At 41.8% G+C, this 144179-nt stretch overlaps 2 pseudogenes; one reads left to right on the forward strand and one right to left on the reverse strand.

Annotated features, from left to right (window-relative positions):
- Positions 1 to 6968: 6968 nt before the first annotated feature.
- On the reverse strand, positions 6969 to 90439 carry LOC102399874 (annotated as a pseudogene).
- On the forward strand, positions 15072 to 15163 carry LOC112586289 (annotated as a pseudogene).
- Positions 90440 to 144179: the final 53740 nt, after the last annotated feature.

Below are 144179 nucleotides of genomic sequence, written 5' to 3' on the forward strand. Positions count from 1 at the left end.
CATCTCACACACTAGTAAAGTAATGCTCAAAATTCTGCAAGCCAGGCTTCAGCAATATGTGAACCGTGAACTTCCTGATGTTCAAGCTGGTTTTAGGAAAGGCAGAGGAACCAGAGATCAAATTGCCAACATCCAGAGGATCATCAAAAAAGCAAGAGAGTTCCAGAAAAACATCTATTTCTGCTTTATTAACTATGCCAAAGCCTTTGACTGTGTGGATCACAATAAACTGTGGAAAATTCTGAAAGAGATGGGAATACCAGACCACCTGACCTGCCTCTTGAGAAGTGTATATGGAAGTCAGGAAGCACCAGTTAGAACTGGACATGGAACAACAGACTGGTTCCAAATAGGAAAAGGAGTATGTCAAGGCTGTATATTGTCACCCTGCTTATTTAACTTGTATGCCAAGCACATCATGAGAAATGCTGGGCTGGAGGAAGCCCAAGTTGGAATCAAGATTGCCAGGAGAAATATCAATAACCTCAGATATGCAGATGACACCACCCTTAGGGCAGAAAGTGAAGACGAACTAAAAAGCCTCTTGATGAAAGTGTAGGAGGAGTGAAAAAGTTGGCTTAAAGCTCAACATTCAGAAAACGAAGATCATGGCACCTTGTCCCATCACTTCATGGGAAATAGATGGGGAAACAGTGGAAGCAGTGTCAGACTATCTTTTGGGGGCTCCAAAATCACTGCAGATGGTGATTGCAGCCATGAAATTAAAAGATGGTTACTCCTTGGAAGGAAATTTATGATACCTAGATAGCATATTCAAAAGCAGAGACATTACTTTGCCAACAAAGGTTCGTCTAGTCAAGTCTATGGTTTTTCCAATGGTCATGTATGGATGTGAGAGTTGGACTGTGAAGAAAGCTGAGCGCCGAAGAATTGATGCTTTTGAACTGTGGTGCTGGAGAAGACTCTTGAGAGTCCCTTGGACTGCAAGGAGATCCAACCAGTCCATCCTAAAGGAGATCAGTCCTGGGTGTTCATTGGAAGGACTGATGCTGAAGCTGAAACTCCAATACTTTGGCCACTTCATGGGAAGTGTTGACTCATTGGAGAAGTCCCTGATGCTGGGAGGGATTGGGGGCAGGAGGAGAAGGGGATAACAGAGGATGAGATGGCTGGATCACATCACTGACTCTATGGACGTGAGTTTAAGTGAACTCTGGGAGTTGGTGATGGACAGGGAGGCCTGGTGCTGCGATTCATGGGGTCGCAAAGAGTCGGACATGGCTGAGCGACTTAACTGAACTTACTGTACTGATGGCTTTTTCTCCTCTGTTAAAGAACAGTTGACTATATCTGTGGAAAGCTATTTCTAGGCTCTCAGTTGAATCCATTTATCTATTTTCTATTCTTTTGTCAACATCACACAAGATTACTGTTGTAAGTCTTAAAGCTGTGTAGTATCAATCCTCCAACTTTTTTCTTCTCTTTTTGTATTGTATTGGCTATTCTAGGTCTTCTACCTCTCTATGTAAACTTTAGAATCAGTTTGTCTGCCGATATCTATTAAGTAATGTGCTAGGATTTTGATTGGGATTGCACTGAATCTGTAGATCAAGCTGGGAAGAATTGACATCTTGATAATGCTGTTTTCCTATTCATGAATACAGAATATCTCTCCATTTATTCAGTTCTTTGATTTTATCAGACTTTTGTAGTTTTCCTTATATATATCTTGTATATATTTTGTTAGATTTACAAACATTTAATCTTGGAGGGTGATAAGTAAATGATCAGGTATTTGAAGAAAATGGGCACCACTTTCAAAAGAATCTTCTGAGATGGTCTTGATCACCTGATGGAAGCATAATAGCAGCTGGCTCAGTCAACATGTTTATGTTTGTGCAGGATTTCAGAAACAGGAGTATTTTGTGAGAGCTGCCCAACCATGCTGGCTCCATCACTGAAATGTCTTTCTACCCTGATGAGTCCACCATTCACTTATCATCCAGTGACAAGAATCTTATATGGGGGAGATTCAGTGAAGATATGGAATGGAAGACTTGAGGCTACTTGACCTTGATATCTCAGATTGCCTAAGTGACATCAAATGGTGCCCAGGACAGCATCCTCCCTTCATATGAAGATCATTACTGACAAGAAACAATATGGCCATCTTCCAATGACCACATGTATTCCATTTCACCAGAATGATTAAGGCAAGCTTCCAGGGCTCTCTAAAAACCAGCTGCCACATTTCAAAGACTATTTTATTTTCCTCTTTTCTGTTCTTTAAATAAGATTTCTTCAAAAGGGCAGGTTTTGCTTTGTCTGTAGTTTACTGTTTTCTAGTCCAAGCTGAAGACAGGGACTGTGGCTAAAATTTGTTGGGGGATTTTTTCAATAATTGGCTTTCTGTGCTTCTTTGAGTTATTTTGTCCTAAAAACCAAATAGATGCCTTTCTTGCCTTGTAGGCATTTTTAGTTTTAAATTTTACCATTTATTGAGAATTCTCGGAGTTGTCCACACTCAGCCTGCAGCAATTTGTCAATTATAGTTGAGGTTTTTCTGCCCAGGCAGTGGTTCCCACAGAAGTGTCTACTTGTAAGTTTCTGCTGCAGTAAGTTGTGGCTCTCTGTATTCACTTGTTTCTTCAATTTGAAGGGCAACAGTTTGACCTTTGACCTCATTTCTCCGACAGAGAAGTCTGAGAATTGTTGATTTTCCAGTTTGTTCAGCTTTTCACTGTTAGGACAGAGTAGTGACTTCTTAATGTTTCTTACATGTTGGACAGGAAACTGGGAGCTCATTACCTTTCCTCATCATTTTTTACTTTCTGTATATCTAAGTTGCTATCTGATAAATTTCTTTTTAGTCTGAGATTTTTTTCTTTAGCATATAATGTATTGAATAGTATAAATTTACTTGAAGCAAATTCTGTCCTCCTTCTTTCATCTGAAAATGTCCCTACTTTACCTTCATTTTTGAAGAATCTTTTAGTTGGATATAGAATTCAATGGTGACAGTTTTGTTTCCTTTAAAGATGATATTGCATTGTCTTCTAAGATGTTTTTTGTCTTGTATAGTTTCTGAAGAGAAATCAGCTATCATTCATATCATTGTTCCTGGTAAGTATATCTTATTTTTCTGGTTGCTTTTAAAATGTTCTCTTTCTCTTTATGTTTCACCAGTTTGGGCATCATATATTTAGGAGGAGTTTTCTCTATATTTATCTTGCATGGGGCTTGTTGAATATCTTGGATCCATGGGTTCGTGTTTCCATCAGATTTGGAGAGTTTCAGTTATTATTTCTTAAAGTATTTTTTCTGCCTGCTTATTTGTCTCCCCCTCATACTCAAATTACATGGATATGGACTTCCCTGCTGGTCCAGTGGTTAAGACTCCATGCTTCCACTGCAGGGGACACAGGTTCAATCCCTGGTTAGGGAAGTTCCACATGCCATTTAGTGTGGCCAAAAAATAACAAAATAAAAAATAAAGAAGGCACAGTTTCCAGGGGGTGAGGAGAGGAAAGAATGGGGAGTGATTGTTTAAAAAGATTTCATGTACATTAGAAACTTGATTTTATTCCATGCTCATTGATAATCTATTCATTTTTCTTTTTCTCTCTGTCCTCCTATTTCAGTAATTGCTATTGTGCTTTCTTCCCATTCACTGATCCTTTCCTCCACAGTATTTAAATGCTATTCTTAAGCACCAGTGTCATAGATACTATATTTTTCAGTTTTATATTTTCAATTTTTTATTGTTTAAATTGTTCTCCTAAAATACTTCATCTCTTTACCTATTATATCCATATTTTAATAAAATTTATTTAACATATTATGATAGTTGATTAAAAGTCCTGCTATGATAATTCTAATAACTGAGTCATCTTTGGGTTTGTATCTGTTGACTGCTCTTACATCCTGACTTCAAATGTGAGTTCTCCCATGCCATTTCTTAAAATGTCAATTCTCCCACGATGAAGCTTTCAAATTGGTGTGGAAAAAAATCCAACATGATCTGAAATGTCAGTGAAGCCTCTCTTCTGGTTTAAAATTTACCTGAAAGGTAGAAGAAGACAGAATCCCACTGGGGTCAGCCTGGAGATGGTGGAAGTATTTGGATGGCTTTAGACATCTGAATATAGGTTTCAAATGTAGAGGATTTTCTGGGTTCAGTTCTAGACTTTATCCTCTTCTTACTCTATGTACTTTTACTGGATGATCCTATCCATTCTTACGGGTCCAATTGCTATCTACTGATAAATTTCAAAACTATACTGACAGCCCAAAACTTCCTAAGTTCCAGACCTGAATATCCACTGCATACATTTCCATCTGCAGGTCATAAAGACACTTTCAACTGAGCGTGCTGCTGCTAAGTCACTTCAGTTGTGTCCAACTCTGTGTGACCCCATAGACGGCAGCCAACCAGGCTCCTCTGTCCCTGGGATTCTCCAGGCAAGAACCCTGGAGTGGGTTGCCATTTCCTTCTCCAGTGCAATGCATGCATGCTAAGTCGCTTCAGTCATGTCTAACTCTGTCCGATCCTTTGGACAGCAGCCCATCAGGCTCCTCTGTCCACAGGATTCTCCAGGCAAGAATACTGGAGTGGGTTGCCATTTCCTTCTCCTCAACTGAGCATATTCATAACATAATACATGTACACAGTCTCTCTTTTTCTCTTTCTTTTCTTGCTAGACTCCTTGTGACCCCATAAACTGTAGCCCACCAGGCTTCTCTGTCCACAGAATTCTCCAGTCAGGAATATTGGAGTGGGCAACCATTTCCTTCTCCAGGGACTCTTCCCGACCCAGGGATTGAACCCACATCTCCTGCATTGTAGGCAGATTCTTTACCATTTGAGTCACCAGGGAAGTCCAGACTTTAGGATATCACAATAAAAAATTTTTAAATACTTTATATAAAATTGTATATAAAATTTTTATATGAATAATTGGTGTGCCAAGATTAAATTCCCAAGGTATCATTTCTTGTTAAAGTGATCACTTTAATAATTAAACCAACATCCTATTTTATATAATTTTACATTAGAATTTTTATTATTTGACCTTTGACTATCTATTATTTACATAATAAAAAATATAAAAAGTCTATTAAAGAAGTCATTGCCCAGGCAAACAGAAGATTTAGAGGAAGCATAAATGATTGTTTTTGAATGTGTAAAGGTGTAGCAAGCATAAATCAATACAATATCTCTTCATCACTTCAACTAAAATCTAAAAAAAACCCTATTAACTTCACTGAGTTGTGAGTTGGCATACTCTATGAATTTAAATTATGAATATCCATAACATCTTTATCACTGAAACCTGAAAAGACAAGTCCTTTGTTAGGGTGTATCCCAGGAAGCCAAAGGGAGTGTGTCACATTCCTTAGCCTGGGATATGACATGAAATGATGCACAATTGCTGATGTGAAGTCTGTAGGTAAGACCATCATGTGTTTCTCCTAGTGTAAAGTTACTGGAAAGAACATTCTTTTCTTCCTTTCTTTAAAGGACATAGGTGATCATTTGAGGCTAAATTGGGAGGAGTTGGCTACTTAGGCTATAGGACAGAACAGCTTGAAAAAAAAAAAATTCTTCAAAACTTTGCCCAGGATTGTCTTGATTCCCATGCTCTTGTCCTGCTTTGCATCTTTAGTGGGCATGACAGCAAAGACTTGGGGTTTGTCTCAAAACTGCAACTGCAGTGAGGAACTGCACGCCCTGCACCTGAAAGGCTGCTAGCCTCTCCCACTGGGCAATTCAGTGTGTGTCCTTGTGGGAGGCCAGCCCCGGGAGGCAGACAGCCTGCACCGAGTCTCCAGAACTAGTTCCACGGTTGGGCTTTGTTTTTTCCATGGGTCAATAAAGTAGTAGAAACAGTGAAAAGAGCCCCAAATCTGAAGTCAGAGACCAATATTCAAATTCCTGCTTCTGTGCCTTGATAACCTTAGGTAATTCTTATCTTTCCTTCTCCGAAAAAATGGAAGTAATAGTACCTTTCTTGCACGGTTGCTGTGGCAACTAGGTTAAGACACTGTAGTACCTGATAGCCAGTTAGTGCTCTATAAATGCTATTTTTCCCCCACCCCTTTTCCTTTCAACCTCTAGTTAAGTTATGGGAAAGAGTGATGCAGATCACCAGCTACAGCCACAAAGATGTCAGAGAGACAGGTCTGTGGAAGTGGATATTGTGCATGTTTGTATTTTTATTCCCCTTAATTCTGCATTAGTCCTACAGTTTGGTATGGAAAGAGAGAAGGGAGAATTCCCTATGGTCCAGTGGTTAGGGCTCTGCACTTTCACTGCTGAGGGCTGGGGTTCAGTTTCTGGTTTGGGAACTTAGATTTTACAAGCCACGTCATGTGACCAAAAAAAAAAAGAAAAGAAAAAGAAAATTATGTTCTCCAACTAAGGTTGGCCAGGCTTTACTGGTAGCTCAGCTGGTAAAGAATCCGCCTGCAATGCAGGAGACCCTGGTTGATTCCTGGGTTGGGAAATTCCCCTGGAGAAGGTATAGGCTACCCACTCCAGTATTCTAGGGCTTCCCTGGTGGCTCAGATGGTAAAGAATCTGCCTGCAATTTGGGAGACCTGGGTTTAATCCCTGGGTTGGGAAGATCCCCTGGAGGAGGGCATGGCAAGCCACTCCAGTATTCTTGCCCAGAGAACTGCCATGGACAGAGGAACCTGGTGGGCTACAGTTCGTGGGGTCATAAAGAGTCAGACACAACTGAGTGACTAAGCACAGCACACCACTAGGGTTGGACACATTCAGTTGGATCCAATCTGTTTCACAAACTTCCTCCAAGCAGAGAGCAGCATCTTGCCCCTCCTTTTTCTGCAGGATCCGGTAATGAGAGTGTACTCCCCAAGGGATAATTGCTGTCCGTAGGGGGTCCTCTGTATCGGCAGAAGCTAAAGCCTGGGAAACACTTGTGGGAAAAAACAATCAAACGGACAATGCCAAGGATGTTGCAGTGACTCAGGTTTTTCTCAGTTCAGTAGTAGCCATTCTCCATGTTCAGCCTGAAGGAAAAGAGAGGTTATATGAGGAAGGTGATTCGGAATCCGAAAGCAAAAAAATTCTGATATTTATATACACAGACCTTTTCCCCTCAGTGGTTCACACGGAAATTCAAGAACAGCACTGCTCTTCTGAAAGCTATTTCAGGATTCCACACATCTTGTTGACATTTGGAGACAAACAAGCAGTGATGTACTGGTAGGCTGGCTCTCTGGGTGGGGTGTGAGGGACCCTATTGATGGCATCTGCTGGTTTCCATGGTGTAAATACTGCCACCTTGGTCAGCGACAAGCTACCGACATGACATCACTGAGCATGGGGTTGGGAAGAGCCTTGAAAAACTGGCTCTCTTGACTTGGGGCAAGCCAGCTCCGGCATAACACTGAGCTCATATTTAGTGAAAATTGCTATAGCTATTGGCAAATTCAACCCTTGTTGAAAAAAGACGTCATCGAGTTCTAGAATTCACTGCCTCCTGCTTTCTGGCCTGCATTTTGGTCATTGTTCCTCCCGCCTTTTGAAGCGGCTTTAGTGAATCTCACTGCTGTGGACCCCAGACCCTTTGACTTAATGAAGATTGATGTCTTCATTAGATTCTGAAAAGGAATGCTCGGACATTTTATTACCTGGTGGCTGGTGCCTAGTACTCTCTGTTCCATGGCCCATCTCCCCCACCTTCTGTGACACATTCCTGAAAAGGCTCCAGGAAAAAAAATGTTACAGACTTGGCAGATCAGCCTTTTCTGATTGTGCAATGTTCTTCCTGAGAAAGCCCATTCTCCAAAGGCATTCATTCTGAAACCAGAGCAAGAAATGTGGGGACAGGCTGGCCACCAAGAGGGCAGCCTAGGAAGACAGGCGGTAGAGCACTTGGGCAGAGTAAATCGATGGGAGATGGCATTCATGTCTACTGCATCAGTTTTATAGGTTTACGTAAACTGTCAAAAATTGCATCAGAAAGAATAAAGGAATGAAAGTGTTTACCTTTCCAAATACTCTTTCATTTTAATTATTTCACACCCCTTATGAAAAATTTCTCATTATCTCATTTGTGCTTCATAGCAGGCTGTTGAGACATGATGAAAAAATATTGTTAATATAATAAATAACATAGTACATACAATACACTGGTGTAATATGTGACATAACAAGTCTTAATATGATAAATATGATTATGCCCCCTTTATAGACAAAGACACTGAGATTCAGAGAAGACAAATGACTTGTTTAGGATTACACAGATGTAATGACAGTGGAGGAACTTGAGCCCCCCATGTCTGATGCCAGGCTAGAACTCGCTGTATGCCAGACTGTGTGTATGTGGTGATTGGAGGTTTCTATCAGCTCTGATTATGTAATCACATGTGCCAGGTGGCATCAGAACCATCAGAACGTTCAAACAAGTCTGAAGTTATGCTACTTTCCAAGGAGTTTCAACAGGCTCCGGGAGGTCAGATTTTTTTCTGAGGCGTAGTTCAGTGACACCTCACTTATTGAAGGACTGGCAGCAAAGGAGATAATCTGCAAAAATAAAATGACTATGTAATTATTTGCATTCTATAAGCTTCCAAATTTTGAACAAAATATTTTAAAGCTACTTGGCACATCATCCTGTGTTTTTATTTATTTATGTATGTATTTTAAGCTTCTTGAAGCATTGTTTTTTAAATTTTCTGCTTTTCCCACCAAGACCTAAGTTGTACAAACAGGTGCAAAATTCTGACCTCATGTAGTCCAAGTCCTTTCTGCTTTCTTTGCCACATGTCTTCCAGTTGTGTCCCAGTCACTGCCTCGCTTTCTTCTGTGACATATCAGCCATAGGTGGCAAGAGTACTTGGAGATGTGGGGACAGTGGGGAGGCAAGCGTGCGGGGAGCAGCAGGCTCCCACCCCAGCTGAAAGCCCTGCAGAAACAGTCTCGGCTGGGGGTGCACAGAGGAGGAAGGTCATGGCTGTACCAGCTTCCTTGCACTCGGCTGGCAGCTGAAGCTACCTTCTAAGATGAGGAAGGCCTAGGGGCTTCCTCATGGAGAGTGAGCATTTAAGAATAACTAACGGGTTCAGGACTGGGAACACATGTACACCTGTGGCGGATTCATGTCAATATATGGCAAAACCAATACAACATTGTAAAGTAATTAGCCTCCAATTAAAATAAATAAATTTATATTTTTAAAAAAAGGAATAACTAACACCCAGGCAAGGTGTCAAGTAAGATTAAAAGTTCTCTAACCATCATTTTCTCTTGGCGAGTGAAGGAAAAAAAAAAAAATCAAGAAGAGTTGAATCACCTTTCATTCTTCCGTTTTTCTCATTAATTTGGTGTTGCTTGGTTTTAATACAGCAGAAATAAAAACAAAAGGCATCAAACCAACAGATCACCTGGGTCCAGGCTGCTGCTGCTGCTAAGTCGCTTCAGTCGTGTCCGACTCTGTGCGACCCCATAGATGGCAGCCCTCTAGACTCCTCTGTCCTTGGGATTCTCCAGGCAAGAATACTGGAGTGGGTTGCCATTTCCTTCTCCACATCCTGTGTTTTTAAACATAGGATGCAAAATGCAGTTTGCTAACCTTTCTCATTGACTTAGGGTATCGCTGTAAATCTCAATATTTTTAGACTTGAATTTACAACCCTCTAGGGCTCTATACTACAAAGTTCCAGACTGCTATGCTGTTTGGAATTCCTGCTTCTTTTTGGGTTCTACAAGTGCACTTACCTTTAAGAGTCTCTGCACTCTCTACTCTCTTGCAATTTCTCATCTATTAAGAAGTGAGCAACTGGTCCAGATAGACTTGTTAATGAAATAAGAGGAGATAGGCTTTAAATAAAGGTTTGCATAATCCTAGGGGTAAATCCTTCCATCATCTTTTGTTTTAGGGGTATGGCAGAAGCTTTCGTTGTGCTTCCCAGATCCTTTCCCAGGCCAGCTGTCTTGTCGCTCTGCTGCTGTGAGCTGGTGATCAATGGCTTGCAGCTTGATCCTCCCCTGAAGACTTGCTCTTTGTCCACAGGAGCTCCTCTATCCAGAAATGCCTGAGAGGTGTCCAGGGGTGGTTGCAGCCCAACTACAAATTCAAGGGTATAAAATCCCAGCTCCTTTGCCTCCGGGTGGGATAATTCTGTGAGGCCATCCTTGTCCCTTGTCCCAGAGCTTCCCATGGCATTGGGCTAAGGCTGGACCACAGCAGAATCCACATCTCACTTAACTTTGCCTCCAAAGTGTCCCTGAGAGCACTTGCACGAGACTCAGCCTCCAATTTCAGAGACTCTAACCTAAGACAGGTTCACCTGCTTTCCTGCTGTTCATGTTCTGAGCTGTATTTTGGAGACATCTCCCTATCCCTTTCCTCAACTCAACATTTAACAGAGAAGGGCAACCTAATCATGAAAGAAAGAATTCACAATAAGAAAAAAATATTAGTTTTGCAAAAAACATATTAGAAAATTTTAAATTTGTCAGAATTCAACTTAAAGCCTTATGAGTCACTTACTAGGATCCTAGAATACAAATATAAAGGACACAATTTCCCTTCACCTCGTCCTTTTGAGAAACTCATGGCCTGATGAAGAAACCAAGTTAAGTAGAACAATTACCACACATCATAATAAATGCTATTATTGAAGTCTGAACTCATTCAAGAAATAGTTCTTGAACATATTACTATATATCAAACTTTTGGAGTCTAAACAACACAGAACAAAGAACTGTAGAGTCCAAAGGCTGGAGAAGAGATGATAGTTTTTACTTTGGAAATGATACTGAAGCTGCTTTTGGTAGAGTGAGCAAGGGTTGACCAGGTGAAGGTTAGGGAAGGTGTTCAGATCAAAGAACAATGACCTGAAAGGATATGGTATTTCAGGGCACTGGGGAGAAGTTTATCATGGCAGGAGTTAAGGAGAAGGCAGAGAATAAGGAAGGGATGAATGTAAAGACCATTATCTGATAGGCTAAGAAGTTCGGGATGAGATGGTTGAATGGCATCACCAACACAGTGGACGTGAGTTTGAGCAAGCTCCGGGAGATAGTGAAGGACAGGGAAACCTGGCATGCTGCAGCCCATAGGGTCACAAAGAGCTGGACACGACTCATCGACGGAATAATTTGAAGTCAAGACAGACCTGTGAACCTAGGAGTGAGGCCAAGACCATTCCAGTAGGAGCATGACTGTCAACCGTTGGGCAGGGAGAGGTGTGAGAGATCACAGCTTGACAAGCAGAGGCCTGCATCAGGCCCTTGTGTGCAGCTACCAACAGCCCTAATGATCTGTGACATCATGGCTTAGCTATGACACGGGTGGTCCAATCTATGTCTCTGCCTGAAAGAATTCTTAAGTTCTCACTCTTGAAAATTTGATCTATAAAGGAACTTGAAATTCTCCTGCTCAGAGCTTCTTGTGTTCGAGGTGATTAGCTATCCATATATGACTTGATAGGATCAAAAAGTATTGAAGAGAATCTCGGTCCCCAGACCCCTTAGTCTGTCATCATTGCCTGAAAGGTTACAGTTGTAGATCCATCCTTAGGACTCACCAGTCTCTCACCAGGTTGGGGAAGAAGGTGGGGACTCGGGGGATGAGAGGGCAAAGAGGAGAGATTGTGGGTGCTCAGTGGGACCATGGGGATACAGGAGTAGTAGGGATGGGGAAAGAAGCAGGAAATCAGAGCTTGAGAGAGGTATAAATAGACATTTTCTTTCCCTCACAATGATGCAATGGGCAGGTTCTGGCTGCTCAAATTTATTATACATAAATATGACTTAATATCAAGTATTTTAATTATTTTATTATGGAGAAAACCTATTTTCAGACTGAGCAATTCCTGCCTTGGTTTATATTTTTGCTAGTACTAATAGAAACAATAATAATATATAAACACTGAATAGTTACTATATGGCTGGCATTGGGCTAAGAACTTTGCCTTCACTAATCTCATTTAATTCTTCTCCAAAATTATGATTGAGGTATTGTGAGTGCTGACTTATAATGGACCAGGGAAGTAGAGCTTAGAGTACTTCCCTGACTTGCTCAGAATCACACAGTTGGTGAGTGGCATACCCAGGTCAGTCTGCTTCCCTCCAAAGTCAATCCTTAAGCTCTGGCTTTCCCAACACAGCTATTTTCTCCTTCCTCCATCATTTCAAGGACTTCCCAGGTGATGCTTGTGGTAAAGAACCTGTCTGCCATTGTAGGAAATGTAAGAGACGCAGGTTAGATCCCTGGGTCAGGAAGATCCCCTGGAGGAGAGCATGGTAACCCATTGCAGTATTCTTGCCTGGAGAATCCCATGGACAGAGGAGTCTGGCAGGTTACAGTCCACTGGCTTGCAAAGAGTCAGACACTACTGAAGCGACTTAGTACACAGCACCACCATTTCAGAGACCTCCAGGACAATATTAAACGCTACAACATTTGAATCATTTCAAATGCTTTTTGTCCTTCAAATCCCGTTTCCATTTTCCTTCATTCATTTAACTGATACCATCAAGTACCTTCTGTGTATACTGCATCCCCATCCTCCATGGAGCTTTCCCACACTGATTTCTACTGTCTTAAACATCTGAGTCTTTAACGTAGGGAGTGAATCTTATAAGTAGATTTGTACGGTTCTCTAAATGTTTTTAGTGGATTTATCTTGTTTTCTCTACAAAGATTTTAATCTATGGCTGGGTCAGGATCAAGTCTTCAAGTTTCCCATCTTCTCAACAGCACCCAACTCAGTGTTTGGTGGATATGTCAGGATGCCCCTGACTCTTAGCCCATCCAGGGCCTGTATTTTTAGGAAGAAGAAATGCATGTGTGGACCTGATAAGATCTGAGTGACATGTGGAGAAGATGCCCTACGAGTGATGATCAGCTATGTTTACCATTTAACTCCACAGCGGCAGGCCAAGATAACTGTCGCGGTCTGTGGACAGAAGTTCATGAAGATCACTGCTTGACAGATCAGGGTAAAGGTCTCTTTCTTTCAAAATATGTGAAGGGGCAGGAAACGTGTACACCAGGTGTTTTGTGTTCGTGGCTGCCTGGGAAAGATAATTCTGTCTGCTCGATAAGAACACTGTGCTCTGCCCCCAGATTGTTTTTCCAGCAGCTATTTTCTGCCTATAAAAATGAGCATCGCTGGCTCTCAACTTCTTTCCGCAAATCCCCTGGGCTACAAACAATAACAAAAGGTATCTCATATTTATACAACACAGTCCTCAGAAAAGCTCAAGGACCTGAACAAAGCTTGTTTTCATATATAAGCGTTCTTATATAATCCCCAAGGGGAAAGGGGCACAGGGTGACAATTGAGTTTGGAACACTGTCATTCCTAGCTAATAAAACGGAAAAGTGAGGCCCTACAGCAGGATACGCTAACGGTCACGATCAGGACAGGAAGGCCGTTCTTCCCCACTTCCTGTCCAGGGTTCTTGCCACTGGGCTACACTGCCTTGTCAGAAATCTGAAAACCTGGAGGAGATGACTGGCGGGGAATGTGTGGGAGAGGAAGCCCAGCCATTCGGGGAGGGATGCCTCAGTCTCACTGCATTTGATGACTGTTGTTTTCACTGGTCAGGATTTTGCCGTTCCTCACATGAGTGCCCTTTTTGTCCTTGGTAGAACGGATCCTGGGGAGAGTGTTCATCACCTTCAGTAGGAGTTGGAGCTGGATCAGAGAAGATTTCCAAAGTTTGGATGGTTTGGGGAAGAAGAGTCATCTGAGCAAAGGGCATTCTGTAAATTTTTATTACACACTTAGATACAAAGATGAGTAAGGCATAAGCTTGGGACTCAATCCGGGCACCATGTTGCAAGGGAGACAAACTGGATGAAAGGATCTGTGAGAGCTGGATGAATACAGTAAAGGAAAGACAGTCACTTTGATTGTGAATTTGAGCCAGGACTCTGTGGGCCTGGGAGAGGGGCATTTGTGTTGAGGCTTGAAGGATAAACAGGAAGGGTTTTAAAGGATCCCTTCTACACTGCACTGAGACGGTAGCTCTCTAGTAGAATCACCTGGGGAAGGTTTAAGGCAATCTCTGTCCCTAAATAATTGCATTTAATTGATCCGAGTATCACCTGGGCATCGGTATTGCTGAAGGGCTCCCAGGTCATTTTACTGAGCAAACAAGAGAGACAACCACAGAAGGAGTGCGGGCTCTGGAATGAATTCTGTTTGAACACTCTGTTACCTTGGGCTAGGGCCATTGTGGGGGCTGAGTCAGTGTCCCATTACTGCCGTTTCCTCCCACTTTTCCCTGTGCCTGTGAAGAAACGCTGCCACGGGAGAGTCTCTCCCTTTTGACAAGCTTTCCTTGACTCAAAAAGCCTGGACTGGGAATCAGGAAATCTGGCTTCTATCCCAGGTCTGCCACTGAGGTGCTACACGAGTGTGCTGGGTCACATAAAGAGATAAAGACATTCGGCTTTAATATTTGCAAGACTCTATGCTGAGGACTCAATGCATATCCAGGCTTTGATGTCTCCCATCTGTTGAAGTTTTTAGATCAGGATTTGTAGGTCATAGAATCTATTTAGGACCAGAATTATTTTTCAAGAATGATATAGGGACTTCCCTGGCAGTCCAGTGGTTGAGACTTTGCCTTTCAATGCATGGGGTGTAGGTTCCATCTCTGGTCAAGGAACTAAAATCCCACATACATTGGGGCCAAAAAATTAAAAACATAAAATAGAACAAATCCAATGAAGACTTTTAAAATGGTCCACATTTAAAAAATTCTTTAAAAAGATGTAAAACAAAGAAAAGTGGGGTGCAATGCATAGAATTGGGGCCAGTATTGAAGTAAAATTTTGTTTCAGTTATAAATATATGCATTTACTGGGTCATAAAGACCCTGATGCTGGGAAAAATTGAAGGCACGAGGAGAAGGGAATGACAGAGGATGAGATGGTTGGATGGCATCACCGACTCTATGCGCATGAGTTTGAGTAAGCTCCAGGAGTTGGTGATGGACAGGGAAGCCTGGTGTGCTGCAGTGCATGGGATCACCAAGAGTCAGACATGACTGAGCAACTGAACTGAACTGAATGTAAAATACATGTCATGTTGTGGGTTGTAAGTTAAAAACTGTAAGAGTACTCACTGATAGTACGTATACTAAAATTGGAAAGAATCAAAGAAAATTAGCATGGCCCCTGTAGAAACTCACAAAACATTCCATATTTTTTTAATGTTACTTTTTTTAACAACTTAGAAGAGTTTGAGAAACATGGGATCAGAGGCTCTCTATGGACCCCTTCCTTCTGCTCTATAACCCTTAACTATTCCAGCTTACCATGAATTCACCTTTCTGTAACTTCCTTTTAGTTAGTACCATGTATTTCTGGTATTATTTCATGTATTAGCTCAGCTGGTAAAGAATCCGCCTGCAATGCATGAGACCCTGGTTTGGTTCCTGGGTTGGGAAGATCCACTGGAGAAGGAATAGGCTACCCACTCCAGTATTCTTGGGCTTCCGTTGTGGCTCAGCTGGTAAAAGATTCTGCCTGCAATGCAGAAGACCTGGATTCGATCCCTGGGTTGGGAAGATCCCTTGTAGAAAGGAAAGGCTACCCACTCCAGTATTCTGGCCTAGAGAATTCCATAGACTGTATAGCCCATGGGTCACAGAGTCAGACACGACTGAGCTACTTTTATGCCCCTTCATGTGTTTCTGGCCTATCATTTATTTTCTCTAAGAGGGAGGCAGGACAGGGTAGTGGTTAAAAGCACCTTATGAAGTTAGGTAAATCTATGTTTGAATTGAATTTCTTCACTCTTTAGTTGAATGACCTGGAAAATACACCCAACCTCTCCCAGCCTTGGGTTTCTTATGTGGGTGATCACATCTAGGACACACAGTGTTTCTAAGATTAAATAAGACGCTGTAAGTCAAGCTCACAGCATGAAAACCTTGTTCACAGAAAGTGCTTGGTGTAAGACAGAAATTATTATCTGACTTCCTGTCCCACAGATTTTAAGGAACAGTCTGCAATTTAGTGCCTGGGGCACACAAAGTCATAAATGCCGTAGGCATAGAAAATCAAGAATTCCAGCCTCAAGCAGCCTTGCAAGATTCAGAGCAGCCATTCTCTGTGGGCATACCCCAAGAGTATCCAGATCTCAGGAACAGAGACAGGGCACTCTGTCCTCTACCCACAAATCCCCTTCACTTTCCCTATGACATGACTGGCTGAACCTGGGAAGGCAAGGCAGAAAGAAGGATGCAGATCTTGACTACGATTTTCTTCAATGATCAAAACAACCCATGACGTTTCAGTGCAATCCAAACCAAGACAGATGGAAACTCAGGATCAACAGTTTCACAAGCATGTACCTGAGAAGATTTCAGATAGAAACACAGGACAAAGAAATGAGAAAGAGCCAGCGGCTGGAACACTGAGAAAATGAGTCTCCATTTCACATATTACACCAGGAAAAAAATGACCATCATCCAACAGTCAAAAAATAAGCAACTGACGAGGTCTTAATTGCCTCAGAAATACTCTGGGAATCAAAGCATTGTCTTGTAAATGATTCATTTCAGGAAATACCTACTAATCAATTACTAGGGCTTCTATGTAATAGTTTCCCCACATTTATAGGTGGTGATCATGTGAATTGGATCATTGACTTTAGAATGAGATAAGCAGCAGTACTGGTAACCTAACCTACTTAGTCCAAGTAGCTACAAAGAAATTAGCTGCCTTTAGTGGAAGCCAGCACTTTACAAAGAGTGAAAAAAATCCTATTCATCATGAGAGAGCCTCACATCAACCGAATCCCCTCCAAGGACTAAGTTGAGAGGATGTTGATGGAAAAGGGGATAATGATCCATAAATAGGCATATAAGAAAGGAGTGGGAAGGGGAGGGAAGCGTCATGAGATTGGAGAGGGAAAAAAATGGGCTTTAAAATGATAAAATGTTAAAAATATTATAAGGATTACCCAAATAGTATTACAAAGAACAGGACTGTTGAAAGTAGCACTCGATGCTGGCATTTTGTGTGTGTGTGTTGGGGGGGATTTAGTTTGAAATTGTATGATGAAAAAGAAAAGAAAATGTATGTGAATAATGTAGCCCCACCTAAAAATATGTTGCTAACACAATGGTTTTTCAGGAAAGAAAAGGCAAGGATGCCTGGAAATAGCTGCATCTAATCAGCCCCCATCCCAAGCAATCAACTGAAATCCAGGAAATTCCATATGTAACCAGAAGAATAGACATCCTGGAGCATTTTGCCACAGTTAAGATTAGCGGAAACAGACCCCCATCAGCACTGGTAACAAAGAAGAATTAAAGGTGAAGAAACTGCTGTGGGTCCCTGTGCCTCCCTTCTGGGAAGGTGGTGGCCGTGGGGGCAGAAGGATGGGAATTAGGACAGAGGCAGTGGCCCTGGCTGGGCTGACAGCCTATTGTTCTGAAACTGCCCCTTCAGTGGCAGCTCAAAGCAGTGTATTCCTCCAGAGAAAATAATTAAAAGAACAGCAGCTAGAGCTCAACTTATCCTCCTGACTTATCCTAACAATCTCTAAAAATGTTTGTTAACATAGCAGTGGTTTATGATTAACAGTTTTGGGGTCTCGTTTAAGAAATCCTTCTGTACCCAAAGGTTATAAAAGTGTTCTCCTGTATTTTCTTCTAAAAGATTTAAAGTTTTCCCTTTCACAGTGAATTCCTCTTTCTCTATGGAATTGAAAGATACAAAGAGAGCAAACCAAAAAGGAAAAAAATGAATCAATTTCACTTCACTAAAATTAATAACTTCTGCTTGCTGAAAATATCATAAAGAGAGTAAAAAGATAAGCCACAAACTTGGAAGAAAATCCTGAAATCAGATCTGACAAAGAACTAGGATGAAGAGTATATAAAGAATGGCTGCAACCTATTGAAATCCAAAAAAACTTGATAAAGTAATTAACAAAAAGAAATATAGATAACTATTCAAGATATTAAAAGATTCTGTTTTTTTGTTTTTGGTTGCACCTAGAGGCTTGTGGGAATCTTATTTCTCTGACCAGGGATGGGACCTGGGCCCTCAGCAGTAAAAATGCAGAATCCTAATCATTAAGCCACCAGGGAATTTCCAAAAGATTCTTAACTTCCTTAGTAATCAGGGAAATGCAAATTAAAATCATAATGAGATATCATTTTACATCCACTGTACATGCGTGCATGCTAAATCGTTCAGTTATGTCTGACTCTGTGTGACCTGTGGACTGTAGCCAGCCAGGCTCCTCTGTCCATGAGATTCTCCAGGCAAGAACACTGGAGTGGGTTGCCATTTCCTTCTCCAGGGGATCTTCCTGATCTAGGGATTGAACCCATCTCCCTTATGTCTCCTACATTAGCACATAGGTTCTTTACCACTATTGCCACCTGGGTTCATCCACTAGGTGAGCAAAAAAGAAATTAGTAATCAGAGAAATGCAAATTAAAATCATAATGAGATGTCATTTTACACCCACTAGATTAACCAAAAAATGATAAAATCTGGTAATACAAAGTGTTGGTGAAGGTGTGGAAAAACTGAATCTTAGTTAGTACTGTTGAGCTATAAAATAGTACAATTTCTTAGGAAAACAACTTGACACTATCTAAAATAAGTAAAGATTACATTTCTATGGCCTAAGTGTGGAAACTCTTGTGTATATGTATAATACTATCAATAGAAAGGAGCACAATCTATATTATTCATAGCAAAACACAAAGAAAGCCAAGCACGATTGTTTGGGGATACCTACCTTGTAGTCTACTATTTTTAAAAAGCAAGAGATGATAAACACAAAATTCAGGAAACTGGTTATGTTTGTGGAACAGGCAGGAAGGTGGGAAAAATTGGGGACAAGGACACAGCCAGAGTCAATTATATCATTAATGTTAGGAATCCTCTGTTGGCCAGTGCCTTTATATATAATACATATCCCATTGTAGGCACAGAATATTACATAACAAATTGCTTTCCATTTCTTAAGAAAAGAAATGGGTGAACAAAGAACAACAATCTCTAATGGCTCAGTGCCAAGGAAAGCAGACCTTGGTAAGGTGGGTCTCACTAATACAAGAGGAGAAGGGTCACTCAAGAAGTGATGGATTGCTCTATGTCAGGGAGGGTCCGCATAATCTGTGTGCCCCTGGAGGTCCTCCCAGAACATGGGCAGCTGGCCTAGTAACCAGGACCTGTGCCCAGGGTTCCACCCTATTACTCAGGTTGGCATGTGGCCTGGGTGGGCAAGTGGTGCTCAGTTATGGAAAAGGCGTGCCACTTAGCACATCAATGATGTATGTGGCAAGATCTATTTTAGATGATTTTCCAAACAGAAAACTGAGGGCTGTTCTGGGGCAAGTCCTCTTGGTCTAATATTGGAGATACCCTACTGTACTGTCCACCTTAACTGCATGAATTTGACACTGAAACAAGGCTGATTTCTCAACAGTTGGCACTTTGCATTGTTATTTCAAAGACTCAGTACTAAAGTCTTGAAATTGTTGGACTTTGTAACCCTAGCATTACTCATATGACTACAACCATTTTCCTGTTATTTCTATCTTTAATATATTTTCATCTTACCTATTCGCCCAAAAGGATTATAAAGTTACTGCAGGGAAGTATGGTATAAAGCCCTGTTTTGTTCATCCTGGCTGCCAAAAACTTGGCAAAATAAGGGCTTGGCTAAAAAATAGGTTGTTATTTTGAAAAATTATAAACTCATAGGTAGTTGCAAAAAATAGTAGAGAGGTTCTATGTACCCTTCACTCAGGTTCCCACAATGATTACATCTTACATAACTATGGAGTAAGGTCAAAACTAGGAGACTGACATTGGTGCAATGTGTGTTCCAAGTCCATCCATGTTGCTGAAAATGGCAAAAAAAAATTTTTTTTACAGCTGAGTAGTGTTTCATAAGCCTATATATGTATCACATCTTCTTTATTTGTTTTAAACTTTTAGCTATCAGTTTTATTAATAAGTATGTTCAAAATATTTTGACTGAGAGCATTTTAATCACAAAATTAACATGGTACTACTAATCAAGTTAAAATCTTACTCAACAGAACCCATAGCAGCAGTAACTGAACCCCTATAAAATTATATTTGGTACGCACTTTTGAATTGTCTCAATATCTACAGCATCAGTTCCTGCTTCCAAGCTCAGGGATACTGGGAATTCTTTTATAATATAATATTTGCCTACCAGTATCTTCATGGAGTTGAACCATAGAGCTACAAAAATATGTTTTAGAAGAATTTTTGTGCGACTTTACTTTCAGTGAGACTTATACAGAGTCACATCTATTCTGTTTGAATGATATGTAGCATGTCTGCAACAACGTCAGATTGACAATTCATACAGATTCCCCACAACCCTGTATCTGTGTGAGAAGCATGGAAAGACTAGAAGCTATGGCAGAGGTTGTCATGACAGATGAGATGGGCTGGCTTACTAGATAAATTCAACTCTCTGAAATGACAATCCGAGTTGCCCATGAGTATGTTTGCAACTGTAAGAGAGATTGTACCTTTGATGTTTGTAACCAACAACTTCAACATCTCTTGCAAGGTGTATCAAAGGCAGCTTGTCATCCATCAAATAAGTCTCACTTCCTGTGAATTAACAGGGAGGCAGAGCTGTTCTTTTTCCTTTGTGTGGGCACAAAAAGTCACCAAAATGAAACTTTTCTAACTTAAGCTTTCCATCATAGGAGATTCCTCCAGTCATAGTGAGAACTATTCTTGTACCCTTATAATGTGTGTTTGTATACACAAGGTCTTAATAATTTACAGATTTGATATTTTCAGTTGGTCCCCAAATTATCCATCCAAGTGCAGAATTTTGATATGCTGTGGCATGAAGATAATAAAAAACAACTCTTTGTAAATTGCATATCACTTCATGCATCTCTCCAAGGATTACTCTGTGCTCATATTCAGTCTCTGCTTCCCCAATGTACTGTTTTGTGTTACATCAGCAAGAATTTCTACGGATCTTGACAAATCTTTAGAGAATTCTTTGGCATAATATATCATCTGCTTTCTGGAGGTATAGGCTTTGAAATGAGCAGCCTTTTTTTCATTTTCTTTTTGGTGACCTTGAAGTTTGAATGTTCCAGAGAATGAGCTGTTCCATTATTCTTATTTTCATATCAAATTCCAACATTAATCCAGAGACGAATGGTGCATATGACAATCCAGAGTTTCCAGAGACCACTCTGAGTTCATTTTCCAAACATGTTACTTATGTTTCAGGAACATTCAGAGCAACTTGTATAGTGGTTTGTGTATTTCTCAATCTGTTGTCTCTGAGTTATAATGACAACCCACTGGCCCATCTGATCAGGACCCTCTCAATGAAATCCCACCACCACTAACTACCACACCATGGGCATCAGCATGATTTAGACATCCACAGCTACCATCTCTTCTCAATGTCTTTTAACTTCTGTTTTATTTTTTCAATCTCTTTTCCTCTCTGCTGAATACTGAGTAGCTCTTCAGTTCTCTCTTCCAGTTCATTAATACTCTTTTCCATTGTATCTAATGGTGTACATCTGCTTAGTTTTTCTAGTTTCATTTACTATGTGTGTTTCTTTTCACCCAGGAGTTTTATTTGATTCTTTTGTAAGATCCACTTGGTCAAATTCTGTAATTTCGGATATCTTGTTATACTTCAAATATTCTCATTTCTTTATTAAGAGAATCAGTCTACTTATTTTATATTTCTTAATTTAGAATTCCAATATCATCTAGTCTTGTAGCTATAATCTTGTCATTTGTTATTGATCTTGTTCTTGTTACTTATTCTCATTCCAATGACTTGTTTCCTCTTGCAGTTTTTTTTTACTTAAAAAATTTATTCCTCTTGTGTTTTTATAATTTTTATATTTCAGTTAGTTTGTAATTACTTGAGGAAACTATTTGAGGTCTTGATTTAAGAATATTTATCCAGGAACTTGTTATGAATCTTGAATCACTTTAAGTTAAATTCCAAAGCTGAATATTGTGGGATCACAATTCTAGTTTCTGGCTCTAAACCATCATGAAGACCACTTGTGAACAGCAGTTTTCAAGATAGACTCTATCCAGTGGCGTGAGCTTGAGATAAGAACATTTCTTTATTGTTTTCTTTTGTGGTTAGGTTTTCTTCCTTTGGTTTACATTTGCATTAAAAATGTCAACTTCTAATCTCAAAAATATATAAGCAACTCCTGCACCTCAACTCCAGAAAAATAAATGACCCAATCAAAAAATGGGCCAAAGAACTAAATAGACATTTCTCCAAAGAAGACATACAGATGGCTAACAAACACATGAAAAGATGCTCAACATCACTCATTATCAGAGAAATGCAAATCAAAACCACTATGAGGTACCATTTCACACCAGTCAGAATGGCTGCGATCCAAAAGTCTACAAGCAATAAATGCTGGAGAGGGTGTGGAGAAAAGGCAATCCTCTTACACTGTTGTTGGGAATGCAAACTAGTACAGCCACTATGGAGAACAGTGTGGAGATTCCTTAAAAACCTGGAAATAGAACTGCCTTATGATCCAGCAATCCCACTGCTGGGCATACACACTGAGGAAACCAGAAGGGAAAGAGACACGTGTACCCCAATGTTCATCGCAGCACTGTTTATAATAGCCAGGACATGGAAGCAACCTAGATGTCCATCAGCAGATGAATGGATAAGAAAGCTATGGTACATATACACAATGGAATATTACTCAGCCATTAAAAAGAATACATTTGAATCAGTTCTAATGAGGTGGATGAAACTGGAGCCTATTATATAGAGTTAAGTAAGCCAGAAAGAAAAACACCAATACAGTATACTAACGCACATATATGGAATTTAGAAAGATGGTAACAATAACCCTGTGTATGAGACAGCAAAAGAGACACTGATGTATAGAACAGTCTTATGGACTCTGCTGGAGAGGGAGAGGGTGGGAAGATTTGGGAGAATGGCATTGAAACATGTATAATATCATGTATGAAACGAGTCACCAGTCCAGGTTCGATGCACGATACTGGATGCTTGGGGCTGGTGCACTGGGACAACCCAGAGGGATGGTATGGGGAGGGAGGAGGGAGGAGGGTTCAGGATGGGGAACACATGTATACCTGTGGCGGATTCATTCCGATATTTGGCAAAACTAATACAATATTGTAAAGTTTAAAAATAAAATAAAATAAATTAAAAATAAAATAAAATAAAATACCTTGGGGGAAAAGAAAATGTCAACTTTTGTGTCCTAAACTACTTAAGATGGATCTTTTTCTGTCTTCATCTGGTTCAATTTCTAGGCATTGTATTCCCAACCCTGCTTGATGCCAATTAAAATAAAGACTCTAGGCCACCAGTGATAAGTTAATGATCACAGGGACCCAATCCTTCAGGATGGTTGGTTACCTCTGAAGATTTGTGCTTTCTTGCATTTTTAACCTCTGATGATTTCCATCATTTTCCTGACAGCTCAGATAACCATTTTTACATATTTTATCCATGCATTTTAGATGTTGTGAGCCAAGGAGATTCCTTGTGATATTTATTCTTTAATGTTTTGGGAAGTAGAAATTTGAGCACTCTTCTTAGTGAAGTTGCTCAGTCGTGTCTGACTCTTTGTGACCTGTGGACTGTAGTCTACCAGGCTCCTCCATCCCTGGGATTCTCCAGGCAAGCATACTGGAATGGGTTGCCATTTCCTTCTCTAGCGGCTCTTCCCGACCCAGGGATCAAACCCGGGTCTCCCACATTGCAGACAAACGCTTTGCCCTCTGAGCCACCAGGAATGCCCCAGGTACTCTAATTTACAAGGTTTCTGTTGTAAGGAAAGCTATATCGAGAAACTGATATAGTCCTCATCATTCCCCTATCCCCACCACCAGATAAAAATCCTCTAAACACATCAGATTCAAACACTTGAGCTATTAGGGCCAAGTTACCATTTTACCCCCTTACAGCATGACTGCTGCCCCAGTGCAACACTAGATAACTTCTTTCAGTAGAAGATACACTGAACGTAAAGTAAGGAGGGACAGTGTCTGGGTTATGGATAGGCACCCAGCATGAATTACTTATTTTGAGCTTCACAATAACCTAATGAAATTAGTAGCCTTGCTTTCATTTTATAAGTAAGAAGATTGAACCTCAACAACATTAAGCAATTCTTCTGAAGGATGCAGAATGAGTGAAAATGTTCTGAAAAATCACCCAGGCACATCTCCCCAGAACAGGCCTTCAGAGGACCTGAGGGTTAACCATTTACTTACTTTTTTTTACTCATTTGTGGAGTCATTCAAGAAATCCTTCTTTCTTTTTTAAAAAAAATTTATTGGGGAAAAGTTGATTTAAAGAAACTTCTCTTGAGAACTTGCCACGTATATGACACTATGCTAGACACTGACCTACAAAAACAAGACAAGGAGTTTACATTTCACATTCTCATATAAGAAGGCTCAGAAATGACTGGATCATGAGTTATATGACTGAGGTTATGAGACCACTGGGAAGGGTGTCACCCTGGAGACTGGCTCATGGGTAGTTTGGGATGGAAAATGGAAGATGGTTCCTGACCAAAATGGGTAGTGAAGTAGAGGTAGGAACTTCAAGTGAAGGAGCAGTCCTTCTTTTTCCAGGAGCTGACTTTTTCCTTTTTCTAAAAAGAGGAACATTAGAACTCAAAACGGTTGTCTTTAAGAAGGATTTAGTCTTTCTAGTTACCAGGTGCAAAGCTGTCTCAGTACAGGACCAGCTCACTTGCTGGATGGGATAGATCAGTCATGGTTTGGTTATCCAGCTTGTGGTCTTTTCTAAAATTGAAGCATCACACAGGAAAAGACTTGTCTAGTACAACTGCTTATAATTGCATGCTCCTCTTGATCACATAAGTCCTTATATCAGGAGTGCTAATCCAATTTTTTTAGATTCCATTTCCCTACTGGCCAACAAAGCTTCCTTGCTGGGTCTTGCAAAATTAAGCTATAAGCTTTTCTTCCACCAAGAGTTCAAATCTAAGCACAGATGTCAGAGTTAATCCCATTACCTTCAGGTACTCTTAACCCCCCTAGAAAAGTAAATTTGTCTTGCTGCTTTTTTTTTTTTATGATGAGGAATTCTCCTATACTCAACAAATTTCTTCACATTGTTGGTTACACTTAATTGGGTTTATCTTTGTCTAAAATGACATGATGGACAGGCCTTTTGGCAAGTGTTCTGTGTTTATTTCTAGGGCTTAAAATGTGGTCATAGACACTGCTAAAGACTAACTATCCACTGGGAATCTTTATCCCACTCTACCTGTTTATTCTGAAAACAAAACTGTCATCAATGACCCTGGAAAACAGAACCTGGAACTTTAAGGATGTTGTACCAGTTACATGATATTACATCTAAACCGAGTATGCCCAGTGGTGTTAATTGGGGTCATCTTCCAACATACTTCTGAGGTCTGTGATTGCTACCTCTGTAATCGAAGTCTCTTAAATGCTGCCTACTTATCAGTAGTTCAAACTGACCCTTGGTCTTTTAGATAAGTCACTTACCATCAGAGTTCAGCATTTAATTTGAAATTGGGGTCTTTTCCAACCGAACTTTTGTTGAGTGATCTCTAGTGAGTCCCTTATATCTGTAATTCTTGGCAGTACACTTTGGACAGGACAGAAAGGCTTGTTTCACATTCTGACTGGAATACTTTGTAAATGTGTAACCTTGGGCATGTTACTCAAACTCCATTAAAATTTCTTTATCCACAAAATTGGGACAATAATGTTCATCTCAAATATTTTTTGTGAGGAATAAGTGAAATAATGTATGTAAAATTTAGCATAGGACATGACTTAGAGTAAGCACTCAATAAACAGAAGTTGTTCTGATTTCCTTACTAATAAGGGCATGATCTCCACAGTTTTGACAAGAATGGGTTGCCAACTTATTGCCAAGAAGAGGGAAGCTACAGATTTACACTCAAGATGGTATGAAGAGCAAAAGTGTCCAAGTTGGTAAACAGATTTTACACACTCACCTCTGCCCAGGCTTTGGGAAATAACATTGCAGGAAATGTGAAATAAAGGGGAGGACTGCGGAAAGTGGGGTAGATTGAAATTATACAGCAGTTTTGCAGTCTCTCTGTTACCATAGCCTGGGCCCATCATTCCTCATTCTGTCTACTGCCTGCAGCTCCTCTTTGCTTCCCAGTCTAGGATTCCTGAGACCACTTTGCATGCTGGGCATTAGGTCTTAAAGCACCTAGGGGAGTTATGTTGGGCATGGTGGTGAAGGAGCTGTGCTGAAGTGACTGGAAGAGGAGTCCAGCTACATTAGTGTGCCAGGTGGGAGCCTAGGGAACCATGGCCATGCCCATCTCTGTCCTCAGTTTGTGTACCGCAGTCCAGTGGGTGAGAAAAGCAAGGCAATGCCACTGTAGAGCAGTGAGCGCCATGCTGGTTTCAGCATAGGGTTCTAGAAGCCACAGCTAACCCTCCTGGACATCAGGGATAGGGATGCCAATGCTGAGAAATAAAGGTGTAAATAGGGAGTCAGCCAAAAGACAGACATGTGTGCACATGCGTGGACCTGCCCCTGTGCGCTTAGTGGGATGTAGGGTACAGCAGGAATGTTCAAAGGAGACGAGAGATGGAGCATTTGGAAAGTGCTCCTGGTATGAAGATACAACTCGTGTGGCACTTGGAGGTGCAGGCATATTTGAGGAACTGTTTGCCTAACTGCTGTTGGTGCCTCTGCGGTGTCTTGTATGGGACTCAATCATCTACAGGAGATTCCTGAGCCATGTGGAGGGTCCTCTGCTCCAAGGACGCTGCTGTGAGAGACAAATCCCTTCTTCCCAGCTTCTCTTTGACCTTCCTTGTTTCCTTCTCCCAGTCTTTTCCATCTCCTCCCAAAGTGATTCTACTGAAATCCTGGGCTTTGTCCTGGAGTTCTGCAGCTTGTGGAGTTTTTAAGGAGCAGATTCTCAGGGGTAGGGTCAGGAATGGAGCCACCACCTTCCCGTCAAGCTGCACCCATGCATCGGGCAGGGACATGCTTGCTGTCCGAGCTTCCTGTTGTGTCCAGCCCACTTTGGCCCTCTTCCTAATCCCTGGGACCTCTTTGCCGGCTTCCCTCTAAGACAAGCTTGTTCTTTCAGCACCAAGTTCAGAAAAGAAAGCATAGGCCTTTCTTTCTGCATTCCAGTTCTGTCTCAACTCCTGACAGAAACTGTTTTACATTCCACTGAACCCTGACTAGGAAAAGTGTTCATGACCCACTATTCACAGAAATCTCTCTGCCACAGTAGGCAGCCTTCCTCCTTTCTCTCTGTGTGTGTGTGTGTGTGTGTATACACACACACACTCATTTAATCCTTCAAGAAATCATGTGAAGTAAATGTGATCATATCCACTTTTTGCAAATAAGAATATTGGGGATCAAAGATATGGTTTGTCCAAGATCACCAGCTAGTGAGTAGCAGAGAATCCATGTCAGGTCTGATTCAAAAGCCCCCGAGTTTTCTTTTGTATTTTAAAAAAAATTTTTCTGATTATGAAATGTTTATGTAGAAAACCCCAAATAATAATAATAAAAAAAAATGCAGCCTCCTATATTCTTACATCTTAACTCACTATTGACATTTTATGTGTTTATCCTGTTTTTATCTTATGCAGTTTTAAATAAATGTTTATAAAATTGGCTCATATGTATGAATGTATATATTTTTCCAACTTAATTGGGGTATAACTGACACATAATACTGTTAGTTTAAGGTGTACAATGTAATGATTTGATACACATATATTGTGAAACGAATGTCACAGTAAAATTTTTAGCACATCTATCTCACAAAACTATCATTTTTTGTGGTGACTATATCTAAGCTCTACTGTCTTAGCAACTTCAAGTATACAATATAGTGTTGTTAATTGTAGTCATGCTGTACATTACATCCCCAGAACTTTTTCATTGTATAAAAAAAATTTATATCCTTTTACCAAAATTTCCCCATTTAACCTAACCGTCACCCCTGGTAGTCACTATTCTAATCTATTTGACTTTTTAATTCTATATATAAGCAATCTCAAACAATATTTGTCACCCTCTGTCTGACTTATTTCACTGAACATAATAGGCATATATATATTATATACATGTACAGTACACATGGGCTTCCCTGGTGGCTCAGATGGTAAAGAATCTGCCTGTAATACAGGAGACCTGGGTTTGATCCCTGGGTTGGGAAGATCCCCTGGAGAAGGGAATGGCTACCTACTCCAGTATTCTTGCCTGGATAATTGCATGGACAGAGGAGACTGGTGGGCTACTGTCTACTGTCGGATACTATATAACTTTCTACAACAAATTAATTTCGAGTTAAATTATACCTATTCAGACTTTTATCAGAATTATATAAACTGAATCTCTTTTAACAATAACTTGTTAAAAATATTTGTCACTTGTTTGTGGATAAACGATTCCATCACTGTTTAGATTTATAGTTTTTGGATTCCTACCCAATTATTTTTCAGATGTGTAATGATCTGTTATATTTGTTAATTTCCTCATTTTTAGAGCAAGTGTTGGGTTGGCAAACTATAGTCCATGGACCAATCTAGTCATCTGTTTTGGTAAACAGAGTTTTATCAGGACACAGCCATACCTTTTTATTTACGTATTGCCTGTGCTGTTTTGTATTTATCTGTTGATTGCTTTGAATTTATGTATTGCCTATGGAAGATTTGGGCTTCCCTGGTGGCTCAGATGGTAAAGAATCTGCCTGCAATGCAGGAGACCTGGGTCCATCCATGGGCCTGGAAGATCCCCTGGAGGAGGGCATGGCAAACCACTCCGGTATTCTTGCCTAGAGAATTCCATGGACAGAGGAGCCTGGTGGAGTCCATGGGGTCTCAAAGAATCAGGCATGATTGAGTGACGAACACCATGCCTGCTTTGTGCCCTTCTGTCAAGTTACGTAATTGTGACAGAAACAGTATGATCTGTAACACCTAAAAAACTTCACCATCTGGATCTTTACAAAAAGTTTTGCCACCTTGCTCTAGAGAATAGACTCCCGTATTGTCAATCTCCTATTCCCTTTATCTTGGATTTTCAATACTTTTCCTGGAAGTCTTGAGTTGATATTTTCCATGCTGCTCAGTTAGAGAGAGATGTATCTGGACTAGGTGTGTGTCACCAAGTGGGACGCAGGGATTTCTCTTAGTTGTCCTTGTTGATCACTAGCCTTCTGGTTGAGTCCTTCTCAGGTTTACAAAACAGTGATTGCACATTTATTTCCTAATCCTCTGTATCCAGCTGGGGCTAGTGTAACTTGGCTCTGGGGTTCCAAGAGAGAATTTTCTGTCTTCTGAGAGGGTAACAGGCAGGAAGGCCAGGGGTCTCCAAATGGAGGACATAGCCTGCAAGTGTCAGACATTTTTATCTCTCTTAAGTGGCAGGAGGAAACAAACTAGCAATATTTTTTTCCTTCTCTATACAAATTTAAAGAGAGGTTTCTCTTAAAATACTGTATTGCCATAATGACACCTGGTTTCGCCTGAAGTTAGCTATTCTTGAGCCTAGAGATAACCAATGCCTTTTTCTTATGGAAATGTTTGTCTTAAGCTATGCTAATGTACTACCCCTTTACCCCAAACTCTGTCTCCAAGTCGGTTCCGCCTCTTGGCCCAAAACCTACTTGACAAACCAGTATGTTATACTCAGATAGTGTTCCCCTAATCTATGTAAATGAAACTATTTGTATGGTGGTCTGCCCTTCTTTAAGATTCAAGTTAATTATTTTATGGCCCAAGATTATCCCAAAATGCATCTTATGGGCAAGGGGCCTGGTGCTATTCTGAATTATAAGACATTCCTTTCTTTCATTAACAGACTGCTAGTGACTATATAACATCCAGCTGAAGACTAGCAGGGGGTTACTCTTTCTGCCCCCTTCTGATGCCTATGTCAGAAGCTTTCTCTATCCCCTTTATGCTTTAATAAAACTTTATTACACAAAAGCTCTGAGCGATCAAGCCTCGTCTCTGGCCCCGGATTGAATTCTTCTCCTCCGGGGGCCAAGAATCCCGGTGTATTCGTGTGATTCAACAACAACCTTTCACTTCCATCCCCAGTTTTCTCTGTTACAAATCATTAATAAAATCACTGGCACCTCTATTACTTTTGAAAGGCAATACAGTTGTCCCTTAAACAATGCAAGGGTTGGGGTGTCCAACCCTGTGCAGTCGAAAATCCACATGTCCCTTTACAGTCAGCCCTCAGTAACCATGAATCATGTAATACTGAGGCACATATTTACTGGAAAAAAAATCTGCATATATAAATGGACCCATGCAGTTCAAAGCCATGTTGTTCAAGGATCAACTACATAATATAATCTTTAAAAGCACAAATTCTGGAGTCAGATTGTTGGTTAAAATCGCAAGTCTATTACTTACTAACAATGTGGATTTGGGTAAATTATTTTTTCTTTGTTCCAATTTCTCATCATCTGTAAAAATCACAGGGATTATGCTATTACCTTTCTCACAAGTGTGAAAAAGACAGCTAGTGCTCACTAGGATATCCAGGAGCTCCTTGACATTTCCCAGGTGTCTTTGCTGTGATTGAGGCCATGTGACCAATTCTGGCCAATGGCCTGGGAGTGAAAGTGTCATGAGTCACTGCCAGGCTGGGGCAGGTAGGATCTAGTTTGCCTTTGCATCCTCTGTTCCTCTACCAGGGCGCCCTTACGTAGTATCACAAGATAGAAGGAGTCGGAATCTTTGAGCTACCAAGTGGAGAACAATCTCTATTTACTCAAATCCAACTTTGCATAAACAACAAATAAACTTAGGTTATGCTAACTATGAAGATTTGGGGATTATCTGTTTCATTTTACCACAGCACAGTTTATACGAATACAGGATTGTTTTAAACATCGAGTAATACATAAAAAGCACTTGGATTAATGCCTAGAATATTAAGTGCTATAAAAATGTTTTCCTTTCTCCCCTCTTCTTCTTCTTTTTAAAAGAACCAGAATTCTTTCTTAGCATGGACTATTTTGTTTTTCACTTACATCTTTACCACTCTATTCGCTATTCTACGTATGATGAACCAGCCTCATATGGAAGCATTTACCACACACACACACACACACACACACACGCACGCACACACCATCTTGTCTTAAGGAAGTTAATAGTCTACAAGTAGGGCCAGAAACTTGGGAATAGAGCAAGGTAAGAAAGAGTTCTGTATCTCAAAAGACAGCAACCCACATGTGAAGTTCTGCTTAGACAGACTGTGTGTCTTCAAGCAAGAGAAAGAACTCTGTGTGTCTTAGGACTCTTCTCAGGTTGCTAGGGCTGCTCTGTTTCATGAGGGAAGCATGACCAGGCTATCATTTTGTTTTCTCAGTACACTTCCATTTGCCTTACAGTTAGGAAAAATTTCTCCCAGACTCTGCAATAGGCTGTTTTTATCTTTCAGTGTTAATAATTTTCATCTTTTTCTAAGTCTCCAATGGTTCTTTCTTAAACCATCAGTCTTGTTTTCAACCTCCACTGGCATTCATTCAGTCATCTTTCTTACTCAAATTATACTCAGGTTATACATTCTCAATGAAGTTATTTTAATTCCAAACCTATTTGCTTTGATTGCTCTTTAATTAGTTGGAGGATGGAACACCAGAAGAACAGCTTTGATTAAAAGAGTAGCTGTATATGGGAAAAGAATCTTTAAAAAGAGTGAATATATGTATATGTATAACTGATTCACTTTGCTATACAACTAAAACTTACACAACATCGTAAATCAACTATACTCAAAAAAAAAAAAAAACCTCTAAAAACATAAAAAGGGAGTGGCTCAAGTTCAGTATTTTTTGTCCCCCATAGTGTTGCTTATTTCAAATAGCAAGCCACCCTTTGTTTCTTCTTCGACATATCAAGTATGCATAATCTAACTTTCTTATTCTTAGTATAGTAGAACTCTACTATTCACAATGTACATCCTGAGCCCCAGTATAGTCTTTCTATGCTGTTTTGGAGTCATAGATTTAAGAACATGTAAATGGGCCAGATTTGGTCGAATAAGTAGGCAGCAAATCATGAAAGGACTTTAGCATCAAACTTAGGTCTTTGCATTGTAGGGATGTGGTAACTTGATACCATATGCATTTAAGAAGAGTGATCCTGGTAGGAAATAAAGGAAGGAAATAAAGAAGATGAGGCTTGCAAAGGTGTGAATAGAAAAGTGGGTGTAGCCCAAGAGCGTTTGGTTTACCCCCTCACCCTTCAGAGAATGGAGAGGAAATATGAACTGTTGTCAGGAAGGTAAAAATGAGGGACTTGGTGTCTGGTTGAAGAAAACAGGTAGGATGATGCCAGTTTTCTGACTTGAATCACTATCACTGTGGGTCCTGGCGTCCTTTATTCATAAAAATTCAACTGACAAGAGGAAAAGACTTTTGGAGAAGAAGGCAACTTATTTTGCATGTGTTGTGTTTGAGATATCTTGGGAATATTCTGTTGAGATGTCTGAAAGGCATTTGGATATATGGACCCAGAACTCGGGCATTTGGGTATATAGGCCCAGAACTCGGGCATTTGGATATATAGGCCCAGAACTCGGGCATTTGGATATGTAGGTCCAGAACTCGGGCATTTGAGTATATAGGCCCAGAACTCGGGCATTTGGATATATAGGCCCAGAACTCGGGCATTTGGATATATAGGCCCAGAACTCGGGCATTTGGATATATAGGTCCAGAACTCGGGCGTTTGGGTTTGTGGGTAACTAGAGTAGAGACGAGGAGAGAAGCAGTGTCAGGCGACCGTTAACTTCGGGGAGATGTCTGCGAGATGGCAGTGCTGCAGGTAGGACCCTGAGGGACGTGAATAAGCAACAGGGATCCGAGAAAGAAGAGCAGTGTTACTGAAGGGTAGCTTTAATCTGCTGTTCTCAAAACACTCCGGGGTTTCCTAGAGATTCTAAAGGGGGGAGAATCTCAAGTGAAGAGGAAGTAGGATCCTGATGTTCAGTCGATGGGGACTTTGGAGCCAGCAAAAGCTGACATATTAACTTTCTCTCATTAGCCCCTGTATGCAGAATGCTTTATCCATTCATCCCTCAGGGGTTACCTTATTATTCAGTAACAGAAAAGCCTCAGACTTTCCTCTTCAAAGCATTATTGGCCTTTTACTTCTTTCATTCTCGCAGAGCCCAGGGCCGCATATGGAGGCAGCAGCTTGTGGAAGTAGCAGGGACTCTAGAAACTTTCAATTCTAGATTTAAATTTTGGGTAGTAACTTACTAGCTAGAATACATTGGTAAAACTGCTTTGCTTCACTGAGCCTCTCTTTTCTTATAACTTCACATACTCTTGAGGTAAAATAAGGTAATACAAAGACATTTGACACAGCTAGTTTTCCCTATCTTTGTTTTAATTGATGAGTAGTGCTTTTATGCTTTAATGTCAGCATCTCAGCCAAAGACTTTTTTTCAGTAAAGAGCACCTTTGTACCAATACCTTTCATTGAGGTCTGAGAACCTGACCCTCATTTTACTGCATATTGGTTTTAAGCTTTCAAGGTGTGTCTCTGATAGGTTCCGACTAACTAGATAGGGTCTTCTTTCACGTTGATGAAGTTCCAGAAAACCATTCTTCAACAAAAATACTCCTTCCCCCACCCCTATTTATGTGGCCTGTGGAAACTGCAGCCAAATTCTCTTATAGTTCAATCTTGTCTAACACAATTTTCTTTGTTTGAACCCCATGAATGGAGAGACTGCTGCTTCTGCTTCTCTGTCTGCCCATGAAGGCCTCAACTGCCTCATTTATCTCCTTGAGGTTTGTGATCACAAATTCCTATTTTATTTACCCACTACAGTCCTTGATTTTTTTTTTTTAACAAATCAATTTATTTTAATTGGAGGATAATTGCTTTACAATATTGTGATTTTTTTTTGCCATACATTGACATGAATCAGCCGTGGGTATACATGTGTCCACCCGCCCGCCATTCTGAAGCCCTCTCCAACCTCCCTCCCCACCATATCCCTCTGCGTTGTCCCAGAGCCCTGGCTTTGGATGTCCTGCTTCGTGCATCGAACTTGCACTGGTCATCTATTTTATATATGGTAAGATACATGTTTCAATGCTATTCTCTCAAATCATCCCACCCTCGCCTTCTCCCACAGAGTCCAAATGTCTGTTCTTTACATCTGTGTCTCTTTTGCAGCCCTACATGTAGTCTTTACTTCATAGACCGTAGTCCTTCACCTGGGGAATCATGTGGATTCCTCTAGTTGTGTAAATGGTCCAGCCATTTTATTGAAATGTTCAAATATCCTTCTGCTATCTGAAATTAGAGGTTCCTATGAAACCTTTCCTAAGCTGAAATGGCCTAAAGTGAAGATGCAATTACCTGAGGGCATGTCTTGCTAACAGAAGCACAAAATAAATGAAGATGAAGCACAGAAACTCACAGACACAGTTCAAGGGTGTGGAGGCTGATGCTGAGTGTAGTTCCCAGGACGGAGTTTGGTGGTACCCCTCCCTCTGCTCACGTGCATGCTTCCTCCATAACGGTTGCTGTAAGACCAACACTAAATGCTATTTTCATTTTTTGTCTTTTTCTGTGATAGCAAAAACCTCCTCAGATTTCTTTCGGTTAAATAAAACAGGTACTGATGTAAATCTTTCATAACAGCTAGGTGGAGTAAAGTGAATGCTTGAAAAGCAGGGGATACTTGGACCTGATAAAAGACTGGGCTCTGGCCACCAACATACTTGTGATCCTGGCTTGGTTATGGCCCCCACGGGGAAAGTAATCTTCCAAACTTCCTGGGATGAATTTTAGCGTGTTTTATTCTAGATTCTTAAACTAAGCATCTCCTTCCCTTTGTCATTGTTAGCCTGGGACCCGGGGCATTGAGTACATTTGGAAAAGCTGACTCACCATCCCTGACCTTGGATTGCAGAGGTATCTTCAAGGTGAAGCTTCTGTGTTAGAGGATTTCCAAAGCAGTTTTGAAAGACCATTCTCTCTTGACCAGCCTTTTTGGTTTTTTCAAGAAAATGAGCCACTACGACAGCTTTTCTCCCCATACCATTGTTTGTTAATTCTTTATCCCTTTCAAGAGTTAGATGCTCAATGTTTTATAGCCTGAAGTAGGCCCATATCAGGCTATGCAGTAGTTGTTTCCTCTCAACTACTTTCAGGAAAATAACCCAAGATATTACTCTCATAAGGCATTTTTTCTTATAAGTCCTGTTGTTCTAAATTACTTTAAAGTTAGAAACTATGGAAGATTATTTTACAGTTCTGTGAATAGCATTTTAGCTTACTGAGAGGTTTTAAACACAATCGTGGCTTCCTTTTTTATCTCTAGAATTACCCTTCTGTTTTCTGAAGTTACTTTAAGGATCATCTTTCAGAAGGAAAACAACTTGACATATACACCACTTCTGAGCCTGTTTATCCAGAGTGGAGGGTGAGAACAATAATAGGCATGAAAAACAATTTCATGGGTGTTAAGCTGTGGCTCCAGGCTTCACCTTCAAGGAATCAGTGTCTCCACTGCTGCCTCTGGGGGAAGACAAGACACGAGATGGAATATTGCTGAATTTGCTTGCTGAAGAAATATTTAGAAACACCTACTCTTCACTTTGCATCTTTTCACTGGCGCACCTGATTAAACATCTATAAAAGTAACTGCAAAGTATAAAAGCCACCACAATAATACCAGATACAAATGTGCCTTCTGGAAAAGGGAGCAGATTGAGGTGGGAGCTTGGCATGTGGTATGACTAGGAAAGGAACAATAAATGGGGCAGCCAGAGATATGTCTCAGGAGAAGGCTGCAGAGATCATTCTGGAAACTTCCTCAGTCTCTAGTCTAGGCCAGAAAGGTTCAGGCTGAGCCAAGAGCTCATAAATATCTCTGGTCGGTGAGTTAGTCATTTAATGAATAAGGAAACTATGCACGAGCTTCAAGGTTAAAGGTTAACAGGCAGGGTTTCAAAAACAATTTCATTAAGTAGACACTAATAGATTACAACTTACATGTTCCCACATTAAAACAAAAAATATACCTTTGACATTTTTCTTCTAACCATCAACACTACCAAGAGTCATTAGTTTTTTTTATATATCTAATATGCAAAGTGCCTTGTTAGTAGATTATGTAATCATTAAATATTAAATAAAGTTTGGAAGTTAAATCAGTGAAATAAGGCTTTAAAAAGATTGTTCTAGTTGCGGAAATATTGCAAGATTTCTAAAGGATTATATCTTTAAATTACTTCTCAAATATTCTTAATTCTCTCCATTTTAAAGAAATAAATATTTGAAATTATAAAAAAGAAACAATAAACTGGTTCAACTATGAATCTATCCTGGATTCAAAATTATAAAGTAGGTATGAGTGAGAGACTGAGGAAAGCTGAAACTTTAAGAAAGAAATAAAAGAACCATATTGTATGTGCTGCTGCTGCTGCTAAGTCACTTCAGTTGTGTCCGACTCTGTGCGACCCCATAGACGGCAGCCCACCAGGCTCCCCCGTCCCTGGGATTCTCCAGGCAAGAACACTGGAGTGGGTTGCCATTTCCTTCTCCAATGCATGAAAGTGAAAAGTGAAAGTGAAGTCGCTCAGTCGTGTCCGACCCTCAGCGACCCCATGGACTGCGGCCTTCCAGGCTCCTCCATCCATGGGATTTTCCAGGCAAGAGTACTGGAGTGGGGTGCCATTGCCTTCTCCATATCGTATGTAGGATATAGTAAATAATGGGAAGTTAGCTGTGTATACATTGATCTTCCTGAACAGACAGTGGTTCTGTAGATAGTGGTTCAGGGAAGGACCTTGAATTCATCTTTCTGTTTCTCATTGTGCATTAATTCAATAAATAGGTGTTGAATTCAACTCACACTGGCATTATGCTTATACACTGGGTTTGCCGAAAAAAATCAGTGAAATTGTTTATAGCATATTGAATCATAGTATTTGAATTATAGTATTTGAATCAATACACTTAAGCTCTAGACTCTGTGCTGTGGATCCTCACTTTACTCCTCCATGTTGGCACTGTACAAAGAGCTGAATAATGTTGGGAAAAGGTACTATAAACTTACTAGATAGGGAGCATTTCATTCCATCTGGAAAGTTCAGGGAAGACCTTCTAAAGGAGGCATAATGTGAGCTGAAAGACCAGTTGGATTTCATCAGGTGGGGAAAGAAAGAGATCATGAAGAGTGAGGTGGGTTTGCATAGATGAGCACAGGAGATGTGAAGGATGTTTCTGATAACAGAAAGGAAAGAGAAAGAATATGGAAGAAAATAAACTCAAGGCAGTTTGGGAAAATAGTGGACAGACTAGTTTGGCTGGGGAAGACAAATGTTGTGCTGACATAGGAAATAAACGTGAAAAGGTACAGATGATGGTGGAATGGACTTGATCCCTGAAGACAATGAGAAGCTATTGAAAACTTTAAGGCTAGTAAACCACAAAAGTAGAAAATCTTCCTGGCTTCCTCTAGACCAAAAATGGACCTCAAGACTTGGAATCCTATCTTGCCCAATGACTGAATTTAGTTAGAAGTTAAGCTCAAATATAGAGCTTGACTTTCAAGGGTCTCAGATCTCAGTTATACAATTATGCTCTTTTGTTTACTTTCCTTTTGTATGTAAAGACACTATTTCAGGTCCCAAGAAGATATTAATGATTAAAAGAAAAATAGTGTTATCCTCATGGAGCTAACAATCTAGAGGGAGAAAATATAATGCACAGGATGAAAAAGTAAAGAAAATGTGTGAATATTTTGAATATATTGCATATCTGAAACTTTTAAAAGACAGATTTTAAAAGTTCTCATTGCAAGAAAAAAATTATTTTTAACTATGTAAGGTGATGGATGTTAACTAGATTTATAGTGTTGATCGTTTTGCAGTGTGTACAAATATCAACTCATTATGTTTTGTATACCTGAAACTAATATTATATATCAATTATAGCTCAATTTTTGAAAAAGAATGAATCACATAAATGTTCACATTTGTGCACTAAGTTTCTGGACAGTGGCACAGATTTAAAAGAATCTTAGTAAGAATTCTTACTAAGAATCCCCATTCAACAGACCTTACGGGAAAGTCCATTCTATTGACTATAGTAAATGTTATATATATAACATATGCTGCTGTTGCTGCTAAGTTGCTTCAGTTGTGTCCAACTCTGTGCAATCCCATAGACGGAAGCCCACAGACAGAAGCCCACCAGGTTACCAAACCTGGGATTCTCCAGGCAAGAACACTGGAGTGGGTTGCCATTTCCTTCTCCAATGCATGAACGAGAAAAGTGAAAGTGAAGTCGATCAGTCATGTATGACTCTCAGCGACCCCATGGACTGCTGCCTACCAGGCGCCTCCGCCCATGGGATTTTCCAGGCAAGAGTACTGGAGTGGGCTGCCATTTCCTTCTCCAACATATGCTATATGTATATATATAATATATATGAATGTTAGCTAATGATAAAAGGAAAGGATAAAAATAAAAAGGAGAGGGAGACAGGAAAAATTAGAGTACTGAATTTTGGACAGGATTTCCAAGGAAAACTTGTCTAAGAAGGTGACTCGAGTAAATATTTGAAGGAGTTGAAGATGAAACCATGTGGATATTTGGAGGAAGTGCTTCTGTAGGGGAGGGAAGAGCAAGTGCAAAGGCCCTGGGGTGGGGGCATGCCTGGAATATATGAGGAAAGAAGTGGAAGGAGAAAGGATGTGATTAACAGGAGGTAAAGTGAGTGATAACACTTCAACACTGTGTGTTGGGGGAAGACTCTTGAGAGTCCCTTGGACTGCAAGGAGATCCAACCAGTCCATCCTAAAGGAGATCAGTCCTGAATATTCACTGGAAGGACTGATGTTGAAGCTGAAACTCCAATACTTTGGCCACCTTATGCGAAGAACTGACTCATTTGAAAAGACCCTGATACTGGGAAAGAATGAAGGTGGGAGAAGGGGATGACAGAGGATGAGATGGTTGGATGGCATCACTGACTCAATGGGCAGGAGTTTGAGTAAACTCCGGGAGTTGGTGATGGACAGGGAAGCCTGGTGTGCTGCAGTCCATGGGGTCACAAAGAGTTGGACACAACTAAGCGACTGGACTGAACTGAACTGAAAGTGAGTGAGGTGGCCTTCCCAGGTGGCACTAATGGTAAAGAATCTGCCTGCCCAATGCAGGAGACATAAGAGATGTAGATTCAATCCCTGGGTCGAGAAATCCCCTGGAGGAGGGCATGGCAAGCCACTCTAGTATCCTTGCCTAGAGAATCCCATGGACAGAGAAGCCTGGCAGGCTACAGTCCATTGGGTCACACAGAGTTGGACATGACTGAGTGACTTAGCACTCACACAAAGTGTGTGAGGTAAGTGAGAGATAGATCACATGGCCCACATAGGTCACAACAAGGATTTAGCTTTTACTCTGAGGCCACTGTATTCTATGAGCAGAGGATTGACACGATCTGTTAAAATTTCAGTGGAATCGGTGCGGCTCATGTGTTGAGAATAAGCCATGAGGATGAGCTTGAGATCAGAGACAACAGCAGAACCAGGAAGACCTGTTAGGAATAGGGTGGCAGCAGGAGAGAGGGTATTCAGTTTTGAATATATTTTAAGGTGGAGCATATAGAATTTTCTTTTGGACAAAATATGGAGGAAGAGAAAGAGAGGAGTCAGGAACAGCATGGTGGATATGCCTGAGTGACTAGATTATGGGAGGAACTGTTTTCTTTTTGATAGCAGTGGAAGGTGAGCCATCAAGGGCTTAGTCATAGATGGGATAGGCTAGTAAACATCCAAGTAAAACATCCAGGTAAAAATATCAGCTGTGAATGAAGATAGATATAAGATCTGGGGCACAGGAAAGGGGTTTAGCCTAGACACACACACTGGATCATAGCACATGGATGGTATTAAAGCCATAAATTAGATGAGATAATCCAAGGGGAAAGAGGGCTTCCCTTGTAGCTCAGTCGGTAAAGAATCTGCCTGCAGTGCAGGAGACCCGGGTTCGATCCCTGGGTTGGGAAGGTACCATGGAGAAGGAAATGGCAACCCATTACAGTATCCTTGCCTGGAAAATCTCATGGACAGAAGAGTGTGGTGGGCTGCAGTCCATGGGGTCGCAAAGAGTCAGACATGACTGAGCGACTAACACTTACTTATTTACTTAGGGGGAAAGAAGAGCTCCAAGTACTGATCCCTGGGCACTGAACATTCAGAAGCAGGGAGGGTGGGAGGGCAGGGAGAACCAGCAAAAGAATCCAAGAAGGAAGGCTTGTAAGGTGGGAAGAGAACAGTGAGTGTGATGTCTTAGAAACCAGGGCAAGAAAGGGTTTCAAGGAGAAGAATGTTATCAACTGAGTCAATTGCTGCTGATGGGGAGAGTCAGATGAGGTCTGAGAAAGGAGGCCCTGACTTAGCTACATGGAGCCTTTGTGACATTGAGAAGAGCAGCAAAGGTCCAAAGCAGAGTGTGGCTGAGTGCTTGGAGAGGCTGAACCTGACTATTCTGTTTTAGTAATGTCATTCTCTTGGCTTGGTGTTTTCTTAGGTGGGTACCTGGTGGGGAAAAGGTCCCTTTTTAAAAAGTGCTTCCATGGTCTTTTGCCTTTGCGTGGCTTTTATCATGTGTTCATTTGTGGATTCAAGTGGATTTTTTTTTTTTTTTTGCCAGAAGACATATTGATGGAAGCCTCCTTTGGGCAAAGGCATGGTGCTAACTGGTGTGCTGGGTTGAGAGGTTAGAGGAAATTCAGAGAAATAGGAGAAGTAATCCCAGTGAGTCCATCACACTTCCTTTGTCATTCATCCTGGAAACAAGGGTCACTGTGGTGTGGGTATAACCGAGGTTGCCTCACACCCATCCAAGAGTGGGCAGGTGACCTAGGCTTAGCCAATCAGAATGCTGCTTCTCCTCGGCTACAGTGATTGGTTCAAGGGCCAGCAACCACTGCCACACCAAAAGCTCCAGGGTCTAGCACCTGCATCCAATAGCATTCCAGGCTTGGGGAGGACTGGGCTGTGAGTGGCTGAAATGGGGAAGTTTTCAGCTTCCCTAAGACGCCCCAAACTGGCAGTGTACAGAAGGCAGGTGGCTGTGGTCTCTCCAGAGGACAAATAGCAGTCTCCAGCAGCAAGTGGGAAGCCGTGACTGCAGGGAGATCCCTGGCCAAAGGGCACGTCCCACCGGGAACCTCCCTTTCCGACTTGGCCCCCCTCAGCTGACTCTTGGTACTTGGTTGGACCGACCTCAGGAGCGGCCTGGCTGTTTTGCATTATCAGCATGTATTACAAAGCCACATGATAAATGACGGCCTGTTTCCTCACTTCTGTTTTCGAGGGCACCACAAAAGGACATCACACTCAACAGTCATGCTGGACCAGAACTCCCTCCGCCCCGACCGTCCTACCGCGCCCCCCTCCCCCCCGGCTCCCCACCACATGAGTAAGATTCTCCCCCAAGCGTGATTGATCACAGGAATGGCAGGACTCCAGCTGAAGCTGGGGAGAGAGGAAGGATGGGCATTGGGATTAAAGTGGATGGAAAAGTTAAAAGAGCGAGAATTTTTATTTTTGCAACGTGCCCCTCTGCTAACCATTATTTCAAAGCTTCCTGAATGGAAGCGAATCAGGAAACAGCAGTGGGACTAATAAAATCATACTGGAGAACAGCTGGGGATAGCATCGGTGATCATTAATAACACCACTATTGTGGTCATACACACACTTGGCTAATATCTCTTTTTTTCTCCCAATGTCCCCAAGTGTATTTATTCTTTTTTGGACAATCAGAGTGTAATTCCAAAAGTTAAGTGACTTGCCCAAGGTCATCCACACTGGATCAAAACAGGGCAAGAATTAAAATTATGTTCTTGTAATGTCATTTCTTCACCCCTCAACACTGGACATGCTTAACTTTGCTGGCTGTGCCCTTCTGCCCCCTCTGCCTGGGGCGGTTCAGCTCATTTTCAGTCTCAGTGAACAAGGCGAACAATGTTACTTTCAACACTAAGCCTGAAGATGAATGTCCTAGAACGAATCCCCATTGCTTTTTCTGGCGATTGACCTGGTTGACCTGGCCTGAAAATTGCCTTAAGCAAAAGCACTTCAGACCTTAAAGAATTTATTTTCTTTTATTCTCTTCTCTTTCCTTTGTGGCAGGGACTTTTGTCCACCTAGTTCTCAGTTTTTAAAGAAAATATCCATTGACTTTAACTTCTTTTTCTGTTCATGTGCTCATTCATTCATTCATCAACTACATTTATAAAGCGTAAATATTTATTGAGCACTTACTATGAACCATGCCAAGTTCTCAAAGGGCAGTGGCCCAATCCAGTTAGGGGGTTAGGAGATCTTTCCTTGGGCAAGGACAGATTAGCTGGGACTTGAAGGATGAGTGGGCTTTAGTCAGGCTAAGATGGGGCTGAAAGAAAATTCCAGGACAGCAGGTACATACACCTGAAGGCAGTAGGAAGTGGGGCCCCTCAGAGAAGTGCCCGGGTGTTCAGTTGGCAAGAAGGAGGACTTTGAGAGATAGACTCTAGAAGCATTAAGGCTGTTGAGGGGTGTGGACTTTCTCCCAAGAACCTTGTGAAACTAGGAAGGTTTTAAATATACAAGCTTCTAGCTCCATCTCTTTCTTCCCCCTTCATCCTAGAACTCTAATGGCTATGAGAGAAAATCAAGACTTTTTATTTAAAAAATACCTGAGTTTCCAGGCCCTGGCCACTCCCATACCTCTTTAACTGTGTGTATGAATCCCTACTCCCCAGGCCTTCTGATTATAGTAAGAGAGGAGGGGGCAGTCCTAGGGTATGGATCATCCCTTGGTGAGATCTAATTTCAAGAGTGGCCCTAAACAGAAAATGGTTAAGAGAACCCCAGTGACTAAGGCGACACAAAGAAGGGGATTAGCGGACAAACACAGCTGGGGAGGAACAATCCTAAAATTCTGTGATCCAGGGCCAAATTCCACAAGTGCTTCAGAAGGCACCTACCAGGCCACACTTGTAACTGTGTGGGGAATCAGCACAACGACGCTCCTGTCTCCTGCTGACTTGTTTTGGGTGTGCCCTTGAGATTCCAGCCCCGATTCTCCACTCAGGGAGTGGAACCTTGGAACGTGCTCCCTTTTTAAACCTCCGACCTTGCCTTTTCACCCCTGCACACCCCAGTTCCACAGAACTGTTTGTGATGAAACCATTTTCATCACTGCTCCTGCAGCTTCAAAGCCATTCCCTCTGCTGCCTACGGAGAGTAACTGTCTTGTCTGGGGCCTCCCTGGAATTGGAAGAGAGGGAAACGAATCTTACTGTTCACCAAGCCTAATGATCCTACCTTTGCTCTGGCTGCTTGTCAGCTTGGATGCTTCCTCAAGACACCTACCTCCCATGGAGTCTCTGCTTATCTATTATCTTCTTACTGAGGTCCTCTCTGTCTTATTTAACACCACCCACCTGCTTCATCCTTCTTACCCTACTTTCCTTTTCCCTTTTTCTACACATTTGTCTTAGAAATCACTAATTTATTTATGTACTATGCTTATTGTTTATTGTCTGTTTTATCCAACTAGAATGCAAGTTCACAAGGGCATGGGCATGTCCCAAGCTCACATAGCATTGCTTGAGTGTGGTGAGCGTTCACTGAGTGGATGAATATTCTGCCAGCAGGATGATGCTTTAGTTCCTCCATTATTACTTTCATGCTTTGTTGGCAGTGGACACTGATGTCATCAAAGTGCATGAGGTTATGCACAAGTAACATCTCCCTTCCAGGGTCCTCTGAGGTACCTCATATTCATCAGTTCTCCTTTGACATGTAAGAATGAGACAAAAGATAAGAAATCAGTCTCTGATAGGCACTGAACATCAGGGGAAAAGGTTTGATGCCCACAGGCAGATGTACAAACCAATGCTTTTAAAACGGGGGCAGGTGTTACTGAGCCCTGAGAAATGTCTGTTGATACGAATTCTCATGAAGTCAAGAGATGGCAGGCCGGCAAACAGTGACCACACTCCAATCAACAAGGTCAGCGAAGAATTTACATGCAGGAAGTCATCTATTTTTAATATTGCAATTGCTTTCCTGTTTTCCTTTATTCGGTATGTTACCGCAGGAGCCCCATTCCAAGAGTTTTGTTTGAATGCTTTCCTCTCCTATTTTTCTTTTTTAAATTTGGATGCAACCTGGTATTTCCAGAGAGCAAATGTTCTCCTATTATTTAAAGAAAACCAGGAGGAGGCCGGGTCATCTGTCAGGCTGAACAATGCTGGACTGATGTAGAGAGTGAGGGTCACAAAGGTTGGAGATGCTTAAGGGTCAGGCTGAAAGTGATCTCCCTTGGGGGGATGGTGTGAAAGAATGAGTGGCTGAGCCAACCCAGTGAAGCAGGCGGTTTCTTGCCAAATTGGCAGGACTTGAAGTGAGTCCCCAGTACTCCAACCCCAACTCCCGTCCTACCTCACCACACCCCCCTGGAGCAAGAACCCAAAACACTCCAAGCCCCTCTTGGATGTATTTTCCTGGCCAATTATCTGTTATTCAGCTGAGGTTTTGTAGACTTTGTATTTTCCACGCACCAAAATTGCAAAGTTTCCCCACTGCTTGATTATAACTCTGCAATCAACTCTGTTTGCTTTATTCTTTCATTAGCCCTTCACAGTGCCATGATCGGAACAGAGGCAAAGGCAATCAAGAGATTTTTCTGAACACAGATTCTTTTCTCTTTGCCACACTATGCAGCATGTGGAACTTCCCTGAGCAGGGGTCAAACCCTGGCCCCCTGCAGCAGAAGTGCAGAGTCTTATCCACTGGATCACCAAGGAAGTCCCAGAACACAGATTCTTTATTGTAAAGCAATTAATGTTGAGCTACATCTGTGCCAGACTAATGCAGTTCACTGGATCCTAAATGTCCCAAATGGTCCTCCCTTTGTGTCTGAAGCACTTGAATTTGAGTTGATGGACTGTTGGTCATTCTTGGAGTTTACTCCCGGGGCTTCCATCGACCCCTCTGGCCTGGTTATTTCAGCTCTGCTCAAACAGTCTCAGGGAAGGCACTTCCCTCTCTGAGTAGCAGCCCTGGACTTCCTGCCCTGACCTTGCAGATGTTTCCGTAATTTCTCCTGGAAATCTTGATGGTCCTGTGCCCCTTGCGAGTCCTAGGTTATGCCCACCCCCTCTTTCTATGTCCCTCGTTTGGTGTCTCTAAGTCATATTCAGATGTCCAGTTTGGGCTGCTTTTTGCTGATAGCACAGCTCTACCTATTTTTCCTGTGACTTCGGCAGACTCTTAAGGGAAATAGAAAGGTGTTAAGTGCACTCACCTTTCACAAAGACACTGCAACTAAGAAACAACTCTGAATTTTTTGTATTCAGAATGAATTCAAACATTCACCCACGAATCCAAATGGAATTTTGCAGTGAGCAATGCTAATGCACTATTAGAAAAGAGAACCTGTCAAAGTTAAGTAATTCATTACTGATCAGAGCAGAAGCCCAGCAAAGAACTCTCACCACCAGTACCATCTCCAGATCTGGAGTTATGTTTTAGGGAAACAAAGCTTCCACCTTGTAAGAGTCAAGCTAATAGTCCCTTGTTCTAGACACTCATTTCTGTTGTCTTAGACATCCATAGGCTTTGAAAAAACTATTGTATTACTTGAGCCAGAACTGGCTTATCTTGCACCTTATTCAACAAATAATATAGGGGAGAATACATATAATAAAATATAGGCCTAAAATTGAGTAACAGGGCCAGAGAAATGTAAATTGTAACAAATGCAGAGTGAAGATGAGGGAACTCAAAAAATCTTATCAAGTTCAATAATTGAGCAGTAAATTTGCTTCAGAGCTCCCTGATGGCCAAAGCAAAGAAAGAAATGTAGTCATTGGTGTGCATGCTAAGTCACTTCAGTTATGTTGACTCTGCCACCCTATGGACTGTAGCCTACCAGACTCCTCTGCCTGTGGAATTCCCCAGGCAAGAATATTGGAGTGGGTTGCCATGCTCTTCTCCAGGGGATCTTCCTGACCCAGGGATCAAACCTGTGTCTCCCCTGTGTTAGAAGGCAGGTTATTTACCACTAGCACCACCTGGGAAGAACTGTGGTCATTTACACAGATGCTTTTATCCACTAGGGGAAAAAAAAAATACCCTTTCCTCAGGAAGCAAAGCTTTTTGCTTTTAGTTTGAAGGATTTGTCTCATGGAAGGCTTCAGCACTTTCATAAAGTTATCTATTTCAGGATATACCTATGAAGTGAAATCTTGGGTAGGATGCAGAGTTTCTCTGAGCAGCAGTTTTTCATCACGTCCAATCCATTTTAGGGGGCCCATCGCCCATGCCTGGACAAAGCTAAAGATGAATCATTTCAATAAATGTGTTTTTTTTTTTAAATTTTATTTTATTTTTAAACTTTACATAACTGTATTAGTTTTGCCAAATATCAAAATGAATCCGCCACAGGTATACATGTGTTCCCCATCCTGAACCCTCCTCCCTCCTCCCTCCCCATTCCATCCCTCTGGGTCGTCCCAGTGCACCAGCCCCAAGCATCCAGTATCGTGCATCGAACCTGGACTGGCAACTCATTTCATACATGATATTTTACATGTTTCAATGCCATTCTCCCAAATCTTCCCACCCTCTCCCTCTCCCACAGAGTCCATAAGACTGTTCTATACATCAGTGTCTCTTTTGCTGTCTCTTACACAGGGTTATTGTTACCATCTTTCTAAATTCCATATATATGCATTAGTATACTGTATTGGTGTTTTTCTTTCTGGCTTACTTCACTCTGTATAATAGGCTCCAGTTTCATCCACCTCATTAGAACTGATTCAAATGTATTCTTTTTAATGGCTGAGTAATACTCCATTGTGTATATGTACCACAGCTTTCTTATCCATTCATGTGCTGATGGACATCTAGGTTGCTTCCATGTCCTGGCTATTATAAACAGTGCTGCGATGAACATTGGGGTACATGTGTCTCTTTCCCTTCTGGTTTCCTCAGTGTGTATGCCCAGCAGTGGGATTGCTGGATCATAAGGCAGGTCTATTTCCAGTTTTTTAAGGAATCTCCACACTGTTCTCCATAGTGGCTGTACTAGTTTGCATTCCCACCAACAGTGTAAGAGGGTTCCCTTTTCTCCACACCCTCTCCAGCATTTATTACTTGTAGACTTTTGGATCGCAGCCATTCTGACTGGTGTGAAATGGTACCTCATAGTGGTTTTGATTTGCATTTCTCTGATAATGAGTGATGTTGAGCATCTTTTCATGTGTTTGTTAGCCATCTTTATGTCTTCTTTGGAGAAATGTCTACTTAGTTCTTTGGCCCATTTTTTGATTGGGTCATTTATTTTTCTGGAGTTGAGCTCTAGGAGTTGCTTGTATATTCTCGAGATTAGTTGTTTGTCAGTTGCTTCATTTGCTATTATCTTCTCCCATTCTGAAGGCTGTCTTTTCACCTTGCTAATAGTTTCCTTTGATGTGCAGAAGCTTTTAAGGTTAATTAGGTCCCATTTGTTTATTTTTGCTTTTATTTCCAATATTCTGGGAGGTGGGTCAAAGATTTCATGTGTGAAGCACAAATATTCAATACATGATACTTGTGTTTAAGAGTGTCATAAAGTGTGAACAACAAGCTGTTAGGTAGATTCATTTTCCAAAGAAATTTCCCATCCCCTTTTGATATAATTGTGTAAAGAGGCTGGATCCATATGTATCTGAAACTACTCACGAATGACTGTATTTACACCCCCAGGATTTTTCCTGACTGACTTGGTAAGGAATGTGTCAATCCCTAAACTAACCTCTCTGCCCAAGGGTGCAATATTCTCTGCAGGCCAGACTGGGGCCGGAGTGGGGTCATTGTCTCTCAGGTGAGGTGTGGGTTCTGTTACCCAAATCAAGGCTGCTGGGAAGCACAAAGCCACAAATGTGTACTCCCTGGTTTTCCCTTCTTCATACATGTCCCCGCTTTGCTAGCCTGGATAATTTAGTTTCTTCTGAGATCCTTGCAATCCAGATTCAGTTGCTATCTCTAACTGAGCTCAGGAAGACACAGAAGACAAACAACATTCGCTTTTCTTAGTGTTGGAAGAGAAACAGTTAATCGTGAGGAAGCAATAGTTCTGCTCCCTTTTCTGGCTAAAGCAACTTAATTTGTAAATTATTTCCTATCACCTCACTGCTGTTACCCAGGGAGCTAGGTGGAAAGCCTCCAGTATTTGTGTAATTCTTTAAATCCTGCCCTCCTATTAGCCACCAAACCCTGCTTGGGTCACTTGACCCCAGAGGAGCAAGACTGAAAAACAAGACATCCACCCTAAGAGACTCACTGAGAAAAATTCATCTGCTCTTGATATGAGTTATGGCATAAGTCGGAGGAGCACTCTCACACATATCCTGGTGGGGCTTGAGCGCTGTGTCTTTGACGTATGCTCTTCTCCTAACCTGGACCGGATGTCCGCTCTTATTCCGTGTCACACTCCAAGTGTGGGAGGGCGGGCAGCTGGATGAAGCTCATCAGGGGAGATACGCCTCTCTGCTCAGACCACACAGTGCTGTCCTGACTCTCTATCAGTCCGGGGAATGTAGGAACAGGGGCTTGTGCATGCTTGCTTGGTTGCTCAGTCATGTCTGACTCTTTGCGACCCCATGGACTGTAGCCTGACAGATTTCTCTGGCAGGGCAAGGACTCCATGTAGTAACCACTTGTCCATGGAATTCTCCAGGCAAGAATACTGGAATGGGTTGTTATTCCCATCTCCAGGGGATCTTCCTGATCCAGGGATCGAACCTGGGTCTCCTGCATTGCAGGCGGATTCTTTACCATCTGAGCCAGGAACAGGGGCGCAGATGGTGTGAAATAATAGTACTTAAACATCATTTTTTGTCCCAAAGCTAGTCTGCAGTGCACACGGAATGTCGTCACTGCAACACATGCTTGTGCTGTGTTAGCCGCTGAACACATTATATGCATGTGCAGTGTACAAAACGGACTTACCTGCCTAAGTCTGGTAGGTTACGAATCACTTTTCCCTCATCTCCAAAAATCAGTTGAAAATATTCCCTCAAGATATCCCTTTTGAACCTCAAATTCAACATGTCTATGAGACTTCGCTATGACCAAAACCTCAGAATCATCTTTGACATCTCCATTTCCTGTTCTCCATCTAATTATGTATCAATCTGCTTATACACCTGTCTTCCTCTCAGAAAATATCTCCTGAGCTCCTCCTGTGCAACTGGCACTGGGCAAGGCCCTGAATATAAGACGGGGAGGAAGAGCAGACAAGTTCTCTCCCTCATGAAGGCTCCCATCCAATAGAGGAGACAGATGTTCCTCAAATCATCATAGACACAAATAATGAATTACAACCAGGACAAATGCTAAAAAGAGAAGTAAGCTCAGTTGATGCTTATTTCACAAGAAGCATCCTGAGTTCATTTTTCACTTTTGAATTTATTTTTTTCTTTCCCTTCACCATAGCCATCACCTTGAGCAGGATTTATAATCTCATGTCCACATCTCTGCAGTAAACCTTCTGTTCTCTTCTGCTACTCAGCACAATATGAGGACTCCTCATTGCCAACACACTTTGGACCTTTTTGCCTGGGTGTCTCATTCTTTAATGGTTTTTCCTATTTGACCCTGTCACCGTTGTTATCTCTCCAAATTCTACCACTCTTTAAGATCCAAGAAATGCAAATGAACTTATTTACAAACCAGAAATAGACTCACAGACATAGAACACAAACTTATGGTTACCAAAGGGGAAGGGGGGAAAGTGATAAATGCAAAGTTCAGGATTAAAATATACATATTGCTATATATGAAGTAGAAAACCAATGAGAACCTGCTGTATAACTCAGGGAACTATACTGTATATCTTGTAATCTATAATTGAACAGAAACTAAAAATGTATAGAATATTTATATATGTATATATATAAATATGGGCTTCCTGGCTAGCTCAGCTGGTAAAGAATCCACCTGCAATCCAGAAGACCCTGGTTTGATTCCTGAGTCAGGAAGTTCCTCTGGAGAAGAGATAGGCTACCTATTCCAGAATTCTTGGGCTTCCCTGGTGGCTCAGATGGTAAAGAATCTGCCTGCAATGAGGGAGACTTGGGTTTGACCCCTGGGTTGGGAAGATCCCCTGGAGGAGGGCGTGGCAACACACTCCAGTATTCTGGTCTGGAGAATTCCATGGATGGAGGAGCTTGGCAGGCTACAGTCCATGAGGTCACAAGAGTCGGACACGACTGAGCAACTAAGCACAGCAGAGTATACATGACTCATTTTGCTTCTACCTGAAACTGACACAACATTTTAATCAGCTATGTTCCAATAAAAATTTTTCAAAAAAGACCCAGCAGAAGTGCAGTTGGTGATGCTGTGATTAAAGAACAGCAAATCTTGAACTAAAAGAAGACTTTTTCAAAGAACCAGAGCACCACTCGCAGGACAACAGAGGAACTTGAAGAATGAAAGAGACATCAGGCAACCCTGTTACCTGCAAGAAAAAGAAATCAAGAGTTCAAGCAAATAGCATGTTGAGAATAGCTTCCAGCTGACCCGACAGTGAGAAAGCACAAGCAGCCCAGCTCTGAAACCAGTTGCTGAAAGCAAAGGACAATCTTAAAAAAAGTGTGACATGGCAAAGACTGTTAATCCAGTCTTTGATCCATATCTTTCCTTTATACCTCTACCACGCAGATGATTACAGTGCTCACATTTTCATACCCAGGGTCAATGTTTTTGATATTTTTTTCCTCATGGTGTTTTTTTGGTAGTAAATTTGACTTTTAAAAAATGCGGTATTTAAATATTTATTTTGATTGCTGAGTTTTGGGGAGTTCCCCTCAGTTTTCCCCTCAGTTGCTTCACCTTGGTCCTGGCTTGGTTCATGCCAGATTGTAGTTCACAAATATTCCCACATAGGATCACATCCATTCTTCATAGCAACCCAGCAAGAAGGTAATGCTAGCTCCATTTATGGGGAAACAAACTGAGCCACAGGGAGATTCAGTGTCTTGGCCAGCTTCATGCAGCTAATTGAAAAATTTCACCTGTTCAAGTCGAATTTGCACACCAGCTGCATTCTAACTACACAGATAAAACTGCAGTCTAGGACAATAGACGAGGGACAGCACAGGGAATCAGGTAATACTGGATTGAAACATACAAAATTCAAGAAGCATTATAACTGAAACTGAGATAACTGTATGTTTAAAGCAGAATGACTGTAAGGTTGAAAGGAATTACTTTCCAAGAAGTACATGACACGTGCCTCTTAGAAAGTCACACTGAATGAAATGTTTCCATGATATTCTCTTCTCCAAAGAAATATCTCTCTCTACAAATTCTTTAAGTCATCAGCTCTGTTTGGCATGCAAGCCAGTTCAAAGCTCTACTTGTGCTCTCCTGCTCCATAATAGCAGCCTGCTTTAAGTATTCATTTCTTCCTTCGTTAAAACCAGGAATTGGTTTCCCTTGGATACACATGGTCAAAGCCACTTTTAATTAAATTTCTGAGGAACTTGGCAGAATGAAGGAAAAACATTTGATTAACCAGACAATCTTCATGAGAACAATATCCATAAGTTCGACAGAAAATTGTTTTCATTAATTTGTAATTACAGCTTATTCTCACTCACATGCTTATCTACAGAGAACTTTTGGAAGCACATAGGCAAGAACCTGAAAAAACTCCAGCCAGCTGAACTTGCGCCACAGGGGGAAACACCCCTGATGAGCCTTTGCAGCACAGACTTCAGCATCGAGTGTGTTCAGGAAGACAGGACTCCCTTTCAAGTGCTTGCTGTGCAGTTTCAAAAGTGCAGCGTTTTCGAAAGGAAAACTGGTGGATCAATCTGCCATGGGAGACCTCAGAAGAAGGACTCATGAACTCTTTCATGCATGTGCTTTTAGTCTGGGTCTTAGTGATACTAAGAGAGCTCAGTAATATTGGTGGAGTCTCCTTGTAGTCCAGTGTTTATTGCAGAGACAGGAGACATGAGAAAGTGTTTTTTTTTTTTTAAGAGAAATGGTTGTGATAGGGATCCTCTCTTCAGACATCTCTCAGAAATTCAGTGTTATTAAACATTCTTGAAAAACATAATTAAATCTTACCAAAGGGAAAGGTTTGTCTATACTAAATGTCCACAGTGAACTGTTCATTATTTATTTAGTAAACAGATAATAATTGATTGATGATTCAGGCAGTGTCCCAGGATTAGGGATATAGCAGTGACAGGCCAGAAACCCTGGCCTTCTTGACGCTTTCATTCTAAGGGAAACTATAAGAAGACAAACAAATGAGTAGTAAAATGTCAAGTACTGATGAAAAATAGTGTTAGGAGCAGAGAATGGCAATTGACAGGGTGGTAGGAGCAGTCTGATGTAGATGGGCTATCCAGGGAAGACCTTTTCAAGGACATTTGAGCAAATGCCTGAGTGATGCGAGTGGGCAAGCCATGTGGGAATCTAGGGAAAGAGTCTTCTAGATGGAAGGACCTTCTAGAATGTGAACTCAATGAAAATAGAAACTTTGTTTTGTTCACCAAATCCCCAGATATAATGTTTGCCACATAAACATTTCATGCATCCTTATTGACTTTTTGCTGGTGCAAAAGCCTTAATGTGGGAACCATTGAAAACAGCACCATGGCCAATGTAGCTGGAGCTGAGGGATCAGAGAAAGGGTTGGATATGAGGTTATCGTGGCATTGTTACACATAGAGCCTCAAAAGTGCCTAGTTTCAATAGATAAATTATATAGTCACTTTCCTAACAGACTGTGATAAGGAGCTGGGATGTAATTGTGATTGGAAAACAGTAGAACATTTTCAGTAGGTGAGTAATGTTATAGTGTTATTTCCTTTGTTAAAAAAGATATTTTCACTATGTTCCTATTAGAATGGCCAAAGTCTAGGACACGGACAACATCAAATACTGGTGAATATGTGTAGCAATAGGAGCTCTCATTTGTAGCTGGTGAACATGTGAAATACTACAGCCACCTTAGAAAATAGCTTCGTGGTTTCTTACAAACTAAATATACTCTTACCCAAAAGTTTGTACTTTTGGATATTCACCAAAAGGAGTTGAAAACTTATGTTAACATGAAGACCTGCACAAAGACTTTTTCCAGCAACTTCATTCACAATGGTCAAAACTTGGAAGTAGCCAAAATGTCCTTCAAAATATAAATGAATAAATAAACTTTGATACACCCAGAAAATGGAATATTATTTAACCTAAAAAAGAAACTACTGAGCCATGAAAAGACATGGAGGAATGTGGTAAATGTGTCAGTCAGTTCAGTCACTCAGTCGTGTCTGACTCTTTGTGACCCCATGGACTGCAGCACACCAGGCTTCCCTGTCCATCACCAACTCCCAGAGCCTACTCAGACTCATGTCCATTGAGTCGGTGAGGCCATCCAGCCATCTCATCCTCTGTCATCCCCTTCTCCTCCTGCCCTCAATCTTTCCCAGAATTGGGATCTTTTCAAATGAGTCAGTTCTTTGCATAAGGTAGCCAAAGTATTGGAATTTCAGCTTCAGCATCAGTCCTTCCAATGAATATTCATGGTTGATTTCCTTTAGGATAGACTGGTTTGATCTCCTTACTGTCCAAGGGACTCTCCAGAACCACAGTTCAAAAGCATCAATTCTTCAACACTTCAGCACTCTAGTACTTCAGTACTGCTGCTGCTGCTGCTGCTAAGTTGCTTCAGTCATGTCCGACTCTGTGAGACCTCATAGACGGCAGCCCACCAGGCTCCCCCGTCCCTGGGATTCTCCAGGCAAGAACACTGGAGTGGGTTGCCATTTCCTTCTCCAATGCATGAAAGTGAAAAGTGAAAGTGAAGTCCTAGAGAAGCTAAAAAACACAGGCCTCTGTGTTCTTCTTTATGGTTCAACTCTCACATCCGTACATGACTACTGGAAAAACCATAGCTTTGACTATACAGACCTTTGTCAGTAAAGTGATGTCTCTGCTTTTTAACATGCTTCTAGGTTGGTCATAGCTTTTCTTCCAAGGAGCAAGCATCTTTTAATTTCATGGCTGCAGTCACCATCTGCAGTGATTTTGGAGACACCCAAAATAAAGTCTGTCACTGTTTCCATTATTTCCCCATCTATTTGCCATAAAGTGATGGGACCAGATGCCATGATCTTCATTTTCTGAATGTTGAGTTTTAAGCCAGCTTTTTCACTCTCCTCTTTCACTTTCATCCAGAGGCTCTTTAGTTCTTCCCTTTCTGCCATAAGGGTGGTGTCATCTGCATATCTGAGGTTATTGATATTTCTCCCAGCAATCTTGATTCCAGCTTGTGCTTCCTCCAGCCCGGCACTTCACATGGTGTACTCTGCATATAAGTTAAATAAGCAGGGTGACAATACACACTTCTTTCCAGATTTGGAACCAGTCTATTGTTCCATGTCCAGTTCTAACTGTTGCTTCTTGACCTGCATACATATTTCTCAGGAGGCAGGTCAGGTGGTCTGGTATTCCCATTTCTTCCAGAATTTTCCACAGTTTGCTGTGATCCACACAGTCAAAGGCTTTGGCATAGTCAATAAAGCGGAAGTAGATGTTCTTCGGGAACTCTCTTGCTTTTTTGATGAGCCAACAGATGTTGGTAATTTGATCTCTGGTTCCTCTGCCTTTTCGAAATCCAGCTTGAATATCTGGAAGTTCACAGTTCATGTACTGATAAAGCCTGGCTTGGAGGATTTTGAGCATTATTTTGCTAGTGTGTGAGACGAGTGCAATTGTGAGGTAGTTTGAACATTCTTTGGCATTGCCTTTCTTTGGGATTGGAATGAAAACTGACCTTTCCCAGTACTGTGGCCACTGCTGAGTTTTCCAAATTTGCTGGCATATTGAGTGCAGCACTTTCAACAACATCATCTTTCAGAATTTGAAATAGCTCAACTGGAATTCCATCACCTCCACTAGTTTTGTTCGTAGTGATGCTTCCTAAGGCCCACTTGACTTTGCATTCCAGGATGTCTGTCTCTAGGTGAATGATCATACCATCATGACTATCTGGGTCATGAAGATTTTTTTGTATAGTTCTTCTGTGTATTCTTGCCACCTCTTCTTAATATATTCTGCTTCTGTTAGGTCTGTTCAATTTCTGTCCTTTATTGTGCTCATCTTTGTATGAAATGTTCCCTTGGTATCTCTAATTTTCTTGAAGAGATCTCTAGTCTTTCCCATTCTATTGTTTTCCTCTATTTCTTTGCACTGATCACTGAGGGAGGCTTTCCTATCTCTTGTTGCTATTCTTTGGAACTCTGCATTCAAATGGGTATATCTCTCCTTTTCTCCTTTGCCTTTAGCTTCTCTTCTTTTCTCAGCTATTTGTAAGGCCTCCTCAGACATACATTTTGCATTTTTGCATTTCTTTTTCTTAGGGATGGTCTTGATCCCTGCCTCCTGTACAATGTCACAAACCTCCATCCATAGTTCTTCAGGCACTTTGTCTATAAGATCTATTCCCTTGAATATATTTCTCACTTCCACTGTATAATCATAAGGGATTTGATTTACGTCATACCTGAATGGTCTAGTGGTTTTCCCTACTTTCTTTAAGTCTGAATTTGACAATAAGGAGTTCATAATCTGAGCTACAGTCAGCTTCCAGTCTTGTTTTTGCTGACTGCACAGAACTTCTCCATCTTTGGCTGCAAACATAATCAATCTGATTTCAGTATTGACCATCTAGTGATGTCCATGTGAGGAGTCTTCTCTTGTGTTGTTGGAATAGGGTGTTTGCTATGACCAGTGTGATCTCTTGGCAAAACTCTGTTAGCCTTTGACCTGTTTCCTTATGTACTCCAAGACCAAATTTACCTGTTATTCCAGGTATATCTTGACTTCGTACTTTTGCATTCCAGTCCCCTATAATGAAAAGGACTTCTTTTTTGGGTGTTAGTTCTAGAAGGTCTTATAGATCTTCATAGAACCGTTCAACTTCAGCTTCTTCAGCATTACTGGTTGGGGCATAGTGGATTTGATATTGAATGATTTGCCTTTGATACGAACAGAAATAATTCTGTTGTTTTTGAGGTGCACCCAAGTACTGCATTTTGGACTCTTTTGTTGACTATGAGGGCTACTCCATTTCTGCTAAGGGATTCTTGCGCATAGTAGTAGATATAATGGTTGTCCAAGTTAAATTCACCCATCCAGTGCATTTTAGTTCACTGATTCCTAAAATGTCGATGTTCACTCTTGCCATCTCCTGTTCGACCACTTCCAATTTACCTTGATTCATGGACCTAACATTCCAGGTTCCTATGCAATATTGCTCTTTACAGCATTGGACTTTACTTCCATCACCAGTCACATCCACAACTGGGTGCTGTTTTTGCTTTGGCTCCATCTCTCTGTTAAATGTGTATCTCTAACTAAAAGATGCCAGTCTGAGAAGTTTCTGTACTATATGATCCTGACTCTATGACATTTCCAGAAAAGGCAAAACCATGAGACAGTAAAAGGATCAGTGGTTGCCAGAGGTTATAGTGGAGTAAGGGAGATAAACAGGCAGAGCACTGAAGATTTTTAGGACAATAAATATTCTCCGTATACTACTATAATGATGGATACATATCATTACACATTTCTCCAAATCCATAGAATGTACAATGCCAAGGTTGAACCAGAATGTAAATGATGAACCTTGAGTGATTAAGATCTGTCAGTTTATGTTCATCAGTGTGGTACATCAGCAAATGTCCCACTCTGGTCGGCGATGTTGATGGTGGGGGAGGCTATGCACGTGTGGAGGTGAGGGTACGTGGAAAAAACTCTGTATTTTCTGCTCAGTTTTTCTGTGAGCCCAAAGCTTCATTAAAAAAAATCTTTAAAATATTAGTGAGGCCAATATGACTATGTTATCATTATCTATATTATGACAATGATAAGACAGTATTAAGTAAGTTTTATCTCCAGGAAGCAAGGATGATTCAAAATCAGAAAAATCAATCAGTGTAACTTACCACATCAATAGACTATAGGAGAAAAACTATACAATTATTGCAGCAGAACCAGAAAAAGCGCCAGTAAAATTTAATAATTATGTATGCTTACAAATAAAAATTCTTAGAAAATCAGATCTGGAAGGAAATATCTTGATTTTATAAAGGTCATATGCTAAGTATCTACAGAAAACACTATGCTTGGTAGAGAAATTCTAGAGGAATTCCTTCTAAGACAAGGAACAACACAGGATGTTCAGTCTCACTATTATTGCTTAACTTAATATTGGAGGTCCTGGGCAGTACACTGTACAGAAAGAAATTGAATCAAAGGCCAAAGGATTTGGAGGGAAACAAAATAATTGTCATTTGCTATAGACAAGATCATCTATATATTAATAGAAAACTATTAGAATAATCAACCATCTATTAGAATGAATAAAATTTCAAGAAGGTTGTCAGATACAAGGAACACATGTATACCTGTGGCGGATTCATTTTGATATTTGGCAAAACTAATACAGTTATGTAAAGTCTAAAAATAAAATAAAATTAAAAAAAAAATCAGTAGCATTTCTCTACAGCAGTAGCAACTATTTATTAAAAAATATTTTAAAAACTAGGATACACTTTAAAACAAAAACAAAAATGGTAAAATACCTAGGGATTAGTTTATCAAAGACTATTTAGTGATCTCTCTGGTATACGAGTATGTAATATTCATCTTACAGAATATTCATCAAGCTGTAAAAATAAATGTGTACAGTGACAGTGTTAGTCGCTCAGTTGTGCCTGACTCTTTGCAGTCCCATGGACTGTATTCTGCCAGGTTCCTCTGTTCAAGGGATTCTCCAGGCAAGAATACTGGAATGCGTTGCTATTCCTTTCTCCAGGGGATCTTCCTGACCCAGGGATTGAATCTGGGTGTCCTGCATTGCAGGCAGATTCTTTATTGTTTGAGCCAACAGGGAAGCCCCAAAGTGAAGTGAGAGTGTTAAATACATAAGTTAAAAAAAAAAAAAAAGGACTAGCTTGGAACATTCTTAAGAGAAAAAAATAAGATAACAAGAGGAAACTAGACTTACTAGAAATTTGGAAATATTATTAAGCAATAGTTACTGAAACAATTTGATGCAGAAACATATACTTAGAGTCTCAGTGGAGAAAATATGAAACTCTATTAAGATATATAAATATGACAAGAGTAAATGAATAGTTGTTCCATACCCTTGAATGGGATAACTTAATATAATAAAGATGTCAATTCTCAGCAAAGAAAACTATAAATTCAATGAGATCCCAATGAAATCCCAGCTAGATTTTCCTTTTAGAAATCCAATAATTCAATGTAAATTTGATAAGGAAGTTTAAGGATTCATGAGTAACCAAGTCAACTTTGAAAAAGAAGAGCAAAGTGTGGGGAAATGAAGGATCGCTTTAACACAAAGTCATAGTTATAAAAACAGCACACATCTGATAAAAGTACAAATAGACCAATGAAACACAACTTGAGGCTCTGAGACAGAGCTGCATTCCTGTCTAACACCACATACATGTATGGACTCTAGCTAGTTTAAGACCTAAATATAAGAAGGGCAAAACAGAAAGTTAATAGAAGATACATCGGAGAACATTTTTGTGACTCTGAAATGGGAATAAAATTCTTAAACAAAATCCCCAAAATACAAGCTATGAGTACAAACCAAACCATGGATGGATTTGATTGCCCCAAGAATAAGTTTTTCTGTTCAATGAAAATAACCATGGACCAAGGTAAGAGATGGAAAACAGGTAGGGAATTTGTTAATTCTAATAGAAATTCAGTCAGGGACTTTACTGATGGTCCAGTGGGTAAGACTTAGTGCTCCCAATGCAAGGGACCCACATTGGATCCCTGGTTGGGAAGCTAGATCCTGTATATTGCAACTAAGAAGTCCACATATTGCAATGAAGATCTTGAGAGCTGCAACTAAGACCCAAGAATAGCCAAAATAAATAAATGAAGATTAAAAAAAAAAAAAAAGAAACTCAATCAAAGGGAAAAAACACTTGATATATAAAGAAGAAAAAGCATAAAATGATATCCAGTCTGTGATGAGGTGGTCAGAGTCACTGAGGTTTCCAAAAAAATGGAAATTAAAACAAAATTTCTCACTTTACTCAAATCAGATCCCGCATGATCTCACACTGAGTGTTGTGAAGAGGTGGGGATGTAAAGATCTTTATTCCCTGCTGGTGGCCCTGTAGACTGGCATGGTCAGGTTGGCTAGCCGCCTGCTCTATTTGGTCAAGTTAAGGCTAGTATATCTGATGACCGAGCATCCTGCTGGGAAAGCCTGTCATCCTGCTGAGAAAGGTCCTTAAGGGGATGTATATGAAGATGTTCATTGTTTCTCAACTTCATGTGGAGGCCATCTGGGTCCCTCACTAGGCGAATGGAGAAGCATTTGTAGTGGATATTCTCTAGGGAGTAAGCAGCGGTTAGCCAAGGCTTCATATATGATTAGCAACATAAAGAGAACTTTGAATCAGAATGCTGAGAGAAAACGCGAGAAACAGACTGAGGTGTACAGTGCAATACGATTTGTGTACATTGAATACACAAATATGTGTGTACATTGAATTTGTGTACACAAATTTGTGTACATTGAAAATACCTGCATAGGAGACAACAGTATTTTTTTTCCACAGGAAATACATAATTTTGTACATACCAGAGAGGTATGGAAACAAGCCTTGCATAGATAGATGGTGATGAGACATCATGAGTTGAGGATTTGGATTTGAGATCTAATGTGGAATTTACAAAAGAAGGGAGGGAGGGAGGGAGTCAGGAAGCAATGAAAGTGGAAGGTGACTCTGATCCAGGCCCTCCTGCTGAGCCAGTTGGTGTCTGGTGAGGCTGTCTCAAGGGTGGTCCTCAAAGAGGGTGATACAAGGCTTTATCATACAAGGCTGGCCTCAAGAAAGTTGCCTGTTGGAGAGATCATTGAAAGAGGGGTATTTGCGGGAGATCTATCCATGGGCTTCCCAGGTGATGCAGTTGGTAAAAATCTGCTTGCCAATGCATGAGATGCAAGAGATGTGGGTTCAGTCCTTGGGTCAGGAAGAGCCCCTGGAGAAGGGAATGGCAACCCATTCCAGTATTCTTACCTGGAAAATTCCATGGACAGAGGAGCCTGGAGGGCTACAGTTCATGGGGCTGCTGAGAGTCAGACACGACTGAGCACACACTTCTTCTATCCATGGAAAAGCCCAGCCAGAAGAGCAGTGCAGAGACCAAGTGGCCAGAAGTGGATGAGCAGGGTGGGAAGCCTGTTTACCTAGTCAGGTGCCTGAAGCATCGTGGCTTCTTCACAGTTGGGAATAAAGATGTGTGCAAAGTGAACCTATGAGATCCAGCCAGAGTGTCGAGAAATACAGGAAAGACACCTCTGGACCAAGTCTGCAGATGCCGTGCAATGGAGAGGGCACTCACCATCCACCACCCATGGTGCTGGCAGCCACACTGGTTTGAAGGGGCCCAAACTCGCCAGATATATTTGGGCTGAGGAGTATATTGCAGATATAATAATTCCAAGTGAACTAAAAATGTAAAGTAAGACCCACAGGTGCATAGTTAAGGGAACTAAGCGGTAGTAAAATAATTTGTAAGGTTGTACCTGTACTGAAACGTTTCCCTAAAGGGCCTGAAAACCTTGTAACACTTAAGGTAATGCATTGAAACAATTCTCTGATATGTAAATGTTTATAGCCAATCTCTGTATGTTTTGACTTTTCTATAAAGGAAACCACTCCTAAATACTACTTTTAAGCCTCTGTTTAGGTATCTTTATTTATCACTCTTGTTCTAGAAGCAGAGGCTTTAAATTTTTTCTTAACTCAGATCCCTATATTCTAGGCTAGGCAGTCCTTAATAAATAATTTAAATTATTCATGTTGCTGGTCTTTAAGGAGCAGTAAGTACTCAGCATGTCACCATGGAAACCAGCGTGCTCACTATCAGGCTCTTTCAATCTCCTCCATCTAAAATCCTCCTGCTGATTTGACCATTGAGGACTGGAGACCCAGACTGCAGCTGGGATGAATTCCAAATATAAGTCAATGTTCCCAAGAGTCTCAAAATGTCCTTCAGGGACGCCTGTACATATCAGAAAGGGAGTAACCATGGATCCCTTAAACAGACTTTTCTTTTTGCCGTGACATGGTGAGAAATATCTTGTCCATGCCTATACCTACCTAGTCTACCTTTTCAGGATAGATATGGATACTCAGTTTGAGAACCTCTGGGTCTCTGTCTTCAGTCGGATTCCTTTACAGCATACTCTGCATAGGGAGCAGGCAGAATTGGAGAGAGAGCATGGCAACTCTCAGAGTGGAGATGGAGATACTTCTTAAGTAACTCACTAATAACATTCACTTACCCTACTGTTACAGGAAAGAAACACTCCCAGCTAGCTTTAATGAAATACAGTGCTCAATTTTATGTAAGATGTTAAAAATTCTTCCCTGTGCAACTACGTGACTAAAAGGCCACCATCCTAAATATGACCCCTCCCACCAGACTCTTCACGCCTCACCCACCCCTGCACGATGGGTGTCAGAGATGGATGGGGTCGTCTGGCTCATGGATCACCACCCATGGCCCAACACAAGGGCCTGGCCCACGGGAGGGGTTCAGCAAAAACTTGTTGAATGAGAAAGTGATTAACACCTGGCTGACTATTGCTCTCTTAAATGGGTTGTTGATTCTGTAGTTTTCAGACTTCCGGATTCCTTACACCAGTGTCAGTCTCCAAAAAACACATTTCAGGACCCACACAATGGTGCCACGGATTGGAGGTGTCAGGACTCACAACGAAACAGCAAAATGAGGCACAAACAGCTCTATGGTGGCCACTTCACACAAGGAAGGCTTTTCTTCCATTTTAGAAAGGTAGAAATCTAATCTAAGGATACAAGCAAATTTTAAAGAATTTAACATATTTAACTTACTGAAATATTTTTACAGTGTCCTTCTTTTCCCCTTTTCCTCACAGACCAGTGAACCCTTAGCATGGGTCAAGTTCTTAGGTCAGCGCTTGGAAACCAGATATAAATAACCTGCTTGCTTACAATATTATCAACAATAAATCATTTTTTTTCCTTTTTTATTCCCTGCCTAGTGTCTTGCTGACTTCTGGTGTTCAATCTCAAAAATTTTTTTCCACTCCTTTTGCATATAATAAATGAAATCTACATTCCTCTCCCCCACAATTTACCTGTTTACCTAAAATACTTTTAGTTGTAGCTATTTCCTTCATTTTTCTTTTTTGCCTGTGATATCAACTTCTTGCTATTTTATGGCTCTAAGAGTTAAGGTTTCCCCTTATCTTTGTCATCTTTGAGACTTATTGCTAACATCTGGTATTCTCATAATTCCTTTAATTCAAGGAGCTTAACGTGCTTTCCATAGTACCTTTAATCCTCTAGTATAGCATTCTTCTGTTAACAGAGAGGGAGGCAGGCATTCTGTACCAAGGCTCAGATCTAGTGATTTGGAAGTTGACTTTTTTTTAACAACTTCTTCCAGGTTGCAAGCCTCTCCTTAGAGACTATGAAGTTGAGTGAAAGGTTAAGGTTGCTTGGGGAGACTCTTGAATATGAACTCCCGGCTCCATTGTCCAAAGGCATTGCTACCTATAAAACAACTTGGCTGAAGGGGCCTGGGAGAGTGTCCTTCCACTGGTCCTCATCACTGTAGATGTGACTGTCTACAAGAAAACATTTGCTGTAAACCGAAGATATATATTGTTCGTTATAGGGAAAAGATACCATGAAAGCTATTATCCCCTTCAATCAACTCACTTTTATGATGGCTGTATTCAGAGTTTTGTTTTTCCTGGAAAGGGTGAACCTTCCCTAACTGGCTCTCTCCAGGCAATGTCAAAGACAGCAAACTGTGCTAAGATCACCACCTAGCGTCTAACTTTGAAATTACTGCTGTCCTAGAAAAGATCACTAATTTTAAACTTTGTTCATCAGCTAGTATGAGGGTAGATTTTATTGTGTGTTCTGCTGTATTGATTGTTCCTTTTGACCTTTGCTTTGGAAGTGAATTTTCCCACAATACGGATGGTGGGCTGTCAATATTGCATATGTTTTTATTGTCCAGTGAGTGCATGACCTCATGATTTGGTTTATTGGTTTTAAGTGAGGATTTGACTTTAAAACATGAGTTAAATGCTCCTGAAGAGTGATCTTTCAAGACTCAGATTTCACCACTTCCAAGCAGCCTTCCATGACTTTTCTTCAACTTCATTCTCTGCTGGGTGGCTGCCCCATCTTTTTACTTTTTAAGGCTGTATGTACATATCATAGCTCTTGTCACTGTGGGCTGCGATTGGCTGCTCAGCTGTTTTTCATTCCATAGGGTGCACACTCCTCGAGGGCAAGCACTGGGTCTCATGGTCTGTATTATACCCTGAACCCAGCACATGGAGGGACTCCATTGTGAACATTCTGAATCTGTTGAATGAATGAGGTTTTCTAAGATTCAAGAGTGAGGCTTTTTTTCTTGTAACTCTCAGCTTTCTTCTGCACTCAGTAAATCTCAGTAAAGCATTCTATCCTAAAATAGCTGAACCAAACAAAACTAACAGCTCTAGGTAAGATCTTGACAAGATAATCAAAATCCTGATTTGAGGGCAAAATCTTGAATTCAAAGGTGAATTAAGCTCTGATGACAGGCTACTCTGCCTTTCAATATCAGATTCCCTGCTCTGTCTAGTTAACTTTACAAGGTGGAACATAACTGTTTTTCTCTTATACTACAGTCTTAATCAGCCCTGTCTTTATTTTTTAATATAAATTTATTTATTTTAATTGGATGCTAATTACTTTACAATATTGTATTGGTTTTGCCATACATCAACATGAATCCGCCACAAGTGTACACGTGTTCCCCATCCTGAACCCCCCTCCCTCCTCCTTCCCCGTACCATCCCTCTGGGTCATCCCAGTGCACCAGCCCCAAGCTTCCTGTATCATGCATCAAACCTGGACTGGTGATTCGTTTCATATATGATATTATACATGTTTCAGTGCCATTCTCCCAAAACATCCCACCCTCTCCCTCTCCCACAGAGTCCAAAAGACTGTTCTATATATCTGTGTCTCTTTTGCTGTCTCGCATACAGGGTTATCGTTACCATCTTTCTAAATTCCATATATATGCGTTAGTATACTGTATTGGTGTTTTTCTTTCTGGCTTACTTCACTCTGTATAATAGGCTCCAGTTTCATCCACCTCATTAGAACTGATTCAAATGTATTCTTTTTAATGGCTGAGTAATACTCCATTGTGTATATGTACCACAGCTTTCTTATCCATTCATCTGCTGATGGACATCTAGGTTGCTTCCATGTCCTGGCTATTATAAACAGTTCTGCGATGAACACTAGCTCTGACTGTCTTTAAAAAGTCATTTGCAGCAGGGACCAGAGTAGCAAACTGCAAGAGGAATAGAAATGAGGGAGCCTGGCAAAGTGAGAGCTCTCCCTTAAGGGAGTCCACATCTCCTTCCTGGAGACCTCCTGCCGATGTGCAATAAGTTCCTGTCATTCTCCCAAATTAAAAACTTTAATCTTCCTGTTTCTTAGGAGAGATGCTCCTTATCCAAGCCTAAGGTGATTAATCCCTCATGTGATATTGGGTAAAATTACCTGATTCTGATTAGTCGGAGTCCTGGAGTCACTGAGGGCTTCCCTTGTGGCTCAGCTGGTAAAGAATCTGCCTACAATGAGAGAGACTTGGGTTCGATCCCCGGGTGCTGCAGTCCATGGGGTTGCAAAGAGTCGGACACGACTGAGCAACTCAACTGAACTGAACTGGAGACACTAAAGTACCATTTGGGCTCTAAAACTGAGATAAATCACACACATGGACTCATCACTGGAACTCTCTGCTGGGTGGCTGCCCCATCTTTTTACTTTTTAAGGCTGTATGTACATATCTTAGCTCTTGTCACTGTGGGCTGCAATTGGCTGCTCAGCTGTTTTTCATTCCATAGGGTGCACACTCCTCGAGGGCAAGCACTGGTCTCATGGTCTGTATTAAATACCCTGAACCCAGCACATGGAAGGACTCCATTGTCAACATCCTGAATCTTAGAAAGGAGATTCCTAAGTTCCTCTTAGGAAGGAGATGGGGTTAAGAATAGGAGATTTGGAGTCATAGTCACCCGAGCTCAAAACCTGGCTCTGTGGCTTATTTGCTATGTGCTTTTTCAAAAGAATTATTGATATTGCTAAACCTATCTCCTCCTCTGCAAAATAGGGTATAGGCGCATCATACCAGCTCGCAGGGTGGTTGTAAAGATTCAGTGAGGGTTGCAGCATGTCGCCTGCTTAGCGGACTCCGTGGCATATGAGAAAGTGCTTAGTGAAAATACTACCACCAAAGACTTGCTGCGGGCAATTCTGTTCCCAAGTCCTGCAGTGTTTTTATCACACTCCTGGACACAAGACAGGAGGGGTATCCTTCAGGATCTACTGACGTGTGGTTACCAGGGAAACCACCCTCAAAGCCTGCACTCTGGGCTCTGGCACCGCTGACAGGCCCAGCACTAGGCAGGCCACAAGCTCTGACCTCCAGTTCTTGTTTAGCTGCTGCCTCCCTCCACCTCCACCCTCAGCTTCTTACCCTTCTAGACCCAGCTCCTGGGTCACTCCCTCTCTGTAACCTTACCTTGGCACCCAGAACAGATGAATCCCTCCCCTTGACCCTGGAGACACGTCACCCTCGCACTTACAGTTGCCTGTCTCCCCTGCCAGCCTCTGAGCACTGGGAACTCAGGGACCACGCCTCCCTCATCTTCATTTCTCAGTACCTACTTTACACTTGGCATTTAGTAGGCCATCAGCCAATGCTTCTAAAAGCACAATGTAGGCAGTGCTGTAAACATTTATTTAGAGAGAACCCTTCTACCTCTTGACTCCCGTTTCTCCATCCTGGTTACATCCCTCGGAAGAGCAATACGAAGGGAAAGAAGTGGGCAGCGATGCCCTTTCAACACAGTCTAAGCTCAGAAGCACGCAGCAGGGAGATATTCATTGTTAAATCACCAGTACAAGTGGCCTTTGAATAGAGACAGGAGGGAAGTAAGTCCTGTGGGGACACTCCAGCCAGCCAGTGTGAAGTTGTGGTTTGAGGTGACTTTGGCCAAGTACTTGCTCCTTTGATATCGACAGCTCTCCCTCGAAGAGTGGTCCACGGGGAGGCACCTCCCCCATCCTCCAGATTTTGTATGGATGGAGCTTTGAAACAGTCACTGATAATTTTTGCCTCTCAAGTCCCCTGCCAGTACTGTGTTAAAAGAGTAAAAAAGAATTCACAAAGTTCAAAGGAATGTCAAGGTGGGACAGATCTATAGCATCCACTGTGCATCTCAAAGGATACGTCCTTGGAGCCGTAGAGGTCAGTCCTCTGGACTGGGCAGCTGTTTCAAGTAGGAATGTATTTATGCGTATGTGCCCAGGAGTCTGCGGGGAGGTTGTAACTGAGCTCTTGTTCTGCTCTGAAGCTTACACACAGGGAAGATGGTCTCACGGTGTGAGAAACCTCCAAATTTTCTAAGGCCAGGTTTAAATAAGAGATCATTCTTGGTATTACAGTCTGTAGTTCCAGGGGCAAGCAATGCTAACAGAGTTAGGTCCTATACTGTCTAGAGATGGAAGCTGGAGGTCGAGGTGGTACACAAGACAGAGAGGCCATTTCCTCATCTCTGCCTTCTTCTGGGGGGCGGGGGGACGAGGATGAGCATGACTGGATCTTGTCTGCAAAGATCAGAGATAGAAACCCCCCAAATTAATTACAGAATTGTGAGTTCCGTAAGAAGGGGTGACCTTCCCTGTCCTGGTTAGCAGTGCCAAAGCTTCCTGACCTAGCACACCTGACCTGAGCACAGCACAGCCACACAGAGACGAAGAACCAAAGACCACTCACTCCTGGCTGGTCTCTGAGGGGCCCAGAAGATGTACTGAGCCTGTGGATTAGGGCTGCAGACTGTGTATCAGATCCAGGGCCCCAGGCTTGCAAGGAAGTGCCAGAGTGATGACCAAAGAAGTACATTCTATCAGGGGGATGCAGATTTGGGGCTAGTACTCATGGATCAGAAGTCAATGGAATCAAGTGTCTCTTTATTAGATACTGTTAGGGTTTCCATCTGCAACCACAATGGAGTATACAGTTTACAAGACAGATTAGTGGCCAGGAGTTTACAGGAAAGAGGGTAAATATATTTTATCATAACCAGTCCCAAAGGGAGACTTTCCTCAGTCCCCACCCTCAGATCAATGTCAGAGGAGTAACTATCAGAAAGAGGGCAGAGGGGGAAAGACCCCATCAGAACTAGCCGCAGCCACCTATGCTGGGAGGGGCCACTTTGAATTAAATATACAATATTGAAAATTTAAAATGAACAGAACTAAGTCTTGGTAACTAGAATGAGACTGTTATAATTACCAAAAGTGAATTAAAAGTTACAGGATTGGATTGAGATGCTTTAAAGGGAGCCACCACCCAGTGGGAAAACGGGGTCTTTGATAGAGGACAAGGGGAAAAAAACTGGAAAAAAAAAATCAATTCACACTTCTGTGCTATTGAGTCAGATTGCTTCCTAAACTGGTCATGTGTGTATGTGTGTGTGTGTGTGCATGTGTGTATAGCTATGCTCTGCTTTTTCTAAAAGTTATTCAAGTGACTTTAAAAGATGAATGTGTCTATACAAGGTCAGTTCATTTGTAGATAACCCAGTACCATGACTGGGCTTGGGTTAAGAACTTCTTTAGAGCATGAATGGAGAAGGGAATGGCAATTCACTCCAGTATTCTTGACTGGAGAGTCCCATGGACAGAAGAGTCTGGCAGGCTACAGTCCACGGGGTTGCAAAGAGTTGAACACCACTGACTAACACACACTCAGAGCATGAACTTTGTCCATTAAGTTTGAACATCACCCAGTTCATTGGCTTAACCAAAGGGGGTATAAGACAAATCCCATCAATGAGAATGACAGCGTGGCTGTGGTCACAACATGAGTTAATCATGCTCCTTGTACTTAGGATACTGTTATGCATTCATGCTTTTTTATTAGTATGAAAAGTCCTGCAGAAGTCTTTCTGGATGTGAGCTTTCCCACACGCTCCTGAATGTGTTTACTGGTGTTTCGTGGGTTTGTGGGGGAAGCATCTTCTCCTTGGTGGTGCTTCAGTGGCGCTGTGTGAGCTGAAGCTGCCCACTGAAGCTAAAGGAAGAAGCCTTTCTGGAGGAGGTCACAGAAATCTTGTGGGCTTTCTTTTAAAATAAATTTAGATCTACAGAAGAGAAAATAGTACAGAACGTTACATATTATAAATACATCTTTTGTTACCAGAACATTACCAACTGGGGACACTTCAATGTTTACTTACATAACAAATTGCCAGACGCAGGTATTGGTTTCTGCCTACCCTCCCGCCGACCCTGCCCAGTCCGTAATGTGTTAACATCTAACATATTCATAGTGTGTACATGCGTGCTAAGTGGCTTCAGTCGTGTCCGACTCTTTGCGACCCTATGAATTGTATCCTGCCAGGCTCCTCTGTCCATGGGATTCTCCAGGCAAGAATACTGGAGTGGGTTGCCATGCCCTCCTCCAGGGGCTCTTCCTGACCCAGGGATGGAATCCATGTCTCTTACGTCTCCTGCATTAGCAGGTGGGTTCTTTACTGCTAGCGCCCCTGGGAAGCCCATTCATAGTACATTTGTCAAAACTAAGAAATTAACAATCCTACTGACTAAATAAAGACTTTACCCAGTTTCTCCATGAGTGCCCCTTTCTGTTCTAGTATTCAATCCAGGCTACCCACATCGCATCCTGTTGTCTTATTTCTGTACTTTTAGAGGAGACAGCTTCCAAGGTGAGGCTTCTCTTCCTGAAGTCTGTTTCCCTGGCCGCTGGACTTGGCATCAGGAGAAAAGGGTGGAGGCCAAGAATATGCAGTGCAGGTCTTTAAACCTCTCTGCCTGGAGGTCATAAGTCAACCAGAAGGCTCCTGCCCAGTTGCCTGTACCCCTCCCCATCTTATCAAGTCACCAGAGACGGATTCTGGTGGTTCCCACAGTTTTTACTTGGAAGGGCCTGGCTAAAGTAGCAAAGTGTCCGGATTCTACCTCCACTGGATTGAGAAGATGCTGAAGCGCCAGAAACAAGAGGGCAGCGGCTGGACTTTATGTTCTGTTGCCGCCACCTCCCAGTCTTTCCCCTTCTTCCTTTCAACTTCTGCTTCTCCAGACAGGCATTTGCCTCTTTGCTGGCAAGTCTATTTCTCTTTTACCCTACTCTTCTCTGTATTCAAGGAGCTAATGCCTGCAAACCCCATGCCCCTTTGCCAACAGAGAAGGGCGAGCTCAGCCCAAGGGAGGCACTGGCCAGAGACCAGGGAGCAGAAGGAAGAGAGACCTCCCTCCCCCTCTCTGCTTGTGGGGGCAGCTCTAGGAGTGGCTGGGAAGCTCTTCATGGCTCCCCCTCTTGCCAGGGGCCCTGCTCTGGCTCTCATGCCCCCTCTGCCCTTTTCCCCTCCAGCAGTCAAAGTGGTAGCTACTCCCCACTGTTGCTCATCTCTGGGTTGCTTCAATGTCTCCTATGTGGCTTTCAAACTTTTCTGACACCTTTGTAACTAGTTCTCCATATTAAGTACCCTCTATAAAAACTACCTGGGGTGGATTCTGTTTTCCTTGCCAGACTGTAAGATTGGTACAGATACCCCAATCATCACTTCCTGCTCCTCCTTTCCTGCACTAGCAGAGGAACTGGGGGGACTAAGCCCCACTAATTCTGCTCAAGGGATTTATCATTCCAGGCAGGGAAGGGGCTTCTGGGCTCAGTGGCATAAATGTGGACAGAAAGCCCTACTTTATTCCTTCATCTTAAGCTCTTGCCAATAACCCTGAATGTGACCTGGTGATAAGCACTGGTTTGTATTCCATCAAACCAAGAAAATATTGCATTCAAGTATTCTTCACCTATAAAAATGGCAATTTCACTTGACTCTACTTAATAGAGAAAGAAGCGGATAAGGAATAGATAACAAGTAAATTGTCCATGATGACTTACAGCAAATAATAAGGCTAACACTCACTGTTTAACATGTGGAAGGCATCCTAAGGTACTTTAAATAGTAGTAACACTGGAAAATTCATCCACGATGCCTGATCTAAGTGTTTTGTGTATATTGAGTCATTTAATCTTCAAACAACCCTGCAAGGTCAGTACTACTTCATCCTGTTTTATAGATTAGGCACAGAGAGGTTAAATAGCTTACTTAAAGTCACACTGTAAGTGGCAGGGTCAGGATTTCAAGCCTGGGAGCTTGGCTCAGAAACATATTCCCTGCCCCATGACACTATACATGGTCTTGAAGCAGATATTGTTACATCCACTTTACAGATGGGAAGCTGAGAATCAGAGAGGTTGGACAACTTGCCCTAAGTCATACAGCTGCTGCTGCTGCTGCTGCTAAGTCGCTTCAGTTGTGTCCGACTCTGTGCGACCCCATAGATGGCAGCCCACTAGGCTCCCCCGTCCCTGGGATTCTCCAGGCAAGAACACTGGAGTGGGTTGCCATTTCCTTCTCCAATGCATGAAAGTGAAAAGTGAAAGTGAAGTCACTCAGTCGTGTCCAACTCTTTGGACCCCATGGGCTGCAGCCCACCAGGCTCCTCCATCCATGGGATTTTCCAGGCAAGAGATGTGCTAAAATGCCATTAGAACCCAGTACCATCCAACTGCAAAGCATAAATGCTCCCCCCTTCCATGTTCCATCTCTCTCCGGCTTGCCCTGAGAGGTCTATACCGCTCCCCTTCACTGGGCTCCCTTGTCTCTGCCACAAAAGATAATAATGTACATATTTCATTGCATCTGCACATCAAAAACTCTTGCAGCATTTATTGAGTTTTCTTCTCTGTGGTGCCCAGGAGACTTACTTGTGTGTATAACCAATTTCGAAGTAAATCACTGTGTTTGTGTTAAGACCTCTGCCACATACAGGGTCTAAGTAGCTCTTTTGTTCCCAGACCTGTTCTCACTCCCTCTACTTACGCCTTCAAAAATTGGGCATTTAATATGGCCTTGATTACACAGTTTATGTTTTATATTTGTGTAGTGCCAAGAAGCACAGGTATTATTTCTATGGATAGTAAGCTTCTATTCTGTTTCTTAGAAATGCAGGGCAGGATTTGTATGATATTTTTCTGTTCAAAGATCAGAAATGTTAATACGAAAGATCAAGATGTTAATACTTTCAACGTTGAACTGCAAGGGGTTGTAGTACTTAAATTGGCCACAGGAGGGCTCTATTTCTTTGTCCCGCAGGTCCACAGCAATAACAGCTTTTGGGGCCACAGATGTGAAATGCTATTCTGGACACAGTAATTAAACCACACGTAGTGCAATTTATCAAAAATAAGTGAAATTGTTTGTTTAGTGGAATGATAAATTCTATCATTTCTTTAATCTCCAAATACAAAGAGGAAAACCTTTTAATAAAATGAATTTGTTTTCCAGCAGGAATTCACAGGAATCTCCCCATTCCTATTTGGATAGTAGTCTTGAAAAATACTAATTCCATATTAAATTTACCTAACCCCCCCCCCCCTTTTTTTGTGATTGAGTGTTCCAATGAATCTTTTTGAAAAAATGGATGATAACTGAAATGCCACCTAATCTTGAATGTCATTCTAAGGCTGGGTATCAGTCAGGGTCTATGCAGGAAAACAAAAACCACATTTGAAATTTCAACAGAAAGAATTGAAGATGGAGAATTGATCACACAGGTGTGAGAGGGCTGAGGGAGCAAAAAGGGGACCACCGAGGTAATCAACATCATTACGGGTGAGAGTAGCAACTGCCCTCCGGACTGAGGAAACAGAGGAGGAGGTGGGATTATCAAAACCTAGATGCTCCAGGGAAGGGACTTGGTTATGCCTGTACTCCTAAGAGGGTGAAAGGAAGCTGCTTTAAGCAACTCTGACACTGGATGGACCTCGTCAATGCCAAGGTGAAGGGTCCCTGTGAGGCAAAGTTCCTAAGAGCAGCAGGTCTCCACCCTACCCCAATTCCAGCCTTTTGGTATCTCACTAGTGCCCCCTACTGGCAGAGCACAACCAGGAGCCAACTGTCAAAAGAGAGGGGTCAGTCCTCACATCACTGAGCGGAACATCAGTTCAGTTCAGTTCAGTTCAGTCACTCAGTCGTGTCCGACTCTTTGTGACCCCATGAATCGCAGCACGCCGGGCCTCCCTGTCCATCACCAACTCCCGGAGTTCACCCAGACTCACGTCCATCGAGTCAGTGATGCCATCCAGCCATCTCATCCTCTGTCATCCCTTTCTCCTCCTGCCCCCAATCCCTCCCAGCATCAGAGTCTTTTCCAATGAGTCAACTCTTCGCATGAGGTGGCCAAAGTACTGGAGTTTCAGCTTTAGCATCATTCCTTCCAAAGAAATCCCAGGGCTCATCTCCTTCAGAATGGACTGGTTGGATCTCCTTGCAGTCCAAGGGACACAGAAAGGTAGTTTTGGAGCACAGATCACTCCCTTGGCTATTCAGCTAAGGTACACACTTTTCCTACATGTTTAAAGTTCCATACAAAAATGATAGCTTCTTGGTTTGGCTGTAGATGATATCATGTTCATTACCTTTTAGTATGGACGTGGGTGTACTATGTAATGGGTTGTCCCAGGTGTCACTAGTGGTAAAGAACCTGCCTGCCAATGCAGGAGATGTAAGACACCCAGGTTTGATCCCTGGGTTGGGAAACCCCTGGAGAAGGGAATGGCAACCCACTCTAGTATTCTTGTCTGGAGAATCCCATGGACAGAGGAACCTGGTAGGCTACAGTCCATAGTGTTGCAAAGAGTTGGACACGACTAAAGCAACTTAGCATGAACTATGTAATAGGGACTTCCCAGGTGGCGCCAGCAGTAAAGGACTTGTCTGCCACTGTAGGAAACATAAGAGATGCAGATTGGATCCCTGGGTCAGGAAGATCCCCTGGAGAAGGAAATGGCAACTCACTCCAGTATTCTGACCTAGAGAATCCCATGGACAGAGGAGCCTGGTGGGCTACAGTCCATAGGGTCGCAAAGAGTCAGACACAATTGAAGCTACTTAGCATGCACGTACATAAAACAGCCACTTCCAAAATCAGATTCTAGCTGATGTACTATGTAATACCCTGGAGAATCCCTTAGTTCTAGAGAACAGTCTTGTGTAATAGGAAACGGATGTCCCTCAGTACATGGTGAGGATCCACCAGTACAGAAACCCCTTCTCCCCTAGCAAGTTCAGCAGGAGGGGGAGCCCCGGTTGGCAGTCACGGCTTTCGCATCAGTGCAGCAGTTCCATGTCACCTGACGGAAGCTTTTCTCCATATGAAATTGGACCTCAGAGACAGAAGAGCCCAGAGTTGCAGGGACGGAAAGCAAATAAGCTGTGAGTGGATATTCGGTGACATAGTGAGAAAAGCCACTCCCACTTTTACCCTTGATCCTGGACCTATGGCTTTGGGAGAAATGTATTGGCAACTGATTCAAAGCAGATGTTCTGCTGCAGCTAAGTCACTTCAGTCGTGTCCAACTCTGTGCGACCCCATAGACGGCAGCCCACCAGGCTCCCCTGTCCCTGGGATTCTCCAGGCAAGAACACTGGAGTGGGTTGCCATTTCCTTCTCCAATGCATGAAAGTGAAAAGTCAAAGTGAAGTCGCTCAGTCGTGTCTGACTCTTCGCGACCCCATGGACTGCAGCCCACCAGGCTCCTCCATCCATGGGATTTTCCAGGCAAGAGTACTGGAGTGGGGTGCCATTGCCTTCTCCGCAAAGCATATGTGGCATCCTATTAATTAGAACTCTGACCTTCAGGTGATTCTCCCAAATTGGGCTGTAACTGAGTCTTCCACAGCCCATTCTGCCTTCTACAAGGCCAGCTGCTCCTGGGTGATGGGATATGTGGTGAATGTTGAGTCGTGTCCAACTCTTTGTGACCCCATGGACTATACAGTCCCTGAAATTCTCTAGGCCAGAATACTGGAGTGAGTAGCCTTTCCCTTCTCCAGGGGATCTTCTCAACCCAGGGATCGAACCTAGGTCTCCCGCATTGCAGGCAGATTCTTTACCACCTGAGCCACAAGGGAAGCCCCTGATATGTGGTGAGCCCAGTGAATTTCATGGTGTGAACCCCATGCAACATCTTTTTCTCTAAGACCTGAGTCCCTTGGTCAGAAGCAATGCTATGTGGAATTCTATGCATGTAAATAAGGCATTATGCAAATGCGTTGATGAAAATCTTCGTTAAGCATGGGTTTTTTGATGGCCAGTACACATGTTGGCAGAGAACCAGCTGTTGGATAATAGCATCCAATAAATCAAGTCAGATTTCACCCTCTGTCCTGTCCTTTACCATCTTCCCTACTTTCTTTTTTTGTTTCTAAATGGGATTTTCTGTTTATTTGAGGACAGATATTTATGAAGCCAGAGCCTTGTTGATGCTGAGCTGAGTTTTCACCATTATTGATGTGAGTCAAGTTTTCACCACGCCCACATTTCAACACATGTCTCTGTCAGAAAGTAAAATGGGGAAGGACAATGGGAGGGGAGGTCACACATGCATTCAGAGGCAAATGTTTGCCTAAGATTGACTTGGCTTCAGTCTCAGTATTTATTTTGCTGAGCATCATGATTTCATGAAAAATGGTTATTCCACACCCATGCACATTCAATTATCACCTATATTTGTGCTTCTTTAAGGAGAAGTATGTAAATATATTGCTTTCCCTCAAAATGACCAAGGACTTAAGCAATTTTCTATTTGTTCAATATTGTTATGGCAACACTGTTGATGTTTGGTGCTAGTTTTCAATGTGATAATACCTTCAATGTTTTGTGCTAATACCAGACACAGCACTAACCCTGCCTGGTGTTTTTACAAGCATTTAAAGAGCTGAAACTCACTCCACCCCTGAACATCTTAGGACTGAAATTGTAAGGACCAATTCACAAGTGAGGGTTTATCTAGACGACACCGTCCCCAAGCATCAATTCGGTTCTAGATGGTAACTTGCTTTCCTACAGGAAAAAAAAAAAGCCCACCTTCTCTCCTTCCACTTTAGTTGGTTGACTTTTTCACATTTCAGTAGCTTGTTTTGTAGTCAAATTCTGTTCATTCTTATGACTATGGAAAGAAGAAGTTTGAATTTTCTTTAAATACATGTATTCATGATTTTTTTCCCACCAACATTTAATGAGGACCTGCTTTATACTGAGCACTGTGTAGGCACTAAAGATACCTCTGTTATCTTCCACACCAGCCTCAGTGAACCAGGAGACTGACAATAACAGGAACAAAAAACCTAATTCCCTGCATCCTCTGCTCATGGGAATTCCAGGCTCATCCTTGCCTCTCCTGATTTGGGGATGTCCACATGCTTGCAAACAGCGGGCTTCCTCTACTTCGCTCTAGGCTGACATACTTTGCATGACCTTGAATTCACCTTCTGTGACCTCACTTCTGGGGAACAAGTAAGGGAAGCACTGGTAAACCCTGACCATTGAAACCAGAACAGCTAGCTCTGCTGTCAGAGTCAAAGGGTGAGGGCAAGGCCAGAAACAGGAAATGACGCTGAAGGGGGCAGGAGCTGTGGAAAGTGAAGAGCGGGAGTCTAAATCTTGCCTTTTATAGGGTGTGGAAACAGGGCTATCACTCAGGATTCTTCACGTTGCTCACTGTCAGCTCCTGGGCACTCCATTCACATAAATCACAGTGTGGCTGGCAGCAACTCAAGACGTGCAGTGCTCAATCTATGCAACTGTACTAGCCTTGCTCTAAGGCCTGGTTCGTTTTATCTTCCGCACTAGGGCTACTGTAGTGCCTGGAGGGCTGTACTTGGAAACCAGGATGGGGCAGACATACCAGCACCTTCCTCATCACTCCATTTCCTTCTGCATCAGAATATGTCAACTCTGTTCCACGTCAGTAGTTTTACCCACTCTCAGAGCTACTGCTGTGCTTAACCCTTGATTTTATACTGAATCTAGTGATATCCACATTGCATTTATCTCAGCCTTTTTTTCTTTTAAAGGCTGCTTCTTCCTGGAAGAAGGCAGTCTGACGAGTCTCCCACTGTGGAGCCTCAGTTCTCTTTAATACCTGCTTCAGTCCTCAGGCTTCAACTTCAACTTGGCCTTCAGCAATTGCCTTTCCTTAATGAGCGTTGTTCTCCTGTGCTGCCTCTGGAATATTCATATTAACTCCTGTTCCCGACGCTGAATCAGTACTCAGCTTCTAGCTAAGTGTCTTTCCCTGAGGATATTTGATTCCTCATGCAAGCTGATGCCTCAACCCTTTATTCAGGTCCTCTAGTAGTCATCAGGCTAGCTCACTACTGTGTCATCCTTCCAGGCATATGGTAGGATTGCACTTAACCCCCCTCCTAGAAGTTCCATGTAGCATGTGACTTATTCAGTCAATGAAATGTGAGATTATGACACTTCTGGGCAGAGGCTTTAGAATCTGGGGCATAATATGCCATGCCCTTTCCCCTGATGAGATGATCAAGAAGACACATGTGATGGTGAAGCCAGGAGTATCTGGGTCCTTGAACGACTAATGAGAGCCTGCCTGACAACCATGCTGGACATGCAACATGAGAAATAAACATGGGTTGTGTGCAGAAACTGAAATTTTGACGTTACTGCGGCCGAACCTTACCTATCCTGACAGACACAAGGTCCCTGAAAGTCTGGAACTGCAATGAGCGCACACAACTCGGGCTTTGCTGCTCTGTGCTCTACCAAACCGCTATGGTAGTCCAAAAAGCAGCCAAGTGAAAACGACGGCAATTATCCTTTACTGAAATCTTTTCTCGCCTTCACAGTCATCACTTCTGCCATCTTGAAAGAGGTCAACAGACTGATCTTGGGTGCTGTGACTGCCACGGTGATGCAACTGCAGAGAGGGAGGAAAGAAGGACAGTGGCACGCTGCCTTGCAGTCCTGGCTTACAGAAGAACTAAACTGTTTCCAAAGGGCTTTATGGTTCACCTAAGCCAGAACAACAGGACTCTGGCTCATTGTCTGGAATGACAAAAGCAAACGTCATTCCTGAGGCAGGAGTATAACAAAAATGCCAAAGTTGGAAAGAGTGACTGTGCCCAGGGCTTCTTATTTGATTCCTTTGCTCCCAATCTTTCCTTTCTGCTGGTCCCCAGATGGGGACCATGATCCATGATGCTCTCATCCAGGTATGGTATCTGGAGATTTATGACTATAACCAACAGATCTGGTTAGTTAAAATTGCTAAGTTGGCAAATTTGATTTTAGAGCCCTACCCTCCTCAATTCTCAGCCCTCTGAATATTCCCTGCTATATCAAGGCTCCTTCTGGAAATGCTGGCTATCAAACAGCCTCCCTTGGACTGTTGTTAGCTGGTAACTACTTCAACAAACAGCATTGCAGCATCTCTTCATTCTGCATGCCTCTGGGGGTAGAGAGATGGTAAGGTCACTGACTTAACAGCCTCGCGCAGGGCTGACGGGGTCATGTGCAATGGGCCCAGTCCAGCCTGCCACAGGCTTGGTGGAGTTTCCTGGAACACAGCCATGCCCATTCACTCACATGCCATCTGGGGCTGCTATGGGGCTACCTCTGCAGAAGTTAATATTGCAGTTGCAGTGGAGACCGTGTGGTCCACATAACCTAAAATATCTACCATCTGGTCATTTTCAGAAAAAGTTTGCTGACCCCTGTCGAGTGGACAATTGGCCTTCTAGGGGAGTTTGCATTGTTGTCACGGTTCTCTTAAAGGACAATTCTGTGAGACTCAAGGGTATTATGTTAATGGGGGAAATTCAAGCATAGGGAGCTATTTTGAGGAAGGAAGTCATGTCTAGCTGCTGTCAAGCCATACACGTCAGGCAGCTGCCTGCTCTATCAGTCCAGGAAAGTGGAGTACTGCTTCCAAATCCCTGTGCAAAACAGTGTGCGTAGGGGAGCAGAGGCTGCTTGGCTTTCATGGCCGGGGCTGGTTCCACGGGGGAAGAGGCGAGCACATCCTCTCTGTTGCTCCGGAGGCCCCTTGGCTTCAGGGTGGCCACAGCAGCCGAGTCTGCCTTCTTTACTCCTCTGGGTTTTCTGATGACGGCAGAGTGAATGATTTGTGAGCACTAAAGAAGGGTTTCATTCATAGCTCTCTCTCTCCACGGGCACAAATGGGGAGTTTCCATTGTTTTTTTTTTTTTTCCTGCTCAGGGGAAAATGGAAAAAGCCAAGGCGGGCTCATGTGGGAAGGCTTTTGCTGCACTGTGTTCACTCCAGGAGTAAGAAGATGGCTGGCTACCCTCTGAATCACCCAGGCTCTCACTGGCCAAGAAGAATCCTGCCCTTGAGAACAGGGGCCAAGCAAGTTTCCTTGCCAGAAGGTCTAACATCTTCTAAGCAACTTGGCCGGTGCTTACTCCTGAAATGGGGCCTGGGCTGAAACCTCTGCCCCTGCATGTGTGTCACCCGGGGCAGGCTGTCAGCACCGGGGCTGTGACTCCTCCCAAGGCTGCAGATGACACTTCTGGCCTGAAGCGAGCTGAGGAGGACCTCTTCTTATTCTGTGATGCTAAGGGGAGGAAAAGCACACAGGGCCTCTGAGCCCTTCTTCCTCCTCTGATGTTGTCATGGAAATGTAGTCATCTCAGCAAACAGGGGCGGAGTGTCTGGAGAGCGAGGCCATGTCCTGATAGGAGCTATGAGAGGATGTGGTCTCATTACTCTCAGAAACCATGAAGCAGAGACAGAAAAGTAAATAACAAAGTTTCAAGCAAGATGGATAGTGTGAAGTCTAGAAAAGGCATAAATCCTAGATTTTAGAGAAAGGCATGTCTAGGTTGAAATCTCAACTCTGTGACTTACCAGCTGTGTGACTCTGGGTATATCCATGATTTCATCCAAAGAACACTAATTGATGGCTTACTATGCACCAAGAATCCTTTTAAGAGCCAAAGATTCAGACTGGCCCAACTTAGAGGAGGTGACCTTTCTCAATCTCACAGAACTTACTCATTCTAATGGAGGAAGACAGACAATAAACTTGAGACACATAAATTAAACATATAATTTCAGAGAGTGATACGGGCTGTGAAAAAATAGAATGATGTGCAAGAGTGACTCAGAGTGCTAGCTCTTTAAGAACAAATGGTCAAGGGAGGCTTCTTGGAGGAGGTGACATTTGAACCAAGATCCAAGGAAGGAGGAAGAGGATTGCAGGAAGAGGGGAGTATTAGTGCAAAGGTCTGCTCACTTGAGGCTCTGAGCATCAGCTTTTTTGTCTATAATTGGGGGAAAATTCACTTAATGGGATTGTTGTTATATAAAAGCAAGGGCTTCCTGGGTCCCCCCCCCCCAACTCCAATGGTTAAATGAGACAACACACGCCAAGTATTTAGAATAATCTTTTGTGCATACATGAATGAATGAATGGTGGAAGGGCTTTGAGGTAGTAAGTACAACATGAAATTGAGTTTGTTTGGGAACTTGACCAGCAAGAATGAACACAGAACCCCAAACAGCTGACCTTTCCCCGAGTAAGAAAGAATTCCTCCTGTCTATGCCTTCTTTGAACTAGGGCTCACTTTTTTCCTAACCAAAACATCAGCTCTTCCTGAGCCTCAAGCATGCCAGCAATTGGATGCACTTACCCCTTCAGCTCGGAGAAGGCAATGGCACCCCACTCCAGTACTCTTGCCTGGAAAATCCCACGGACGGAGGAGCCTGGTAGGCTGCAGTCCATGGGGTCGCTGAGTTGGACATGACTGAGCGACTTCACTTTGACTTTTCACTTTCATGCATTAGAGAAGGAAACGGCAACCCACTCCAGTGTTCTTGCCTGGAGAATCCCAGTGATGGGGGAGCCTAGTGGGCTGCCGTCTATGGGGTCGCACAGAGTTGGACACGACTGCAGTGACTTAGCAGCAGCAGCAGTACCCCTTCAGCTCTCCCAGTTCCCAGGTCATCAGATCAGGTGGAAACTAAACCATTTGCTCTCCAGTGCCTTCAACCTGCTGACACAGTCTTGCTGATCATGGGACTTGCCAGCTTGCATGAACATGCATCGCACTGTGGTGCTGGAGAAGACTCTTGAGAATCCCTTGGACTGCAAGGAGTTCCAACCAGTTCATCCTAAAGGAAATCAACCCTGAATATTCATTGGAAGGACTGATACTGAAGCTCCAGTACTTTGACCACCTGATGCAAAAAGTCAACTCATTGGAGAAGACCTTGATGCTGGGAAAGATTGAAGGCAGGAGGATAAGGGGGCTACAGAGGATGAGATTGTTAGATGACATCATTGACTCAATGGACATGAGTTTGAGCAAGCTCTGGGAGATAGTGAAGGACAGGGAAGCCTGGTGTGCTGCAGTCTATAGGGTCGCAAAGAGTCAGACAGGACTTAGTGACTGAACAACAACAAAATAACCATGCAAGTCAATTTCCTGTAATGAATCTGTGTGTGTGTGTGTGTTTGTATGTGTGTATCCTATTGGTTCTGTTTCCCTGGAGAATGCTGACTTAACACAAGGGCCCATTCTGAGGGATTCCTTTGTTTTTTTTCTAAGTTGGTTTTTTTTTTTTTTTTTCATGTGGACCATTTTTAAAGTATTGAATTTGTAAAAATATTGCTCCTGTTTACTGTTTTGGGTTTTTGGCCACGAGGCATGTGGGACCTCAGATCCCCGACCAGGGATCGAACCAACCCCATGCATTGGAAGGTGAAGTTTTAACCACTGGACCACCAGGGAACTTTTAATTTAATCACATCTATAAAGGTCCTATCTCCAAATAAAGCCACATTCTGAGGTATGAGAAGTCCTGGCTTCAACATATTATTTTGGAGAGGAGTATACAGCAAGCAAATCATCCTTTATGTGTTCGCCGTTGTTACCTGCAGCTGAGACACCTAACTGCTTACACAAGGTACAGATTCACATACCAAGGCTGATGGTGCACAAGAAGGTTTCTTGCTACATCTCCTTGGTAGCATGTTACAGCTTCTTCCAACTTTGAAGAGTCATTTGATGATAGCCTTGGGAGAAAGCAGGTCTCTAAGGGTGTCAGTTTGATGACTGATGTGGGGGCATCCCTCAACCATGTTTTAATTTGCCCGTTTCCAGCTAACATTAAAATGACGTCATGCACCCCGGATGTGAAAGTCATTCCAAACACTGAGTTATCATCTACACGCTGGGGCTGGGGAGGGGTGTTCGGCAGCCGTGGAGAGGCAGCTCTCTTCAGCCAAACTTACTGAAATGTCCAAATTCTTGCCTCCCAGCCAATGTCAGCTGCTAATCTGTATGAATTAATGCAGTAATAATTGAGCCGTATTCAGCAAGCACTAATTTCTTTCACTACATCAAATCAAGCCTCATGACTGTTTCGAAATAAACATGCCATGCTCGGAATGCTGAATCCCTGTGCCGGCAGCTGGGCTCTGGATGGATCTGGAACAGGTTCAGGTAAAAGGTGGGGCTGTCCAGTGGTGAGAGTCATTCCTGAGCATAGCAGGCATGTAAGACGTTGTGAGCCCATCCACATTTTAAAGGGTGAAAAGAAGCCAAGCTTCAATTCTTGCTGGTATCCAAGCAGCGTTCACCCAGGCAGCATCCTTCTACCCCCTTCCTTCTTCAGGAGCTTCAGTCTCCACAGCGCAGGAGAGAATAGACCAGCAGCTAAGATCTCCAGGTGAGCAGCTGCTCCTCAGACCTTGCTGAGGGGGGCCTCATGGTGTCGCTGCAGGGAGAGACCAAGAGAGAGACCATCTCAAAGACTGACAGATTAGACTGCAGATAAACCTCAGAGGAAGTGCCTGACAGCCTCTCACAAGAGAGGAAACAGGAAAACCAAAGAGACCGTCTTCAAGGCAGGGAGCTAGAGATGCTTTCCTTTGTTCTGTCTGCAGGAGGGGAAGTGGAAGGAAGAGCAAAGTCTAGAAGGACAATGAAGGGGTAGGGCAAGGATGGACGAGTTATGCTAAAGAGCATATATGGAAGTTCTCCAAACAAGAGAGCCAACAAGTCAGTGGGAAGTTTAGATGTTCCAGTCTGGTCTCTGGGCAATGCTTTCAGTAGCATCATAGAGACCGATGTCACCTCACCTCTTCTCACTCTCACACCTTCATTATTATTGTGCCAGACCCTGAGATGCACACAGGTTCTGGGGTGGGGGCGGGAGGGTGGGCAAAGCCCTTGGTTTCTGTCTTCTCTCGCTTCCATTCCTATCCCTTCTCTCTGTCTCTCTCCCTGTGTCTTCTCCCTCTCTCTCTATCTCTCCTCTCTCTGTCTCTGTTTCTCCCCTCCCACTTTCTTCCTCTCCTCTCCATGACTAGGTTCTAAATAACTTTGGGGAAAATTAATATTCCATTCAGTGGAACCACTGTCCACTAACCACTCACTAATTATTTTCCAAATAAGCAATTTAGGACTGAATTCCACATCTTTTCTCCTCACATAGGTTGTTCTGTGTAGAATAAGGGTCTCCCCCGCCCACCTGACCCTGGGTGCCCCTCTCAAGCTCTCCCCCCAGCCCCACCGTGTCTGCTGCCTCCTACCCCACCCCCCTGCTCCCCACTAGCTGCTTATCTCTGGCAAGCTTAGAATGTCAGCGCCAGTAAAGCTCCTTTAGATTTCTCTCCTCTTCCTTCTGTCCTTATCCTGTCAGTCAGGATGAAAGAAATTAAGTTGTGTAAGTCTGTATGTTTCTCTGTGATCCTAGCTCCCAGGACTTAGAGCTGCCTGCAAGTTCCCACATCACCTGGGTGTGGGTTCAGACATGAAAAGTTTCAGGAGTTCTGGGAAATGAATGTCATGGTGTTCTCAAAGCTCCAACTTTCCAGTCCATACCTTGGAAAGTGGAAAGGAGGCTGTGAATCAAAGCTCCAAGGAAACTGCTTCTGGCATTGGTGGCAATGAACCAGAACCCATGCGGGATGAGACTCCTGGGCTGCCTTCCCCTCTCGGGAGCAGCATCACTGTATATGGCACACAGGTCGTGCACTGCACAGCATGCTGCTGAGGCGGCAGCTCCTGTTCAGCGCCTGGTCAGCTCACCAAGGCGCCAACTCCTATGTTTTCCAGCAGAGCTATGTCTGCTTCAGGCAAGTAGTTATTTTTGTTAGGCACTTGCCATGTAAGAGAAACCCAAGTAAGACGGTAAGTGTCACGAGAGGGCATCAGAGGGCAGATACACTGAAACCATAATCACAGAAAACTAGTCAATCTAATCACATGGACTAGAGCCTGGTCTAACTCAATGAAACTAAGCCATGCCATGTGGGGCCACCCAAGACGGGCAGGTCATGGTGGAGAGGCCTGATAGAATGTGGTCCACTGGAGAAGGGAATGGCAAACCACTTCAGTATTCTTGCCTTGAGAACCCCATGAACAGTATGAAAAGGCAAAATGATAGGATACTGAAATAGGAACTCCCCAGGTCAGTAGGTGCCCAATATGCTACTGGAATTCAGTGGAGAAATAACTCCAGAAAGAATGAAGGGATGGAGCCACAGCAAAAACAATACCCAGTTGTGGATGTGACTGGTGATAGAAGCAAGGTCCAATGCTGTAAAGAGCAATATTGCATAGGAACCTGGAATGTTAGGTCCATGAATCAAAGCAAATTGAAAGTGGTCCAACAGGAATTGGCAAGAGTGAACGTCGACATTCTAGGAATCAACGAACTAAAATGGACTGGATTGGGTGAATTTAACACAGATGACCATTATATCTACTACTGCGGGCAGGAATCCCTTAGAAGAAATGGAGTAGCCATCATGGTCAACAAAAGAGTCCAAAATGCAGTACTTGGATGCAATCTCAAAAACGAGAGAATGATCTCTGTTCGTTTCCAAGGCAAACCATTCAATATCACAATAATCCAAGTCTATGCCCCAACCAGTAACACTGAAGAAGCTGAAGTTGAACGGTTCTATGAAGACCTACAAGACCTTTTAGAACTAACACCCCCCAAAGATGTCCTTTTCATTATAGGGACTGGAATGCAAAAGTAGGAAGTCAAGAAACACCTGGAGTAACAGGCAAATTTGGCCTTGGAATACGGAATGAAGCAGGGCAAAGGCTAATAGAGGTTTGCCAAGAGAACGCACTGGTCGTAGCAAACACCCTCTTCCTACAACACAAGAGAAGGCTCTACACATGGACATCACCAGATGATCAACACTGAAATCAGATTGATTATATTCTTTGCAGCCAAGGATGGAGAAGCTCTATACAGTCAGCAAAAACAAGACCGGGAGCTGACTGTGGCTCAGATCATGACTCCTTATTGCCAAATTCAGACTTAAATTGAAGAAAGTAGGGAAAACCACTAGACCATTCAGGTATGACCTAAATCAAATCCCTTATGATTATACAGTGGAAGTGAGAAATAGATTTAAGGGACTAGATCTGATAGAGTGCCTGATGGACTATGGACAGAGGTTCGTGACATTGTACAGGAGACAGGGATCAAGACCATCCCCATGGAAAAGAAATGCAAAAAAGCAAAATGGTTGTCTGGGGAGGCCTTACAAATAGCTGTGAAAAGAAGAAAAGTGAAAAGCAAAGGAGAAAAGGAAAGATATAAGCATTTGAATGTAGAGTTCCAAAGAATAGCAAGAAGAGATAAGAAAGCCTTCCTCAGTGATCAGTGCGAAGAAATAGAGGAAAACAACAGAATGGGAAAGACTAGAGATCTCTTCAGGAAAATTAGAGATACCAAGGGAACATTTCATGCAAAGATGGGCTCAATAAAGGACAGAAATGGTATGGACCTAACAGAAGCAGAATATATTAAGAAGAGGTGGCAAGAATACACAAAAGAACTGCACAAAAAAGATCTTCATGACCAAGATAATCACGATGATGTGATCACTGACCTAGAGCCAGACATCCTGGAATGTGAAGTCAAGTGGGCCTTACAAAGCATCAAATATGAACAAAGCTAGTGGAGGTGATGGAATTCCAGTGGAGCTATTTCAAATCCTGAATGATGATGCTGTGAAAATGCTGCACTCAATATGCCAGCAAATTTGGAAAACTCAGCAGTGGCCACAGGACTGGAAAAGGTCAGTCTTCATCCCAATCCCAAAGAAAGGCAATGCCAAAGAATGCTCAAACTACTGCACAATTGCACTCATCTCACATGCTAGTAAAGTAATGCTCAAAATTCTCCAAGCCAGGCTTCAGCAATATGTGAACCGTGAACTTCCAGATGTTCAAGCTGGTTTTAGAAAAGGCAGAGGAACCAGAGATCAAATTGCCAACATCTGCGGGATCATCAAAAAAGCAAGAGAGTTCCAGAAAAACATCTATCTCTGCTTTATTGACTATGCCAAAGCCTTTGACTGTATGGGTCACAATACACTGTGGAAAATTCTGAAAGAGATGGGAGTACCAGACCACCTGACCTGCCTCTTGAGAAACCTATATGCAGGTCAGGAAGCAACAGTTAGAACTGGACATGGAACAACAGACTGGTTCCAAATAGGAAAAGGAGTAAGTCAAGGCTGTATATTGTCACCCTGCTTATTTAACTTCTATGCAGAGTACATCATGAGAAATGCTGGGCTGGAAGAAGCACAAGCTGGAATCAAGATTGTTGGGAGAAATATCAATAACCTCAGATATGCAGATGACACCACCCTTACGGCAGAAAGTGAAGAGGAACTAAAGAGCCTCTTGATGAAAGTGAAAGAGGAGAGTGAAAAAGTTGGCTTAAAGCTCAACATTCAGAAAACGAAGATCATGGCATACAGTCCCATCACTTCATGGGAAATAGATGGGAAACAGTGGAAACAGTGTCAGACTTTATGTTTTTGGGCTCTAAAATCACTGCAGATGATGATTGCAGCCATGAAATTAAAAGATGCTTACTCCTTGGAAGGAAAGTTATGACCAACCTAGATAGCATATTCAAAAGCAGAGACATTACTTTGCCAACAAAGGTCCGTCTAGTCAAGGCTATGGTTTTTCCAGTGCTCATGTATGGATGTGAGAGTTGGACTGTGAGGAAAGCTGAATGCTGAAGAATTGATGCTTTTGAACTGTGGTGTTGGAGAAGACTCCTGAGAGTCCCTTGGACTGCAAGGAGATCCAACCAGTCCATTCTGAAAGAGATCAGCCCTGGGATTTCTTTGGAAGGAATGATGCTAAAGCTGAAACTCCAGTACTTTGGCCACCTCATGCGAAGAGTTGACTCATTGGAAAAGACTCTGATGCTGGGAGGGATTGGGGGCAGGAGGAGAAGGGGACAACAGAGGATGAGATGGCTGGATGGCATCACCAACATGATGGACGTGAGTCTGAGTGAACTCCGGGAGTTGGAGATAGACAGGGAGGCATGGCATGCTGCAATTCATGGGGTTGCAAAGAGTCGCATACGACTGAGCAAGTGAACTGAACTGCTATGCTATTGGCCCTGGGGTGGCACCTGCTTAGAGGGCACAGTCTTTTTCAGATTATACACCAGTGCTGATTAGGTATATAGATGTTAAGATAACAAACTGATTGCCTTTTTAAAGTTTAAAAATATTAAATGTTTTCAGTGCTGATTCGGTATATCGATGAGAAGATAACAAACTGATTGCCTTTTTAAAGTTTAAAAACATTAAATGTTTTCAAAACATTGCTTTTTAGGGTGTTTTTTAGAAGTATTGTAAATTTAGTGCAGTGTCTTATACCTTCTGTATGTGAAAGGTATATAATAATAAATATGTTATTATATAACATATGACAGTAATATGCTAATAAATTGATAGTGAAATTTAACATCTGCCTTTTTATCTAGATTTGCTTTCTCAGTGTGCTAATAAATTGATATAATAGTTATATTATGATAATATAATATATAATAATAAGAATAATAACTTCCCTGGAGTGGCTCAGATGGTAAAGAATCTGCCTACAGTGTGGGAGACCTGGGTTGGGAAGATCCCCTGGAGTAGGAAATGGCAACCCACTCCAGTATTCTTGCCTGGAGAATTCCATGGACAGAGGAACCTGGTGGGCTACATGGGGTCACAGAGTCAGACACCACTGAGTGACTAACACTTTCACTGTGTGCCTTTACATTTTGTCTGCAATTCTTCCTTCCCTGAGGTTCACTATGGGTACTGTATTCTTCCTGCTCCATTGACTTTGGCTTCGGTCATATTATGTTTTGACCAATATAACATGGGCAGAAGTAAGAATGTGCCAGTTACAAGCTGAGCCTGAAAGAGGACTGGTGAGTTTCTGCCAGCTTTCTTGAGGCTCCTTCTTCCACCATGAGAGGAACATATTCCCCAGTAATTGTTGCTTTTTGATCTGAAACCAAGACATATTGAGCCAACCTGAACTTGACCCAGAGCTGAGTCCAGCCAAGTTCAGGCAAGTACCGCTGACTACAGCCAAATCACCTGAACAGAACCATGCATGTGAAATGGATGTCCATCTCTGTAAGTCATGGAAAATCTGGGATGGTTTGTTATGCGGCATTATCACAGTGACAGTAGATACCTACAGTGCCTGACTTTTTTTTAACAACGTCTCACAACCACTCTTTAAGATATGTGTTTCTATTTTACATAAAGGAAAATGAAGGTCCTGAGAGGTCCAATAACTTATTTAAGTTAAAAACTGTTATAACCACCAGTATTAACATTCAGGCCTGTTCCAGTCCAAAGCCTGACATGTTTCCATCTCCACCTCCCTTGTACAACTGACCCTTGAACAACACTGGTTTGAGCTGTGCAGGTCAACTTATACATGGATTTATTTAAATTAATATATTAGAAAAAATTTTTGAGATTTGTGACAATTTGAAAAGACTCATAGATGAACCATATACCCTAGAAATATTGAAATGATTAAGAAAAATTTAGGTATGTCATGAATGCATAAAATATACTAGTCTAATCTTACATAGGTAAAAGGTGAGTGGTATTTAATGTAAAATTAATGTGTTAGTTTTCTTACTGTTTTATAACTTTGCTTTCAAAGAATTGCATATATGACATACATGTCATATATATAATGTACATATGTATAATATAACTCTCTTGTAATTAGAGAAACTTCATATCACTCTATCGTCACAAGTCAGTGGTTTTTCAAAAAAGTCACAGTTTTCAACACTGTAATACCGTATGCCATAAAATTTTTATTACAATAAATTCATTAGTGTACAGGCTAGGCTACTGTGAAGCTATTGTATCGATTACACCAGACTACCATAAAGCAATCATATTGCTTCTTCTTTGTTATCAATACATGACTCATTATACCAGTAAATAAATCTGAATTTTTTCACATTATCTTTTCATTTTTGACGTCTAGCATTAGTAATATGCATACATAACATCTACAGTGTTTTGAATAAGACAATATTGATGTAGATATTGACAGACAATTCATCTTGTAAACAGATGATATAGATGTACACTATCAATAAAAACAGAACTGTAAATGTATTTTAAGTTTCTCTTTATAACATCTTTTCTCTAACTTACTTTATTGTAAGAATACACTGTATATAATACATTTTTGTTGTTATTGTTGCTTTAGTTGAGTCCCACTCTTTTTGACCCCATGGACTGCAGTCTGCCAGGCTCTTCTGTCCATGGGATTTCTCAGGCAAGAGTACTGGAGAGAGTTGCCATTTCTTCTTCCAGGGGATCTTCCTGACCCAGGGATCAAAGCTGTGTCTTCTGCAAGTCTCTTGCATTGCAGGTGGATTCTTTACCACTGAGTCAGTGGGTGAAGTTGTCTTGCAAGGTTATATAGTACATATACAAAATACGTGTTAATGGACTGTTTATATTACCAGTAAGTCTTCTGGTTAACAGTAGGCTATTACTAGTTACTTTGGGTAAGTCAAAACCTGCACGTGGATTTTCAGCTGCATAGGAGGTTGGTACCCATAGCCCCCATACTGTTCAAGGGTCAACTGTATTGTATCCAGAATACTGATGTTATCTTGCCCCTAGAGTTCCTTAACTAGCAAAAATGACACAACTATGACCAGTAAGTTTGAGTCCCACTTACAAACGCAGGGAGAGGCACTAATGGGTTTTTGTTTTGCAGGACTGAGTTCAAAGGGTCCTTCTGCTCAACTGTCAGTCCCACACGGCATCCTATTAATATTAAACAGAATCCATCCTTCCCCTTCTTTTCTATCCACGCCAAACTTCTTGTTATTTGAAGTCATATTTAGCAGAAATAGCAAATCCCTGTTTCTCCAGACTGACGTGATCTGAGATTGAGGTAGAGTTTAATTTGGTATCTTTGTTGTCAGTACAGTGAGCCAGAACCTGAATCAGATCATTGACCCGAAGGATGCCTTCTCTCTTCGATAGCACTTTGGGGAAGCAAACAAAAACAAAACCTTTGATGTATTGTTAAATGAAAAAAAGCAAGGTGTAGAACAATGTGTATTGAACGTTATTATTTGTTGTATTTAAGACAGATATCCATATATGAATGTTTGTATCTATATAGGATGTCTCTGGAAGAATGCTCTAGAAACTGTTAATAAAGATTATCTCTGGTAAGGGAACTGATGGCTGGGACTGGGGTGGAAGCTGGGGCAAGGCTGGGGGAAGGGTGCAAGAAAAAATTAATTATTTTTCACTGACTACTCCTTTAAAGCTTTATCAATGGGTGTGCATGTTCCAACTACCCCTCAAAATAAAGATTAAATTTCTTAAAGGAGAAAAGTGTACTTCCTCTGGCCTAGCCCCTCATTTCACCGCAATCAGACTGCGTCTCTCAGGACTCTATACCTCTGATTTTGAACAGACTTGGGAGGAGGAGCTGGCACAAGAGGAGGCGGACCTTCAGGCACATTTCCTTCCCTCCATAGATGAGGCCCCCCCATCAACATCTTCGGAGTCTCCACGGACAAAAAAGACAAAATGAAGGGGCAGGAACCAGAGTCTGTTGCTTTCCACAAGAGAAAGTGATCAGCTGTTTTCTTTAAAACAGAACAACAACAAAAATCCTCTAATCTCACTCGGAGTTACATTATGAACGTTGCAAGAATCAGTGCAGAGAGTTCCACCTGCCAGCCAAGGATGTGTTTCTGTTAAATTTTAATCACAACACTAGAGTTTATTAATTGTTTCAACAAACAGACATCTACGTCCATTCATTTAAAAAAAAAAAAAAAAAAGGAGGGGGGACAGGGTAAATAAATCAACCTTCACATCGCGTTCTTCTGCAAACACCAGCTGCACCGGAACAGGAAGGCAGCCTGTGAGCAGACTCCCACTGCCGCCCTTGCGGGGCTGTCCGCGCATGCGCCCGGAGCCTGTTGCTGTGTCCTACGGCCCACAGGAAAGAACCTCAGCGGAAAGCAAGAAGGCAGAACAATTGTGTGAACCTACCTCCCCTTCTTACCCTCCAAACATCTGGCTCCTGCGTGTGTCACCTCTTTGATTCAAACCTGCCCTGGGATTATTGATAAAATCTCCATCTGGGATTGGAAGGGCGGGCTAGTGGTGGTGGTGGTGGGCCAACTACTTCTTCATTAAAGAACAATTAGTATAGGTTCACTTTTTGAAGCAGGTTGGTTATAAACTGTGTTTTTGAAATTGTCCAACTAACTCTTTGCCAACTTTTATGGAGAGACTGAAACAAAAGCTGGAAGCAAAGAGATAGTAAGAAAAGCCCCTACGACTGGGCTATGGGAAAAACTTCAACACCCAAGATTTCATCTTGGTATTGCAAGCCATAGGGAACTCTGTGTCTTTTAACATAATGCATTTATAAACACAGATGTCAGGGATGACAAGTTTATTTTTGTAGTTCCACATCTTAGGGTTCCCCCAGTTGATTCTTTTTCTTACCTTCTTCAATGTCAGACTAGCCAAACAGGATTCAAGTGATGTATCTTTGATGGCTTGCTTCCCTGAATTGTCTCTATTCATTTACAGGACAGACATTTAATTCCACCTGTGGTCTCGGCAGTTTTGCAATTGTCACAACCATTGTCCTGCTCGTTTCATTTTACTGAGGTGCTTTGGATAACAACCTCCTGGACTTATTTTGAATGCAGTTTGATAGTAATGTTGCCTGGAGATCAGCTATTAAGTTTATGTGCTTGTCAACTTTTAACTCTATGTCTAATTTTAAAATGAATAGAACCACTTACATTAGGTTGGGCTCCAGTGTTAAGTTGCAGGCAGGACTTGATGATTGCAGGCTGCATGCTTAGTCTGCAGGGCACTGCTTTCCCTTCTCTTTTCCGCCTCTCTCATTATCAGCACTTGCACCCAGAGACGGGTGGATGGGTGGATGCAGAAAGTGAGGGAAATAAAGTGCTGCTGAGCCAGCACCACGGGAAGAAATTTAATAGGGTTAAATGCTAAGTCGTGCATTTAGACTGGAAAAAAAGAAATCAATTGCACACTTTTACTGTCTGAGCCACCAGGGAAGGCCTTATTGCACACTTTTAGATTAGGGGAGACTGAGTTGGCAGCCACATACATGACAGAGATTTGAGAGCTTAGTTAACTACAAGCTTATTTTTAAAAAATTAAAAATTGTGGTAGAACTTACAATGCACTAAAAAGCACTGTTCTAAACACTTTACAAACATTAACTGTTTTCATTCTTTATGAGCAATGTTATAAGATAAGTATTATCAATAAGCCTAATTATCAGATGGGAAACTGAGGCAGAAAGAGAATAAATAATTCACATGTAGTTACATAGCTAGAAAATGCCAGCTGCTGCTGCTGCTGCTAAGTCGCTTCAGTTGTGTCCAACTCTGTGCGACCCCGTAGACGGCAGCCCACCAGGCTCCCCCGTCCCTGGGATTCTCCAGGCAAGAATACTGGAGTGGGTTGCCATTTCCTTCTCCAATGCATGAGAGTGAAAAGTGAAAGTGAAGTAGCTCAGTCATGTCTGACTCCTAGCGACCCCATGGACTATAGCCTATCAGGCTCCTCTGTCCATGGGATTCACCAGGCAAGAGTACTGGAGTGGGTTGCCATTGCCTTCTCCAGAAAATGCCAGAGCCACAGTCAAATTCAGGCAGTCTTGCCTTAGAGTCCACATTCTTAGTGCTGGACCTTGATACAAGCCAATATAGGCAGGTTCACTTTTCATGTTGTCCCTGGTTGAAACTCATTACAGTGAATATCATGAAGATCAAAGTCTCTGTGAAAAGTAGTGGTCAAGACCCAGGCTTGAGACAATTAGCTTTCTCATCCCCTAGCCAGGTAATCAGTTCAAGATGAACATCTTAATGTGTTCAGATCAAAAGTGTCAGACTCAGGACTCGATTTGAATGTTGGACTGGCCCATAGGAAAATGGAGTCTATGTTTCTTGGCTGCCATCTTAACACCATGTGGAGCCTTGAACAAAGCCAAGAAATGAGAGCAGAGACATGGAGAAAAATTAAGTTCTGGTGACAACATTTGAGCCCCTGGATCAAGCTCTTCCTGTAATTGGCATACCCTCTGGCTTTTTCAATCATGTGAATCAATAAATTCCCCCTTTCTCCTTAAACCACATTAAGGTATTTTTCGGGGACTTCTTTCCAAAATTGTGTCAATTTCTACACATGCAATAACTCTTTCAATCCTCACAAATTCCCCATAAGGTTAATAATATTATCACATTTCATAGATGAGGACTCCAAAGCTCAAAAAGATTAGTAACTCACCCAAGGTCGCATGACGTGTCCACATGACTTCAGTGAACTCATCCTTAAACTCCCACATTATGGAGGGGCATTGGAGAGTGTTGAATGGAAGGTAGCACTGTGATTTGAAGTTGGAAAAGCAGACCTTACAGGCTAATAGTGAGGAGCTTCAAGATGGCAGGAAAAACACTTTGGATTTCTCCTCTATTCCCTGCAGTGGCTAGCTCCATCTGTGCACACACATGCCGGCATTCAATATGAACTTCTTGCTTATAGAGTGAAGTGGCCAAGGAGAGAATGAAATCCCTGCAGTCTGGGAAGACAAGAGACTTGAATTAGCAATCTCCTCCCATATGAAGGAGTATCTTGTGAATGACAAAGACAATGAGCCTATTTGACCCCTGACTGGAGAACAAGGATACATATGTCTGTATTTCAGAGACATGAACAAAGGTTCAACATCAAACAGAACTTGCTGCTCTCAGAAAGCTTGAGGCAAAGCTGTGCAACGCTGCAGACTAATTTTCTGAAAATATTTAAAAAATAAAGCTATGATCTGCCTACCTTATTTGATATTTGCTTAACTTCCAAAAGCTCTTTCACATTTCACTGCATGTGTCTTTCCTTCTATTGGAAATGACCCTCCAACTCCTTGTTTGTTTAGCAAACTCTTATACAATTTCCAAGATTTAACTCCAATGCCACCTCCTCTGGGAAGCCCTCACTAACTTGTTACTCAAGCAGGTTCAATTCCTGCTTCCTCCACCTCCTCACAGTGTCTTGTGTACATCTCTGCTGTCCCCCACCACACATTGTTTCATGAAGGAGCATGTTTTATTTCTCCTTGTATTCCTAGCATCATGCCTGGCCCTCTCTCGAGGTGATCTTGCAAATCCTGCCAAGAAAGCCCTTTCTCAACCTCTTTGCATGACTCTTATTTCTATTTGTCCTTTAGGAGTCTGCTTAGACATTACCTCCTGGGAAGCCTTACTCAACTCCTGAGACTTGGGTTATGATGCTTCTCCTATATGGTCCCCACCGCACCCTGTTCATATGTAAGAGTTAGAGACGGGTATCAATGTCTGATTGCCTGAGTGTGAATCCCAGCTCTGCCATTTCACAGCAGGTTCTTAACCTCCCTGTGCCTCAGTTACCCATCTGTAAAATAAGAATAGAAATAAAAATAATATAATCTTCTAGAGTTGTTCAGGTAAAATGCTATGACTAGTGCCCAGCCAAAAAAAAAAAAAATAATAATAATTGAACTATTACAGTAGATGTTAACTATGATTATCATTGTTCATTAATTTACTAAAGATTTGTCAAAGCACTTATATCTCAGGCCTGGACATACAACTATCAGTACAATTCCTATTCTCATAATCAGAATATTAGGTAAATTAATGAATTAATCAAATGCAATATATATTAGTTATTTGTGAAATTAAGTCAATCATTATTAGCTGTGTTGCCCTGAGGATCTCTGCCTTTGGGCCAATGGCATTCCTTTCTATACGAAAATGTCCCAGTGAAGTCTGAGAAAAGTGAATGTGTTCTGAGCTTCAAATTAGAATTGTTTTGAAAGCAAAATATAGATAAAGTCTGAAAGCCAGATTTTGCTGAGCTGGAGAAGGAGTGAAGTAAGTCAGAAAGAGAAAAACAAATATCATATATTAAAGCATATATATGGAATCTAGAAAAATGGTACAAATATACCTATTTTCAGGACAGAAATAGAGATTCAGATGTAAAGAATGGACCTGTGAACATGGGAGGGAGAGGGGAGTGGGATGAATTGGGAGATTAGGATTGGCATATATACACTATCGTGTATAAAATAGATGGCTAGTGGGAAGTGCTATAAAGCACGGGGAACTCAGTTTGGTGCTATGTGATGACCTAGATGGATGGGACAGGAGGAAGGGAGGCTCAAGAGGGAGGAGATATATGTATACATATAGCTGATTCATTCTGTTGTGCAGCAGAAAGTAACACACGTTGTGAAGCAATGGTACTCCAATAATATTATAAAATTAAAAAAAATTACACACTTGAAAGTAAGTCTCCAAGCCCCTAATTGATTTGCTTCCAGTGGATGCACTTAGAGCAGAGGCAAACTGTCTTTACCAAGCCCAGTTCAAACTGCAAACTCATGAATAAAACAAGTGATTGTTGGTTTAAACCTCTAAGATTGGGGGTAGTTGTTACAAAGCAATAGATTCTTAGAGCACGTCATTCACCCTGTTCTTGGCTCATTCATTGTCAGAGCTGAAGTTTTTACCGATTTTTGCTATCAAGAGCAAGGTTTGGAAGCCTGAGTATAAAGTCTGCAATCAATCCCTACTGTGGAATGAACACAGGATCTGATATAAAGAAGGTTCCTGGTGCCCAGGAAGGAGAAAGTCCTTCTAGTGCAGGAACTAGCTTGTCCAGTGTCTCCGATGGTCTGAGACTTGAGCAGAGCTGCTGCTTTTGTCTAGCAAGGAGGGGAAGAGCATGGAGAAGGAAAACAGAGAGCCCCAGAGAGGAGAAAGCTTGAGTGGGATGGTCAAATCTCAGAGGAAACAGATCCTTGTACATGGCTGCAGTAGAACCACAAATATTGAGAGGTGACTACGTGGGAGACACTGTTCAAGGCACATAGGAATCAATAGGGAATGAAACAGACAAAGATTCCTATCTCCACAGAGTTCATCTTCTAGTAATCAATATAGAGATGATATTTAAAGCTATGACATGCAACAAACAATCTAAATGAATAAATCATATAGTCCATTCAGTTCAGTTCAGTTCAGATGCTCAGTTGTGTCTGACTCTTTGCGACCCCATGAACCGCAGTACACCAGGCCTCCCTGTCCATCACCAACTCCCGGAGTCCACCCAAACCCATGCCCATTGTGTCAGTGATGCCATCCAACCATCTCATCCTCTGTCATCCCCTTCTCCTCCTGCCCTCAATCTTTCCCAGCATCAGGGTCTTTTCAAATGAGTCAGCTCTCTGCATCAGGTGGCCAAAATATTGGAGTTGCAGCTTCAACATCAGTCCCTCCAATGAACACCCAGGACTGATCTCCCTTAGGATGGACTGGTTGGATCTCCCTGCAATCCAAGGAACCCTCAAGAGTCTTCTCCAACACCACAGTTCAAAAGCATCAATTCTTCGGCGCTCAACTTTCTTTATAGTCCAACTCTCACATCCATACATGACTACTAGAAAAACCATAGACTTGACTAGATGGACCTTTGTTGGCAAAGTAATGTCTCTGCTTTTTAATATACTGTCTAGGTTGGTCATAACTTCCCTTCCAAGGAGCAAGTGTCTTTTAATTTCATGGCTGCAATCACCATCCACGGTGATTTTGGAGCCCAGAAAAATAAAGTCAGCCACTGTTTCCACTGTTTCCCCATCTATTTGCCATGAAGTGATGGGACTGGATGCCATGATTAGACAGTGATGATTACCAAGGGAAAAAATAAAGTGGAAAAAGGGAAGACACTAGGGAGAGCATGTTTGGTTTGCCAGTTTGGGAGGGAAATTATTACTGGAAGGAGAGCAAGTGGTTGCAGACCTAAAGGAGATGAGCGAGTGAAAGTAAAGCTTGCTCAGTTGTGTCTGACTCTTTGTGATCCCATGGACTATACAGTCTGTGGAATTCTCCAGGCAAGAATGCTGGAAAGGGTAGCCGTTGTTCCCTTCTCCAGGGGATCTTCCCCACCCAGGAATCGAACTGGGGTATCCCGCATTGCAGATGGATTCTTTACCAGCTGAGCTACCAGGAAAGAATGAGTGAAGCCTTCATGTAAATATGGTGATGTAGATGGAAACAGCAAGTGCTAAGGCCATGAGAAAAGCATGTCTGTGTGGTCAGGGAGCAGCGAAGAGGATAGAGAGGCAAACATGGAGGGGTGAGGCTGCTGCAGTGGGAGAATCTCTAAGGCTGTAGAACAAACCACTGTGAAACATAATGGCTACAACAACAATCATCTTTTTGTTTACATGAGCAGGACTTGGTGGGGACAACTTGTCTCCATTCCCCTGTGGTGTTGGCTGGGGAGAATCAGTGAAGGGCTGGGGCATCCACTTTGAAGAAGGCTCACTCACGTATCTGGCAAGTAGGTGCTGGCTGTCAGCTGAGAGCTCAGGAGGGGCTACTGTCTGGAGTCTTCAGTTTCTCTCCATGTGGCACATTCTACAGTCTCCTAGGCTCCCTCAGCCATGGTGGCCGGGACCACTGAATAAATACCCCCAAAAGGCAGTGAATGGAAGCTGCTGCACGTAACCTTATGCCTAGCAGTCACAGAAGCCAGATCAATAGCAAGAGACAGAGCTCCCTGGCCTCTAAATAAAAACAGCATCAAAGAATTTGAAGAGCAGGTTTTAAAACTGCCACAGAGGGGGAGCAAAGAAAGAAATGAGGTTAGAGAAGGCAATCTGATCATGCAGGACCTTTAAGCTGTCGTAATGGATTTAGCTCACTCTCGGAAAGGAATGAGGAACTGTGGAAGGATTTTGATAAAGGCATGACCCGATTTGATGAATGTTTAGCAGGATCGCCCTGGCTGCTAAATTAAGAACAGACTGAAAGTAGGCAAGGCAAACCAGTTAGCCAGGATCCAGGCAAGAGATAATAGTGGCTTTTACCAGGGTAACAGCCACACAGAGGATAAGAAGTGGACAGAACGTGAATACATTTTGAAGGCAGAGTGAACAGAATTTCTTGATGGGTTAAATACACAATATAAGAGAAACAGATGAATTGAGGATGACACCGAATTTTTGTCCTGAGCCATTGGAAGAATGGAGTTGCCATTATTTGATGTGATGACTAAGGAAAAGCAGATTTGGCAGCTAAGAGAGGGAACTTGCTTTTTTGACTTATTAAGCTAGACATCCAAGTAAAGACGCTGAGTAGGGAGGGAGATCTATGAGCCTGGATTTCTTGGGTCAGGGGGTAGGCAGGGGAAGCCAGGGATGGAGATATAAATTAGGGAGGTATTAGCATAGAGATTATATTTAAAACCATGAGATTGGATGAGACCACCAGCAAAGTGAGTGTGGATGGGAAAAAAGAAGGGCCCAAGAACCGAGTCATGGGATAGCCCAATGGTACAAGATCTTGATCAAGGGGAATGAAAAGGAGCCAGCAAAGGAGGCTGAGAAGGTGCAGCAAATAAAACAAAAGCCACAAAGGACACTGTGTTAGATAAGAGAAAGGGTGTCATTATTATACATGGTATATTATATACAATAAAATAAAATATGATATTATATATAATATTATAATGTACAATAATACTAATTTTAAAAGATGATTTTGATCTCTACTTATTCTCCTCCTCCCCAACCCCCATCTTTACCCCAAAGAATAAGGCAATCAGCTACAAAGTTTTCAGAAACAGATGATTTACCATTTACTCATTTTAAACATAATTAAAATAATACCTGTTTATAAAAAAACTCAGACTTTAAAAACAAATATAAAAAAGAAAATGAGAGTCATACATTATCCCTCCATCTAGAGATAACCACCCTCAATATTTAGGTGTGTGTACTTCTACCCATGCATTGTATGAAAATGGGATCACACCAGATGTGTAGTTTTATAACTTAAAAAAATTGAATTACATAGTATGGGCAGTTCACTGCTAATTAACATTTTTACACATCAACTTAATTACTGCTTAAGATTTTGGTTTGTCTATGTACTAATTATTCATCCAATCCCTGTAAGAGAAAATTTAAATTGTTTCTATTTTTTACTGTTAGAAGCAACAGCAGAATTAATACTATTTTAGTTATAGCTTTGTGCAAAACCCTGATAGTTTATTCCCTATGAATAAAATCCTACAATTGGGTCGATTATACTCTAGCTGGGTCAAAGGATATGCAAAATTTGAAGGCTTTTCATACCTATTGTTATGCTGTCCTTCAGAAATATCTTACCAGTATAGTCTCCTCCCAGTGGGATATGATCATGTTCATTTCCCCATATCATGTCTCTTACTATTAGCACTAAAGAGTCTTTGCCTTGAATGACTTGTGGAGATGTCTTCTGACCCTTTATTTCTTGTTCCAAGGTGAGAATGAGACTGCTTCCATTTGGCTTTTTCTCTTACTTAGGGGAACTGTCTGACCTCTGGCAAGAAGGTTTTGGCCACCATTTTTCAGTCCCCAGAAGGCGCAGACACATAACAGCACAGGGAGGCCAAAAAGCCCTGGAGTGGGAGCCATCTGTCTTGTTCTTGGGAGTTACTCATAGCCCGGGCTCAAGGCACCTCATCTGACTTCCTTCCAGCTCTTAATTTCCGCGATCCTTTGTCTTCCTGTTTCACAGAAGACTCTTGCCGGCTCATCCTCCATATCTGTGGACAGGAAGGTCAATCCAAAGTCAAGCATATTTGGACACAATTCTGCCTCATTATCCTTCCTTGCAAGTGTACATCCTTTTTTTTTTAATTTTATTTTATTATTATTTATTTTATTTTATTTTTTAACTTTACAATATTGTATTGGTTTTGCCATACATCAAAATGAATCTGCCACAGGTATACAAGTGTGCATCCTTAATGGAAATTTGAGTTCTATCTTTGCCTTTGTTCAGGTTGATAGAGATCTTTCAATTCAACTCGGATAATATTTATTGAATGACTAAATCATTTGAGACACGGTAGGCATTACAGAAAACCATGTCCATTCCTCCCCAATGATAAGGTGTTTTTCTTTCCTTTCTCTGTAGTAAACTCCTGTTCACCCACAGACATTTCCTCCTTGGTCTCCTATCTAGTAGATTCCAGATGTCATAGCTGTGGTCATCACACTGCTACCAAGGCAGCGTGATTCACTGGCTACTTCCAAGGCTTATTATTTGACTATGAGATCACAGCAAATGAGAGCCCCTGATAACACAGGTGAAAGGTTCATTCTTTGACAATCCCAGTTATAGAAGATGCATTGTTTTGACCACAGGCTCACTTTCAAAACAATGGTATGTGGTGGGGGGAAAAAAAAAGACTAGGAACAATGGCTAACACCTGAACAAATGAGGTGATTTGGGGGAACTTTCTGGCTTACGTAGCATTCGCAGTGGCTCCAAAAGTTGAGTCAAGTTGTTTTTTTTGTTTGTTTGTTTGTTTGTTTTTGCTAAAAGCTCGTTTGAGACTCTCACAAACGGGAATACAATGACTTTAAATGGAAAGGGAAAACATTTTGGCTTTTTGAGCAGATTTTTAGCCCTTCAGTGGGGACAAAAACCTGAGTCTTAATACTGCAATGGAAACTGAGTCTGTTGCTTAATGCAGTATCAGGATGCAGTTTGTGGGAAAATAACCTGTATTTTTATATGCTGTTTATCCACACAGACATGCGTATGAGAACACGCTGACACATGCACAGATACATGCTCAAATAATGCCACAGTATTTTTAACAGGAACATATGGAGATAGATATAGAAATGTAGATATATAGAAATAGAGATGCACACACATATATGGGTATACATGTGGATATTGATGTATACATATGCACACACACACATATATACATGTTTGTGGCGTTTCTTGAAACATGAATTACATTTACAAAAGTTGCATCCTTTTGTCCTAGAAAGAGAAGCTTGCATGGAGTGTAGAGATTTGCAAACCACCCTCTCGCCTCCTTATCTGAAGCACAAGCCAGTGATTGTCATTAGCACCGAGCAGAGGTGTCTGTGCCAAAGGGTGACAGAATAGGGAAGTAATCCCCAGTGTCAGCGGCTGGGCGCGATCCTGCAGCGAAGTACGCCCTCCGTGCCTGCCAGGCCTGTCTCTCTCTGTTCTGGAAAGTGGAATCCAATGATAAATGTCAATACGCTTATGTTGCCACATGGAAGTGAGCTGTAGCTGTCTGGAGCACAAACAGAAGCGGCAGATCTCAAGATGTGGGTGCCAGATGGCACTTAGGAGCTGGGCACAGGGGGTGGCTGCTGGAGGAGGTTTTATTAGCTGAGACAAGTGGCCTGGCACCACTGGGTGCCACCTTGCTCCCTCTGGGGGTTCCCTCTAGAATGCATTATCCAATTTGCTTTTCAATACCCATTAAGCACACAACCTCCTCCCTCTTTAATGGACTTGGGTAGTGTTTTGAGGGGTATTTGCTAAGAGTGCCACCAAAAGCTGCAGAGGGGAGGAGAGAAGCATAGGAGAGAAGCTTTGTCAGAGAGAAACTGCCCCACAAACAAGGCAAGAGGGATTTTTGTTTTTATTGAGTGATGACATTTCTTTCACAGTGTCATCAGGCTTAAGTGGCAAGTGAGATGTTACCTGTGTCAGTTTCCCACTTTACTGAACGCTGGACTTTGGGAAAGTGTTTGGTGGGTGCCGGCGCGCGAGTCTCACTTTCTGTTCTCTCTGGGGTGGAGGTCTGGGGAGAAATGCCGTTACCACATTACAACCTATATTTGCACTTTTTGATTCTGCAGTTGATTAAACACTTTCACATGTACTGCTGTCATCTCGATCCTACTGATGCAGAAATGGAGACCCTGAGAGGCGGTCACCCTAAAAGTTAGTCACACGTAGGAGCCCCCACCATGAAGTATATCCAGGCCTGAGCCTCCCCATCATCCGCTGCTCACTGATGCCTACTGTCTGAGTCTGCTCAGCTGTTATAACAGTATTCTGCAGGCTGAGGGGGCTTATGGGCAGCAGATATTTATTTCTTTCAGTTCTGGAATCCAGAAGTCCAAGATCAGAGCACCAGCCTGGTTGAGTGAGGGCCCTCTTCCAGGTTAAAAACTTCTCACTGTGTCCTCACAGAGTGGAAGGGGCCAGGGAGCTCTCTGGGGTCTCTTTTATAAGAGCACTAACCCCATCCACGAGGGCCCCACTCTTCTGACCAAAGACCCCACCTCCTGATGCTATCACACCAGAGGTTAGGATTTCAACATATGAATTTTGAGAGGCACAAACATTCAGACCTACTATGTGCCATGTGCTTTACACATATCATTTTGACCTTTTCAATGAGTCTGTGGAATAGGCATTACTGTCACATACAGATGATAAAATTGAGGCTTAGAGGAGATAAATTCCTTAGTGTAACATAATTGTTATGTAGCTAAGCTAGGATTTGAACTCATGTCTGCCTTGATCCCCAAACCTATACCTTTCTACTCTAATAAGTACACACCTAACAGTTAATGAGCACTTACTATTTTCCAGGCACTGTTCTTGGTGTCTTATATGTATTAATTCATTTAATCTTCATAACAAGAATATAAGGTAGGTGTTGCTAACATTCCCATTTTCCAGATGGAGAAATTGAGGCATGGAAATGTTAGGTGATTTGTTACAATCTGTAGTTCAGCTGGTAAAGATTCCACCTGTAATGCAGGAGACCCCAATTTGATCCCTGGGTTCGGAAGATCCCCTAGAGGAGGCCATGGCAACCCACTCCAGCATTCTTGCCTGGAGAATGCCCATGGACAGAGGAGCCTGGAAGGCTACAGTCCATGGGGTCTCAAGGAGTGAGCGACTAAGCATAGCACAGCACACAGCTGCAGGGGGCTTCCCAAGTGGCACTAGTAGTGAAGAACCCACCTGTCAATGCAGGAGACATAAGAGATGCAGGTTCAATCCCCTGGTCAGGAAGATCCCCTGGAGGAGGGCATGGCAACCCACTCCAGTATTCTTCCCTGGACAGAGGAGTCTGGCTGGCTATGGCCCATAAGGTCACAAAGAGTCAGACACGACTGACTCAACCTAGCATGCTCACACATGCACAGCTGGAGACGGGGGGAACCAGGGTTTGAATTCACATGTAGTTTAACTCCAGGTTTCACATTTTTGATCATTACTTTGCACTACTTCAGCACTAAGCCAGCTTGCAGACTTCAGGTCAGTAGATGTGGTTTAAGAAGGCTTTTAGATTTCTTTATAACTTTTGGAACCATCCCACACTCTCTCCAGAGTCAACACGAGCTCCTCTGTTAGTTACAGAACTACCCTCCAGGGTCTGCTTTGGATCAGAACTGACTAGAGTCTTGCTACTGAAAATATAAATGCTGACTAGCAGCCTCAGCATCTACTGGGGAACTTTTTGGAAATGTCGAGTCTCAGCACCAGAGCTACTGAACCAGAATCTGTGCCATTAGCAAATTCCTGAGTGACTTGGGTACTCTTGAAGTTTTAGCAGTCTTAGCAGGAACTAGAGCCTTGAAGGGTGTAGTTCTAAATCTCAATCACATGTTGAGAGTTCCAGGAAGCTTTAAAAAGGACCGAGGCCTGAATCCCACTCCCAGAGATTCTGATTTACTTGCAGCCTGAACATCCAGAATTTTTAAAGCTCTCTAGATGATTCTAAAGTGCAGCCGAGGTTGAGAACCCCTGCTGTGGGGATGCCTGGCCATGCTCTGTAGGTCCTCAGGGTTCACCCACATCCCCACAACCAGACATCTGCATCTGCCCCTGTGTTTGGAGTAGGAGGGGCGTTATAGAAAGCATCAAAAGCCTGTTCAGTCTGTAGTTAATTGTAGTTATCATCTTCCTTAGAGCAGTAATTGTAATAAAGTCAACATCATTCAGACTAGACTGACCTGGAAAGTTCTCTTTCATCCCACCCTAATGATAGTGCATCCGTATTTTTTTTTAAGTCATATGTGAAATAAGCCTACTCTCAAGGAAGCTTCAGATGTGATACTAACTACCCTGAACCCTCAGGGTAGATCTGTCATTGTGAAGCCCAAGTGTATACATCCCAACTGCCCAGAGGAGCAAGACCTGTGTGGCAAAGCCCCTAACAGTGAAGAAGTGCTGAACTTTGAAACAGATGCCCATTGTACCCTTGAGGCATGACCTTGTCCATGAGCCTGAGTATGAAATAGAGCCATGGGTTTGTAGAAGTAGAATACAAGTCACGGGTTTGTAGAATAACACTGTAGAAGCTAGCTATCTAGGGCAGGACATTTGTTCACACTAGAAAGTAAGTCTCAAGAGGTCAGGGACTCTTTTACACTCTGTGATATCTTCAGTGACCAGTACTTGATGCACAGTAGGGGCTTTGTAAGCCCCTACTTGCTAATACCCTATTTGTTGAATGAACAACAGGAAGAGACGACAGTCAACAATGCCACTTACCGAATGCTCTCTGTGTTCCAGACACTTCACAAACATTATTTCCTTTAGTCCTATGACAATCTTAAGAGGCAGATTTTTGTTCATTTGCTTGCTTTTAATTGTTCAGTGAAATTAAATAATTCATCCGTTGGTTGTTGCTTTTTATTAAGTGGCAAAACCTGGATTCATTCATTCAATTCATATTTATTGAATGTCGGACACTATTCTAGGTATTTAAGCCACATCAGTGAACAAAACAGAAAAGATTCCTTACTTTTATAAATTCAAAGGAGAGGGGCATACAGTAAATAACATAATAAATAAATAAATTATCTAATATGTTTGTTTTTGTTGTTTAGTCGTTCAGTTGTATCGGATTCTTGCAACACCATGGTAGCCTACCAGACTCCTCTGTCCATGGGATTTCCCAGGCAGGAATACTGGAGTGAGTTTCCATTTCCTTCTCAGGGGATCTTCCCAACTCAGAGATCAAACCCATATCTCCTGTGTCTCCTGCATTGCAGGGGGATTCTTTACCACTGAGCCACAAGGGAAGCCTATATCTAATATGTTAGGGGATGTTAAATGCTCTAGCAAAAAAATATATACAATGATCAGGTGTTGTTGTGGAGGTACTTTGTAGATGTTGTTAATATCCATAATCAATTGACTTTAAATAACAGTGATCACACTTAATAACACAGTGAAAATGAAAGTCACTCAGTCATGTCCGACTCTTTGCGACTCCATGGACTATACAGTCCATGGAATTCTCCAGGCCAGAATACTGGAGTGGGTGGACTGTCCCTTCTCTGGGGGATCTTTCTGACCCAGGGATTGAATCCAGTCTCCTGAATTGCAGGTGGATTCTTTACCAGCTGAGCCATAGGGGAAGCCCTGATAACACAGTGGGCCTAACCTAATCAGTTGAAGGCCTTAAGAGCAAAAACTGAGGTTTCCAGAGACGAAAAAATTCGGCCTCAAGACTGTAGCCTTACCTCCTACAAGAGTTTCCAGCCTGCTTGCATACCCGACAAATTTTGGACTCAAGACAAGATGGCAACATCAGCTCCTTCTTGGATTTCTGGTCCACTGGCCACATGAATTTTGGATATGCCAGCTCCTTAAAATAAAAGGAGGATCATGACTGATAGAGACTTTGGTACTGAAAGCAGGACCCTGCTATAATAAATGCCTCAAAATGTGGAAATATTTTGAAATTGGATAGCAGTAGCAGCTGGAAGAATTTTAAGGTATGTGATAGAAATTATCTTGAGAAGATTGTTGGTAGAGTAGACATTAAAGGCAGTTTTGATGAAGACTCGGAAAGAAGTGAGCAGATCTGTAGAGAAAGCTCTTGTCTTAGAGAATACATATATTGTCAGGAATAGAATGTCACTACAGACATGAATGTTAAAGGTGCTTCTGGTGAGATCTCAATGGAAATGAGGGTTATGTTATTGAATATTGGAGGAAAAATGTTCCTTGCTATAAAGTGGCAGAAAACTTGGCGTAATTGCAGATACCCCAAAGGACTTTGGGTCAGCATATTATTTTAATGTAAAATAGATTGCCTGCAACCCCAGGTCTGTGGGATTTGTGTAACTGATGCTTTTGTCCGCATAATTAATAATTCATGAACAGAGTAGAGACAGGAGGTAGAGTGGGGTAGTGGTTAAACACTGTGATGGTTAATTTTATGTGTCAACTTGGCTGGGTCACAGGTTGCCCAAATATTTGGTCAAACATTATTCTGGGTGTGTCTGTGAGGATGTTTTTGGATAAGATTAATGTTTGAATTGGTAGACTGAGTAAAACAGATTGCTCTCCCTAAGGTGAGTGGGCCTCATTCAATCAGTTGAAAGCCTGAATAGAACAGAAAAGCTGACTCTTCCATGAGTAAGAAAGAGTTCTTGTCTGCCTGTCTTTGGATGGGACATCAGCTTTTTTCCTGCCTTTGGACTCAAACTGAAGCACTGGCTCTTCCAGGGTCTCAAGCCTGCCAGCCTTTGAATGGAACTACACCATTGGCTCTCTTGGTTCTCAGACTCAAACTGCAATTAAACATGGTTCTCCTAGGTCTTCAGCCTTTGACTCCCTGCAGACCTGGGGACTTGCCTACCTGCATAATTGAGTGAGTCATTTTCTAATAATAAATCTCCTTTAGACACATACACACACGCACACACACGCACACACACACACACACACACACACATGCACACCTCCTATTTGGTTCTGTTTCTCTGGAGAACTCTGACTGGTACAAGCGTGTTTACTTAGTGGTTAAACTTGAGTCCAAACCCCAGCTTCATCACTTATTTACCCAAGGAGACTTGGACTAGGTATTAACCTCTCTAAACTTCAGTTTTCTCAACCATAAAATAAGGGCATCGATAGAATCTCAATGACAAGTATGTGAAGTGACTGCAAGATAATCCTTGTAAAACATTATACCTGACCTTAATCATGTTCTCTATAAGTATTCAAAAATTTTACTAGGGTTATTAAGGTATATCAGGCAGAGTTTTGGAGATGTAAAATTCAATACTGTGTCTTTCATTATTCAGCTGTGTCACCTTGAGTACATTGTTTGTCTGGGCCTCTGTTTTCCCTTCTGTAAAAATGTCAATAAACCGGAACAGGGCTCATCAAAGTGTGGTCCACTGCGTATTGACCATCCATGAACCTGTCAATGTTGTGGAATCCAGAGAAACAGCGAGTATGCATCATTTAGAGACTTTCATAGCAATTTGACTGAGTAATTCCATGTCTTTAGAATCTAATAATAAAAGTTTGGATTTGTATTTTATATTTATATGTCTCTGCCCTTTTATTTCATTATTCTTATAATTTAATTTCATCGCTTTTTCAAATGCATCAATCCACAACAGATTAAAGGGGAAAAAAAACACCACGCTCTAGTTCTTCAGCACAGATAGTTTGAGAACTCTTTTAGATCAGTGCTTCTTCAATTTCAATGTACATGGGGGTTATCTGCTGCTGCTGCTGCTGCTAAGTCGCTTCAGTCGTGTCCGACTCTTTGCCACCCCATAGACAGCAGCCCACCAGGCTCCCCTGTCCCTGGGATTCTCCAGGCAAGAACACTGGAGTGGGTTGCCATTTCCTTCTCCAGGGATTACCTGAGGACCTATTAAATGTGCAGGTTGGATCCAGCAGGTCTGGGAGGTAGGGATGGAGATTCTGCATTTCTGACAAGCTCCTGGGAGATGCTGATTTGCTAGTCCATAGGTCACTCTGAGTGGCAAGCTCTAGATAACTCCTGTTACCACAGACTGATTAATTAATGCTCTACTTTTTTACAAAATGGAATTACAGAAACATGAGAAAATTAAGGTGACCTCTGAGGTCTTCTAAACCTGTCATTTCTTTGGGACTTTTACATATCTTGTTAAATTTTTTAAGGGTTTTAATATGGTAATTCAAGGATGGTCAACATGCTGTTTTCTGTTTTTATCTAGAAACGTCAAGGTTAAGATAATACTACCTGGGTCACTAAGTCTTCTGCACTGGAATTATAGGAATACATTTTTATATAGTTTGATTTGGGCCAGTGATTTTTTAGAGAGACAAACTGTTCAGAGCAGATGAGCCATCACTCCAATCAGGGCATCTGTCTTTTGGAAGGCAGGGGTCTTGTATAGCCATCAAAGGGGCCTCTTTGCTAGACTCTCAACACAGCTAGCAGATGCCCTTAAAGAGGAGACTATAAGGACCCAGAGGTAAGTGTAGATGAAAGGTGGCCAATGAAGTACCTTAAATGTCTATATGTGGGAGCTGGAGAGGAAGGGGGTGGTCAGTCTCTTCTGCAAGTTTTAATTATGGATTTGCAATTAAAAAGGATGTGAGCTAGTCTGCTAACATGAAAGAGCAGGAAGAGGGGAGACAGTGATACTGGAGCCTGAGACATGGAAGAGAGGGGACTGACAGGAGCTACATCCACAGTACCGGGGCCACTGCTGCCAGAATCAGAGCAGGCAGGGGAGGGCGAGCGAGAGAAGACACACCCCTGGCCTCTCTTCTGCCTTCCAGTCACTGTACTGGTGCCTCCTATTGGCCAAACCAAGCTGCAGCCAGACATGACTCTGAGTTTAGGCATTTGCAGACCTCAGCCTCCAGGAGCACAGAGGAAGACGGGGAATGTGGACAATGGATACATAGAGGCACAGGGAGAATAAACAGCACAGACCCCATGTTCTGTAACCTGACTGCAGAGATCTTGGGCTTCTCATAAAATTTCCCACCCGTGTGAACATTGGAAGCCACATTTACGCACTGCGCTGAGCTGGGACCAAATGATACAGGGCATATTGTATGACAGAGGAGTCATTAGACTTGAGTTGGTTCAATTCAAGATATCTTTCGAGTTGGAGTGGTTTTGAGTGTTGTCACAAGCAGATGGTTGGGTGAAGACATGGGAGCTTTAATTATTACCTCAAACTGAGTGTGCCCCCAACAGGTCTCATTCCTCCTCACCAGCCCCAATTCATTCTTCCTTCTGTATTCAGGGTCTCAAGGGGGTGTGGGGAGTCACTTTTTAGATGTCAAAATAACTAGGAAATGCTACTGGAGCTTAGGGGATTGGGCCAAAGATGTTAACAATTTTAAATGCACAAGGGAATCCCACACATAAAGAATCTTCCTGTCCAAGATGCCACTAGCACGTTTATGAAGAAGCACTATATGATATATGGCAGAAACCATCACAATACTGTAAAGTAATTATCCTCCAATTAAAAAAAAAAGAAAGAAATGCTATACGAATGTCATCATTGGATATTCAATTGCCTGAGAAAGAAACCTGAAAGTCTTCCAAGATCCCTTATCCTCTCTTCTGCCCTCACCCAGCTAAGCTGCCACTGAGTTTTATTAATTATACCTCCTAAAGACTTCTCAAATCGACATCCTTCTCTTCGTTCCCTCTGTCCTATATTGGCCCCCACAGTCTTCCTCTTAGGCTGCCAGCTGCTTCTGCACAGAAGATGCCACTAAATGGATTTTAACTCCCTCAACTGTTTTCTCTTCCTTAGTCAGAGTGAGCACTTTAAAATGCATGTCTGATCAGGCTCAGTTCAGTTCAGTTCAATCGCTCAGTCGTGTCCGACTCTTTGAGACCCCATGAATCGCAGCATGCCAGGCCTCCCTGTCCATCACCAACTCCGGGAGTTCACTCAGACACACGTCCATCAAGTTGGTGATGCCATCCAGCCATCTCATCCTCTGTCATCCCCTTCTCCTCCTGCCCCCAACCCCTCCCAGCATCAGAGTCTTTTCCAATGAGTCAGCTCTTTGCATGAGGTGGCCAAAGTACTGAAGTTTCAGCTTTAGCATCATTCCTTCCAAAGAAATCCCAGGGCTCATCTCCTTCAGAATGGACTGGTTGGATCTCCTTGCAGTCCAAGGGACTCTCAAGAGTCTTCTCCAACACCACAGTTCAAAAGCATCAATTCTTCGGCACTCAGCCTTCTTCACAGTCCAACTCTCACATCCATACATGACCACTGGAAAAACCATAGCCTTGACTAGACAGACCTTTGTTGGCAAAGTAATGTCTCTGCTTTTGCATATGCTACTCCTGTTTTTAAACCCTCATTTGCTCCCCGCCATCTTCAGGGTGAAAATCAAACACAGATCACCTTGCCTCACCTTCTGGCCTCATCGTCTACCATTCTGCCATGACAACATTTGTCCCAGCTTTTTTGAACCATCGTTGATAACTTCTGACCATTTTTTTTTAATGGATTTTATTGAAGTATAGTTGATTTACAGTGTTGTCTTAGTTCCTGGTGTACAGCAAAGTGATTCAGTTATACATACACATAGCAGTTTGCATCTGCTAATCTCAAACTCCCAATCCATTCCTCCTCCAACCCTCCCTTTTGGTAACCACAAATCAGTTCTCTACATCTGCGAGTCTGTTCCTATTTTGTGAATAAGTTCATGTATTTCATATTTTAGTGATATCATATGGTATTTTTCTTTCTCTTTCTTATTTACTTCACTTAGTATGATCATCTGTAGGTTCATCCATGTTCTGGCAAATGGCATTATTTCATTCTTTTTAAGGGCTGAGTAATATTCCAATGCATATACATACCACCTCTTCTGTCATATTCATTCATCTGTTAACAGACATCTAGGTTGCTTCCATGTCTTGACTATTGTAAATAGTGCTGCTGTGAACATTAAGGTACATGTATCTTTTCAAATAATAGTTCTGTCTGGATACTGCCCAGGAGTGGTATTGCTGGATCAAATAGTAATTATATTTATAGTTTTTGAGGAATCTGCATACCAGTTTTCCATATTGGCTGCACCAATTTATATTCCCATCAACAGTGGAGGAGGATTCCCTTTTCTCTATACCCTCTCCAGCATTTGTTATTTGTCAATTTTTAAATGACTGCCATTCTGACTGGTGTGAGGTGATACCTCATCATTTTGATTTGCATTTCTCTAATAAATAGTGGTGCTGGGCATATTTTTATGTGCCTGTTGGCCATCTGTGTGCCTCTGACTGTTTTTGAATTTGTATATTCTGTTCTCTATGCCAGAAGTATGCCTCTTTCCTTTCCTTGAATGGTTGATTCATAATTCTGGACCTAGCCAAAGTGCAATTTCCTCTGGGAAGACTTCCTTGGCTGCCGATCCCACCAACAGCTGGACTGGCCCTTCATTACACCTCCATGCCACTGGAATCACATAATTCCATCACATCATGCCAATACTGCTATGCTTCATGCCCTCCATCCCCTATAGACTGCTTACATGCAGGCATAGTGCCTTTCATTTTCTTTATCTTCGTGTCCTGCACAATCCTTGATCCACAGTCACTCAGTCAACGCTTTTTGCATCTGCAGAAACTAGCCAAGGCCACATGGCCCACACGTGACCAAACTGATCTCCATCAGACCTTCAGCCTCCAGCACACTCCCCTCTCACTCATGGAACTTAGAAAGTAGGACGTCAGTTACTGGGCTGATGCATTAATTCTGCAATAATGGAATATTCGTGAAGCTGGAAAAATAGAGAGTAGAGTTCACTGAGCTTTCAAAAAGCTCTATTGAGCACTTACTGTGTCCAGGAACAGAGAAAAGAAATACTTTGATGGAAGGTGCAAGAGATCGAAAGGTTGGATTTTTCACAGCTGTGGCAGATGGAGTATCACCAGGGAATCCTAGAGTCAAATGGGGTCACTTTAAGACCAAATGCTCAGTTGGGAAGTGGCCTGACCTCAGGAATTTAGTAAGTTGAGTAAGGTTAGACTGTTAGCCACCACCAGAAATAGCCCCAGGACTCCTGCACAGCCAGCGTACCGTTCTCCTTCTTCTGTCACTCTATAGGGAACGGAGACAAGCTGCCAAAGGAAAAATGTCTAGAAGACAGAGCCAAGTTTCCTCCCACCTCGGTCATCTGCCAGAAAAAAAAAGCTGGCGTTCCAGGAGGAAATCTTGTATTAGAACTCATTGTTTATCAACAGGACCACCTGGCACATCTTCAGCTACTGGTTTCTGTTAAAAGTGGGAAATGGAACAAGATAAATAGCAGCTTGTCATTTCAAACACCTGAATGGGAAGGGGAGGGGGGGAAGTCAGCAAGATAGGGGCCCAGAGGTCATCAAAAAAACCAAGACCCAGAGTCTTGATAGCCCCTGAGTTGTGGAAACCGCATCCTCCAGTCCATGGCCCTGTGGGACTCTTTCAAGGGGAAACAGGCAGGAAGCAGGAGCCCATAAGCCAAGATTCAGGGAATACTCTGATCTGCAAACACCAGGAGGCCTTCCTGCCTCTGCCTGCATGGCCACAAGTGACCTTACCGTCTTAAAAAGCCATCTCAGGGTTTTGACAGGTGCCAGAAAAGAGTAGGATAATGACAATCCAGTTAGAGCATGAAGCCCAGTCCTGGTAATGAACTGGACTTGGAGATAGGGAGGGATGGTTTTGGAGACAGCGACCAACATGTGGAAATATACAAATCAAGAGTTAATCAGAGCCAGCCAGATCCGCAAAATCTACCCCTGTTTTAACATGCATTTTGATTTCCTCACTCAAGTTTTACTAGGACAATGGGACACACAATAAAATGGATTTCAGTGGACAAAATAAACTTTCAGTTACTGAATATGTTGCTTTTGGAAAGTTTGTGTTTATAGGATTTTTTTCCTAAAAAAATAATGATCTCAGGTCAGTTTGGTTACTCAAATCTGGACAAAGAGCAAGGTATTTCAACTTTTGTGCAAGATAAAGTTAGGGAAAACAGTGCTCTTTACTAAAACTTTAAAGTCATTAACATTAAAAACCTTTCAAAATTAATTTATGCCTTCTCATTTGTTTTGGAAGATCCAGAGATTGGAACTCACATCTGATGCTGGGGTTTAGCTTAGCCTGGCCATTGGAATCCACTACTACAGGTTTCTCTCTGTGCTTCCCTCTCAAAATAGGTTCAACTCCCAAGAGTCCTAAGCGGATCACCGTAAAGCCTTTTCTTAAGGTCTGAGAAAAGAAAACACTCTTAATAGAAAATTAAAAGAGGGAGGTTAGTTATTAGTTAAATGAATGCTGAGCTGTATCTTTAAACATCGTGGGGGAAAATGAGGGCCCAGCACTGTGGGACAGGGTTTCACGGTGGTGTCAGTAAGTCGCAAGAAAACCCATAGAGTCTTAAGCATTCTTAAGCGGAAGCTCAATTAAAAAGACAACCTTTGGAACAGGCTATGTGGAAGGCCAAGAGATTTGGATTCTGCCAGTGCAGGAAGGAAGGGATTCCAAAGATAAAGGGCATCCATCGCAAACATCTTGTTACCAAGTCCCAGGAGCTCTCCATCAGGAAATGAATAGCCATGTGCTGCTTCACAGAGACAGAGACAGAGGAGAGAGAAGGAATGTCTGTAAGATAACCATTAGCATGAGCCTCTAGAATCCAGGTGTTTTGGTTTCCAAAATCTTCAGGGAAACTCTACGTCCCTTAGATGCTAAATGCATTAAAAGGCTGAGAACCTAACGTTTCCACTGCCCTTTGTATTACAATCTTTTCCTCCACCTTTCTATTTAAAACTAAACTTGGTTTCATTCTTTGGTCCAGACTCTGCCATGGTGACTGTTCCTGATGTGCAAGTAAGAAAATTTAATTGCTGGGGAAATGCAGATTTTAGGTTAAAAGTCATAAAGTTGTCTGTTTCTTGGCATTAATGAATCTATTTGAGCAGGGTTGGTAATATGGGTTGAGGAATGCCTGGTGGTTAGTATGACTAAATTCTGGCTCTCACATGTGACCTTCACCCTGATGTCAGACAGGGAGTCAGACTGACTCATGTGTCTAGATCTGTGTTAAGAGCAGCTGGGTGTAGTACTGGGGAGGTGAAAGTGTGGATAGGGGAATGACACTGTTTACTCAGACCACATAATGAGACCGCAGCAATGGTGATGGTGAAGGCTTCATTTGCAAATAGGAGGTTTATGTCTGAGACAAAGCACAGTGGGAATAGAGCTACAAGTCTCTCCTGTACAGCCTGCCGGACACAGGTGCCTGCTCTGGGGTGCCTCCTGGGTTTGAATCCCATGTATTAGCTGTGTGGCCCTGGCAAATTACTTGGCCATTTTTGTCTTGGTTCTTAACAACTGCAAAGTGGAAAGAAATTAGAGTCTACCTTTTAGGGTTAATTTAGGATTAACCGAGTTCAAGCATGCAAGTGAGTATTGTTCATACTCAGCGTGAAGGTCATCAACAGATAGCCAGAGCTTTACCATAAACACCTAACATTACACATTCCCTAGGCTGAATCATCACACCTGTTTCTAAGGTAGCTGTTGTGCCACTTTCCAGCTGTGTGACCTTAGGCAAGTTACTTGACCTTTCTGTGTTAGACTTGTTCTTCTGTAAAATTTGATAGGATTGTTATGAGGGTTAAATGAGTTAATATTTGTGAAATGCTTAGAACAGTATGCACTGGACACATTAAATAAACAAGACTGTGCTTGAAACATCTAAGAGTTGAATATGTGTTAGCTATAACTTTAAACATGTTCACCTTCAAGGAGAACTTGATTCTGTTCTGAGTTCTTAACTAGAATAAGAACTCATGAAGTCAGCTAGGGAGCAACAGCAAGAGAAAGTGCCCATGAGTGCATGCTGGAGAGAGGGTGCAGAGAATGAGAAAATATCTCTTTGAAGATTATCCACTACTCTGCATAATAATCCCCTTCTCAGTGTGGTAGAAGAATAAAATTTAGACCCAAGGCAATATCAATTAATATTACTTATAGCCATGTCTTCATCATGATTAAACAATTAATTTTTCTAGCACCATTGTAAAGAATCAGGGACTCACAGTGTAGAATTACTGGACCTTTGACTATGATGGTGGCGTTTCTGTAATGCTTCATCTTCTTTGATCCTTAAAATGTTTCCCTTTTTATTTGGTTTTAATGGAGTTCCTGCTGCTGATCAGGAAGCATTTAATGTGAAGTTGCCTCGAACAAAATTGAGTCACTGAAGCATATCTTCTGAAATACAAAGTTAATTTTTTAAAAGATGAAGAAACCATTGGCCTAGACCAAAAGTAGAATGGCAGTAGACATCGCCCTCTTTTCTTTGACTTCACCCCAAGATGTGGAAGACTGTGAGTCAGGGAACTGTAACCCAAAAGGAGAGGGAAGGTGGTGATAGTGTTCTATTGGTAAGCAGCCCAAACCTTTCATTCCAGGATTCCATTGTTGGGTTTGGTCTTCTCACTTTATAATGCTCTAAAAGTGTGCCAGATTCAATTTTCCCACTCCTGGTGTGGTCAAACACGTACGTCTCAAGGGCTTCCAGGCAGCCCTCACCAACCACAGCACTGGCGGCAGGAGGGTCCTGAAGCCTTGACTCTGCAGAGCACTGTGCTGTGATCCACTAGCAATGTATTTTCCAGGCAGAAGTGATGATGGCAGATTTATGGGTACACATTTTATTTTGACTTTCCTGCCCTAATTCCTCTGTTTAATTGAGAGGCAGGATTGCAGAGAAGTTCCAGCCAGGAGATCTAGGGTATATTTCTCAAACTCATTTTTAAAAGGGAGAAAATGACAGTAACAACAATAACAATATTAATTAATACATGCCAAGTCTGTTTCTAAGAGCTTTACATATATTAACTCAGTCCTCACAACTTATAAATTAAGGCTATTGTTGTCCCTTTTTGCAGATGAAATGAGACTCAGAATAACGGCCCCAACTAAGACCGGCATCAGCTCTCCCCTTCCAGGAATATGGCCTCTTTCGTGTGAGCATGAAAGCACTCAGTACATGTTGCCCCCTCTGCTTTTACTTCCGGGTTTTAGGAGCTTCTGGAAAGCACAGGAACCTATAAAGGAAACAAACAGGAAATGGGTTAGTGGATTCTGCCGCAGCTTTCAGTTGTCATATTTCATTTGATTCTCGTGTCACTTTGAAAAGAGATATTAACACTTAGATGAAATCCACAGGCAAATCTCTTCAAGCCACATTTCCTGGCTATATAACCTCAGACGGTTTGCAAAGCACTTATTTGTCATTATCGTTGTTGATGCTCACAACTGTTTTATAGGCAGAGGTCTTGGTTTTTACTGGGGAACTTTTTCTTTTTAAGAATTCATTCATTTATTTATTTAGGAAATACATATCCTCATTCAAATAATTCTTTTATGAAACATGTTACTAGTCATCTTGGATTCACAGACTCATAGATGGACTCATTATTAACAGGCAGCATTTTGGATTCAACCAGTGTCTAGTGCTTGTAGCCTGGCACTGTTTTTGTGACCAAACCATGTATTTTAATGAGATGAAAGAAAACACTGGCTTCATGACCAACCTTCATGAAATGATCTTGGTCATTGTCACTTGATGAATGCGAGTTACAAATTGATTATCTTCCGTTTGTTCCTCTTTATTCACATGGGGACCTTCATCTTATTAGGGACCTTTGCATTTTACTAGAAGATAGTACAGCCAACATGAGGACTCTTTCTACCATTCTATGCATTTGATTTTTCAAGCTCGGTGGTTCTCAAAGTATCTGCGCTGGATCACAGCATTAGCAGCACTTGGGAACTTGCTAGATATGAAAATTCTCCTGCCCCTCCCAGGCCTACTGAATCAGAAATTCTGGGGAAGGAATCCAGGAGCCCGTGTTGTGAGCCCTCCAAACAATTCTGATGCACATGCAAATTTGAGGACCACCGTACTATTTGAACCTCTAATAGGAAAAAAAGTGGCAAGGAGTTGAGAAAAATGTCTGCCGTGAAAGGTTTGACAGATGTATAGGCACAAGATAGAGCAGATTTGTTCACTGCTATTTTAAAGAGTTTTCAAAAATTTAAGAAATAACATTCTAAGTAAAAGCCCTTCTAATTGACTGTTTGGGGAGACATTTTTGACCACTAAAGTCAAGCAGAGACATCATCCATGTCCACTTAGTGGACAAGAAAAATTCTTATATTGGGTTGATAACGTTGGAGTTTTAGGAGGCCATTGAATAAATTTTCCCTCCTGAGTTTGGAACCAATTGACAAATATGAAAGAGAGGTTAGATAAGAGCAGATCAGGAACTTCCCTAGCAGTCCAGTGGTTAAGACTCCATGCATTACTGCAGAAGGCATGGGTTCAATCTCCGGTGGCAGAACTGGGATCCCACATACCACATGGTGGGGCCAAAAATGAAAAAAAGAGAGGAGATCAAACTTCATTATTAGTAAAGATTGGGGTGGAGAATATTATGTGTTCTGGATTTTTTTCCCCTCTGATAAGCCACCCTAAATCATAAAATGATTATGCCTTAAAATGATACCAATCATTTATTTGCTCACAAATAAACGGGAACTTGCTAATCTCATGGAGGTGAGTGTCACACGGTCCCTCACGTGGTTGCGGTCATATGGTGGCAGGGAGCAGAAACATTCACTGCCATGTCTAGCACCTGGGCTGGAAAGCCTCCAACAGCTGTGGCTAGAGCACTGTCTCTCCCTCCCGCGGCATATGCTCTCTCCATATGGTGACCTCAGGGCCCCTGAACTTCTTTCGCGGTGACTGAAGAGTCCCAAAATGATTGTTCCAAGAGAAATTAACAGAAGCCACATGGCATTTTTTCTTTTAACACCCTCAGAAGTCAGGCTGCACCACGTTTGTCTTATTCTATTGATTAAGCAAAGTCCTTAGCTAGGTTCAAAAGGGATGTACATAGAGACTCTACCTCCAGATGGGAAAAATGCCAGAGAATTTGCAGATATGTTTTAAAACCACCACAGTGCGCACCACGTGGATCTCTAACACCTTTCCCCTCCATTCTAAGTCGTGTTCTGATCCCTTGCAGGGACAAAGACTGCCACAAGGAGCTTCCAAAATGCCTCTCTGTAGGCAGACCCAGCTGCACTAGAGCACACGCTCAGTTTCATTTTTATTTATTTATTTTTTTAATTTTATTTTTTTAAACTTTACAAAATTGTATTAGTTTTGCCAAATATCAAAATGAATCCACCACAGGTATACATGTGTTCCCCATCCTGAACCCTCCTGCCTCCTCCCTCCTCCCTCCCCATACCATCCCTCCAGGTCGTCCCAGTGCACTAGCCCCAAGCATCTGGTATTGTGCTTCGAACCTGGACTGGCAACTCGTTTCATACATGATATTTTACATGTTTCAATGCCATTCTCCCAAATCTTCCCACCCTCTCTCTCTCCCACAGAAAAACACCAATACAGTATACTAACACATATATATGGAATTTAGAAAGATGGTAACAATAACCCTGTGTACGAGACTGCAAAAGAGGCACTGATGTATAGAACAGTCTTATGGACTCAGTTTCATTTTTAAATTTGCCAGTCAGTTAAGTTGCTACTGTATTGGGAACAGGGGTTTGGAGAGGCCAGGTGTATTGCACTGGAAGAATATTTCCATAGGAATATATGAGGCCTGAAAACAGGGATTAATTACCCATTTAATAGGCAACTGGAGTGGATGGAATGCTTTTCATTTTTAAGCTTTTAAGTAGTTAAGAATTTTGATATGTAAATGTTGTTAGTTACAGAATAACTTAACATCACTGGCAATAACCCAAAGGGAATCCGGACATTTTGTTTTAAATATATGTCCATTTTATTTATGCACTTGTGTATGTATGTGTCTATATATTTACTGAATTATTTATTCGCTCTTCCCTGCAGGCTGCCTTTCAAAAAAATTAAAAGTTTTACTGAGAGATAGGCTTCCCTGGTGGCTCAGACGGTAAAAATCTGCCTGTAATGCAGGAGACCTGGGTTCTATCCCTGAGTTAGGAAGATCCCCTGGAGAAGAGAATGGCAAACCATTCCAGTGTTTTTGCTTGGAGAATTCCATGGACAGAGGTGTCTGGTGGGCTACAATCCATGAGGTCACAAAGAGTGAGACATGACTGAGTGAATTTGACTCATTGAGAGATAATTCACATGCCACACCTTCATGTCTTAGGTTTGATTTGCATTTCCCTAATGACTAATAATCAATCCGATAAAGCATCTGCCTGCAATGCAGGAGACCTGGGTTTGATCCCTGGATCGGGAAGATTCCCCTGGAGAAGGAAATGGCAACCCACTCCAGTATTCTTGCCTGGAGAATCCCATGGACGGAGGAGCCTGGTGGGCTACAGTCCACGGGGTCGCAAAGAGTCAGACACGACTGAGTGACTTCACTTTCACTTTCAATGACTAATAATCAATCTGATTTCGGTGTTGACCATCTGGTGATGTCCATGTATAGAGTCTTCTCTTGTGTTGTTGGAAGAGGGTGTTTGCTATGACCAGTGCATTCTCTTGGCAAAACTCTATTAGCCTTTGCCCTCCTTCATTCTGTATTCCAAGGCCAAATTTGCCTGTTACTCCAGGTGTTTCTTGACTTCCTACTTTTGCATTCCAGTCCCCTATAATGAAAAGGACATCTTTTTTGGGTGTTAGTTCTAAAAGGTCTTGTAGGTCTTCATAGAACCATTCAACTTCAGCTTCTTCAGCGTTACTGGTTGGGCCATAGGCTTGGATTACCATGATATTGAATGGTTTGCCTTGGAAACGAACAGAGATTATTCTGTCGTTTTTGAGACTGCATCAATTACTGCATTTCAGACTCTTTTGTTGACCATAATGGCTATTCTATTTCTTCTAAGGGATTACTGCCCACAGTAGTAGATAGATGGAGAAGCTATAGAAGTAGTAGATAGAAGTAGTAGAACATGGAGAAGCTCTATACAGTCAGCAAAAAAAAAGACCAGGAGCTGACTGTGGTTCAGATAATGAACTCCTTATTGCCAAATTCAGACTTAAATTGAAGAAAGTAGGGAAAACCACTAGACCATTCAGGTATGACCTAAATCAAATCCCTTATGACTATACAGTGGAAGTCAGAAATAGATTTAAGGGACTAGATCTGATAGATAGAGTGCCTGATGAACTATGGACGGAGGTTTGTGACATTGTACAGGAGACAGGGATCAAGACCATCCCCATGGAAAAGAAATGCAAAAAAGCAAAATGGCTGCCTGGGGAGGCCTTACAAATAGCTGTGAAAAGAAGAGAAGTGAAAATCAAAGGAGAAAAGGAAAGATATAAACATGTGAATGCAGAGTTCCAAAGAATAGCAAGAAGAGATAAGAAAGCCTTCCTCAGCGATCAATGCAAAGAAATAGAGGAAAACAACAGAATGGGAACGACTAGAAATCTCTTCAAGAAAATTAGAGATACCAAGGGAACATTTCATGCAGAGATGGGGTCAATAAAGGACAGAAATAGACCTAAGAAAAGCAGATGATATTAAGAAGAGGTGGCAAGAATACACAGATGAACTGTACAAAAATGATCTTCACGACCCAGATAATCACAATGGTGTGATCACTCACCTAGAGAAGACATCCTGGAATGTGAAGTCAAGTGGGCCTTAGAAAGCACCACTACGAACAAAGCTAGTGGAGGTGATGGAATTCCAGTGGAGCTATTTCAAATCCTGAAGGATGATGCTGTGAAAGTGCTGCATTCAATTTGCCAGCAAATTTGGAAAACTCAGCAGTGACCACAGGACAGAAAATGTCAGTTCCAATTCCAAAGAAAGGCAATCCCAAAGAAAGGCAATGCCAAAGAATGCTCAAACTACCGCACAATTGCACTCATCTCACACGCTAGCAAAGTAATGCTCAAAATTCTTTAAGCCAGGCTTCAGCAATATGTGAACCGTGAACTTCCAGATGTTTAAGCTGGTTTTAGGAAAGGCAGAGGAACCAGAGATCAAATTGCCAACATCTGCGGGATCATTGAAAAAGCAAGAGAGTTCCAGAAAAACATCTATCTCTGCTTTATTGACTATGCCAAAGCCTTTGACTGTATGGATCACAATACACTGTGGAAAATTCTGAAAGAGATGGGAGTACCAGACCACCTGACCTGCCTCTTAAGAAACCTATATGCAGGTCAGGAAGCAACAGTTAGAACTGGACATGGAACAAGAGACTGGTTCCAAATAGGAAAAGAAGTACGTCAAGGCTGTATATTGTCACCCTGTTTATTTAACTTATATGCAGAGTACATCATGAGAAACACTGGGCTGGAAGAAGCACAAGCTGGAATCAAGATTGTTGGGAGAAATATCAATAACCTCAGATATGCAGATGATACCACCATTATGGCAGAAAGTGAAGAGGAACTAAAAAGCCTTTTGATGAAAGTGAAAGAGGAGAGTGAAAAAGTTGGCTTAGAGCTCAACATTCAGAAAATGAAGATCATGGCATCTGGTCCCATCACTTCATGGCAAATAGATGGGTAAAGAGTGGAAACAGTGTCAGACTTTATTTTTTGGGGCTCCAAAATCACTGCAGATGGTGACTGCAGCCATGAAATTAAAAGACGCTTACTCCTTGGAAGGAAAGTTATGACCAACCTAGATAGCATATTCAAAAGCAGAGACTTTGCCAACAAAGGTTTGTCTAGTCAAGGCTATGGTTTTTCCAGTGGTCATGTGTGGATGTGAGAGTTGGACTGTGAGGAAAGCTGAGCACCGAAGAATTGTTGCTTTTGAACTGTGGTGTTGGAGAAGACTCTTGAGAGTCCCTTGGACTGCAAGGAGATCCAACCAGTCCATTCTGAAGGAGATCAGCCCTGGGATTTCTTTGGAAGGAATGATGCTAAAGCTGAAACTCCAGTACTTTGGCCACCTCATGCGAAGAGTTGACTCATTGGAAAAGACTCTGATGCTGGAAGGGATTGGGGGCAGGAGGAGAAGGGGCTGACAGAGGATGAGATGGCTGGATGGCATCACTGACTCGATGGACGTGAGTCTGAGTGAACTCCGGGAGTTGGTGATGGACAGGGAGGCCTGGCGTGCTGCGATTCATGGGGTTGCAAAGAGTCGGACACGACTGAGGGACTGAACTGAACTGAACTGAATGACTAATAATGTTAAACAACTTCATATGCTTATTTGCCATTTGTCTATCTTATTTGGAAAAATGTTTATTCAATTCATTTTCTAATTTTTAAATTAGGCTATCTTTTTATTACTGAGGTATATGAGCTCTTTATATATAAATATATCTTCTTCATCAGACATTTGATTTACAAATATTTCTTTCCCAGCCCTTTCACTGTCTTGATAATGTCCTTTGAAGCACAAAAATTTTAACTTTGATGAAGTGTAATTTATCTATTTTTCATTTTGTTTTTCAGGCTTTCAATGTCACATCTATAAGTCCATTCCCAAATCTAAGGTCATAAAGATTTATCTCAATTTCTTCTTCTAAGAGTTTTACAGATCTCTTATATTTAGGTCTTTGCTTCATTTTGAATTAATTTTTTATATGATGTGATTTAAGTGTTCAACTTCATACACATCATTTTGTATATGATGTGAGGTTAAGTGTTAAACTTCAATCTTTTGCATGTGGAGATCCAGTTTTCCCAGCACAGTTCATTGAAAAGATTATTCTTTTCCCATTGGATAGACCTATGGAGGCCTAGAGGAGAGACCTGTAGCAGTCTGCAGAACTTACAAACCCTAAAATCAGGCTTGTCATCCTTTGAGCAGGGAATTTCATTTTCTGAGCACTCGGACTGTGATCTAGAAGTGGGAAAGAATACAGGCTGTGAGTGAACACACCTCATTGGCCCTATGGACTCCTTGTCTTGTGGAAATTGATATGTCTATCAGAGGGCCAGCTGGGTTTCCAAAAGAGCAGGATGCCATGGAGGATGTCTCTAAGTGGTCATGTGGCACTCCCCTGCATAACAGTCTCAAGTCCCATCCTGTAGCCCACTGAATGGTACCCAAACTCCTCAACTTCGTACACTAAGCCTACCACAACCTGATTTCATCCTATTTTCCCATCCCTTCTCATTTCTCCATGAATTCAGCTCCTTCTAAACCTCCAGGAAGAATTCATTTCTTTCTCATGCTTTGATGGCCCTCAGCATTACTCTTAAACATACTTTCATTAAAGTGTGTTATAACATTACATTATTGTTATTTGCTTGCATATCTGTCTTCCCTATAACATAGTAAGCTCCTTGAGATGGATTTGTGGTCTGCATAGGAGCACTCTTTTTTCAAGTAACAGTACCCCCTTCCCTGGTGGCTCAGTGGTAAAGAATTCACCTGCAATGCAAGAGATACTAGTTCAATCCCTGAGTCAGGAAGATCCTCTGGAGAAGAAAATGGCAACCCACTGCAGTATTCTTGCCTGGAGAATCCCATGGACAGAGGAGCCTGGTGGGCTACATCCATGAGGTCACAAAGAGCCCAACACAACTGAGCAACTAAACCATCACCAGCACCCACTTTGTCTTAGGAAACTGTTCCTCCCACTCTACCCTTGCAGACTCCTCTGTTGTAATATGAGATTTAAATGGTAGCAGATGTCTGGACTCATCAAACTGTACATATTAAATATGTGCAGTTCTCTGCATATGAATTATACTTTAATATATATTTTTTTAAGATTGCTGACCTTGCCCCTATAGCCGCAATGTCTGACAGCATATGACCTATGCTGGACCAATCAAGTTCTTTCCTAGGACAGTTTTATATGCAACTGTGTTGAAAAGTTTTTTTTCCTCTTGGGTGGAAAAAAAGAGAGAAGGTATAACCTGGAGTTCTTGGTTGTTATGGTGTCAGTTTCATGGGAAATTGCCAAAACAGAAATCAAGCTGAGATAAGGGATGGGAAGAAATATCTGAAAAGCACTCAAGTCTCTAGCATGTTGTCCTGGTCATTTCTGTGGTTTGAATATGTGAGTCAATGAACTCCCCTTTTTTGCCTCAGCTAATTGAAGTTTGGTTTCTGTAATTTGCAACCCAAAAAGTTCAGTTAAGTTTTTCCTCCAGGGTGGAGGCCAGGGTTTGTTCATTTTTTGTATCCTGAAGTCTAGCAAAGACCCTGGCACAGAATAGGCACTCAAGACATTTATTTATTGCTTTAAAGCAAAGCACAAATTGGCTGAATTAATTAATTTTCCGAGAACTGTGCTGGTCAGTCTAAAGTGAAAAGAAAGCATCCAATGTTACTTAGGTATAGTGGGAGAACAAAAGCTTGATGGTTGTATAATTAAATGTGGGGGGAAAATAGAGTAAAAAATAAAACAATCCCAGAAAAAGAATAAACTGGCCGCCAACTTGGCAAAGTGAACTACAGCAAGCTAGAAATATTCGTTTCCCTTAGCTCTTCTCCAATAGTTTTCAAAGTAAAACTTCCTTTTGTAAAATATAAAACTTCCTTTCATAAAGTATTATACTTGTGATTTTGCTTATGAAAGATGGAAACCAGAGGGTTTAACTCCCCTCACTGAGCCTTGCTGTATTTTACCATCCTAGTTTGGGCTTCAGGAGGCAGGGGAAGAGGGTGAAGTAAAAGTGGAGAACTGGGATGACCTTTGCAAACTCACAAGTACAATTGCTTATTCCCAAGCAAAAATGGGCACTTCACTGTACCTTCAGGCATTCAGTAAAAGGAAGTCTGGTTATAAAAGTGACAGAAAAATGCAACCACATCTTCAACAAACAGGTCTGGCTGGTTTAGGACCACGTGTTTTGCAAACTTAAATGGTTGTACCAACAATAAGGTTGTGAAGAGTCCACCCATTGTGAAAACCTGGGGTCAGTTATTCCTGAAGCTGGATGGAACCTTAGAGGTAATCTGGTCCAACTCTAGTCTAGTGTCTGGTCATCTCCAATCTAGCCTTTAATTAATTTCCAGTTCCTTCTTCAGCCCACTTCTTGAGACCCAGGTTTCCAGATAGCCCATCCCATCTCTGAACTGTTAGGAAAATCTTCATTGAGGTGGCTGAAATCTATTTTCAGAAACTTCCTGTCATTGATTCAAATGACTTACTTAAGTTTTTGGAAAATAATCTAGTCCCTCTTCTAAATTAATCCCTCCTCCAGATACTTGAGGTGAGTATCTTTGGGCACACCATTAGATATTTTTAGGCAAGACATCCCAGGGTCTTTCAGGAATCCCTCATAGGACTCCAGGGCTTTAATCTCTGGGCAGGCACGGGGCAGCAATTACAAAGGACTTGCAGCCAGTTAGGGCCAGGTCACAACCCTTGTTCTTCAAGGCACCTTGTGTGTGTGACTGATTTCAGGTTTATCACTGGTAAGAGAAAGATATAACCTCTCTGAACTGTACTTTACTTGTAAAATGGAAACAATAATAGCTATATAATGGGTGTCTTGAAGATTATGTGAGCTATCACATTATAGAATGGTTAGTACAGTACCTGGAATACACAAACTACACTATTGTAGTTCAGTTCAGTTCAGTTCAGTCGCTCAGTTGTGACCAACTCTTCGCGACCCCATGAATTGCAGCATGCCAGGCCTCCCTCTCCATCACCAACTCCCGGAGTTCACTCAGACTCACGTCCATCAAGTCAGTGATGCCATCCAGCCATCTCATCCTCTGTCAGCCCCTTCTCCTCCTGCCCCCAATCCCTTCCAGCATCAGAGTCTTTTCCAATGAGTCAACTCTTCGCATGAGGTGGCCAAAGTACTGGAGTTTCAGCTTTAGCATCATTCCTTCCAAAGAAATCCCAGGGCTGATCTCCTTCAGAATGGACTGGTTGGATCTCCTTGCACTCCAAGGGACTCTCAAGAGTCTTCGCCAACACCACAGTTCAAAAGCATCAATTCTTCGGTGCTCAGCCTTCTTCACAGTCCAACTCTCACATCCATACATGACCACTGGAAAAACCAGAGCCTTGACTAGATGGACCTTTGTTGGCAAAGTAATGTCTCTGCTTTTGAATATGCTATCTAGGTTGGTCATAACTTTCCTTCCAAGGAGTAAGCGTCTTTTAATTTCATGGCTGCAGTCACCATCTGCAGTGATTTTAGAGCCCCCCAAAATAAAGTCTGACACTGTTTCCACTGTTTCCCCATCTATTTGCCATGAAGTGATGGGACCAGATTCTATGATCTTCGTTTTCTGAATGTTGAGCTTTAAGCCAACTTTTTCACTCTCTTCTTTCACTTTCATCAAGAGGCTCTTTAGTTCCTCTTCACTTTCTGCCATAAGGGTGGTGTCATCTGCATATCTAAGGTTATTGATATTTCTCCTGGCAATCTTGATTCCAGCTTGTGCTTCTGCCAGCCCAGCATTTCTCATGATATACTCTGCATAGAAGTTAAATAAGCAGAGTGACAATATACAGCCTTGACGTACTCCTTTTCCTATTTGGAACCAGTCTGTTGTTCCATGTCCAGTTCTAACTGTTGCTTCCTGACCTGCATACAGATTTCTTAAGAGGCAGGTCAGGTTGTCTGGTATTCCCATCTCTTGAAGAACTTTCCACAGTTTATTTTGATCCACACAGTCAAAGGCTTTGGAATAGTCAATAAAGCAGAAATAGATGTTTTTCTGGAACTCTCTTGCTTTTTCCATGATCCAGCGGATGTTGGCAATTTGATCTCTGGTTCCTCTGCCTTTTTTAAAACCAGCTTGAACATCTGGAAGTTCATGGTTCACATATTGCTGAAGCCTGGCTTGGAGAATTTTGAGCATTACTTTACTAGCATGTGAGATGAGTGCAATTGTGTGGTAGTTGGAGCATTCTTTGGCATTACCTTTCTTTGGGATTGGAATGAAAACTGACATTTTCTGGTCCTGTGGCCACTGGTGAGTTTTCCAAATTTGCTGGCATACTGAATGCAGCACTTTCACAGCATGATCTTTCAGGATTTGAAACAGCTCCACTGGAATTCCATCACCTCCACTAGCTTTGTTCGTAGTGGTGCTTTCTAAGGCCCACTTGACTTCACATTCCAGGATGTCTGGCTCTAGGTGAGTGATCACACCATTGTGATTATCTTGGTCGTGAAGATCTTTTTTGTACAGTTATTCTGTGTATTCTTGCCACCTCTTCTTAATATCTTCTGCTTCTGTTAGGTCCATACCATTTCTGTCCTTTATCAAGCCCATCTTTGCATGAAATGTTCCCTTGGTATCTCTAATTTTCTTGAAGAGATCTCTAGTCTTTCCCATTCTGTTGTTTTCCTCTATTTCTTTGCATTGATCGCTGAGGAAGGCTTTCTTATCTCTTCTTGCTATTCTTTGGAACTCTGCATTCACATACTTATTTCTTTCCTTTTCTCCTTTGCTTTTCGCTTCTCTTCTTTTCACAGCTATTTGTAAGGCCTCCCCAGGCAGCCATTTTGCTTTTTTGCATTTCTTTTCCATGGGGATGGTCTTGATCCCTGTCTCCTGTACAATGTCAGGAACCTCCGTCCATTGAACATTAGGCACTCTGTCTATCAGATCTAGGCCCTTAAATCTATTTCTGACTTCTGCTGTATAGTCATAAGGGATTTGATTTAGGTCATACCTGAATGGTCTAGTGCTTTTCCTTACTTTCTTCAATTTAAGCCTGAATTTGGTAATAAGGAGTTCATGATCTGAGCCACAGTCAGCTCCTGGTCTTGTTTTTGTTGACTGTATAGAGCTTCTCCATCTTTGGCTGCAAAGAATATAATCAATCTGATTTTGGTGTTGACCATCTGGTGATGTCCATGTATAGAGTCTTCTCTTGTGTTGTTGGAAGAGGGTGTTTGCTATGACCAGTGCATTCTCTTGGCAAAACTCTATTAGCTTTTGCCCTGCTTCATTCCATATTCCAAGGCCAAATTTGCCCGTTACTCCAGGTGATTCTTGACTTACTACTTTTGCATTCCAGTCCCCTATAATGAAAAAGACATCTTTTTTGGGTGTTAGTTCTAAAAGGTCTTGTAGGTCTTCATAAAACCGTTCAACTTCAGCTTCTTCAGCATTACTGGTTGGGGCATAGACTTGGATTACTGTGATATTGAATGGTTTGCCTTGGAAACGAACAGAGATCATTCTGTCATTTTTGAGATTGCATCCAAGTACTGCATTTTGGACTCTTTTGTTGACCATGATGGCTACTCCATTTCTTCTGAGGGATTCCTGCCTGCAGTAATAGATATAATGGTCATCTGAGTTAAATTCACCCATTCCAGTCCATTTTAGTTCACTGATTCCTAGAATGTCGACGTTCACTCTTGCCATCTCTTGTTTGACCACTTCCAATTTGCCTTGATTCATGGACCTGACATCCCAGGTTCCTATGCAATATTGGTCTTTACAGCATCGGACCTTGCTTCCATCACCAGTCACATCCACAACTGGGTGTTGTTTTTGCTTTGGCTCCATCCCTTCATTCTTTCTGGAGTTATTTCTCCACTGATCTCCAGTAGCATATTGGGCACCTACTGACCTGGGGAGTACCTCTTTCAATATCCTATCATTTTGCCTTTTCATACTGTTCATGGGGTTCTCAAGGCAAGAATACTGAAGTGGTTTGCCATTCCCTTCTCCAGTGGACCACATTCTGTCAGACGTCTCCACAATGATCCGCCCATCTTGGGTGGCCCCACGGGCATGGCTTAGTTTCATTGAGTTAGACAAGGCTGTGGTCCTAGTGTGATTAGATTGACTAGTTTTCTGTGATTATGGTTTCAGTGTTTCTGCCCTCTGATGCCCTCTTGCAACACCTACCATCTTACTTGGGTTTCTCTTACCTTGGATGTGGAGGTAATTATTATTTTATTATTTTAATAATATTTTCTAGGGTGTATTAGCCAACTCAGGCTGTCATAACAAAATACCATAGACTAGGTGATTTAAACCACAGAAATTTATTTCTTACAGTTCTAAAGACTGGATCAAGGTGCTTATAAAAGATGCTATCCAAGATCAAGGTGGCAGAAAGGTGGGTTTGATTCCTAGACTTCTTCTCTTGTCTTGTAAGGGGCCACCATCTATCTTGCTGTGTGCTCAATGATTGCTTACTTGTACAGAGAGAGAGAGAGAAAGAGAGCAAGAGAAAGTTACTGGGTTTCTCTTTTTATGAAGACATTAATCTTATCATATTAGAGCCTCACACTTATGACCTCATTTAACCTTAGTTACCTTCTAAGGGCCCTATCTCCACATACAGTCACACTGGAAGTTAGAGCTTCAACATACAAATTTTGGGAGTATAAAGGTCAGTCCATAACATGTGCTGTTATACTATACTTCCAACATTTAAAAGAGATATATGCATCCAGCTAAGGAGTCAGCATCTACAAATGTTCTCAGGTGAAAGACTGAATATAGTTGCATGTGACTGAGGCAGAGAACACAAAGGAAAGATAAAATTGAGAAGCAAATGGGGTACCACTGTGATAGGACCAGTAGTTCACGCTAAGGAGTGTGCATTTTTCTCCTAAGGGCAATGAGGAGACTTTGAAGGATTTTAAGTGGGAACGTGACCTAGTATATTTTGTGCTTTATTAGGATCATTCTATCTGCATGCAGAAAATGGTTTCTCATAATCCTATGAGACACCTAACTTGCAAGCATTACAGGGTTGTCCTCAGGATGGTGGAAAGAAGAGAGAAGTATTAACAATCTGACACAAACCCCAAGGATGGTTTTGAACTCAAACCTTAATGGTTTGTATTCAATCTTTCTAATAACTACTAGCACAGCCCCCCTGCCTGCCTATCAACCCTCCTCCTGCAGCCTTTCTATAATCTCCAATTTTCTCTGATGGTTGTGGAAGAGTGAATTTTGGGTGCTGTTACTAATTAGCATAGCGTAAGATAAGCAGCAATTTGGTTGGAACATTTTAATAATAGTTATTTTCTCTTTTGCCTGTGTTTAAAAGTTCTAATTTAATGAATAAATTATCTTCAGAGATCTAAGTTATTTCTAGTTTTGTTGTTCCATCTGATATGTTAATTTCAACAACAGATTTATTTTATTAATAAAAGATGAAACTTAAAAAAAAAAAAAAAACTTCTACCTTGAAGTCTAGACTGACTTGTATGTGAATGCCCTGGGAAGTTTGGTGAGCAGTCTTTACACAGAAGAGTTTGGACAATGAACTTTGCAGACAATTTCATATCCAAAGATGGGGCATGTCTGAATCAGAGTCATCTGAATTTCTTTTGAACAGGTTTTTTAAGCCACTTGGGTAGAAATTGTTTTTCCTTTGAATGAAAGCCAGGAGGTGCAACAGAAATAGCAGTGAACCAGTAACTCCTAGACTGGGTCCTTGGCCTCTTCATTAACTGCCTATATGGTGTGGCACATGCCCACAACTCTTCTGGATCTCAATTATTCTAGGAAAACAAGAGAGTTCATTTCTAAAGCCTTTATAAAAGCATGCCTCTTATATCAGACTCTGCTCAAGGAACGTGGGAGTGAATAAAATATATATGATCCCTGATCCCACTGAGCATTTATTATTATGGGGAAACATAATTTCTAAAACTGGCATGTTAATTAATAAATAGGATGCATTCAGATAGCATACATGTTTAAGAACATGAAATGGGATAATACCAATAATATCCAGAGAGATATGTGTTTGTTAAGAGCAACAATTTATATAGGGTGGGTAGACAGGCAAACTTTTCTGAAGAGGTTCCTTCTTTGCTGATATTTGAGTGGTAGAAACAGTTATCTACACGAAGATCTAGGGAAAGAGCATTCCAGGCAGCAAGAGGAGCTAGCGCAAGGCCTGGAAGAGTGAAGGAATTTGGTACATTCCAGGGATAAGGAGGTGAGTGTGGCTGGTGCTAAGTTGCTTCTGTCGTGTCTGACTCTGTGAGACCCTATGGACTATAGCCCACCAGGCTCCTCTGTCCATGGGATGCTCCAGGCAAGAATACTGGAGTGGGTTGCCATGCCCTCCTCCAAGTGATCTTCCCAACCCAGGGACTGAACCCGTGTCTCTTACACCTCCTGCATTGCCAGGCAGGTTCTTTACTTCTAGTGCCACCTGCGTGGCTGGAGAGTAGTGTAAATGGAGTGGATATGAAATGAGGTTAGAAAGGTGCATGGTGGCCAGATCCTGTAAGGTCTGGTTAGCTGTGGAAGGGGGGTGGATTTTATTCAAGTGGTCATGAGCAATTCTGACCCATCAGACAGTTTTGGGCAAGGGAGTAATGTGGTCTATTTTTGTCTTGTTTTGTTTTTAAAGATTTGTCAGGAGGCTCTGTGAAGATGGGCTGTATTAATGAGTAAGAATGAAGCCAAGACACGAAGTAAGCACCTGCTGCAGTAACGCAGCTGAGTGATGGCTGCAGTGGGAGGGGCTGGGGTGTGTTAAGAGCTGGAGTCAAGAGCACATGCTAAGGAGTGGATGTTTATACCTCCAAGACCTACTGCTCTATTAAGATGCCACACTCTATGCTCCTAGCTGGCTCCCCCTCTTCCCTTCCACATCTATGAGATGGCTGCTTGGGATGAGAAAAGTAGTTTGTGGTTATGAGGCAGATTCACACTGGCTGCAGAGAGACCACAGTGACCTTGTATCCACTATCACGATGCTTTGTCTCAATGAGTGAGTGGAACATTTGATGGGAGAAATATCTCTGAAGGAAAAAGAAAAGTAGTGAGTACCTGGTGGCATTGAGAACAAACTTGAACCCTCTGACAAAGCAAAGAAATGTTTCTGCTTTCTTTTCCTTTCAAATTTATTCCCAAGAATTTGGTACATTCAGTTTGGCTGTAGTGGAGACAGCTGTTTTAAACAGAATCAAATCCAATTTCCATGACATTTTGCATGGATGCAGATTCTGGCATTCAGATGATTCGTGAGTGCAATTAATAAATGGCATTATTATCTTCGAATACTCAGTGCATTATATTTTCAGGAAAGGCAGCATACCTAAATTTTAACAGCTTCTGTTCTGCCTTCACTTTTATATAGTCATGTCACTGTAGTTTGGGGCTATATAACTCTACAACATAATTATATTCCCATCAGGCCGAAAAATAAGGTATAATTCTCTTCTTGCTATGACCCAAATATTGGGATGTGTCTATTTTAAAAGAACTAACATATTAAACCCAAGATCCTAAAATGCCATATTCAATCTGTATCTACTAAGAATGTTGTTGGTATATTTGGGCTCTAGCTTTGCCAATAATTTTCTTGTACAAGTGATTCCACCAAGTATGTCTGGGAGGCCCAGAGATTGGATCCATTTGTTCAGCAGATATTTGAGCCCCTTACTCCATGCAAGATACTCCACGCTGAACACTGGGGAGATCACAAAACATAATGACATCTCTGCCCTCCATCTAGCTGACTACCCGCATGGGAAAGTTGTACAGAAAAGATGCAATACTCTTTTTAAAAAGCACAAGAATCTAAAAATATCTACTAATATAGGGCATCTCAGAATAGCAGGATATGATCTGGTGCTCAATAATGCTTATAACTGTGCTTCTCAAACTATTATATGCACACAAATCTCTGTAGGCATCTTGTTAAAATGCGCATTCTGATCTGTAGTTCGGGGGTGGTGGGAATAAGTTCCTACTTAATGCCAAGGTTGAAGGCTCATGGCCAAATTTTGAGTAGCCAGAGATAATATTTAAAATTTCCAAACTGTACACTGAGGCACCCCAGGGTCCTACAGTGAATTCACAGGGGCACCATGGGATTTTTTTTTTTTAATAAAAAAATCCCAGAGACAGTAATCCTCATCATATGTGTTACTGGTAGTTCATTGTTTCTACATTAGATCACGCTACATTCCTCTATCTTACAACTTGGCAAAGCTGAATTCTCACAGTAACTCTACTATGATAAAAAATGTTAAGTACTACACAAAAGTCCGTATGGAACAAGCAAAGAAAGTGGTGGTGTCCAATCTGATTTCAAAGTTTAAGAAGTTGTGTAGTGCCCAATAGGCACATATATCCATTGGTAAGTAATTATGGTTATGTAAGAATAAAATTTCAAAGAGCAGTTTTCTTTCAGTTTGTATGTAGTATTTCTTTCAAGCAGCGGCTAAGTTGTTAGGACATGATTTTTTTGGACATAACTGCTAATGATGAAGATTAGGTATTTCTTTTGGCCAAAGAATACCACACACACAAAAATTGGGAGACACAAGATGCTGTGAATAGAAAAAGTTTGGAAGTCTCTGGATTAGCTAATAAGTACTATGACTTCAGAGATGTCTGGGTGGTCAGGGAAGGTCACGTGGAGGTTGTAGAACCTGGGTCAGGTCTGCAGGAGAAGCAGTATGGCTGCACTCCCCAGCTTAGACTTTCGAATTAATTCTGTAACAGTGTCTACTTCCTGCCTCAAGGAGTGGAGACTCCAAGAGACACTGCAAGCCTCCAGCAAGGCTCTAAATGAAGAGCCCACTCTGTTTTCCAAGGACAGTCATTTTTGAACTTAGAAGGAAGGGGAGGGGATTTAACTAGGCTGATTTTATTACAAAATTCTTCATCTCTTGTTATCTCCTGGGTTTCAGATGCATTTAATTATCCTTCCCAAATGCTATATTCTGCTTTTAATGAAACTCTCAAAAAAAAAAAAAAAGCTTCTTGATACAGATGCAAATTAAATTTGGTGTTTTGTTTACATGGAGGAAAATAAAAGATGGACCTGGTTTGCGTCTCCATGGGCTCTGAGGATAGTGTTTGGGGGCTTATTTTTAAACAAAAATAGGATTTTTATTATCATTATCAATAGATGCTTATGGAATATACAAAATCAAATTTAGTTCATGTTTGCAAACATCTGGGCATTATTAAGGAATTCACTAAGGAATCCATAGCTACAGAAGTTTCTGTTTAAAAATACACACTCATGCACACACACCAGATTTTCATTAGCACAAAATGTATAGTCTTCAGTTTCTTTTGTGTGTTGGACATTGTGTTGTCCTTAATTCCAAGGAGCTCAGAATCAAATAAGCAAACAGAAGGATAAGCAAATTCATAATTATAATGAAAACGGAGCACTTGTGATATGCCAGGCACCATTCTAAATTTACAAGGATTGACTCATTTAATCCTCACAATATACCTACATCATTTAACAAATAAGAAATCTGAGGGACAGAGGAGTTAAATAACTGGTTCAAGGTCACATAGCTAGTGAGTGGTAGCTTTAAGCAGCCCACACACTTAAACATAATGCAGTTATGGAAACAGATGCCCAGGACAGAGGGGTTGTGAGAAAGGACCAATGGGGGCTGGAGGATGCTTCCCGGTAGGGGTGACCTTTGAGTTGGGCTCTTAAGGATGAAGTACATGGTGGATTATAGGCAGAGAAGTCTGAGACAGCAGGTGAATTCTGACAATTGGACAGTTTGGTGTTGCTGGTGTGTGTCATAGGAGGGGGTAAGGATTGGGTGGGAAGTGCCACTGGAGAGATGGTCAGAAGGCAAATGATGAAGGACCTTGAATGTTGCACCAAGCAGCTTAGACTTTGTCCTGTGGCTTATGAAAGACTGAAATAAAGGACAGACCCAGCCACATCTGCAGGCACAATGCCCAAGCTGGGTATACAAATGTCTTATTCTCTGAACTACTCTGGATCCTTAGTTTTCACACACACACACACAAAATCATACCAGGAATGCCCTAGTGGTTCAGTAGTTAGGACTTGGCACTTTCACTGCCAGGGCCAGGGTTCAATCCCTGGTTTGGGAACTAAAATCCTGCAAGCCATGTGGCACAGCCAAAAAATAATAAATAAATAAATAATTTAAAAAGTCCTACTTCTCCCTCAAAGAAAGTAAAAGAAAAAAAGGAGAACACCCAAGGAATCACATGATTTTATTAAAGTAACATAAATTGTAGGAAAATTTGACTTACTATTGATTCAGTTCCTTGATTAGCAAACGACACACCTTCTTTGTATCTCTTAAATGAATAAGAGATTAAGAAGATTAATTAAGAATTAATAAGAATAAATAAAATGAGAGGTAGTGGAAAATATTTATGACAGACATGATTGTCCTCCATACTTTGAGAAAGAGCTTTTTCCTTGAGTGTTTCTATAATAATTTACTTTATACCTTCATTCTGTCCCTAAACTCAAGGCTAAGCTTTATTCTGGGGTCAGATTTCAGGCCTGTACCTATCTCATGATCTTTGTATTTCCTGCCCATGTACCCTCCAGGCCCTCCATCCTTTTAGAGACACATTGTCTTTGAACATACACATTAAATAGTATGTGGCCCAATCTTGAGTATTGTGGGAAAACCACACCTTTTCCAAGATTGCCAAAGCTTCCTGGGGGGTTCTTACATTATCAGGGTCACCTCCTGTTTTGAATTCCAGCTTTCAGTGAATTCCTTTCTTTCTCATAATCGTACCCACTTATTTAGGGTCCCCACCTCCCAAACAAAAGAGCTAGTGTCTTCTTAAGAATTCTTCGTTCCAAAAAAAAAAAAAAAAAGAATTCTTCGTTCCTTTTGGGCCAACCAGACCAGTGTAAACTGCAAACAGCTTTTAAAGTAACAATGTTTTCTTTCTTGTTACAATAATACCTTACATTATTACATGTATTATAGTTCCATAGTAGATTACATTTTTCAAAACATTTTCACAAGAGAGCAGTTATGATTGTTCTCATTTTAGAGGTGAATGGAAGAGAAAACTAACATTTATAGGCTGCCTTTTATGAGCTAGGCTTTTCTCTTCCTGTTTCACATGGTTTAGCTTATTAGCATAGGTAATCTAATTAAGCACATTTTACCAATTGTTCTTCACAATTTTGCAAGGTAGGCATTTGTATTAGTACCTACTGCCGTATACAAATTACCCCAACATTAAGCAGCTTAAAACCACAAGTATTCATGATCTCATACCTTCTGTGGGTCAGGACCCTGGGTGTGGCTTCACTGGGTACCTCTGGGTCAGGGTCTCCCGGGAGGCCACAGTTCTGCTGCTGGTCTTAGCTATGGGCTCATCTAAAGGCAGAGGAGAACTCCCTTTCCAGCTCACTTGAGTGGCTGTTGGCAGTTCCTCACCTAGCTGAGGTCTCCATCAGCAGGTTGCCATAGTGACCTCTCCACAAGACAGCTGCCAACATGGCAGTTGGCTTCCCTCCCAGTGATTCAGCAAGAAAGTGGAAAGAGCTCTCATAATTTCTTTGTAACCTAATCTTGGAGTGGCCTCCCATTACTTTCTCCATAGTCTGTTTGTTAGAAGTGAATCACTGGGTCCAGCCCCACTACAGGTGAGTGGATTACAGAAGGGTGTGGATACCAGGAATTAGGACCACTGGGGATAGTCTTCGAGGTTGCCTACCACAGCATAATAATTCCTACTTTGCAAAGGGAGAAAAAGATGCTGAAGAGATTAGCAACTTGATCAAGGTCTTACAAATGGCCATCAGTAAAGCCAGCAGTGAATTCTCACCTTAATGTTCTAGGCAAAAAATGCACATTTACTGGCTCCTAAAATCTCACTCTCTTTTTTTTTTTTTTTTTTTTTAAATGAAAAAGGGCTGAGTCGTTGGGGAAAAGACCCATATCAATAATCTATTCAAAACAAAACAGAGAGCTCTTCCAGTGACTTCTTGGGGCCAGCACAGATTCAGCCACATCTTTTATCCCAGAAGTTTCCAAATGTTAGTCTCCATCTAAGAAGCAGTTTTGGCCAGCCAGCAGCAAACTAAGAAAAGTAAGAATCATGTAAAGTTTTCATAAAGACAAATAGTCAGTGAGAAGGGCTTTTCCTTATTTCTTTATCTTTTATTGTGGTAAGAACACTCAGCCCTCTGAGGAATGAATTTTTAAGTGTACAGTACAGCGCAGGCACAATGTCATACAGGAGGAATCTAGAATGTATTCATCTTATATACTGCCACTTTATACCCATTGAACAGCAGCTGCCCAGTTCCGCCCTCCTCCCAGCGTCTGGCAATCATCATTGTACCTTCATTTCTAAGAGTCTGACTATTTTAAATACCTGATATATTTGTTCTGGGCTTCCCGGGTAGCTCAGCTGGTAAAGAATCTGTGTGCAATGCAGGAGACCCTGGTTCGATTCTTGGGTCAGGAATATCCCCTGGAGAAGGGATAGGCTACCCACCTCCAGTATTCTTGGGTTTCCCTGGTGGCTCAGAAGGTAAAGAATCTGCCTGAAATATGGGAGACCTGGGTTCAATCCCTGGGTTGGAAAGATCCCCTGGAGGAGGGCATGGCAACCCACTCCAGTATTCTTGCCTGAAGAATCCTGTGAACAGAGGAGCCTGGCGGGGCCACAGTCCATGGGGTCGCAGAGTCAGACACAGTTGAGTGAAAAGCACACTTGGCACGTATTTGACCTTCTGTGATTGGCTTTTTCCACTTAGCATGATGTCCTCAGCATCATCCATGTTGTTACATTGGCAGGATGTATAAAAGCCTCCAAATGCAAAAAAGTAAAAAGCCTTTCTTTATTCTAATTTTCATTCTGTCCATTTAGGGGTGTTAAAACTATGCTTTTATAATGTGTTACTCACAACTGAATGGTGACAATGTTAGTCACTCAGTCATATCCAACTCTTTGTGATCCCATGGACTGTAGCCCACCAGGCACCTATCTCCATGTAATTCTCCAGGCAAGAATATTAGAATGGGTAGCCGTTCCCTTCTCCAGGGGATCTTCCCAACCCAGGGATCAAACCCAGGTCTCCTGCATTACAGGCAGATTCTAGAATGGTGGTTTTTCTAAAAAGTTACTTTACTTATTGGATGAAACAAATTATTTTTAACACTGATAGATTCCTGGATTTTATATGAACTTTTACTGGTCTTTGAAATTCAAGAATTTAGAGATCTCTGCATCACACCATAGTTATCAGTTCAGTTTACTTCAGTCGCTTAGTCGTGTCTGACTCTTTGTGACCCCATGCACTGCAAAATGCCAGGCCTCCCTGTCCATCACCAGCTCCTGGAGTTTACTCAAACTCATGTCCATTGAGGCGGTGATGCCATCCAGCCATCTCATCCTCTGTTGTCCACTTCTCCTCCCACCCTCAATCTTTACCAGCATCACAGTCTTTTTAAACAAGTCTGTTCTTTGCATCAGGTGGCCAGAGTATTGAAGTTAAAGTTTCATCATCAGTCCTTCCAATGAATATTTAGCACTGATTTCCTTTAGGGTGGACTGGTTGGATCTCCTTGCAGTCCAAGGGACTCTCAAGAGTCTTCTCCAACACCACAGTTCAAAAGCATCAATTCCTCAGCACTCAGCTTTCTTTATAGTCCAACTATAAATGACTACTGAAAAAACCATAGCCTTGACTAGATGGACCTTTGTTGGCAAAGTAATGTCTCTGCTTTTTAATATGCTCTCTAGGTTGGTCATAACTTTTCTTCCAAGGAGAAAGCGTCTTTTAATTTCATGGCTGCAGTCACCATCTGCAGTGATTTTGGAGCCCCCCAAAATAAAATCTGACACTGTTTCCACTGTTTCCCCATCTATTTGCCATGAAGTGATGGGACTGGATGACATGATCTTAGTTTTCTGAATATTGAGCTTTAAGCCAACTTTTTCATTCTCCTCTTTCACTTTCATCAAGAGGCTGTTTAGTTCTTCTTAGCTTTCTGCCAAAAGGGTGGTGTCATCTGCATATCTGAGGTTACTGATATTTCTCCTGACAATCTTGATTGCAGCTTGTGCTTCTTCCAGCCCAGCATTTCTCATGATGTACTTACTCTGCATATAAGTTAAATAAGCGGGGTGACAATATATAGCCTTGACATACTCCTTTTCCTATTTGGAACCAGTCTGTTGTTCCATGTCCAGTTCTAACTGTTGCTTCCTGACCTGCATACAGATTTCTCAAGAGGCAGGTCAGGCGGTCTGGTATTCCCATCTCTTTCAGAATTTTCCATAGTTTGTTGTATTCCACACAGTCAAAGGCTTTGGCATAGTCAATAAAGCAGAAATAGATGTTTTTCTGGAACTCTTGCTTTTTTGATGATCCAATGGATGTTGGCAATTTGATCTCTGGTTCCTCTGCCTTTTCTAAATTAGCTTGAACATCTGGAATTTCACAGTTCACGTATTATTGAAGCCTGGCTTGGAGAATTTTGAGCGTTACTTTACTAGCATGTGAGATGAGTGCAATTGTACGGTAGTTTGAGCATTCTTTGGCATTTAGGATCCAATAAATGAGGAGTTGCGGATCTCTGGGATCTAATGCCCAATGATCTGAGGTGGAGCTGATGTAATAATAATAGAAATAAAGTGCACAATAAATGTAATGCACTTGAATCATCCCAAGCCATGTCCCATCCCTGGTCAGTGGACAACTGTCTTCCGTGAAACTTAGCCCCTGGTGCCAAAAAGTTTGGGACCACTGCTATAAAGTGACCCTGTGAGTCAGAATGATGACCCTGAGTTTGAGGTAAGATCCTCCAGGGTAAAAGAAAGTATCAAGTATGTTTAGAGCATTTAATAAGACATTAAATAAAAAGTGAAATTTTATTTATACAGGGTAAAATAGAATAGTTTTCCCCTAAAATTTTTTAGATGTATTTCTTCTTTTTAATTTATTTATTTATTTATTGAAGGGTAATTGCTTTACAGAAATTTGTTGTTTTCTATCAAACTTCAACATGAATCAGCCATCAGTTCAGTTCAGTCGCTCAGTCGTGTCCAACTCTTTGCGACCCCATGAATTGCAGCACGCCAGGTCTCCCTGTCCATCACCAACTCCCAGAGTTCACTCAAACTCATGTCCATCCAGTCAATGATGCCATCCAGCCATCTCATCCTCTGTCGTCCCCTTCTCCTCCTGCCCCCAATCCCTCCCAGCATCAGAGTCTTTTCCAATGAGTCAACTCTTCGCATGAGGTGGCCAAAGTACTGGAGTTTCAGCTTCAGCATCAGTCCTTCCAATGAACACCCAGGACTGATCTCTTTTAGAATGGACTGGTTGGATCTCCTTGCAGTCCAAGGGACTCTCAGGAGTCTTCTCCAACACCACAGTTCAAAAGCAACAATTCTTTGGCACTCAGCTTTCTTCACAGTCCAACTCTCACATCCATACATGACTACTGGAAAAACCATAGCCTTGACTAGACGGACCTTTGTTGGCAAAGTAATATCTCTGCTTTTGAATATGCTATCTAGGTTGGTCATAACTTTCCTTCCAAGGAGTAAGCGTCTTTTAATTTCATGGCTGCAATCACCATCTGCAGTGATTTTGGAGCTCCAATAAATAAAGTCTGACATTGTTTCCACTATTTCCCATCTATTTTCCATGAAGTGATGGGACTGGATGCCATGATCTTCGTTTTCTGAATGTTAAGCTTTAAGCCAACTTTTTCACTCTCTACTTTCACTTTCATCAAGAGGCTTTTGAGTTCCTCTTCATTTTCTGCCATAAAGGTGGTGTCATCTGCATATCTGAGGTTATTGATATTTCTCCCGGAAATCTTGATTCCAGCTTGTGTTTCTTCCAGTCCAGCGTTTCTCATGATGTACTCTGCATATAAGTTAAATAAGTAGGGTGACAATATACAGCCTTGACGAACTCCTTTTCCTATTTGGAACCAGTCTGTTGTTCCATGTCCAGTTCTAACTGTTGCTCCTGACCTGCATACAAATTTCTCAAGAGGCAGATCAGGTGGTCTGGTATTCCCATCTCTTGCAGAATTTTCCACAGTTTATTGTGATCCACACAGTCAAAGGCTTTGGCATAGTCAATAAAGCAGAAATAGATGTTTTTCTGGAACTCTCTTGCTTTTTCCATGATCCAGCGGATGTTGGCAATTTGACCTCTGGTTCCTCTGCCTTTTCTAAAACCAGCTTGAACATCAGGAAGTTCACAGTATACATATATCCCCTCCCTTTTGAACCTCCCTCCCATCTTCCTCCCCATCCCACTCCTCTAGATTGGATCAGAGCCCTGTTTGAGTTTCCTGAAACATATAGCAAATTCCCGTTGGCTACCTATTTACATAGGGTAATTAAGTTTCCATGTTAATCTCTACATACATCCCCTAAACTTTTTGAAAGTAAACTTTGAGATTTTAGAGTACTTTCAGATTTGCAAAATATAAAGGTAGTAAGTACAGAGGGTTCTCATACACACTTCACCTAGTTTCTCCTACTGTTAACCTCTTTCTTTACTACTTGTCACTACTAAGGAACCAACACTGCTGCTTTCAGTTCAGTTCAGTTCAGTTCAGTTCAGTCACTCGTGTCTAACTTTTTGCGACCCCATGGGCTGCAGTACACCAGGCCTCCCTGTCCATCACCAACCCCCAGAGCTTACTCACACTCATGTCCATTGAGTCAGTTGCCATCAAACCATCTCATCCTCTGTCGTCCCCTTCTCCTCCTGCCTTCAATCATTCCCAACATTGGGGTCTTTTCAAATGAGTCAGTTCTTCGCATCAGGTTCGCAATGTATTGGAGTTTCTGCTTTACTGTCAACTAAATTCCACTGTTTACTCGGGTTTCAGTACTTTTTCCCTGATATCCTTTTTCTGTTCCAGAGTCCTACCAAGATATCAAATTACTTATAGTCATTGTCATCTTAGCTCCCTTTAATCTCTGACAGTTTTCTGAAACTTCCTTTGTTTTTTTATGACCTTAATAGTTTTAAGAAGTGTTGGTCAAGTATTTTGTAGACTGTCCCTCAATCTAAAAAAATTGGATTTGTCTGATCTTTTTATTATTCAGGATTCAGAATTCCAAGGAGGTGAAATAATTTATTTTGAGACCAAACCTTATTTGTGAAAGATGGGATGAATCAAGAGTTCTAGATCCCAAAGATAAATCTCTACAGATTCCAGACTTCTACAACAATGATCTTTGTAAAGCACAAAGCCTCTTGTGTCTCTACTCTCACACCTTTAAAACCTTTGAATAGCTCCCAAATTGTGAGATTGAAGTAATTTATTCAATAGTTTGTTGTTTGTTGTTCAGTTGCTAAGTCGTGTCCGACTCTATGAGACCCCATTGACTGCAGCATACCAGCTTCTCAGTCCTTCACCATCTCCTGGAGTTTGCTCAAACTCATGTCCATTGAGTCGGTGATGCCATCCAACTATGTCATCCTCTGTCATCCCCTTCTCCTCCTGCTTTCAATATTTCCCAGCATTAGGGTCTTTTCCAATGAGTTGGCTTTTCGTATCAGATGTCCAAAATTTTGGAGCTTCAATTTCAGCATCAGTCCTTGCAATGAATATTCAGGATTGATTTCCTTTAGGATGGACTGGTTTTATCTCCTTGCAGTCCAAGGGACTCTCAAGAGTCTTCTCCAACACCACAGTTCAAAAACATCAATTCTTTGACACTCATCCCTTTTTATGGTCCAACTCTCACATCCATACATGACTACTGGAAAAAGCATAGCTTTGACTAGACCTTTGTAGGCAAAGTAATGTCTCTGTTTTTTAGTATGTTGTTTAGGTTGGTCATAACTTTTCTTCCAAGGAGCAAGCATCTTTTAATTTCATGGTTGCAATCACCATCCACAGTGATGTTGGAGCCCAAGAAAATAAAGTCTGTCCCTGTCTCCATTGTTTCACCATCTATTTGCCATAAAGTGATGGGACTGGATGACATGATCTTTGTCTTTTGAATGTTGAGTTTTAAGCCAGCTTTTTCATATTCTTATTTCACCTTCATCAAGAGGCTCTTTAGTTCCTCTTCACTTTCTGCCATAAGGGTGGTGTCATCTGCTTATCTGAGGTTATTGATATTTCTCCTGACAATCTTGATCCCAGCTTGTGCTTCATCCAGCCAGGCATTTCTCATGTACTCTGTATATAAGTTAGATAAGCAGGGTGACAATATACAGCCTTGATGTACTTCTTTCCCAATTTGGAACCAGTCCATTGTTCCATATCCAGTTGTACCTGTTGCTTCTTGACCTGCATGCGAGTTTCTCAGGAGGCAAGTAATGTGGTCTGGTATTCCCATCTCTTTAAGAATTTTCCGCTGTTGTTGTGATCCACACAGTCAAAGGCTTTAGTATAGTCAATGAAGCAGAAATAGATGTTTTTCTGGAATGCTCTTACTTTTTTTATGATCTTATCTATGATCAATAGTTACCTACCAAGATCCAGGGACTGTGTTATCCACTGGTGATTCAAAAAGATATATGGCCTGTGTTAGATCCCAAGGAGCATTCAGATCCCCCATCTTCCTTTTGGCTTTTGGATATATTATCTTCCTTTGAGAGTGATTCACACCATTTCTCATGTAAGTCAATTTAGCCACTTCCTATAGACTCTTGTCAACTTTGCTGCTCTACCTGTTACCCTGACCAGCACTAAATGCCTTACAGTGGGACTTCCCTGGTGATCCAGTGGATAAGAATCTAGGGACCAGTGCAGGGGACTAGGGTTGGATCTCTGGTCTGGGAAGATCCCCCGTGCTGTGGAGCAACTAAGTCCATGCACCACAATTACTGAGCCCATGCTCTAGAGTCCACCAGCCACAGCTACTGAAGTCAGCCTGCCCAAGACTCCATGCTCTGCAACAAGAGAAGCCTCTGCAATGAGAAGTTTGCACCCTGTAATGAAGAGTGGCCCTGCTCACCACAACTAGAGAAAGCAGCAACAAAGACCCAGTGCACCCAAAATAAAACTAAACTAAAATAAATACATTATTAAAAAAAAAAAAAAGAAGAGCAGAGAGGACAAGGAGGTGGTGAGAGGAAGAAGGAAGTTTTTAATACTGATGCTTAAATATTTTTTGATGCTCGAGTATTCTGATAGAGACCAAGGGAGTTATAGAATACACATGATAAAAAACTGAACAGAGGATCAGAGGGAACACAAAAAGAGAGTAACCAATTCTATAAGAGATGACTGGACCAGAAACATCTTCCGTGAGGCTACCAATAAGCTAAGCATTTTATTTTAAAACAAAATTTCCCATTTAACTATTTTTAAGTGTTCATTTCAATGTCATTAAGTACAGTCATGTTGTTATACTATCCATCTCCAGAACCTATTATCATCCAGGAATGAAACTCTGTCCTCATTAAACGGCAAAAACCCATCTCCTTTCTCTCTATATATTCAACCCTAATTATTTAATCAAAATCTCAGAATGTTATTGCTTAAAAACCTTCTGTGTTAACGTGTGTAATAAATGACAACCCCAGTTATAGAAAACTAAAAGTTCATTTTGGAAACACAATTATAATTTTATTCATTAAATAAAATAGATTTAAAAGATATAAGCATTTTATTTTAGATATAAGATTTAGAAAGATATAAGCATTTTATTTTAAAAACAGATTTAGAAAGATTTAGAAACAAATATAATTTGTCAATATATTATTTTCTCCCTACTGTTGCTTACTGTTGATATTTAAGTCTTTGGGTATAATACATAAAACTTAAAATGCTGAGAAATACAAACATACTGGCATGTCACTTATAAAATCTTTTGGTTCATGTATTTTTCAAAAAGATGCTGTCTTTACTGATCAGTATTAAAAATGTATTCCCTGTCACATTAGTTAAATAAGACTTATCAAGTTTCAGCTGAGAATAATAGATTGAAATGTGCATATTCAAAATCTCAGTTCAGTTCAGTTCAGTTCAGTCACTCAGCCATGTCCTACCCTTTGCGACCCCATGAATCGCAGCATGCCAGGCCTCCCTGTCCATCACCAACTCCCGGAGTTCACTCAGACTCATGTCCATCGAGTCAGTGATGCCATCCAGCCATCTCATCCTCTGTCGCCCCCTTCTCCTCCTGCCCCCAATCCCTCCCAGCATCAGAGTCTTTTCCAATGAGTCAACTCTTTGCATGAGGTGGCCAAAGTACTGGAGTTTCAGCTTTAGCATCATTCCTTCCAAAGAAATCCCAGGATTTCTTTGGATTCTGAATCCAAAGAAATTCAGAATCTACAAAGCCCTTAAATCTATATAACTCTTACATTACTAAACTGAAATCACAAGAAAAGAAATAACTGACTTGGCAATCAACATGTAGGAACAACAGTAGAAAAAACAGTTGT

This window comes from Bubalus bubalis, chromosome 7, assembly GCF_019923935.1.
Source record: "Bubalus bubalis isolate 160015118507 breed Murrah chromosome 7, NDDB_SH_1, whole genome shotgun sequence".
In the NCBI taxonomy this organism is placed as follows: Eukaryota; Metazoa; Chordata; class Mammalia; order Artiodactyla; family Bovidae; genus Bubalus; species Bubalus bubalis.